The sequence below is a fragment of the Pinus tabuliformis genome, chromosome X (assembly GCF_031772625.1).
Source record: "Pinus tabuliformis cultivar Carrire ecotype Pingquan chromosome X, CPIR1, whole genome shotgun sequence".
NCBI lineage: Eukaryota > Viridiplantae > Streptophyta > Pinopsida > Pinales > Pinaceae > Pinus > Pinus tabuliformis.
In genome coordinates, this window is record NC_142308.1 from 852,969,714 (window position 1) to 853,113,892 (window position 144,179).

The following is a 144,179-nucleotide window of genomic DNA, read 5'->3' on the forward strand; positions in this document are numbered from 1 at the left end:
TGCTGGAATGGGGGTTGATGAGTTTGAACCAGCTCTGGTTGTTGGATCAGTTGCTGTTGTCCAATACTGGATGATTGACCAAGATGAGGAGTCATAGTACTTGTTTGAGCCTGAGTCGCTCCAGATAAGGAGGCACTAACCGGAGGTTGTGATTGAGTTGTCGAGACAAGAGGCTGTTGTATGGCAACCTGAGAAACTTGGGGTTGACATACAACAGGTAGCACTTGTACTTGCGACGCAATCACCATACCAGGTATAGTGGCAACATTCGACACAGGGTGGACTGGTTGCATTGAATATGCAACCCTTGGTTGCTGAGGCAGTATCGGTACCCATCCGCTGGATGTAATTCCAGTTTGATCTGAACTTTGTTGTAAACTCCCATATGGTTGTTCTCTGGGGGGGAACAATGAAAAGGCATATTGCCCTCCATATGGTGGCAATCCAGTACTTAAAGGGTAGATTGGCCTTTGAAGACACATTGGATCAATTTGTTGAGTTTCAACATAAGAAATACCAGATGATAATCCGGATGAAGAAATACGAACTAACCATGTCGTCGAAACAGTCTCTGATTGGACTCCAGCTTGTTGTTGACAATTTGCCGGGACAGATGGTATACCAGCGAACATCGTTGGAGTAGCGGCAGGAGGCTCTGTCGCTGCTGTGTCGGATGACACAGTCCTGGATGTCGACGGTTGTTCAGACATATTTAGTCTATCCAAAAGATTTTCTAGCGATTCTACAAGAACTTTGTGATTAAGGTAGACTAACTTCGAAGATCAACGAGGGAAAGGTGATGATTATTTCGTTTAAAATAAATTTCAACGACGCTTTAGACACAACTTGCTTTTTCAATTTTAAAGAGTCGAGAAAAAGCTAAAGATGACTCTAGTCTCCTTCGATGTTTTAATGAGCCCGAAGTGACAAATGCTCGGATGGACTTTTTCCGTTATAGAGTCTGAAAAAGGCCAAAAGGAACTGCTCTGGAGTTCTAGGTAGAGGGTGTGCCAAACTTTTCGCAAAACCGCAGAATACTTTTTAGGGTACGGGCGGTCGATCTTCCTGAATGCTGTGTTCAGTGCATTGCGATCAGTAGGGTGGCCGACACGGCTTCCTAAGGATAAAGGTTTTATGCCTATAGGGGTCTCCCAATATATACGCGACGGTACGTGGGAGCACAATCTGTACTGGCGCTATCGTCCCTCGGGAGGAATCACCCACCTTCTACGAGATCGACAGTCACCAGGCTTAACGACGCCGGAACACGTCTCTAGCCTAGACCTCTATGTTGTGCGTTATGTTACAAAGCGTTGTTAAGTTCATTCAATTTATTTTAGGTTGATCTTTTTAAAGTTTGCCTTTCAAGGTTCACCACGAGATGTATGATACCAATTCCTAAATGCAGTCTAAAGATGATAAACAAGCTTTATATCTTTTCAACTTTGAAAATCCTAACTACTAAGGGAAAAGAAAGACACCATCTTTTCTCAAAGAGCAATCAGCACACTCTAATGCACTTTTCCTAAATCCAACATGCAAACTATCAAATGCAAATGCACAATGCAGGTGTTTGTTTTCCGCTTTCTTAGTATTGATGCCTACAAAGAAAGCTTTTTGTACAACTTTGAATTTGCTTTTAAATGATCAATACAAACAAGTTTACTTTTTCGAAATCAGAGAGGGTAGAAGAGATTACAACACTTAACGATTTTCGAAATGAATACTTGTTTCGACACTTAAAAGAGACAAATTGAAACCAATAAGCAAAAGTAAATGTATAATCAATCTGCAAACAGCCAATGAACTCTCTTCTAAGATCACAATCAACAAATCCGAATCAAAGGCTACAGGATGACTATTTCACTCATGCAAAGGAAAACTGTAAATGATGCCACAAACACATAAAAACACTCACAGTATTTTTGTACAAAAGGAGGCAGAATCTAAGCAGAGAAAAGGAGTTATCAGACTGGTACCTATGCTAGTTACAGGCTGCAAAAAACAGAGATCAAAACAAGGCAAAACATAGCAGAGAACCCAGCTGCACAAGGACAAACTGGTTCAGCGCAACCTCAACACAGGGGTTTTGACATTCAGCGCAGGTAGCCTTCACGGGACCTGCGTTGAAATGCAGAATCCCTTCATTGGGTCTGCGCTGAAGGAGAAACACTCGTTTCCCTCAGGTTCTAGGTCACAGATTGCTCTTTAATTCACTGTTTCAGGCCAAATAAAAGCAACAAGCAAGGTACAATCAGAGGGATGCTTTGAAGGGCTACTAAGATCTATCACAAGGATCATCAAATCATCTGTGAATCCATTGTTCAGATCATAGACCAGTCCAGTAATTGGATCAAAGCAGCAACTTTCTACTTTGCATCCGGGAAAGATGCAGTTCGATTGTTGCTGTCAAGTCTATGATGCAAACAATGATAGAAACACAAATAAAATGACTAAACAAATCTCCCCAGCGGAGTCGCCAATTTGTTGTGGGGAAAAATGCCTATGCAGGATGATCCTATCCACCTAAGGTGTGACAGTGCCTTAGCAACAAACGAGTACAGCTATTCTGGTTTCTTCCTTTATGAAATATGAAAGAAGAGAGATCAATAGACTTACCGGTGTCTTCCGTTTGTCCCTCGATCCGGCCTCTCTTCTCCTTGGGTGTTCACAGCTACTTGCCTTCTTGCTTATACAGCTTCAACTTCCTGCAAGATCACAAGAGAACAGCTACTTGCGACAAGAGAAGAACACTACACAAAGACAGATGTTCACATTCATAACTAGTTTTAGGATTAGAAATAAACCAAATACACTAATGCAATCATACATCAAGAATACATCAGAATATAGGAGAAACCAAGATAGCTTTATTGATGAATAACAAGGTTCAGGAAGAGATACAACCCAGAGGGCTCCAATCCAACATCTCCTTCCCAGCAAATGGAATTCCTATCTTCACCCCTTTCAAAGCATTAAGCACCCAATGATTCCAGTCTCAAACCAACAACAATTCTTTGCAATAACAAAATTCCAGCCTCTGGATCTCATGGAGGAGAGATCCATATATAGATGTTTGGAGAGAGGATGAGTCAGCTTGAGATCTGACTAGTGTCCTCTCCCTCTGTCAGTTCTTGAGTCCACTTGGAGGTTCTTGCTTCCACTTGGAGATTTGGAACCTCTTACTCATCACCAGTCGAATTTCCTGAGGCAAGTGTCATTTTGGAAGCTTCCTGGGTTTTGACACCTTGAGAAATGAGCCTGCCACTTGTCCACTCTCGTTCAGCGCAGGTAGCCTTTGTTCCAGTTGACATTAAACGCAGGTAGCCAGTGTTGGCTTTGACATTCAGCGCAAACAGCTAGTGTAGCCACTGAAATGATCCTGAATTGACTTGTTTTGAGCAGTTTTTGGTGGAGAACTTCTGTGAATTGTTGTGGTTTGTTAGCCTTGTTCCTCTAGGGGTAGGAACAACATGTTTAGGGACTTTGGATCCCTTAGATTATGGAAATTTCATGCTCAATGCTGTAAGGCACAAAAATGTCTATAACAGCTGCCCTCTTTCCCCACTACTCTTCCTTATTGTTATGGAAGGGCTTAGTAGGCTCATAGCAACAGCAAAAAGGAATGGAGACTTCAGTGGACTCAAAATTACTGAACAGTACTATCTTACTCATCTACTGTTTGTTGACGACATCTTAATCTTCTTGAGTGGAAGTGTCCGGGACTCCATTGCACTAAATGATATTCTCCAACTTTTCTGTAAAGCTACGGGTATGGTGATCAATAGGGAGAAATCTACCAGGTCCACGGCGGGGTGCACATATCAGGAATCTCAGCTGGCGACCCAACATTTCCCCTTCTTGGAAAATAATTTGCTGGATGGAATCAAATATCTTGGCTTCAGACTAAGGCCGGATGGGTACAAAATTGAGCACTGGTCTTGGCTTATCAACAAAATTGAAAAAAGGATAAATTGTTAGCATCATCGTCTTTTGTCTAAAGCAGGTAGACTTCTGCTGATCAAATTTGTTCTCAAGGCTACCCCAGTCTACTGGATGTCCCTCACATGGATCCCAAAGGGCATTCTCCAAAAAATCCACCAAATTTGCAACAGATTCCTGTGGAATGGAAACAAAAAGGGGAAGATTTTTGCCTGGACGAGATGGTCATTGGTCACTACACCAAAGAGATGGGGAGGGTGGGGACTAAAATCTCTCTCAGAATTTGCACAAGCATTGATAGCCAAGCAGGGCTGGTCACTTCTCAAACAGAACAGTCTTTGGGCGGAAGTTATACACCAAAAGTATATTTGGCCCTCAAACATCATCGACTGGATCCGCAGACCCCATTGGAACCGACAAGGCATATCTGCGATCTGGAAGGCCACTCTAAATGCTATGCCTCTCATTAGAGACAATCTTTTATGGTGAATTGGTAATGGTTCTCAAGTCCGCATAGGCTTAGATCCTTGGCCTGGCTCTGGGAATGCGCACATACTGCCGGAAGGTTTGGTACGTTATCTCAACAACAGGGGCATAAAATACCTCGCACAGATTGGAGATCAGCAACATTCTTCCATCTTCTCACAGGCATGGACAACAGAACGACAGTGGCAACTGACAGATGAATGGAACTCTAATTGGAAAGACTACATACATGCACTAACCGAATCGCACATCAGACTACATGAGGAAGGTGATGAGTTAATTTGGGCGCCTGCCAAATCTGGTAATTATACACCGAAGATCGGCTACTACAAGTTGATCGAGGCAAAGAATCCTGACCTGCATAAAAACTGGTGGTCAGCTCTCTGGCACCTACAAGCTCAACCAAGAACTCGACTTCTCATGTGGAATATTCTTGCAGATAAATTACCTACTGGCTCCATCCTCTGGAAACGAGCATTTGCTGGACCAACATGGTGTGTCCTCTGCAGAAAAGAGGAAGAAACATCTCTACACCTATTTCTTACCTGCGAGGTCACAAAGGATCTATGGAATCAGGTCACACAGGCCCTCAACATAAACACAGCTTGGCAGGGGGAAGATATACCTACGGCCTGGGAACAGTGGTGGACCGCAGTGGCTTCAGAAAAGTCCAGGAACTTACCGCTTTTGGTGTCCTGGTACATCTGGAATAGGTGTAATGCAATCATCTTTGAGGACTGCATGGTCAATTGGCACCTTCTCCCAGCGTCCATATGCGCGGCATATACGGAGATCCCATTTGAAAATAAACAGAACACCCCCAAGAACATTATGCCTGAAATCATTAACAAGGATATGTCGTGGGCATATTTTGATGGGGCTGCACCGAGGCAAGGCTGTGGGGGGGGCATTCTATTTCATCTATCTGAATCACACTATTTTCACCTAAGAATGGGACTTGGTCCGGGCACTAACAACCATGCTGAACTAATTACACTGAGACATCTCCTCTATTTTGCTTTGTCCAAAAACTGTCGGCAACTTCAAATTTTTGGGGACTCAAAGATTGTGATTGATTGGGCTAATAACAAATCTATCTGTCATACATATTCATTGAAACATATCTTGGAAGAAATTGTTTTTCTCAAAACACATTTTGACCAGATCACTGTTTCTCACATCTACAGGGAAAGAAATTCAACTGCTGACCGGCTCTCGAAAGAAGCGGCGGATCGCCCTCTAGGAGATTGGCTGATCGAGGAATACAAACCAGATGGCATGCACAGATTTTTTCCATCGACCATATATTGATGGCCTCCCTCAGGGGGGCAATGCCCCCATCTAATTTTTTGCTCTGCTATGATATTCATTGTATATAACAGATGTAGGAATTTACAGGGTAAGTTCCTCAGAAAGAATACCAAAAGGACACCGCTCACAACCAGATCACAGATCAATACACCAGTATTTTTGACGTGGTTAAAACCCTCAAAGAGGGAAACAGTCCACGGCCTGTCCCAACGTGGGTACTGTTAGTGTCGGTCATTGTGCCCTCCATCGGTGATCAAAAACTCTTTGCATATGCATAAGTAGATGTCTCATCGATGTCAGTTTTGCATTCCATTAGGCATGCCATAAAACTGATGGAGGAGCTGGTCCTTGTTCCCTTCTTGGCTTTGCTGGATCAGGTCATATCAGCTAATGAACTTGTGTCACGCTTGTTTTGTTTTGTCTTGAAGTCCAAAGTCTTAGGTCTAGGGTTTCAGTCAAATGTCATTGCAAGATCATGAGTCAGAGGTCCATGGGTCCCCAGCAAGCCGGAAGGAGGTATGTAAATATGTTTCATGGATATTTTCATCAGGTACAGCTCATTTATACCTTGGATTTAAAAACCATGTTTTTAAAGCCAAGGTCATGTCAATTTTGTAAAAAATAAGGAAATTTCAAAAATTCTTCACAATGCCGGCAATAACCCTGGTCTCCTCGCCAGAGTCCATCAAATGGTCTACCTGCAAAAAGAACGGAGTTGAAGCACTCAAAAAGTCAAATTCAGGACAAAAGTAAACTCAAAACAGTGTTAAAAGAAAGTGCCAAAACAAAACATTAGAAAGTGGGTTTGGTAAGTTAATTTTTTCAAATTGGGCCTATAAAGAGTAAATTTCCCTCTAAACAGCCTCATTATGCATTTGAGAGCTTGGAAAAACGAGTGAGAGGTCAAAAGAGGCGATTTGCAGAAAGTTGGAGTCATTCTCAGGGGCGCGACCACTCAGGCTCAGTGCGCGACCAGTTGGGTGGGGCGCGACCACTCAGCGACCCCTCTGCAGTGTATTTTTCTAAAGGGCGCGACCACTCAGGCAGGGCGCGACCACTCAGAGCAGGGGCGCGACCACTCAAGCTGTCTTCTACAGAACCACTCCAAATCGACTAAATCGCCCTCTTGCTTGCTCAACTAATCGAGGTAGGGTCTTCTAGTGCGTTTGAATGCTTGAAACATGAAATGATGGGCTTGCATATATATGTTTATCACCAAGAAATGTAAGGAGAAATGGATTTGGGTGATTGCTTGTTCATGTAGGCATTATGCTAGGGTTGATGTTTTTTCAAGGCTTTAAATCCCTATTTATTCCCTCCTTGTTTCCTATTAAATTCACAATTGTTATGATATGTCTCTCTATCTTATGTCATTTGCAAAGAATGCTAAATTTCCCATCCCCAATACCTAAACCCTATCCCTCCCACACATACATTCCCTAAACCCTAATGCCCTTTCATGTATTCTACCCAAACCCTAATTCCCTACACCAACACCCTACACATATAAAAAACAAAGCCAAAAGAAAAAGATATATGTGCAATGAAGAAAAGAGTAATGTGACAATAAAATTACAAAACATGTTGCTGTGTATATTGTAAAAACACATGTACATACTGTTTTCCCCTTGTATCCATTTGACATCTTTTGCTTAATAAAACCCTTCCCCCTATGTCAAAAATGTACATGACCAAAAGTTTGCCTTATGATGCACATGAAAATCCAATAAGTAAATTGTGTATGGTTTCCTATGTCCCTATTCACACATGTATGCTCCTTCCATGGTCATTATCATACATGCTTTTTCCCTTACAATATGTTCTTTGCAAATGATTTCCCAATGATGAAAATGAGATTCTATATGCATGACAATTTGTGAATTTTCCCTTAAAAAATTCCCTGTCATATCACGCGTTCCCATTGCTTGTTGAAAGATCCCTCCCCTAACATTTCACTCGTGTCTTTTTCCCCTTGAAAACAGCATACTTCTCAGCATTTTTGCAGGCAAGGGCAGCAGTTTACTTTATCTATTTTCTCCACTTTGCTCAAAAGCACCATGTCAACCACTGAAACCTATGAGCAAGGTGATGACCGGTCTTCTTCCACAGAGGTTGAGGTACAGCGAAGGCCTCGTAGGGGAGGCAAAGGTGGTCATCATAAAAGAGAGTAGCCCAAGAAATTTTGAGAGTTTTGAAGCATTTTTGGCATTTTTGGGAATTTTACAGGTTTTGGCCATTTGACTGGTCTCACCCCGCGCGCGACCATACATGGGGGCAACTCAGAACGGGGAAAACTTTGAATTTTTGGAATTGTCATGCAAAAATACACTTGCCTATGGATGGGTTTCAGATTTTATGGAGATTTGGGTTTCCAAAAGCTCAAAACACATGCAAATTTTGACTTTCTGCCCCTATTTTGAGTTGCAGAAAGCTGTCTTGGGAGAAATGACTTTTGAGGGGTCAAATCAACTCCAAATTCAGAAATTCCAGTGGGGTTGGAAAGTAGACTCGCAGACCTTTCCAATGAGCTATCTTGCACCTGATTTGGACACCGGGAAGGCCCTCAAACAGAGCTGTGAATGTGCGCGACCAGTCAGAGTGATGTGCGCGACCAGTCAGGGAAATTTGCCTGTTTTGACCAGTTCGGCCAGCAAAACACTGTTTTCATCTTGGTTGACTTTTGAGGCATGTAAATGATGGATTTTTGTGTAATTTTCATGGCACTTAGATACTTTTACTCTCCTTGAACATTTCTAGAAGATTCTTTGATGTAAATGGTAAATATTTAATGCATGGATAGGTTTCCTAAATTTTAGAGGCAAGTTGTTTTGACTGCCTATTATCTAGTGCTCAATTTAGAATTAGTTGAAACAGCTCCTAGGAAGCTGAGCTCGACCCCTAGAGGTGGGGAAAGGAGTTAGATCATCTATATTATGCCTTCTCTTGCTCATTTTCATGGTTGGACTCTTGAGGGAGAAGCTCCTATTGTATATTTTACTTGTATCTCTGCAATTTGAGGAAAAGGAAGACCAGGGTTTTGCAGACATCATTGGGATTCTTGTGGACTCTTGTGTTGATGGTGTGTTCTCTTATTGTAATTTTAAGTGTGTTTATGTGTTCCATCTCTTTCTTTACTGCAGCTTATTAAACAAATGAAGTGATAAAGTTTGAATTCATGCTTGCCATGCTCAGCTTTCAAATTTGTTTAATGTTTATGTTTTCCACTGTCTAGAGAGGATTCAAAGTCATTGTTTGCCCTCTTTAGCTTCTCTTTTTTCTTCCTTGATCATCCATCTCAGCTAAAGGCATCAGCACAAACTCCTACCTTGCCCCAAAGACCCACCTGCAAAAACTGAGCTCAATCCCCGCACCCTGAATTGCACTCCCTCCAATTGCCACCAAAAACCCCAAAAACTTTAAATCAACCTTCCTAATCAGTTTACTAGCCTAATATCAGTGTTAACTTGTTGGTCATCTCACCCCATTGAAAATTTGCCGAGATAGACCGGAGAGAACCTTCTCATACCCCATAGGGCTAGCTACGAGGTGAAATGGTTTGATGTTGCCTTGAAGGTTTACCTTCCTCAGCCTAGGGTGAAATCTCAAGCGCTAACAGGTACTACAGGCAATTTATTAATCAAAGAATGAAAATTTACATAATCTTCTCTCATGCACGGATTACCCGAACAATGACCCTCCATACGCTTTAAATAGAACTCATGGACCAATCGGGTGTCAAGCCACGGATCAAGTGTCAGTAATACCGAGGAGAGAATGAACCGTCAGATCACTACATATCGTGACCGTCGGATTGCAAGTTACAAAATGTACAACGGTAAAGAAACACACTTTACCTAACTCTATACTAGACCAAGTTGAACTTAACTATTTCCTATGTGTCGGAATATCCTAACATCCCCCCTTAAGAACAACTTGGGATAGGATTGAAGGATTTACAAATATGACACAATAGGAGAAGGAAGGAGGCACTAGAGCCTATCCCCCCTTAGTGACAACTTCATGAACTCCAAGCATATATCGAAGTTTAGTGAACTTCGCCTCTGTGAGAGCCTTTGTGAAGATGTCTGCAACCTGATCATCTGTTGAACAATATTGCACTTCAAGAACATGGTCATGAATGAGCTTTCTGATGAAGTGCATGTGTAGTTCAATGTGTTTGCTGCGCTGATGCTGGACTGGATCTTTGCATAGCTGAATGGCACTTTGATTATCACACCAAAGTATGGTTGGATGCTGCTGCTCAAAGCCAAACTCTGATAGGATCTGACGAAGCCACAAGGCTTCCTTACTAGCTCCCACGGCACCACGATACTCTGCTTCTGCTGACGAAAGAGAAATGGCAGCCTGTTTCTTACAAGCCCATGTAATAGGTCCTGAACCAAGAGTGAAGACATAACCGGCAGTAGACTTCCGATCATCAGGGTCACCAGCCCAATTATAATCAGTGAAACCAACTAACAGAGGAGCTGCTTTGGCACTGTAATGAATCCCAAACTGTACTGTACCTCGAACATAACGAAGTATTCTTTTAGCTGCTTTCCAATGACTTTCACGGGGGTTTTGCATAAAACGAGCAGCAAGGCCAACAGCAAAGGAAAGATCAGGACAAGTATGGGTTAAATACAAGAGTTTTCCTACAAGTTGACGGTATAAGGTAGCATCAACTTCAGGAGAAGTACAAGAGACTGAAGTTTGACTCCAGACTGAAAGGGAGAAGGGGCTGGCTTACAGTCTTCCATGTGAAAATGACGAAGAATATCACAAGCATACTTGGACTGGGAAAGGAAAATACCCTCCTTGGATTGCAAGACTTGAAGACCGAGAAAATAGTGTAAGTGTCCTAAGTCTGTCATTTCAAATTTCTTTTTAAGGCTGGACTTCACATGGTTTATAAGGTTGGGATCACTACCAGTAAGAATAAGATCATCAACATAAAGAACAAGGATGATAAGAGAGTTGCCCACTTTCTTGGTGTAGACAGTATTGTCAGAATGACACCTAGAAAAGCCAGATTCTAAAAGAAAGCTATCCATTTTGGCATACCAAGCCCGAGGAGCTTGCTTGAGGCCATAAAGGGATTTCTTAAGTCGACAAACAAGGCTGGAGTCTGTTTGTATGAAGCCAATGGGTTGTTCCATATAGATTTCTTCCTGCAAGTCCCCATGCAAGAAGGCAGATTTAACATCCATCTGATGGACTTCCCATTTTAAAGAGGCAGCAAGGGAAAGAACAAGGCGGATAGAGTTCATTTTGGCAACAGGGGAGAAGGTTTCAGTGTAGTCAATGCCTTCAACCTGTGAAAAGCCCTTAGCAATGAGACGAGCTTTATGTTTATCAACTTTCCCATCTGGTCCATACTTGGTTCTGTAAACCCATTTACATCTAACAAGTTTGCGTCCCTTTGGTAGAGGAACAAGATCCCATGTATCATTTGTCATCAATGAATGATATTCTTCATTCATAGCTGCTTCCCAATGTGGATGGCCTGAAGCTTCTGCAAAAGTGTCAGGATCATGATTTACTGGAGCTTGAGCCAGTAAAGAAGAGGCTCTTTCAAACTGAGAACGTGTATGTCGCTGATCTGTAGGATCATCGGCAAGATCACTTGCTGCATCTCGAGTGGCATGGACCCATCTTGGAAGTTGAGGATCCTGAGAAGGTGGGGGAGGATTATCATCCTCGCTTTCATCATCTGAAGAAGAAATGTTTTCAAAAGTAGAAGAGATAGGAAGAGGTGGCACATCTGCCGGACTAGGCTCGCAGGCCGATTTATTTTCATCAAATTTTTTTTTTTAGACAAAGGTCGGGTGCTATGCATTAATCTGAAAAAAGGAGGAGGCTAAAGCCTTACATAAGATGCTTCAGGAGCATTTTGGGGCCAAGGAATTACAAAAAGGAATTTTTCCTTGGTCCTTACTTTAGCTGGACTGTTCCTATTGCTACTTATACTACTATAGATTTTAACATACTGTTGTCCCCAAAATTTACATTTACAAAACATGGCTAGTCAATCTCGATGTGGCTCATCTTTCTTGCAGTTGATCCCTCTGGATCCTGGTTAGCTTCGATTGGCTTGGCGCTGGAGGAGGATGTAGCGTCTTTCTTGTCCATCATTTGCTTGAGAATTTCAATCCGCTCTTCAGCGTGGCAGCATCTGTTGTGTAGAGTACTGAATTGTTCATGAAGGGAGTGGACCCTGTGCAGAAAGAGATTCATCTCTGCTCTATACTTATCGTGAAGGATTTTGACTTGCTCTTCCAACCGATTCTCCAAGCTACGGACTTGGTCCTCCATCCGATTCTCCATGCTGCGGACTAGGTCCTCCAAGGCTCTCTGTTGAGCTCGGACTTCATTAAACTCCATGTTCAGGTCCCGGCAGTGGAAACATTCCTCTGGGCGTTCCATTGACTCCTTTGTCTGAATAGTGGCGCTGTTCCTTTGCTTTTGTCCTTGATGCTGTCGGCTCGCTTTGCTGTTAAAGGGGGTAGTTCTACTCAGGCTCTCGGGAGTATTACGAGCACTTAAGAGAATGCTATTAGATTGCCTGAAGCTGTCGCTTATACCGCTTGGGGAGACTCGATTAAGCTTGGCAGCGCTCCCACTTTTTGATAGAGTGAGAACGAATCCTCTAACACACTCTACAGCATTCCTTCTTTCTGGCTTACAGAGATAGGCTGCAAAATAGGCTTCTCTCCCAAGTTTACCGCAGAGAATTTCGACTGTGGGTTGTAGCTTTTGCGCTAAAGGGGTATTTAGAGAGTTTCTGCGAATACGAAGGCGGGAGAGGGATCTGCTCTTCCCGATGCTCCACTGACTGTTTCTGATCATATCTTGACTGAATTCGATTTTTTTGTGGCAAGGACGATTTTCTGGTCTATGGATCGTGATTCCCCTGCCTTGAAGTGAGCTTCTGAGCCGACTGCTGATACAAATTCTTTCAATCTGGTCTGTTCTGACCTCTGATCTAGTGATTTGGTTGCTGTGGCAGATTCTATTGGGTAGGGTGCCCCGTGTGCTGATTAGATGAGCGTCCTTCATGGCAGCGATTGGATAGTTAAGTGATCATTGCAGCTGAGTTGGCCTTTGGGTCTATCACAGGCCTTGTTGGCATGGTGGTCAGCCTTTTTGTTAAGTCCCCTTAGGATGTGAAAGTAATGGGCTTCCTCCAGCGTGCTGTGCAGGACTTGGTTTCTGCTGTTGATTTGTTGCAGCAGTATGTTTGGCGAAGTCCGCTTTTGCTCCATGAGCCGGATAATAATTGCAGAGTCACCAAAAACGTTCACTTTCTTGATGCCCAGTTTGATCACTTGATTGAGTCCTTGAAATAAGGCCAGACCTTCGGCCCGATTATTGGAGAGATTACCCAATCCCCATTCAAAATGCAAGATAGGCTCACCATTTGCATTGCATATGAGGCCTCCTGCGCCTGCAAGACCAGGATTAGATTTTGAGGCACCATCGAAGAAGAGGCAGTATTTGTTGCAGTTGCTCAACCAAAGAGCAAAATCTTCTTCCTTAAGCCTCAGCTTCCAAGCTGTAGTTGACTCCTTTAGGCTCAAATTATCCTTTTCTTGATCTTGGGCGCTGATGATGCTACCATAATTAATCAAATTTCTTTCTTCTGCACTGTAGCTGCTGAGATTGACTTTACTGTGGGTACGAATTGTCACAGCCTCTACAGCTAAGCTGATGGTTTTATGACACATAAATCTGGAGTTGTGTCCTTTGTCTTGGAATACTTTCTTGTTTCTAGCTAACCATATGCTCCAAAGAAGAGTTAATGGTAAAGTATTCCATATCCTCTGTGATAATTTACTATTCTTGCTCTTCCATGGGCAAAGTTTCTTCCAATTTTGGACTGTCTCTGCTATGGAGGACTTAGGATTCCATTCTACTCCCCCTACAGATGCAATATCTTTCCAACAATTTGCAGCTACTTGGCATTCCATAAACAAATGCTGTATTGTTTCTTCCTCTTGAAGACAATTTGGGCACCTGGAAGGGCCTAGGATACCCCTTTTTTTAAGGTTCTCAGCTGTTAAAATCTTACCTTTCAGGAGGAGCCAGCAGAAGAATTTTACTTTAGGGGGGGCTTCCGCTTTCCAAACCAATCTCCAATGACTCCATGTGTCCTGTGGGAAGGCACTAGCACATAAATGGTGGTACCCTGCTTTGGTTGTGTACACGGTTCCTGTGGGGTCCCAACGAAAACTATCTTTGCCTCCTTTATGAGTCGGAGCCTTACTGTGCAGTTGGTCTTTTAGAGCGTTGAAGCTTGTTTCCAGATCCCTTGGGTAGTCCGGCAAGGTCCAGCCAATCCAAGCTTGGGAGGAGCTTCCCCACTTAGTGATTTGGGCTAAGCTCCATATTCCTCTGTTGTTTAACCAATTTATGGCTGGAATTGCTTATGCATTGGATCCTATAGGGCTCTGGCCTAGGATTCTGTCTTTAGAAATGCTGATGCTACTTCCCTCTCCTGGAACTTTGGAGATGTGCTGAGCCATGAGTGGGATAATTTTCTTGCATAATTTCCAGATGTTGGAGCTATCTCTGTTGGGTATATTAGTTTCCAGAAGCTTGTGCCTAGAACTGCTGAGATACTTGGCTTCTAAGATTGATTTCCACCAAGCTGTATTCCTAGTGATTAGTCTCCAAACAATTTTAGCCCCGAGAGCTAAATTCAAAAGATTTGGGGACCTTATTCCAAGGCCTCCTTTTTCTTGGGGCTGGATGACATTTTTTCAACCAACCAAGTTGAACTTTCTCTTCTCCGAATTCCCTCCTTGCCAAAGGAAAAAACGAAGGGCCTTTTCCAATTTATGATGGAAATTCATTGGAGCTTGTAGCAATGAAAAGCGGTAGATAGGGAGAGAAATCAAACCTGATTTGAGAAGAACAAGACGTCCTGCTGGGTTCAGCCACATGGCTCCCCATTGTTGGATTTTCCTTTTGATTTTGTCGAGGATTTCGTTCCAAGTTTCAGTCTTCAGGGGACCCTTACTCACCGGCATCCCTAGATAGGTGAAATGACTCCAATCGAGCTTGTAAGAGACCTCTAAAATATTTGCAATACTTTGAATGGTGTGAGCTGTTGCATTCCATCCATAGATGCAGCTTTTGACTTGGTTGATTCTTCCTCCAGAGCAGTCCATGAATTGGTCCATGATCTTTTTGAAGCGCCTTGCAATGGTGTTCGAAGCTCCACCCATCAGGAGGGTATCGTCAGCAAATTGGGAATGATTAATATTCTTTGTGCCCTGCTCAAATTGGATACCTGTAATTAGGCCTATTCTTCGGTTGTAATCCAAGGCTTTGCTGAGGGATTCAGCCATGAGGATGAAAAGGTAGGGAGAAAGGGGGCAGCCTTGCCTGAGGCCTCGGGAGGATTGAAAGGCTGCACAAGGTCTTCCATTCACCAGAGGTGAAATCCAAGGGTTAGAGATACAAGCTTGGACCATATTGATGAAGGAGGTATTGAATCCCATTTTGTTCAAAACAGCAAGAAGGAAGGAGTGTCTGACTCTATCGAAGGCGTTGGCAAGATCAAGTTTAAGGATGAATCCTTTTTCCTTTCGACTAAGACTAGAGTGGATGGCTTCTTGTACCAAAAGAATGGAGTCGGAAATGTGCCTGTTGGCTAAAAAACCTCCCTGATTTTCCGAAATTAAGGAAGAAAGAAGAGGCTTGAGTCTTGAGGATAATATTTTTGTGATTATTTTATAAGCAGAGTTGCAAAGGGATATGGGCCGGAATCTAGAGAAGGTGGTCGGCCTATTCTCTTTTGGGATGAGAGCTAAATACGTTGAGTTGGTATAGCCCCCTAGTTTGCCTTTCCTAAGGACCCAACGAATCATCTTGAGAAGGTCCTTTTTAATCATTGGCCAATATTCTCTGAAGAAGCTGATTGGGAACCCGTCAGGACCTGGGGCTTTGTCCGGATGGAGGCTCCAGACAGCCTTTTTGACTTCATCCTCCTCGACTTCTTGGGTGAGGCTGTTATTCATTTCTTGAGTAACTTCTCTGGTCATATGTTGGAGGAAGTTTGAGTAATCCTCCTCATTTTTGTCCTCTGTTAGGAGAGATTTGAAATGGGAGGTTGCAGCAGCTTTTATGGAGTCTTGGGTTTCATGATTGATCCCTTCACTATCTCTGATTGCGTTAACTGTGTTTCTTGCCTTCCTGATTGTGGCTTGTTTATGGAAATAAGAGGTGTTTTTGTCACCTTCACGCAGCCAGGTCTGCCTAGATTTTAGCCTCCATTTGATCTCCTCATCTCTAGCTGTTTGGCGCAGCTCTGCATACAATCTGATCTCTTCTTGTCTTGCTTGCTGAGTGAGTCCTTCCGCTTCAATACTTTGCTGAATTTTTTCGAGGTTTTGTTTGATATCCTTTTTTAATACCTCGGGTTCCTTGTAGTTGATCTTTGCCCAAGTCTTGAGTGCCTGCCTAGTTTGCTTCAACTTTGTTTCCCAAATGAAAGTTGGGGAGCCCTCCACGTGCTGAGACCAAGCTTGCTTAACTATATCGCGGGCTGCTGGAATTTGGTTCCAAAGGGTGGAGTATTTGAAAGGGAGGGGGCCGAGGTGACTTTGGCTTTGCAAGGTAAGAGTAATGGGGTAGTGGTCCGAGGCGGAAGTATTGAGGATGTCTGACTGCCCGTTGGAGAAGGAGGACAGAAAGGCGATGTTAACAAGGAAGCGGTCAAGTCTTTCCATAATGTTACCTGCTCCCAACCTCCTATTGCTCCAAGTATATTTGCGATTCTTGGGCTTTAAATCGACCAAGTCCTTTTCTTGCATGATGTGTTCCAGCCGGTTTCGGAAATGATCAACGCCGAAGTTCCCTCCTCTTTTTTCATTTGAGTGCATGACCAGATTTAGGTCCCCTGCTAGGATGAGGTTGTTACCATGGTCTTCTTCTAAATCTTCCTCTAAGGTAGTCCAACAAACTTCTTTTTCCCTATAGTGGTTAGGAGAGTAGATGTTGTAGATTTTTACTTCAGTGCCATTGTCCTTGCTTTCCAATTTAACACTTATCCAATGCTGTTGTGTTTTGACGAGGCTACAGCTCCATTTGCTTATATTCCACATTGTTAAAATACCTCCTGAAGCTCCTCTTGCTTCACTGGTGCAGCCACCATACTGTTTTTGTTGGCCAATGAATCTGCTGATTTCGGACTGTTCTAGTTTTGTCTCTTGGATGAGTAAGATATCAGGCTTTTCACTTTGAATTAAATCCTTGAGGGCAGCTTTTTTGGAGGGGTGCCCTAATCCCCTGCTGTTCCAAGACAGCACTTTCATCATGATTTACCAGTGGTGTGCAGAGGTGCTCGCCTCTCTTTGCCTTTGATATTGTTTTCCTTGTCCGAGATTCCTAGAATGTAGGTTTCAATCGGTGTCTGTGATCCCATTGCTATATCCTTCTGCGCACTTTCTTCTCTTTGCTGTTTTGCCGACTTCCTTCCTGGCCCATGTTTTTTTGGAATCTCACTAGATGCTCCTAGATCCTTTGATAAGCTTCTTGTGATTCTTGTTGAAGTAGTGTCCGGGGAGGGCGGAGAGGGATGAGGGGATGAGGGGATATGCTGATCTGATAAAGGGTCCTGAGTAGGTTCTTCTTCAGAAAGGGATGCGAAAGGGTTTGAAGAAGGAGGGATGGAGGGATCAGAAGAACGAGGAGGAGAGGTGGGGAAAGGAGGAGGGGCTTGCTGTGAGGATGAGGGTGGGCGCTGATTAGATGAGGGAGGATGGGATGGTCCCGGTTGTTCAGATTCAGATTGTTTGAAGGATGAGGCAGATTTTTTTCTTTTCACTGTTTCCCATTGGTCCTCCTGCTCTGATGATTCAACATTTATAAGTTTTGGGCATCTGTTAGCAAAGTGTCCGTATTCATGACATACCTTGCATTTGAAGGGTATCTGTTCGTAGTCCAGCTGTTGGATATGGCACCAGTCGTCCACCTTCAATTTGATTGCTTCCGGTAGGCCGCGTCCCAGATCTACTTCGACACAAATTCGCGCACAGGCTTGCATGTTGTCCTTGGGCTCACTGCGGTCTATATATTTTCCTATTGCCTTGACCGAGTCATCTCCCCAGCAATGAAGAGGGAGGTGAGGAACCCTGACCCAGACAGGGACAGCGCTTGGAATATCTAGTTCTGGGTCGAAGTCCGGGGTCCATTTGTTGAGATAGAGGCCCCGGGAGTCCATGAAGTAAGGCCCATTTCTAAATATCAAGTCCTTGTCCTCCTTGGTTTCAAAGTGGAAGGTGAAATAACCTCTGCCACAGAACCTTATTGAGATTTTCCCCTGAATCTTGTCTGCCCAGTTTCTCTCCACCCACCGCTGAACGGTTTTGGGTGAGGGCCATAAACCTGTAAACTGGCCGATTAATCCTTTCTCTGCAAGAGATATTGCTGCCATGCGAGGGATGGTCGGGGGCAGAAGAACTTCTTGAAGCACATCGAGTTTTTTAACGAACTTGGTAGCCGTCGGCCTTGGCCTTTGCTGAGGCAGAGATTTGATCAGGTTCGAGAAGGCTTGCTGCAAAGCTGGATCCCCCCCTGGTGGATCCGGGGGATCCATGGGGATCTAGAGCCGGCGGGATCGCTCGTGCGAGGCGGTTCTGATCGAGGCGCTCAGACGCGCGCGCATTGTCCTGCTGTTCTCGAGATATTAGAACTGTCTTCTTTTCATCAAATTTTACATCTCTTCTAATGATAACATTTTTGGACTTAAATGGAATAAGTCTATAACCTTTTACATCTTCAGAATATCCAACAAAAGTACATTTCTCACTCTTAGGTTCTAAAGCTTTATGCTTTTCATCTGGAATATGGGCCCATGCTTCACTTCCAAACACACGAAAGTGACTTACATCTGGTTTAATGGAACTCCAAGCTTCTTCTGGAGTGATATTCTCTAGAACCTTAGTAGGAGTGCGATTGATTATATAATTTGCACAATTAATTGCTTCGGCCCAAAAACTAAGACTGAGTCCTTTAGATTGCAGCATACAATTAGCCATTTCCTTTAAGGTGCGATTTTTCCTTTCAGCTACACCATTTTGTTGTGGAGTGTATGGAACAGTATGTTGCATTTGAATTCCATTTTCGGTGCAAAAGTTGATGAATGTGTTTTTAACATATTCTCCACCATTATCAGTTCTTAGCTTAAGAATTTGATGTCCAGATTGTTTTTCAACAAAGGCTTTGAAGGCCAAAAATGTGTTAAATACTTCGCTCTTGAGTTTTAAGAAGTATACCCAAGTGCGTCTGGAGAAATCATCAATGAAAGTTAAGAAGTACTTGCAGCCAGAGAATGAAGCAACAGGAAGAGGACCACATAAATCACTGTGCACAAGCTGTAAAGGGGCTGAGGCATGCCAAGAGGCACGTTTGTCAAAACTGTCCCGATGATGTTTTCCGAGTACACATCCGGAACAAACACCATCTCTGCAAGATACCATAGGAAGACCTGTCACCATATTTTCTTTACATAGATGCTGAAGGGAGCGATAGTTTAAGTGACCAAATCGCTCATGCCAAAGTTTGCTCACTTCATCATTATGAGCAACAAATACTGAGGGAAGATTTGATGACCCAAAGTTGTGAAACTTATACAACCTTGTGGAATCATCAGCAAGACCAGTAGCTAGAATCTGTTTAGGATCTTTTAGATCCTTGATTACAACATCATGAGGTGAAAATTCAACAATTTTACCTTCACCTGAATGAGTTATCTGATACACAGATAGAAGGTTGCAGGATAAGGTTGGAACACATAATACATTATTAAACTGACCATTGTCTAGATGAACAGTTCCAGTCCCTACAACATTAAGAGATCTATCATCACCAACATATATATTTTTGGTGTTACAATCATTTAAAGAAGAAAACATGGCTTGGTTTTTTGCCATGTGATAAGAGGCTCCAGAATCAATGAGCCACTCATGAGAATGAGAAGAAGAAGAAGATACATTTAATGCATAACCAGACTGAGATGATTGACAACGACATGCAGAAAGTGCCATTCCGGAAGTTGAAGTTGAAGTAGGCTCCACATGGATGTTATGTTTCTTCATTGCGGCTTCCAAGGCTTCCATCTTCTTAAAGCATTTAGATTCTAAGTGGCCATCTCGATTACAAAAGTTACAATGTCTATCAGTCTTCTTCCATTTGTTTTTATTGGTCTTATCATTTTGCTGAAATGATCTTTCATTTTGAGGCTGAGTTGGTTTAGGACCATTCTTTTGAGGATATGACTTCTTAGGATTCTTTGAATTTGGTTGCTGCTGGGCGGCTAACGCTTTCGTGGAAGAGTTTCCAAGATTAAGAAGACCAAGGTGTAAGAGTTTTTCTTGTTCTCTTATTAAGGAATCACAAAAGGAGTCAAAGGAAGGGGCCTTGTAGTCTTTTCCTTGACAAATGAAAGCTTCCCTTGTAGAATGGAAAGTGGAAACAAATACAGAGTAGGCTGGTCCCAACTTAGTAAGGATGGAATAAATAAGGTTACCATCTTCTTTCTTAACTTTAACACCTTCCAAGAGATATCTAAGGGTCTTGAATTTGGACAAGAAATCTTCAATGCAAGAAAAATTATTTGGATCCAAAGTAAGCAACTCATTTTCAAGTTGATGGGCTCTAATTTCATTTTTAATCCCAAAAACTTTAGCGAGTTTTTCTAATGCTTCATGAGGAGTATCAAGTTCTGCAATGTGGAATCTAAGATCAGGAGAAATGGACATCCCTATCAAACCACGTGCTTGATCTTGTCTATTTTCCCATTTTGCAGCCTTGTCTTCATCTTTTGGTTTCTTCTCTTGGTCTGTGGCTATTCTGAAGAGACCTTTACTTCTAAGTAAATCTTCCATGTAGGCTACCCATTGGAAGTAGTTAGTGCTGTCAAGAATGACTTGGCATGGACTTTCCATTTTTTTTTTAAAAACTGAAGCTGAAGATGCTGAAAGTAAGTGTTCCAATGGATAGATCTCGAAAAAATAGGCGGTTTTAAAAAAAACGGCTCTGAAAAAGGCTTCCGGATGAAGAAGTTATGGCTTTTTTAAAAAAAATTGTTGACGTTGCCGGCAAAGTGCGCGAATGTGCGGGAATGAAAAAATCCGCCCCCACAAAATGGAGACTTGAACCCAAGACCTCTACTCTCTTAAAATAGCTTTGAACCAATTGATCTATACAAAAAATTTGTGAGAGAGAGAGAGAGAGAGAGGGGGGGGGCCTTGGTTTGCGTGCTTACCTTGAGAAAGCTCTTTTTCCCTACAAAACACAAAACACAAAACCCAACACGAATATGTAAAGAAAAACGAACCTTGCGGCTCGAAGTTAGCTTTAGCCAAAAAAACTAGAAATTTTAAAAAAAATCTCAAAGTTAGCTTTAGCCGAAAAACTAAATATTTTTCTCAATGTTTCTGATTTTCCGAGATCACACTAAGGTGCAGGGAAAAGAGCATACGCATGAGAAAAATCCTTCCTTTCTATTTCTGATTTGCCCAGATCGCACAGAGTCACAGGGCAAAGAGCATACACAGAAATGAAAGGTATAGATCCGGTTTAAAAAAAAGGGTTAAATAAACCGAAATCGAAATAAGCAGAGAGAAAATAACAGTAAACTGCGAAAAACACTGTATACCTCCCGATCTGAAAAATGACGCAGCTAGGGCTACCGGAAACCTTTTCGCGTGAAACGAAAGGGGTTCCTCACTGGAACAGATGCTCCGAACGCAACAGAGCAGTCCTCTCGGCCCGAAAGCAGTCAGAAACAGCAAATCTAGGAAACGACAGCCACATGCAGTTCTACCGGCTTCAGATTTGGATCACCAACGGACGCGGCCCTCAAATAGCTCTGATACTATGTAGGAATTTACAGGGTAAGTTCCTCAGAAAGAATACCAAAAGGACACCGCTCACAACCAGATCACAGATCAATACACCAGTATTTTTGACGTGGTTAAAACCCTCAAAGAGGGAAACAGTCCACGGCCTGTCCCAACGTGGGTACTACAGGCAATTTATTAATCAAAGAATGAAAATTTACATAAGCTTCTCTCATGCACGGATTACCCGAACAATGACCCTCCATGCGCTTTAAATAGAACTCATGGACCAATCGGGTGTCAAGCCACGGATCAAGTGTCGGTAATACCGAGGAGAGAATGAACCGTCGGATCACTACATATCGTGACCGTCGGATTGTAAGTTACAAAATGTACAACGGTAAAGAAACACACTTTACCTAACTCTATACCTAACTCTATACTAGACCAAGTTGAACTTAACTATTTCCTATGTGTCGGAATATCCTAACAACAGACACAGTACAGATAGTCCTTTTTTGCTCCTGTATAGCGGATATACTCTTACAGAACTGTTTATTTTGTTTTTTGAGACATTGCACTTTCTCTGAGGGATACAGAACCACCGTATCTCTGTGGGTACTTTGATGTAATTTTGTTTTCTGAACAGTGGTGAAAACCACACTACAGCATATGCCAATGGCATCAACAGCATGTAATTTCTTTTAATAGAAATTATGAATTCTCTTTCTTCGGAAAAAAAAAAAAAAAAAAACCAAACAAAAATGTTTAAGTAAAGTTAAACAAACAAATTGTAAATTATTAACCATGGTTCCTACCATTTAGTAATAATATATCCTATAAATATTGTCTAATGTCAATAAAACTTTGAACGGTATAATTTAACTAAAAAATCTTGTAGTTAAAAACCTCTCCCGTTTCTTCTTCAAACTACTATGGTCATAGATTACCTATTTTCATGGTTTTAGAGAGTTCACAAATAATATTTTTTTCCCTTATTTTCTTATGTTGGGTAGTGTTAGAATTCATGTGGTTGGAGGCATTTGAAATTCCATTCTAACTCAGTGTTCCTATATTTTGTAGTGTCAGAATTCATGTGGTTGGAGGTATTTGAAATTTCATTCTAGCTTAAGTGGTGTGTTTTTTTAGAAAGGTACATTTCTTTTCTAATTATGTTATTATCGCATTCGAGTGATCCAAGATCCCCATAATAGATGTATTTAAAGAGAATTTTTTATATTCATGTTCTTGATTTTTTTTATTGTCATTGTGTTAAGAGTGTTATTATTGTATTTGATCAATTCCTCATGCTCTTGCAAAACTATCTTAACCTCTTAGATGTACATGATTTTCTCATGGAAGGGTTGTGGCCACAACCACCACCCTATTAAAACATGCACTGGTAGCAAATTTGAATGGGTCCCCTAAAAGTTTGATCTTTCACTTCTCCGAATGATCTGTTTTATCTCAAGGATTTTAACTATGTTTCAAGTCAAATCTTCAATTCTTAATGGTCAAGACCCCCCTTGAATAAATCTCTGCTGCATGATTCATTTATAAGCCAGTTTAGCCCTTCATTCATATCCTTCATCGGGACTCTTTCAATCCTCATAAACCTTCATGGTGCCCTATGCCCACACATATAACCACCCCCACTCTTTAACCCTCAAAACCTTCCATTGCATCTTTATTCCTATTATAACTCTTTTATAGTAGAAATGCTTTGCAAAGCACGCATGACTTAACATCTCCGCACATCCTCGTTGCATACCTTTATTGTATATCGCAGGTCGCATTGATCAAGGGCAAGGCCTATCTCTCATGAATAAATGCGATGCGATCAGGCCTCCAATCGCAAATCGCAATCGCACTTTGCTAAGACCCAAAGCCCAAGCTTCAACATTCTGCGAATGGCGGACCTGTTGGGATTATTAAGCGCAACACATTTTATTTCAGGTCCAGAGCCCATCGCAAATCGCAATTGGCGGAACTCTACGGTCATACATAAGGCATGATGCGAACAACAGACCCACCAGGATTATCAAGCATAATACATATATTTTTGGGTCTGCTTCCCCAATTGCATATCGCAATCAGCAAAACCCAAGGTTTATATATAAGGCGCACCGCAATATACCGGACCCACCGGAACTATTAAACGCAACATATATATTTTCGGGTTTGGCCTATCGCATATCGCAATCGGCGGAGCCCAAGGCTTTACATAAGGCATGATGCGATTAGCGGACCTGACGATAACTATAGACTTGGGTGCATGATATTTGAAGTCCGACCTTATGGTTTGGCTGTGGGTTTTCCGATAAAATGTTGTGGTCTGGGTTTTCAAAGGAAAATCTGATAGGGGTGATGTTGCATGTGATTTCCCGCTGCGATGTGTGATTGCGACTCAATTGCATCACAACCTTGGCTGAACCAGGGGCCGATTCTTTCACACTCGCTCCTTTTGATTTCAATACGCCTTATCATTTTATAAAGTTTTAATGAGGGCAAGATTTGTTCTTAGGCGTTTCTATCATATGTTTCATAATCATAAAGCTAATGTTAATTATCTCTGCAGGCGAGGATTAAAAGACGCATGAGCGGATCCGAAGAGTTCATATATGTGGGTGTTTTCTAGTTAAAGATCCGGCCTTAGGCATTCTCGGTTGGGTTTCCACGTGCTGCCTGTGTGTTCTGAAAGTGAAGAGATGACACGCAATCATTCTCCTTTCCATCGGCATCCGTTCATTCCCCCCCAGGAAGTAGAACGCTCCAGCAAATGTAACCTCAACGTGTCAGCAGTTACACCGACTGTTCTATGTCTGTATATTTTGATTTGTATATTGAAAAGAGAAGGGAGGTGAAAAGTTAGGGGAAGATCGAGGGTCAGTTCCTTCTGCATAAGTATTACCTCCGAAGATGAGGGGAGGACTTTTTTGGGGAAAAACAACTTTTGATTTATTGTGCTAATAAAGAAGATTGTTTGGGTCAAGGAGCCTTTTGTTTCAGATTTATTTTCCTCTTCTTTCATGTGTTTAGAATCAGGGTGTTGTTGTTGGCATAAATATAAATATGTTTTGTTTTGTGCATATTGATAACAGACAGATTGTGACTAGTCTTGGTTATTCAAATATAATTTGTTACCATGGTTAATTCATGAAAGGTTGTGGATTCGAAACCTTGTTAAACGTCAATTGCAAGTGTTATTTGTATGGACATGAATGTGTATTCCTGTATGAGTAATTGGATTGCAATTAAGATTTAATACAACCTTGTTCATATGTGAACCAGTAATTGATTCATTTGGACTTGGAATCTATGTATGATGCTTAACCTCTTTTTTTTATGCTCCTGTAAGATAGATTAGAATAGTTAGGACTATCATAAGTAGTAAGAAGTAGTGTAGATAGGATTTGATACATATAGGTTAGTTGTTTCTTTTGTTGATTTAATTGAAGTCTTCCTCCAGGAAGCAATCTCTCAACACCTATAACAGTTCACGGGATCCTATAAAACCCGTTGCAACTAGCCACTCCAAACGAAAGCGGATCTAATTGGGGTCTGCGACCGGGTTGGTTCCCTTTGTTGGCACAAAGAACATTCGTCATGTCAACAGGAAGGCACACATATATAAAGGAAATAACACTAAGCACGTAAGAAATCTAGGTTAAAATTATCTAATTATCTTTTGTGGTTTCAAGATTCCCAACCTAAAGAGATCCTAAGTGATAGTCCCTGCCTAAAGGCAAAGAGTAAATAATTTCCAATAGAAGTCCAATATACCAAAAGAGATAATGCCAAAAAATTAAAGGAGCTTGAAACTAAACCGAGTTAGAAGGGGAGAAAATAGAACTAACCAAAACTCAAATTCTAAACCAAAAGATAGTAGGGAACTTGTAAAAGGAAGATTCCAACTTGATACCAAAGTTCACTATCAGAGATGGAGGAGAATGAGCACTAGAAAATGTTGGAGAGAATTGTCTGCTTCCCATGAAAACTCCCTATTTGAAATGCATTATCCCGCCCATGTTGAACAATATTCCTCTTTGGCATTCAATTACACACAAATATTTATTTTAAATTTGAGGTTGTATGTTTTTTTTTCTAGTTAAGACTAACCTAAGTACCCACGGGGTATTTGAACCGGTGACCTAGCGCAAGGAGTGCCTTAACAACACACCCATTCACCGTCAATCCAAAGCCCCGTGGGCAATTTGAGGTTGTATGTTATAAAAAATATTGATTTAATTTATTACAATACTTACATAGGATTGGAATGGAGATGTTACAAAATGAGAGGTTCAAAATGTAAAAGGAACAACTTATGTTTGATGCTTTGGAGATTGAATTTAAAATATTTAATGCAAATTAATTAATTAATTTATTTTTATTTTTATTTATTTATTTTAGTTAGTCACTTTGCATTACGTCAAATGAGGATTACATCAACCAAATATTTTATGTTATTGGTTTGCTCAAAGGGAAACCAAACTAATTTCTTAAGTTCGGAGTCTTGAGGTTGCTAAGACCTCATCTAACTAGAGCATCTTATAAATAGAAACTTATAAAAACAGGATGACTATGCCAGACATTGGCATATATTGATATGAGAAGACAAAAAAGACTAATAGTGTTGCAAGCAAAAAAACCTGTGAGTCATCACAACTATTGGGCATAATCTCTAGGCATTTGCATTGGTTGGTCACTACCCTCATCCAAGGAGACAAATATGTCAATTGATCTCCTCTCTAGAATGGTCAACTTGCATTCAGTATTGCCAATGTTTTCCTCCAGTTTTTCTGATCTAATAGAATTCTCCTATCAAGTTCTCTTGTGCCTCCCTATGCCACCTGCAATATCCAAATGACATTTAACCTTGTGTCGGTTTCATGCCATGATCGATGAAGTGACGAGAGTTCCTACAATGTGCCAAGTAGAATGAGAGCCACAACCCCCTTTCATGTGAGCTGACATCATATCAAGGTGGAGGGAACACTCACTCTTTCACACCCTCCTTGGAGGAATGCAAAATTACGTTATTCTTATAATAAAATTTAATATTATTTTTAATAATTTTACTTTAAAATATAATTAATTATCTAATTTAATTAAAGTTTATTAAATAAATTTTCTAAAATATTAGCTAAATAAATAACGAAATATTACTTTTAATCATTTTTATTAAATTTATAATAAATTTAAAAAAGATCAATTTTTGAACACAAATCTAAAAAACTAATGGAAAAATGATCCTTTATGAAAACATTTTTTTACCACCATGTGTATAACAATCTATGTGGAAAGTGAAAACACAATAAAGAAACATTTTATACACACACGCACATCCATGACATGTAGACCAATTGGTTTGTGTGGGGTTTAGTCCCCACCAGGTCACCGGTTCAAATCTCACAAGGAGGGTTTGAGGATGGGAGCCATCTTTGCGGAACTAAACTGTCATAAGGGGTGCCTAAGCTCGATCGAGCTTCACATTCTAGTGATAACATCCCATTGGTGGGTAAATTATTCTTCCATCCAACATTGGGGTTGGCCTCGACCTAGGCTCAACCTAGTTTGGAATATATATGTGTGTGTGGATGGTTTATGTGATTTATTTTTTTAAATATTTATGTGTGAAAAAATAAATTAAATATATTTATGGAGTTTTTCATGTCATTAAAACTGTGTTATTTACATTTTACTTAAAATTGAAGTAAAACTTCGCCCCAATGATCAAAGAGGGGTACAATTTGCTTGGGGTCTAGACATTTCAACAAATAACCAAGCTGAATTCTTGGCCCTTTGGAAAGGGCTAGAATTAGCTATTGCCAAGGGAATAAGGAGCTTGATGGTTTTTGGAGATTCAATACTTGTAGTAAAGCAAGTTAATAAACTGAAGGAAAGAGGATTACTACCAAATCTACAATATTAAAAAAGATAGATTTGCAAATGAGGCATTTTGAAGAGATATAATTATATCATGTATATAGACAATTGAACTTAGTGGCAGACATGCTAGCAAACAAAGGAGTCACATTGAATCAAAGTGTGATGGAGATGGATCATTCTCAAATCTCACACACCTCATTACCATGATGTGTATAAAAATTATTATTGTTGAAAAGGGTGACCATCCTAGTCATCAAAATGGTGAATTCAATAACCAACAAATTATTGGAAAAATTAAAGAGCAAGAATATTCACATCATTTAGCTCTGACTCACTACTCACTTCAAGGTAGATGTCAAGGGTTAAATGCACAGGGGGTGAAGGTGTACTCCAACTATGAAGACATCTACCTCGGGATAATATATGACAAAAAAAGGCGTGAAAAATGGTGGATGCTCAAGAATTCGTGGAGAATAGTGGGGAATGAACAAGTTATAACACTAAATGCCTGGAGCAGAAACCCAAGATACAACAAATTTGATTTAAATGCAACACTCCATCGAATAGATCGTGAATCCAAAGCATTTGAAAAGATGGATTGCTCCCATGGCGCTATGATTTGGACAAACTTGGCATTAATGTCCACCTCTTGGTGAAGTCGTTTCAGGTTGAGAGCCTCACATATTAATACACGCTAGCAATAGTGGGTATGATACCAACATTAAGTTTTAGTCAGTCTTTAGCAGGCAATTCTTCAGGGGCGTTGTTGAATAAGTTAATAGAAATGGCATCAACAGAGTTGTAATCCCGTGAGCAAGGTCAAGAGTAGACGAATTAGTTGATAGATAAATTGATGAAGGCGGTGGTGTCACTATTAGAACTGATGGACCAATGGATTGAATTGGCAGAGTAAGAGAATGAAGCAAAATTGCCATTGTTGGACAAGAAATGTGAGTGGCTGCAGAAGAAATTTGAAAAGAAACAAGTAATTGTGGAGGCATTGATAGCAATTTTGAACATCAGAATGACTAGAATGGAAGTATCGCTCAATAAAGGAACCAAGAGAAGTCAAGAGGATATAGAGTATAGTGATGTTAAACCTAGGCAGAAGAGTTGAGGATCAACTGAGAAATGTTTGAGGGCGCACAATGTTGTTGAGGAACAAGTGAACACAACTTCAGAAGTTAATTTGCTTGAGTTCGTGTGTGTGAACCATTCATTCCCTCTGATCTGCATTTGTTTTGACGCGATGACACAGTTCCTCCTCTGGCTATATCCTTTCAATGGTAATTCCCTCTGGATATCAAAAAGTTTTTTAGTGTTTTTTTTTTTGTGCCTCTCTAGCATCCTCTTTCGCTTTTGCTTCATGGTGGTGGTATGTTCGTTCTGCCACAGGCATGCCCCAAGTGTAACCCTCTCACTCGCTGCAGCTACTCGAGAAACTTTCCTTCTTCGATCCTCTCTGGCAGGCACTCCTTTGTTGGTTTTAGATGACTCCTATCTTCATTTCCCTCTTCTCTTGGGGTTCTCCACCTTGGCCACTTAGGGGATGTTTTTGGAGCAAACGATGTCGAATCAATGATTCTTGCCTTCACAATTCTAGGCATGAGGGTGGTGCTATGTTTCTTAGGGTAGTGACTCTAGGTCTAGGGTGCCTATGGTCTCTAGGCTTTCTCGCATTCTGGCTCCTGCTTTTTGGGGATTCTAGTCTTAACTCACCCCTCGTTATTTTTCTTTGTCTTGGGTGTTGACTTTGTATTGCCTTTTAATTTCGTCTCGTGTGCTTGTTTCTTTCCGCTCAACTCTCTCCCCTCAAATTTCTATCCTCTCTGGCTAGGTTTGGCTATTCTCGGGTGGCAAATTTATGATGGCAGGGCTCTTGGCATTGGTTCTCCTTCTCTATCTCGTCTACAAATGGTCTTGGTTGGTTCTGGGTGGTAGATGGTATCTTTGGGGGAGTCCCTCTTCTCCGGTTCTGCAGGTCCCTTCTGTGCACCATTATGAAACCTAACCCCTGATCCTCATGCATAATTGCTAACCCACCCCCGATTGGGTCTCAAGGTGATGTTGTTTCTGTTTGGGAGGGAAGCTCCAGACAAGGAGGTGGAGGCTCTGGTTGTGGGGATCATAGCTCATCAGTTGCTTCCAGGGCGGGGTGCCACCGTCAAATGGTCTCGCAAATCGGTCGTGGTGCAGGTAAGGGTGGTCGCAGGCAAGTTCAACTTCATGGCTCGACAACTCGGGGCCACTTCAGCCAAGGTCGTTCTAGTTTCACAAGTTGGACGCCTTCTAGGAGGTCAGGTCCCTCCTTGGCAATTCTTGAATTGCTCCATGCCCATGATCAAGCTCGCGAAGAGGAGCATGAGACTGTCATGGCAAAATTCAAGCAGCTCTAGTACTTCCAATGGCATGTTCGTGAGAGGTTGGTCGTAGTTTTGCGCGACCAAAATTTGCTAACTGAAAAGGTTGAAAAACTCGAAACTTGGCTTGCTCACTTTGAACACCACATCAACTGCATGTATCGCCCACCACCTCCCCTAGGTACTCGGTCAGACAACCCCTCTTCAATTACATTCGACAACTGATTATGTTCACTGGTATGTATCTTGTTCTACTAGTTTTTTGGAATGTTAGGCCTCTAAGGCTCTGGACCTCTCAGCTGGATTTTGCTTTTTGTATGTTGTATGGTCATCGCATTGGTCAACAAACCTGGTCGGGGTGAGACCACATGCTTTTTGATATCCATGTATATACTTTCTGATTAATAGAAATTTCGACTTACAAAAAAAATGCTATATAAATTTAAGAAATAAATTCAAAAATATAAAAATGGTTGTTAAAAATATATATAAATAAAATGAATTCTATATACATGTTATAAAAATTTCAAAAATAAATTTAAAAATATAAATAGGGCGACTTCTACTGAAAATAGAGTTGGTTTATTAGATTTTAAAAATAAAAATAAAAATACCTTTCTTAGAATCTTTTTTATGTTAAAATATATATATATATATATATATTTAAGATTATCATAATTTTGATAACTTAGAATGTTAGGAAGGTTAATATTGTAACAAATATTTTGAAATTTAGTTGTAATTTTGTTGTATGCAAGACATGTTAAGAGAAAGTGTCTTTTGTCTTCAATCATCTTAGTGTCATAAAGATGACAAATTCTTGTATCCCATAGTGTTTTCAAAATTGCCTAATGCTCAGTTTCACTATGTAGCTTGTGGGAGTGAGTTCATTTTTATTAGCAACATTGATTTTCTTCTTTGTACTAGTCAGAACTGAAATATACTTTTGATATTCTAGATTAAGGTTGACCACCTCCTTATAGTATCTTGGGTTCCTTTTATTTTCTAACTATTTATTACACCACAATTTTTCTTTAAATTTACATGTAATAATTGTTTTCATATTGTTAATATCTTGTAGGATGACATCTTCATGTATTCCCTAATGGTTTAGCCAACACTTGGCATCTTGGTTATGGTTGGAATTGGAAGGAATTTTGGGGAGCATCTTGTCATTCATGTTGTTTATCTTCTTATTATACATTAAGTACCTAACCATGGTCATGCACTCAACGGGGGAGATGATTGCTTCTATTAGGAGGATATAATACGGTGTATTTTTTTTAATATTAATATTATAACTTATAAAATTCATTTGGATATGCTCTATCCTTCTCCAAGATTCTCTAGAGATAGTGCATCCCTAGACTTTGTAGAAAATATTGTTGATTCATAAGCTCATGCAAGTTACTAAAGCACAGGACAATAATCTACTTCTACTTTCAACCAACGGAAGCGAATAGATTAATGAAAACAATAAGAACAAGAAGAAGATAAATCAATGACACATAACACAAGATGTATCTGGGGAAATCCACTGCTCAAAACCCCGCTATTTGTATTGCATATATCTGAAATATGAGTGAAGATACAAAGCTTGTTCTCACTAGAACAATTTTGCAGGAGTATGCTCAACTCTCTCAGCTCACAAGCGAGCTCTTCGCCAATACTTCGCTAATTCTGCAACTCTCCAAGCTTCTAATCTCTTGTCTAATTCCTAGGATGAATAACCCATATGTAAAGGGAATTCATGCTTCCAAAATTGTGGAATCCAAACATAGGATCAATCCCTAATGCATGCATGATATTTACACTCCAGTAAATAATACCACTAGTAGCACATTGTCCCTACACTCTAGTCTCAACTGGATCTTTCTCTGAACTAACATGCATGAGTTTCTCATGAGGGAATCTTCAGTTAACTAGAGTAGCACTAGTGGATGCATTAGTGCACCAACTGACTGCTAGTCTTATATTAGTTCCAAAAACAATTTAGAACTAATTTAACTGAACGTAACTCAGTAAACTGAGTGATCTAATTTCCAACTCAGTTTAAACTCATATTGAACCCGTAAAACTTAGGGAGAAAATATACATGACTACATAAAGACTTCCAACTCGAAATTCCTAAGTTAATTAAGTTAATTAGAATTAATTAACTATTTACAAATTGCTATGAGAATAGAATTCGATTTTAATTCTCAGTTTAATTCAAGGACAAATTAAACTGGAATTTCTTGTTGCCATTTCTCAACACTCCCTCTCAACAAGAAATGGATTATCAACTACCCTGATCTTGTCTCTGTGAAACTAGAATTTACATCTTGACAATGCATTTGTCAAAATGTTAACATCTTTCTCCTCCATGGGAATGTACTCTAACAACATAATCCACCTCAATACATAATCTCTAAGATGATGATATCGGATATCAATATGCTTGGACTGATCGTGAAAAACTGGATTTTCAAAGAGTTTGATACAACTATGATTATCACAGTAAATCACAATTGGATCCATCTGCTGACCAAACAAACCAACCAGGATCTTCCTCATCCAGATGGCCTCGCATGTTCCCTGACTTGCAGCCATATACTCTGCCTCTACCGAACTGAGTGCAATTGATCTTTATTTCATGTTGTACCAGGAAACTGTCATTGACCCAATAATGAAGATCCCTCCTGATTTGCTCTTCCTGTTGGATGGAATCGCTGCCCAATCTGCATCGGTGAAGCCTTGAAGCTTCACTCCCTCAATCTATTTGTACCATAATCCATACTAATAAGTGCCCCTGAGGTATCTCAACACATGCTTTGTCGCCTTCCAATACAACTTGGTAGGCATAACCATCGCTTGACTAAGTTGGTAATTGATGAGCCCCAAAAATGAGTAATTATATGGGCTCATTCAGCCTCCTAATTTGACTTAATCCACCATTATCATTATTTTATTGCATGTTTTTGATTATATTTATGCTAATAGAGTGAATTGGGTTAGTCATTATGCCAACAAGTCTAATGTGTGCTTTATGCAGATTTTTAGTCAATTTTGAGACAAAATCAAAGGTTTAAATGAGCACTTGGCAGCCAAATTCGTGGAGAGGATTTGTAGGAAGGTGTCCCCTTCATTTATGAGCTCTTACCTCGAATTCTCCACCACCAGCTCGGAGTTCAAGGGCCACCACATCAATTATCACAAGGGCTAGTAAAGTTGTTGTTAACTGCAAGTTTTGGCAGTCAAGTTCCTAAAGTTTAGGAGGGTTGTTGGGGTCCTCAATTTGTATAAATAAGAAGGCCTAGGGCCTCAGCTCAGTTAGCTAGTTGGCAGTTCGATTTTAGTCATTTTTTAGTCATTTTTTAGGTAGTAGGTTAGCTCTGCATTTCAACACATTTTCAAGCTTTTTCTTGTGGATAGTTTTTGGGAACTATTATTTCTTGCTCAATAAAGATGAATCCAGCTTTGCACCAGTTCTAATCTTCCTTAGGAGGTTGTAGCTCTTGGGGTTGGGCCCAACTCAAGTGCCCAATACCTCCTTTGTGTATTTTTATGTGTCTTTGCTTCATTCTTAGAATAAAATCTATTATTTAGATTAAAATCTTGTTTTGTTATTTAGGTTGATTTTGATGATTAAAATAACTTTTCATGCTTCAGGTTTATTTGACAGTTTGAGTACAGAAAATATCTTCAAAAAAGGCCATCAAGCAACCCTTGATCTCACCTCTCCCTCCTTGGGACCATGAGCTGAGACCAAGGTGTCCTTGCTGCCATAAAAACACTGTTCTTGCTTCTTCATGCAATTTCTAGTGTTAGATTCTTAGTTGCAAAAGTTAGTACCAGTTGTGATTACATGCTTAGATCCATTCTTGCTTGGTTTCCATAGTTGTTTTACATGATTTGCTGCCAATAAACTTCTGTTCATCATGCTTATGGTTTCTAGGTCAAATTATGTTAAAGTAGCTAGATCTTTGGTTTTCTTAGTCTTTGTTGATTAGTTTTGGAAAATAACGTGCAGAACACCTGTGATACCTCTTTGCCTACCCTTCCTCCATCATGCAACCTACTCCAACTCCCGATCCAAGATTTCTTCCCTCCATTTGCCACACTTTCCCAACTAACCCTAATTTCTACATTCTTTTGCAAAATCGCTTTCTCCATCCTTGAACCAAATCCGATCTCCTTAACCACTCCTCATCCTCATTCACCAAGTCCTATACCTCTTCACACCCTCATCTAACCTACTTGCCCACTTCTCCACCTTTCTTCCACCACAAGCCCTTCAAAATTTCCTTTCGAAACATCCTGTAGAACCCCTGCAGACTTCCTGTAGAAGCTCACGAAAGCGGTTTCTTGAGATCCAATCACTGTGAAACTCTTTAGAAGGGTGCTAGGAACCCCTTAGGCCCTCTTCTAACCTTCCCAACCTCCTACAAGCATTTCCTTTCACCAATCCATCTCTGCACAGTCAAAAACAGTTAAAGCACATGCATAATAATTCTGCCAACTTACTAAAAAATACAAAAAGATGTTTCTTTTCAGATTTCACTTCAGAAGTAGCTTAGACACATGCACTTAACCTTCCAAAGAATCAATGACATCTTTTTCAGTAGCTTTCATCCTTTTTCTTACATCAATAGGGCTAGTTGGTAAAACTAGGGTTTGCTAGGGTTTGCATTTCCATTCAGCTTTTTAGTTTCTTTCTGCAAGTAGATTAGCTGCCTTTGAGTTAGCTTTCATCCATAAGTTAAAAGCTTCTTCTAAGAACTCATAGAAGTTGGCTTAAGCTCCTAGCGGACTTGTGCCAGCTGATCAAGTGATAGCCGCGGCAAGAGCTAGTACTTTTGCATATAGCACCGTCGCTTCCAAGTTTGTTACGAACTACCGGGTTGATAAAATTAAAGAAGGGAGTTCCAGGAGTTGCAGCATTATTGCTGCAATACTGGGGCCCACCAGTAATGCATATCACATATTCGATTGTGTGTTCACCAAGGACATGAGTGAACCCACAAGCTGCCTGTAAATAATAACTTCCACTAATTCCCTTGAAGTAGCATCCTCCTTCCTCCAGTTACCTGCTAGAGGAGTCTCCATGGGTTTGCTGCTCTCCACGTAGAATCTCTTGAGTATCTCTTTGGCATACTTGCCCTAAGACACAAACAACTCCCCATCTCCTTGCCATACCTCCATGCCAAGAAAGTAATGCATGAGCCCCATGTCCTTCATCTCAAACTCTCTTGCAAGGTCCTCCTTACAAGATTTGATCAACAAATCATCACCTGCCAGTATGAGATCATCAACATAAAGTACAATGATCAACAGTTTACCTTCCATCACTATGTGTTACAGGTTCACATCTGCTTCACTCTTCGTGAAGCCCAACTTGGTGAAAGAGATATCTATCATGGTGTACCAAGCACGGGGTGCTTGCTTCAACCCATACAACGCTCTCTTGAGCCGACACACATGTGACTCATGGTCGAAGGTCTCAAAACCTTCAGGCTGCTCTACGTACACCTCTTCCTCAATCATGCCATTAAGGAAGGTTGTCTTCACATTCATCTGATGTATCTTCCAACCCATCCATGCTGATAGTGCCAATATAGATCCGATTAAAGAGTACCTTGCAACAGGAGCAAAGGTCTCATCATAGTCAATCCCCTCTACATGTGAAAATCCACGAGCCACAAATCTAGCCTTATGCTTCTCCACACTACCATCTGCAGCTTGCTTTACTTTGTAAAGCCAACAAGAGCTCACCACTAAATTGTCCTCCAGTCTCGGGACCACATCCCAAACACTGTTACGAATTATGGAGTCATACTCCTCCACCATGGCATCAACACAAACCGACTGATGCACTGCTTCCTTAAGGGAAGATGGCTATGTCACAACACATTTGTCCATAAGAGCCATGCATCCAATGTACCTCTCAGGTGACCTCCTCTGCCTGCACTGAGAAGTGGGTGCTCCCACATCCTCTCGTGCATCATCTAACAATCTATCAGCCTCTCTGGTGCACTTTCTTCCCTCTCTGGAAGACTTTGCCTGAGTGGATGTCTCCACTCCTGGATCCTCTGCATGTGGCTGCTCCACATCAATATGAGGATCTTCAACCTTAGGAGCTAAAAGCTCCTCATTCGCATGTAGCTCAAGCTCCCTCTCAAGGGAAACTCCCATGGCCTTCTCCTCATCGAATCTAACATCCCTATGAACCACTGTCATCCTGCTGGTTGGAAAGTACACCCAATAGTTGTGAGGTGTATTAGTGTACCCCACAAATATCCCCAACTTTGTTGTAGGTTCAAGCTTCTTCCGTGCATCTTTGGTCACATAGCAATATACCAATGACCCAAAAATCCTAAAGTGACCAACATCTAGACTCTTTTTGGAATAAGCCTCCTTTGGTGTCATCATCTCATGTATCCAATGTGGGCTACGGTTCTGAACATAAACCATTGTGTTTCATGCCTCAACCCACAAGTTTAGTGGTAGGCCTTGATCATGTTACATTGCCCTTGCTGCCTCTACTATGCTTATGTTCTTCCTCTCGTCCACCCCATTCCGCTGAGGATTATGGGGTGTCATCAACTCCCATTTAATCCATTCTGCTGCACAAAAGTTCTTAAACTTGTTTGAGACATACTCACCATCGTTATCACTCTGTAGAGATTTAACCTTCTTGCCCAACTCTTTCTCCACCAATGTTTTAAACTCACAAAACTTTGTGAAAGTTTGATCCTTTTTTCGCATGAAAAAAATCCAACATTTATGAGAATAGTCATCAACAAATATAACACAATACATGTGCTTGGCCGTGGATGTTGTCAAGAATGGTCCACACACATTTGAATGGACTCGCTCTAGAATAGCCTCTACTCTACTGTCTTTGTTGTGAAAGGAATACTTGGTATATTTTCCCAAAGTACACCCCTTGCATGTATCAACTTGCTCAAGCGTACCTTTGGGAAGACCGGCAAAGATCTGCTGCAATATCTTCAAAGCCCCATGATGCAAGTGGCCCAATCGCCTGTGCCACAACTCGCCAACGTCTTGTCTCTGCACCCTTTCTGCTTTTATGATCAAAGTATCACATTCCTCTACCTCCATCTTATAGATATTCTTCACTCGAATCCCTATCTTCTTTACTTGACCCGTGGCTATGTGTCAAAGGAATGCCTTTCCTTTCGAGAAGATCACACCATAGCCTCTATCCTCAAGCATGGCAATGAAAACCAAGTTCTTCTTCAGCTCGGGCATAGACATAACATTCTTCAAGGTGAGTGGAGCCCCATGCTCCCTCTGAAAAGTAATCGTGCCCAATCTAGTAACACTATACTTCCCGTCGTCACTCATCTCAATATGCATCTGGAGATCTTTCTCCTCCAGGTCACTGAATAGCTCTTTATTGCTAGCCATGTGGAATGAAGCTCCACCATCTAAGTATCATACACTTCCCATCATTAATGAGACCATGCATGCAATGAGGGAAAAGTTCAATTTGAATTGAGAGGCCAAAGCCTCACCCACTGCTCCTCCTGAGGACTTCTTTAGTGGACAATTTGTAGCAAAATGGCCCAGCTCATGACAATGAAAGAACTTAACTTTTGTCATGTCTTTCTTATTACCTCCATGATAAGAATCTGATTTGGAATGGGAAGATTTCCCTTTCCACTTCTTTTCCTTAATCACTAAGGCACAATTCTCTTCATCATCAATCTTTGATGAAGAGCCATCCCTGGTGTTCCTCCTGATCTCCTCCCGCATCAAATCCAACCACTGTCGTTCCCAATCCGACAACTTCTCCCGACTATTGACAGAGGCCTGATAACTGTGCCAACTCTTTGGGAGTCCTAGAAGAGCAAGACTCACCATATCATCCTTGGCAACAATGATTCCAACACTTCTAAGTTCATCATGACACTGAGTGAACTTGGTCAAGTATTTTGGAATTGTCTCGCCTTTCTCCATTTTGATTTTTCAAAGTTTTTCCTTCAGTGCCAATTTCCTTTGGTCATTGTTGTTCTGATATAAGTCCATCAATGTTTTCCACATAGCATATGGAGTTTCCTTGCCATGGAGACTCGAGATAATGTGGTCTCGAACTCCCTCAAGGATTATCTGCCTTGCCTTCGCCACACACTTTTCCATTCAACCAAATTCTGTGCATCTGATGTTGTTGGCTTAGAAATTTCTTGATCAACGAATTCCTTCAAGCCATTATCCGCTAGCACAACCTCTATTTTGTCCCTCCAGGCTATAAAATTTGATCAACCTTCCAAGGCATACTCGACCTGCAAACCGTAGAACATTATTTGCCGATCCTGAAATATGTATTGCAAATTCGAATTTCACCTGTAACCCAAAACTCAAAACTTCGAAATCTCCTCTAGTATTCTGTTCTCAGCTCTGGTACCATGTAGAAAATCCTGTAGATTCACAATCTTATGCAATTTACTAAAGCACAGGACAAGAATCTACTTATACTTTCAACCAGCAGAAGCTGATATATCGATGAAAACACTAAGAACAAGAAGAAGAAAAATCAATGAAACATAACACAATAAGTATATGGGGAAAGCCACTGCTCAAAACCCCGCTATCTGTATTACATATAGAAATATTAGTGAAGATAAAAACTTGTTCTCACTAGAACAATTTCACACAAGTATGCCCAACTCTCTCAACTCACAAGCTAGCTCTTGGCCAACACTTAGCCAATTTTGCAGCTCTCCAAGCTTCTAATCTCTTGTGTAATTCCTAGGATGAATAACCCATATTTAAAGGGAATTCATGCTTCCAAAATTGTGGAATCCAAACATAGGATCAATCTCTAATGCATGCATGATATTTACACTCCAGTAAATAATACCATTGATAGTACATTGTCCTTGCACTCTAGTCTTAACTGGGTCTTTCTCTGAACTGACATGCATGAGTTTCTCATGAGGGAATCTTTAGTTAACTGGAGTATCACTAATGGATGCATTAGTGCACCAACTGACTGCTAGTCCTTTATTAGTTCCAAAAATAATTTAGAACTAATTTGACTGAACTTAACTCAGTAAACTGAGCGATCTAATTTCCAACTCAATTTAAACTCATATTGGACCCCTAAAACTTAGGGAGAACATGTACATGACTACAGAAAGACTTCCAACTCGAAATTCCTAAGCTAATTAAGTTGATTAAACTTAATTAACTATTTACAAGTTGCTATGAGAATAGAATTTGATTTTAATTCTCAGTTTAATTCAAGGACAAATTAAACTGGAATTTCTTATTGTCATTTCTCAACAGACTTCACATTTGAATAAGATAATAGGAGTGATGAGAGTATCAAATAAGACCTTTTTTCTTATCCCACAACTTTAGGTCTACTGATTTGTGACTAATTTACCCTTGTTTTCAAGCCCATAATAAACTTTCCACTTTCCATTTATCCTTTTTCTCAACATTATAGTTCCAATTTAGCTTATTATGAATATCTATCCAAGATATTTGTATGAAGACACTTTCTCCAAACTATTTTTATCGTATATGAAAGTGTCATAAGTGATCTTATGGAATTTTATTATCATAACCTTTACTTTTTTGTGTTCATAATCATTATTCATACTGAAAAAGAAGTCCTTGAAGATCCTTAAATGATTATTAAGGTTATATGAATTTTGTGCCATAAGAATCATATCATTAGTATAAATAAGAAGGGTGATGACTATGCTAGCAAGATTGGGGTCAACACAACCAACTTTTTCCAACTAACATTCTAACTTATTAAAGTAAATGCCAAAGAGAGTAGGAGATAGAGAACAACCTTACTTGATTCTTATACTATTGTGTCGAGAGGCGCTCTCCAACCCAATATGGTAGCGATGTTGGAATGTAATATCATGTTTAACATTTTTACTCAGTCAAATTACACAAAAATAAAAATAAAATAAAATAAATAAAAGATAAAATAATTAATAATCATAATTATCAATAAAACATTTTAACTCAGTCAAGTAACGTAAACTAAAAAAGTAAAATTATAATTAATAATTAAACCAACTTAGATTCATCTTCACTGTGGATCTACCAGGCACCTAGAGAGATCAAATCTCTTGAGATGCAAACATTTTTGAGAGTGAAAAGAGATTATCCCTTTGGGCGCTTGGTAGATCTAGAGTTTAGATGGATCTAGGCTAGTAATTAATTTCTTCCAAACACCCTTCAATATTCCTAAACATAACAATAACACTTTCATATAAATATGAAGTCATAATTTTCTTAACTCTTCTAACCTTATTAAATTATAAAGCACAATAGCAAAAATCAAAATTCCACATCACATGCTCTATTATATAAAATATTAGAAAAAAAATCCCTCATCTAATCTCAAAATAATATTATTTTACTTCTTTTTTTTTTAACAATAACGGTTATGGGACAATTGTATTCATCTTGGCCTGAATGCCGAAAATCTTGTTACATAGGGGAACTCATTGCCCTGGTACCACACTCTGAAGTGACTGAGTGTGCAGCTGGGGCTTGCAGAATTCCTGAGTACCATTGGGTCCATATATTCCAAATCAGTAATTTCCCCCCCCTTGAAGATGCAAACGAATTTATTTAGCAACCAGCAATAAAACATGACGATGGATTGGCTATGGAATGGGTTCCCATGTTTCTTTTCCGTCTTTCATCTTGATTCCAGCAGGGAGGAGGACAACTTTGTTGGATTCTCTATCCGCCTCTTTATTGTGATTTCTCAACACATGGTAGTATCTTAGGTTCTAGAAATGGCTTTCCAAGCCTATGATTCTGGTTATCAATCTTGCTAGATTAAGGTCCGAAGCTGAGGATTTGGTAGCCATTGCGCTGATGATGATCTGAGAGTCTCCTATGACGATTGTTTCTTTTATGTTTAGGTCCTTGAGGGTCTGGAGACCTTGAAGGAGGGCTAAGGCCTCCGCTTGAACGCTGGAGGCGTGTCCTAGGCCCCAGGCGTAGGAGTGAATTTTTTCTCCTATCTGATTGAGAATGACTCCTCCTGCCCCAGCTTTGCCCGGGTTACCCTTTGCTGCCCCGTCAAAAAAGAGGGTATGCCTTACATGCATTTTGATCCAACCTTGCATTTCATCTTCAGTTTTCCTTATCTGCCAGTCTTTAATGTTTGGGGTGGAGTTGGCGGCTGGCTGGAATCGAAGGCCTAGAGTCGATCCCCAATCGATGTCATGCTGACTCAGATTCGAGTCATCTTTGATATCTGCAAAGCACTCCTTAATTTGACATTTAATTTTATTTTCTAAGATCCTGTGGCTATGATCAGTGTTCCTAAAAATTCTTCTGTTTCTTTCAAGCCAAATCTGCCAGCTTAAGATCTTAGGGAGTATTGCCCACGCTGTCCTGATTACCTGATTTTTAGAAGTTGGGCCAGGGTAAATGAACGCCCAGGTTGCAAAGAGTTCCGCCATAGTGCCTGGAAGCTTGAAATTCGGCCTTGATATGAGGGTAGTCCAAATCTGTTTGGTAAAACTGCAATCCAGGAATAATGAATAATTGTCTCAGCATTATCTCTGCACAGCGCGCAGATGGAAGGGCCATAATAACCTTTTTTCTGGAGGGTATCGTAGGTAGGGATTTTGGCATGAAAAAGTTGTCAGGCGAAGAAATCCACCTTTGGCAATGATGGGATACGCCATACGCCTCTCCATGGAGCTGGATTGGGAGGAACGTATGGGCGTTCGATCAGCTTATTGTAACCCTGTGCGACTGTGTATCCCTTTACACTTGTGCCCCAACCTTTCTGATCTTTGTGCCTCGTATGAGTGGGCGCCAAACCGTGCAGACAATCCATGAGCATGGCGCAGTCTTTTAGCAGGTGATCCGGCACGTTTAACTGCTTCCAACCTGTGGAGGAGCCGTCGTTCCACTGCGAAATGTCATACAGCGTGCGCAGGCGTTCACTGTCCATCCAGCTATGCAGTTCGATGAGGGAGACTCTGTTGTCTATCGGCTCCTGGTTCATGATTCGATCACTCCATATTCAGAGCTTTTTACCGTTGCCTGGGATCCAAAATGAATGCTCTGTTATTAACTATGCGGCCGCATGGAGTTTCAAAAATGTTGAATTGGGCCTGTGGATGACATTTGCAAGACACCTGGTGCGGGGGCCCCTGAAGTATTTCTTCCAGAGGGCGACTTGGGCCCAGCTTGGATTGGGGGAAGTGATTTTCCAGAGGTTCTTTGTTGCCAGTGCCACGTTCTGATGGTAGAGGTTCTTGATCTTTAAGCCCCCCTCCCACAGCGGCTTGGATATGGTTTCCCAACCAATGAGAGGGATTTTTTTCTCATTGTTCTTTCCTCCCTTCCAGAAAAACCTCCGGATGTGCTCTTCCATTTTTTTAATGATGCTTGCTGGAGCAAGGAGGCCAGCAAATTGAAAAAGGGGGAGACTTTGCAGCACTGATTTGATCAACATAGATTTACCAGCAATATTTAGCCAAGAGTAACCCCAGGCTTGAGTTTTTGTTTTGAATTTATCCAGCAGAGGTAGCCAATCTTTACTTGTGAGTTTCTTGTGATGTACAGGCAGTCCCAAGTACTTAAATGAAGACCAGCTGGAGGAGGCTGCGTAACCCAGGCATCTTGAGATATCAGCAAGCACTCTTGGGGTAATGTTCCAGCTGTATATGTGGCATTTGCTCTTGTTGACAACGCTGCCCGTGGCTTTGCTATATTCATCCAGAACCACTTTGAATTTTGAAGCAGAGGAAATTGTGGCAGGTCCCAGCAGCAGTGTGTCGTCTGCAAACAAAGCGTGATTTATGTTCTTTGCCCCTCTTGCGATGCACAATCCTATAATGTCCTGATCTTGCATTACTTTGTTTAACAGGAAGCTGAGGATGGATGCTTGAATGAAAAAAAGCAGAGGGGAGAGAGGGCACCCCTGCCTAAGACCTCTCGATGCTTTGAAGAAATCAATGGCTCTTCCATTCACTAAAGGGGCGATCCACGGCTCCGAGATGCATGCCCGGATCCATTTAATGAACTTTTCTCCAAACCCAAATTTGCTCATAACATTCAACAGAAAACTATGATTTACTCTATCAAATGCATTGGCTAAATCAAGTTTAATGGCCATACCTTGCTCTTTTCGAAGAAGACTGGAGTGAATAGCCTCTTGGACGAGAAAGTAGTTATCCACGATCTGCCTTCCTTGGATGAAGCCTCCTTGATTCTCAAGAATTATTTTAGGGAGGATTGGCTTCAATCTGTTAGCAATTATTCTGGTGATTATTTTGTATCCGGTGTTGCATAGGGAGATCGGGCGAAATCTGTTGAAGGTGTTGGCCCCTTTTTCCTTTGGGATGAGGGCTAAGAAGGCAGAATTTGTGCTACCTCCTATTTTCTGGGTATTCTGAGATTTTTGAACCATTCTGAGCAAGTCCTTTTCTATGATCGGCCAACATACTTGGAGAAATCTAGCTGAGAAGCCATCTGGGCCCGGGGCCTTATCCGGATCCATGTCAAAGAGGGCTTTTTCCACTTCCTCTTTGGTGATTTTAGCCTCAAGCTTTTCCTTTATTTGCAGAGATATTACTGAGGGTACCACATCTAGCAGATTTGTATTTTGGTTCTGATCCTTGTCCTCACTATACAAACTTTGGAAGTGTGAAAAGGCAGATTTCTTTATGTGCTCAAAATCTTTATAGATGTCATTCTCTTCTTGGATCTCTGAGATAATGTTGAAACATTTCCTCACCTGGGTCTGTTTGTGAAAAAAGGCAGTGTTCTTATCCCCAGCTTTGAGCCAGAGATTGCAGGATTTCAGCCTCTAGTATTCTTCTTCAGCAAGGCAAGCCTTGTGGTATCGCTGTTGCAGTTGAGATTCCTGATCCATCGCTTCCTTAGTGATTGCATCCTTCTCCATGCTCTTTTGATGGGAGTCGAGCAAGGTTTTTAAGGATTTTCTTTCAGTGGCCGGATTGGATAGGGTCTTGGCCCATCTTTTAAGAGCTCCTTTTACCCTCCTGAGCTTTTCTTCCCATACATAGAAAGGCGAGCCTTTGACCGACTGGTTCCAACTCTCTTTGACAATTTGCATAAAGTCTGGCTCCTTAATCCAAATCGGGCTAAAGCGAAATGGGATAGGGCCCAAATCCCGATGAGCTAAAAGCTCAAGCTTGATTGGATTATGGTCCGAAGTGCTATTAGGCAGGATGTGCATTCTTGGTTCTAGTCCTAGCAACAAGAAGGAACTTTGGATGAAAAATCTATCTAGCCTGGCAGCTATATGGCCAGGGCCTAATCTTTTGTTAGACCAAGAGTACTTACCGGAAGAGGGTTTGATATCCAGCATGTCCCAGTCCTGCAAGATGTCCTCCACCCATTCCCTAGCTGGATCTCGCACTATGCTGCCTCCCCTTTTTTCGGAGGAGTGAAGGGTGAGATTGAGGTCTCCGACTATTATTATATTCTCCATGTTTGCCAGCTCTGCTTGCTGCCTTATGGAATCCCAACAGTTCTTTTTTTCCCCAATATTAATTGGAGAGTAAACATTGAATAGACAGAAGGTTTCCTTGGTGGCTAGATTCTGCATTTTCAGCAGTAACCAATGGGTGTTTCTAGCCTCAAATTGAACTGCAAATTTACTCATATTCCAGACAGTGCCAACTCCTCCCGAGGCCCCCCGGGCAGAGATGGCTCTTGCTTCACTTTTATACCAAATTTTCTTGCTTGACTGGAGGAAGACAGTGTCTTCCAGCTTTGTCTCCTGGACAAGAAGTATGTCTGGGCCTTCGGTTCTGATTAGGCTTCTGATAGCTTCTTCCTTAGCTTTGCTCCCCATACCTCTACAGTTCCAGGAGATGATCTTCATTATTTGTGTTTCTGGTGGGCTCCCTTGGAGCCTTGGGTCTGATTTTTCATCATCTTTGACTTTGGCGCCAACAGTTTTTCCAAGGTTGGTTGGCTGCCCTGTAGTTTTTCTTTGTAGGTCTCCTGCTCCCTTTTTTCTCTGTCCGTTTTCCGTCCTCTTGTAGATCTTCTTACTGAGGATTGGGATTCTCCTATTTCTCCTTCCTCTTCTGACTCTTCAGATTCATGCTCTTCTTCCGCCGCTTCTGGATTCTTTTCGTTGGGATCTACAGCTCCTTTAGAGGAGGTTGAGGGGGTACCTTTTTCTGGTGAGGCTGATTTGTGGACCTCGGTCTCCTGAACCATTTCTGTCTCTTTTTCGAGCTCGATCTCCTGGGTGCCCTCTGTTTGCGAACTCAGAGGGTCAAATTTATTTGCATGCACAGTCTTAATCGGTATCTGATGGGCAGTAGGTTGATGAGTCGCTTTGCCGGTAGGGCCTCCCGATTTCTGGTTTTTAGATTGAACTTTGGTTCTCTTGACCTGGTTCCATCCTTCCTCCCTCCCTTGCACCGTTTCTTTGTTGGTCGGGCAGTCTCTGGCGAAATGTCCATAGACATGACATTTCCGGCATTTGAAAGGTAGTTGTTCATAATCTAGTTTCTGGAGATGCGTCCAGCTTCCGACCTTTAGTGTGATGGCCTCTGGTAATCCCACTTCCAGGTCAACCTCAACGCAGATCCTGGCACAGTCATATTGATCCTTGTTATTAGCTCGGTCTATGAATTTCCCCAGGGCGTTTCCGATGTGACTCAGTGAATCCCAATTCCAACAGTGAACCGGGAGGTTTGGGAGCCTGACCCATACCGGGACTGCTTTTGGTACATCAACTGTCGGATCAAAGTCCGGGGTCCAGTTGTTTAGGTATAGACCCTGAGGACCCATGAAGTAGGGTCCGTTTTGGAAGATCAGTTCCTTATCTTCCTTTGATGTAAATTCGAAGAGGAAAAATCCTCTCCCCAGAAAGTATGAGGTGACATTTTCTTTGATTAGCGGCGCCCAGTTCTTATTGACCCAGCTCTCAGTGGACTTTGGAGACGGCCATAGCCCTGTAAACTGGCCGATGAGGGCCCGTTCAGCTAACGACAGTGCAACTTGGATCGGGGTTTCTGGAGGAAGGGAAATCTCCGGGATTTCATCTAGTTTTTTGACGAACTTCGCTGCATCGGATGTTCTCTTCTTTGGCAGGCCAGCCAGGAGCTGGGAGAAGGCCTCAGCAGGCGATCTCGGTGGAGGAGGCGGGGGAGGCAGAGGAGATCCCAACCCCTCCATTGAATCAACCCCAGGGTCTGAAGGATCAGCACCCGGCAGGGTCCATATGGCGGCCTGTTCTCTGCATGCAAGTCACAGGATCAGGAGGCTGAGGATCAGGGCCGATCCGCTGAAGCTGGTCTCGCAGGTCGAAGTCGCAGTCCCTCAGGTGCAAACGATCCTCCAGATGCTAGAATTCTAAGGAGATGATGAGTCGAGGATTCAAAGATCGCCTATTCTCTGCATGCAGGATCAGTCCAGAGCCAATTCGCTGGAGCAAGCTCGAGCAGATTTGCAGGGCGCTCAGGCGCAGCCGCAGACCCTCAGGCGCAGAGCAAGTTCCAATCCGATTGCATATAATACTTTAATATTATTTTACTTTAATTATATATATAGATTATTAAAAGTCAAAGGATCAATATGAAAAACCATTATTTTCATTAATGTCATGACATGAGATGCATGTTATTTTTTAACATGAGATGCATATGCATTTTTTAATAATAATAATAATAAAGATTAGAATGGAAAACCAATTTTTTTCAATGCGTGCACATATTTAAATTATAAAACACAATAATAAAAATCAAAATTCTACATCACATATCATATTAAAATATTAGAAAAAAATTTCCTCATCTAAATTCAAAATTCTATATATAAAAGTTACAATAACTTAGGTTGAGTGATTTGGCAAATGTAAGTTCAAATTTCTAAAAATATATTATAATTAACTTGTTAGTGATATTTATAAAATAGTTATAACATTTCTAAATTTATTATATATATATAATTAAAATAATAATAATAATTTTTTTCCAATATTATTATATTTATATATAATTAAAAATAATAATAAAAAACCATTCTTTTCATTAATGTTATGACATGAGATGCATGCGCATTTTTTAATAATAATAATGAAGTTCTGGAAAACCAAATCTTTTCAATACATGCGCATTTTTTAATAATATGATTGATATTAGTATTATTAAAAGGGAACACTGGTGCAAATCTTTTACTTTATTATATATAAAATATTAAAAACAATTAACCTCATTGAGATATTAAAACATAATAAAGATTAATAAAGATATTAAAATTGAAAACTTTTTTCCATTAATGTTATGACATTAGGTGCATGCATTTCTACGTTACCCATACGTGAAGTGCATTTTTATTGCCCCAAGATTTTTGTCAATACGTTTTTAAAAGGTGTATTTTTTGCATGCATTTCTACGTTACCCATACGTGAAGTGCATTTTTTAATAATATGTTTAATTTTTTATTGCCCCAAAATTTTTGTCAATACGTTTTTAAAAGGTGTATTACAAAAAAAACACTTGCAAAAATGCAAAATGTTGATTATATTAGAGAAACTAAAGATTAGTTTTAATACTATTCTTTTTTGTAATCTAGTTAATATATTTTTAATTTCCATAAAATATATTATATTGATAGCTTATTTTATATTTGCAGTGTATATTTCAAAACATAGAATAGTTAGACTATATTTTTTTAAAGTATAATATTAAATTTATTTTATTAAAAATAGTTTATGATTATAATGATAAGCTTAAAATGTAAGAGTTTAATTAGAATCTCTTAATATTTTATTTCTATGCTAAAAGGAAGTCAAGAAACATATTCTCAGATCACCATACTTTTGCAGAGTTAAAAGGTCAAGAAAGTTGGTAGTGTGACAAATATTTTGAAAATTAGATTGAATGTGACTATAAGTTGAACAATCTAAGAGAAAGTGTTTTTTAGCTTCAACCCTCTTAGAATTGCAAATGTAAGAAACTCTTTTATCCCATGGCATTTTGGGAATTGACCAACGCCCAACTTCACTATGAAGATCATGAGAATTAGTTTTAATCTTGACAATGCAATTATGATTGATCACCTCCTTATAACATCGTAGTTTCTTTTTCCTTTTCCCATCCAACTCTTTATTTCTCCATATTTTCTCCTTAAATTTGGAAGTAACAATATTTTTAATATTATTTGGATTATGCAAGATGATCTCTTCCTTTATTCTTTTTCCTTTTCCCATCCAACTCTTTATTTCTCCATAATTTCTCCTTAAATTTGGAAGTAACAATATTTTTAATATTATTTAGATTATGCAAGATGATCTCTTCCTTTATTCCCCAGTAATCTAGCCAAGACTTGGTATCCTTATGCCATCCTAGAGTTAGAAGTAATTTTAGGAAAGCTTTTGGCATCCATTTTGTATAATTTCTTCTTATACATAAGATACGTAGTCATAGTCATGCTTTCAATGAGCGAGATGCTTTCTTCAATCACGAGGATAAGGTAGGGAGTTTTTCCTTTAATATTGAGGTTGTAGGTTATAAATTGATTTTGGATATGTTCAATCTTCCTCCATGAACGTCTGAATATACTACTACCTCAAACCTCACATCCATATAAAATAGCAAGAGTGACAAAAGTCTTAAAGAGGAGTTTTAATTTTTATTTATGTCGATTTACAATTCCATTTATCCTTTTCTTAATGCTATAATTCCAATTGAGCTTCTCAAGAAACTTTGTCCAAGGATATGAAAGTTATTTTGTTTTAAAGTAAATAAAAATTGTTTTTTATTAGTTAAGAGTTCATTTTTTTTAAATATAAAGAAATAGGTTAACAGTTTAAGATGGACGGTTATTTGGTACAATAAAGATTTGCCTCCATTAAGAAACAAGGACAAATTACTTTAGGTGGCATGATTTTCTTTAAATAATTATAAGAAGTTAACCAACATCCAATGATAGAAGCCAACAATAACTAATAATAACTATCTTGCCAATAATAATTAATAATAACCATCTTGCCAATAATAACTGATAATAACCATCTTGCCAATATTAACCAATAATAACCAATAATAACCATCTTGCCAATATTAACTAATAATAACCATCTTGTTAATAATAACTAATAATAACCATCTCTATTCCTAATTAATAACCAAATTATAATAGGTATTAACACTTAAAGAAAAAATATGAAAACTACACCTGCTAACTCTATAAACTGAACTTGTCTTTGTCTCATTCTTAAATGTCAAAACAATGTTTTGTTAAAAGAAAGTATCATAAACACTAAAAAGGAAAGAAACTAAAAATAAAGACTTAAATAATATAATTAAATAATTGAATATATATATAAACTTTTTATATTAATAAAAAAAAAGTTAAAAGTAACACTAAACAAGTACATTGTTGAAAGTGAGCGTGACCACTCTTTCTCAAAAATTTATGAAATATATAAAATTATTAACAAAAGTTTCCACTATATAGTAATAGTGTATATATTCTATCAACACTATATAATATTAATAAAACTTTGAAATGTATAATTTAACTAATTAACAATTTATTTCATTTCTTAGTCAAATTGCTATGATTCTAGACCACCTATTTTCATGGTTTCAAAGAATTCCCAAATAATCTATTTTTTTCTTATTTTCTTATGCTTTTGCTATGATTCTAGACCACCTACTTTCATGGTTTCAAAGAATTCCCAAATAATTTATTTTTTTCTTATTTTCTTATGCTTTGTAATGTTAGAACTCGTGTTTGGAGGCACTTGAAATTCCATTCTAGCTCAACTATGTGTTCCTTAGAAAGGCACATCCATCTCTTAATTGTGTTATTGTCTCATTCAAGTGATCCAATATCCCCATAATAGATGCATTTAAAGAGGTTTTTTTTGATGTTCATGTTGTTGAATTTTCATTGTCATTGTGCCAAGAGTGTCCTTTTTATCCTTGATCAATTCCTCACACACTTGTAAAACTCTTTTAACATGTTAGTTGTCTCAATGAGAGGACACATACATAAATGAAATAGCACTAAGCACATAGGAAAGTTGGATTACAATTATACTATTTATCTTTGTGATTTTAATATTCCCAAGCTAAAGAGAGCCTAAGTGAGAGTATTTGCCCAAAAACAAACAAGTTCCAATAGAAATCCAACATACCCAAAAATCCAAAGGAGCTTGAAACCAAAAAGAGCTAAAAGTCCAAAGGAGCTTGAAACCGAAATGGGTTAGAAGGAGAGAAAATAGAACTAACCAAAACTCAAAGTCTAAACCAAAAGATAGAAGAAACATGTAAAAGAAAGATTCCAACTTGATACCAAAATTTAGTGTGAGAGAAGGAGGGGAATTAGTAAGTGAAAAATGTGGGAGAGAATTGTTGGCTTCCCCTAAAAACTTCCTATATTTGAAACAATATCCCACCCATGTTGAACAATATTCCTCTTTGGCATTCAATCTATTAAACAAGTATAAATAAATAGAAAACCTCTTTGTATTAATAATTAATTGAAATCCATATTTTATAGTAGTTAATTTTTCTCTCTTTATACAAATTTTAAATAACTATCCATAAATCTCCATCACAACCATGGAAAAAAATTAATAATTTATTTTTATTATTAAACTGTAACCAATTTCAAATTAAAAAAAATATTAAACAAATTCCAAAATATATTGTATCATGTTTAACCCCCTCAAAAATGCCACACCCTGCCACCTCTAAATTTCCTTTTAAGACACCATAAAAAAACAAAATATATGATTGCTTAGCTGATTTCAAGAAAGTAATGCTCGGACAATCGAAGCTGCAAATTTTGATTTGAGAAATTTCCTATGTTGGAGGCCATCGAAGCTGGAGTTGGATTCTTCATTAAAAATATTCTTGAAAGTAGCAATGGCGGCCAGAAAATCGGAGGATAACGTCCGCGGTTAGGTCATGGCAAAATTTTAAAATTTTAAAATAATTAGAAAATACAGGAATAAAGAGGTAGTTACAATCTAATTCTAATAATGAGCAAACTTGTATCAACTGACTGGACGCTAGTTATCTGAGACATAACATACCGAGCAAGTTGAGTGATAACTATATACCAATAAATTTAATAATAAAAACGCCAGAGGAGCCAAAATTGCGAAACCTGTCTGGCCTGTCCAGAAAGAGACAGAGCAAAGAGGAAGTCTGGTAGGCTGGCGAGGATAATGTAAAAGAAGCGGAGAGGAGTTAAAGCCGAAAAGAGTACAAGCAGTACCTCTTAGGGTTGATTGATCTATCTATATCTGCAGGTACATAGAAGGACCACAGACGGTCATGGTGGCAATAAATATATTGTTATCTGCAGGTTGTCTGGAGGGTGTATTCCCATTCCCATTGGCATTCCTGTTGCTTCTGCTATTGACCTCCTTCTGTTCATTTCCTGCAAGACATTCCTCTGCTCATTCAGTCCAATTTGCCTGCACCAAAACCCCGCTGGGATGCGCTAAAAAATAAAACAGTGGAAATTGATGGAATTTTGCTCATCAGTGCCCCAAGATTCCGAGAAATAATTTTGTATTTTTCGAGTTTCCAATGCAAATGGCCAGGGGCGCTGTCGTAGATCTGCAGTCCGTGACGAAGAAGAAGGTCGCTCACTCGAGAAGTTGGGCGCTTCTGGACTCGAATGGCGAGACTCAGACGCTGGATGCTGATAAGTATGCCATCATGCACCGAGTTCGAATCCATGCCAGAGATCTTCGCATTCTTGATCCTCTTCTCTCATACCCATCGACGATTCTGGGCCGAGATCAAGCAATTGTCCTGAATTTAGAGGTCAGTAACCTTGGAGGCTCTTTTTGATTAAATTTTGCAGGTTTTCACGTCCGTGTGTTGAAATAGGATGGGAGCATTCTGAAAGTCGACGTAGACGGATTGAATTTCGACCTGATTTTGTTGTATTTCTTGTCGGTGTATTGAATATTGATATGGTCTGTTGAATTTCGATGTTTGGTTATTTTCTTGCAAGCAGCATATCAAAGCAATCATCACTGCAGAAGAGGTGTGCAAACTTTCCCCCCTTTTTAGACCTGCATAGATTATTTTTAAGTGTTTGATCACTTCTTCTTGAAACCCTTTATTCAGTTCAGGACCAAATTTGGCAACAACAAAAATCAGAACGATATTATCCTGTCTATATTATTTAGTCTATAATCTGTATATCCCGATGATATTATTGGACAAACTGGCAGGTCCTTCTTCGGAATCCCTCCGACGAACATGTTATTCCAATCATGGAAGAGCTGTGTAGGCGATTGCCTAAAGGAAGTGCCACTCAGAGGACAGACCTTTCGGGGGATGGACAAGAGCAACTGAATGAAAGCCACGATGTGGATGCAGGGGATGAAGATGGTGGGTGCATTTTTTGTCTCTTCATCTTTTATTCTTTTCAGCAAGTATGTGCAACGTAGTGCCCACTGGATGTTGTCAATTCCCTTCAGCTATCCCATGCTTTTAAGCATCATGGACATTACGTGGATACTGGGACTGGACAACTTTGTTTTATTTTGCTTTAATTTTTTGAGAAATGACGTTAGCGATACTTGTTGCTTTATCATTGCATATTTTATTTTTGAATCCAAACTCTCAGATACTTCTCATGCTGCAATGCAGAGTCACCCTTTGAGTTTCGTGCCCTTGAGGTGGCTTTAGAGGCTATCTGTAGTTTCCTGGATGCACGCACCACAGAACTGGAAACTGATGCATATCCAGCTTTAGATGAGCTTACATCTAAGGTAAATTTTGTCTAACATATCTCTATGTTTGGTGGTTCTTACAATGCTTTACATCTCGTAGAACATTTTTGTTACTTTTCGTTGCCAATCAGAAAGCAGAGAACCATTTCACCTTGTCCAGGGGTGTCCCTTTGTTTGGAAATTATGACTATCACAAAATTAAGAATTTGTGACTTCTTTTCACCTTAACCTTACACAATAGGAGTTGTTTAATGGCCATAATATTTCTACCATATATTGGATGCAAGATAGCTATGCAGGTTTCTGTTGTCTCTGAAGTTTCTTCTTTCAGAAATACTGTCAATTCAATTTAGAGAAGAAACGAAGCATTATGAATTGCTTCAAATGGCCAAAAATTGTCATCAGGATTTGGGATTAGAAGTACATAAAGCAAGGGACTTTGTCGCTATGGAGAAACAAAAAGGATAATTGAAATAGAAGTGAAACATGTGAAATAAAATAGCTGATGAAAGGTGTACTAATAAACTCCAACCACTAAAATGTCTTTAAAAAAGTCTAAAGAAAACTTATTGCACACCAATGAAAGATCTTCTCATCTCCAGCCACTATAATGTCTTCTGCTGGCCGTTGAAGAGTTTCATCTGATGATGAGAGGGAATGCTCTTCTTGACATTCTCTTTTCAAACTCTACTGCAGAAATTCTCTAGCTTTACAATTACACGATATGTTAAAACCGTGATCTGTTTTCATTTCGCACTGCAAAAATGCAGGTCATGTATACTGTTGAGGTCCGATTATGAGTTGATATTTCTTTGAGCTCTTATTTGAAGAAACTGTTCACAAAATGCAAAATACAAAATAAACTCATCTTACTTGTAAAATGCAAAATACAAAATAAACTCATCTAGCATGTAAAATACAAAATGCAAATAAACTCTATAAAAGCTGGTTATAGGACTCCACAGCTGGGTGAATATGGTAAATGTTTGTTAATATAAATTATAAACTACCTCCGTAGTGTTGGTATCTGTTATTTGTCAAACCCTTAAAAGCTCCTAATGTTCCTTAATGTCTCTCTGATGGTTTCAGATCCCATAGCCTCGTTTCTGGCTAGGCCTGTGCTTAGAGGTTCTTGAATTGTTCATTTAGATTTCCACAAGATGGTAGGACCTTAGTGATTTTTTTACAATTACATAAGATGGTAGCATTTGAGTTATTAATTTGGCTTTGAAATCAGCATACTTAAATATCATATTACAGATCTTGTTAATTGCAGCTGACATTCTATGGACCTGAAATTCATTACAACTTCTATGGATTCTCACAGTCATCAAATTTATTTGTCTTGCATAATGATATTTTAGGGCAGACCAAGTTACAGCTGAGGTTCTGCTGACTGGAAATCGAAAAAGTTTTGTATCATTTCTTTTAACTTTTTGTTCAAACTGAGGCTATTCTTTCTTACATTATTTCTATCATGACCTGCAGATTAGCAGTCGTAACTTGGATCGTGTTCGTAAGTTGAAGAGTGGCATGACAAGGTTAACAGCACGTGTTCAAAAGGTCTTCGCCACTGCATTAATTTATTTGCTTATTTTGTTGTCTTAGACTGTAAATTATGGTAACATAATTGAAGGACAGGGATTACTGTCGTAATTTATCTGTATGATATCATTTGCCAATTACACTAATCCAGATCCATGGTCGATGTCAGTATCTAGTATCTACTATCCATGAGTTGCCAGTTGTAAACTGTTCAAATTTGTTTATGTTATGGCTATTCATATTAAATTGGGATCTTAACTAAAAGAGTTCAAATTACAATATATCCGTAATTAGTGCAGGTAAATAATCACAAAAACCATGAGATCTTATATGTTACAACAACATGACAAATAGTCCAGGTCACATTTAATAATTGCATAGCTGAATGTAAGTCAAAATTGTTCTGGAGTTCTACGAAATACTGAAACTCAGTAGGCTTTTTGTGAATCCCAAATTTGGCATGCTCTTATAGATGCAAACACTTGACAGAGCTTGGGAAATTGATTATCTAAGAAAGATCCTGTCAGGCAATATGTATGGATTTTCAAAACTTGGACAACATGCAGAATGAAGCAATTATCACATTCACACTATGTATCCCTGGTTGTTCTTATGTGCTCTCACCCTCCTCTTCCCCACCCCTGTGCCCCCTGCCCCCCAACCCACTCCCCTACCCTGCAAGTTTGTTTTTTTGTGTGGCGTGATAGGGTCCTGATCCTGCCTTAGAAATTCTATTATATCATGTGTATGTGATACAATTTGTTGGAGGTGACTTTGATACATTCTTTATTCTTCTTATGTGAATCATTTTTATGGGTGGGCGGTAGCAAGTAGTGAAACTTAATATGAGGCTATATTGTTTTAAGAAGACACTGTCAAGCAATATGCACTGAATTTGAAAATGTGGATATACTGAAGTAATAATCAACTTCAAACTAGCAGTTATTGAAATCAAATATGAGGTCAACTTGAAGGTAGTCATCACACTGTCAGGCAATATGCACTGAATTTGAAAATGTGGACATACTGAAGTAATAATCAACTTCAAACTAGCAGCTATTGAAATCAAATATGAGGTCAACTTGAAGGTAGACATCAAAATTTTAGGGATCCATGAATGGTTATAAACTGTTTTCTTTTTAAGGTTTATATCTAAATGGTGAAAGCTGCTACAAGAGGATTAATGATAAGAATTTTATATTTAAATATGATTTGGTCAAGAAGCAAGAAGCATGCAAAGAAATAGACAGACATTTGCATTGCCTAGGAGCATCTGGATATTTATTTTCACTTCTCTGACATATGGAGCCTTCACAACTAGTGTACGTATTATATTGTCCAGTTCAAGAGTTTATACTTTACTCTTCCGAGGACTTAGGCCAGTTTATTGTATGATCTTTTACAATTGGATATATTTTGTAGAATTTGAATTCCTTTTTGCATTCATTAGATTTTCCGCAAGATTATGCTTTAATTGGTTGTAGAAATGGTCGTACCATGCTTTCTTTTATTGGTGAAGACATTAACTATGATGTGTTGTTATGGTAGGTAAGGGATGAACTCGAACAGCTTTTGGATGATGATGATGACATGGCTGACCTTTACTTATCAAGGAAGTTAGCTGGGGCATCTTCGCCAGTTGGTGGGTCTGTTGCTCCCAATTGGGCTCCAGCCTCTCCTACAATAGGTTCAAGGATTGGGCGAGCTAGCAGGGCAAGTGCTGCAACAACTCACGGGAATGAGAATGATGTTGAGGAATTGGAAATGTTATTGGAGGTTTTACTTTAATGTTTCACTCAACATTTCTCTCTGGTTATTTCTCTTTGCGATTTTAGGGCATTACATATCTTTTTTATAATGTCTAATAATTTAATTCTAACATGCAACTCTACTTTTGTAGGCTTATTTCATGCAAGTTGATGGTACACTGAACAAGCTGACCACGGTTAAGTATATATATTTTTAGCTTTCAAACTCTTATACAGCTATTTATGCTGAGTAGAATACAATTGCATCCCTTGAAAGTATACTGATAATTTATTGAATTAAGAAATCTCTTAAAATTGCTATCTGTAGCATGGTGACCTTACAAAAAAGTTATTTTGAATAATAATGAAATGTGTCAAGAAAATTTTCGTTATTTTCCATTGTGAGGTGCCACTTATCTTTTGGGTACACATACTCACCAAGTGTATTATAATTTTTAAACTAAATTTTAAGAGATTTCATGATGGGGAATGCTACCAAACACGGGAAACATATGCTTCATCCAAATGTTGGCCAAATCTTGACCAAATTGGAAGATATTGCTTGTTAATGTGCACATTTCCAACTCAAATGGAAATGCTTGGACATCTATTTTAATGAGGGTGAGTGATTGGGTGTTGTCGCATGTGCTAAGGAGCATCTACACTTAGCGATGTCACCAAAAGTGTTACAAGAGGATTGATCAAAAACACTCTTTTCCCTTGGAAAGTAATAAGTATATCCCCGGGAACTCTTGGGCACTTCCCCTCATTTGGAGAATGATACCCAATGTAAAGTGGGTGGTGCAGACTATCATAGACTAACCTGATAGGGACGTTGAGTGAGGTCCATGTACACAGAAGCAGCTAGCTTGGGGACTTAACCCTGAGACCTCCTGCATGCTATTAAGAACACTCAACCACTTGCTAGCCCATGGGGCTATGTTGACATTGGCAAGTAGAACTTTGCTCAGGAGTCAGGAGTCCAAACCTCAAAAATACAATGCTAAACTGTAAAATGCATGCAAGGAACAAACATAGAACAACATTCACTTAAGAAAATAGGAATGGCTGGAAAATCACTTTGTTTGCTGAAGAGCTAGAAATTACAATGGCATGTAGAACATGTAGCTTCCATTGTTGTCATACTACAAAATAAGCGTTCATTTTTACATATTTGATGTCTGAAGCATAACTAATGGTACAATCAATATACGAGCTACAAAAGCACTCAAGTAGGAGCCAATTCAAGGCGTGGAAAGGCAAAGTCATTATATGTTGTGCATTTCCCACAGGTTGGATGGAGGTGTGCAAATATTAAAAGCTTATCCAAAGATGCTTGGCAGTGGTTTTGGCATGTTAGGATCCACACGGTCACTGCTTTTGTTGAATTAGCTTGTTGTTGTAATAGCACTCAACAGGTTTCCTTGGCATTTGACTTTTAAACTGATTCATTGTTGGACACACTTGATATTTGTGTACACCAACTCACATTCACACATATATATGAATGTTTAGTGGAAGGCCATACCACATACGTTTTTATATTGAAATGTTTGGCCCAAAAATGTGTCTAGTTATACACACAGGCCGCACATGGGAAACATGTTTTGTATGCTTGAAACACAGTCTTACTCCACTTTTCAATCTTCATGTTGTGAGCATGAAGATTGAAATTGTTGGAAAATCAGAAGGGTAGAAATATTTTCTTATGATGATAATTACTTGTGATGTTCTTGTGTTCTTATTAACTTTCTTATGTTCTTTTATCTTTGTTCATCAAGCAATTATCAAATACAAAACATGAAGATTAGGGACACCAGATGTAGGCGGACAACCAGGGCAAAATCCCAATCTAGGGGAAAACCTAGTCAAGAACTCTTCTTTCGGTAGATTCATATGACAATGAGACAACCAAGACCCTAGACCAACAAACCTTCCTCCTTCACCAAGTCAGCCCTTCCTTCTTGTAAGTGTCAGCCCTTCAAAGTGTAGCTTCAATCCAAAACTTTGACTTTGATGCAGTTTCACAACTTTGACCTTGATGTAGCAACTTCACATCTTCGACCTTGATGCAGCAAATTTAGCCTAGCAACATCCAGAAACTTCAATCTAGCTAACTGCAACTATAGCAGAATTTTCGACCCCCAGCTTTAGAACTTCGTTCCTGCAATATAGAGAGAATTTTAGTCCCAGCTTCAGCTCAATAACTTCGCATGTGTGAGAGAAGGTAACCCAAAAACTTGAATTCCTTTTTCCAGCTTCTTCCCATCTTGTCCAACAACTTCACGCCTTTTATTGCAACCAGTTTACTGTACTTTTTACTGCAATTGAACTTGATGAGAGTGTTCCAAATGAAGTCGAGTTGCTCCAATATATAGGCTTCTAGTGAGGTGGAATTACCTTGTTTGAAGCCGACTTGATCTTCTTGAGGCCGGCATGGTGGAGGAGGCCTAAATGACTTATTTGACTCAATAACAATTCTTTTTACATGATACAAAAGCCCAAGAAGGGTCTCATAAAATGGATAGTGACTTTGATGATTCAATATAAAACCTAGAAGTCCTCAATGGAGACTTTGACCCTTCTGGTGAGGTGGAATTACCTTGTTTGAGGCCGACTTGATCTTCTTGAGGCCGGCTTGGTGGAGGAGGCCTAAATGACTTATTTGACTCAATAACAATTCTTTTTACATGATACAAAAGCCCAAGAAGGGTCTCATAAAATGGATAGTGACTTTGATGATTCAATATAAAACCTAGAAGTCCTCAATGGAGACTTTGACCTATAAAATGATGACCCAACCATGAAACCCATGTTTTATTAAGTCATAATAATAATAATAATAATTTATTTTTCTTTCTTTTGATAAATACATTTCATTATGGCTCAAGTACAATTATGAAGACCAAATATAGTTACATTATTCAACACTCCCTCTTAACTAAGGAGGTATTCATAATTACATATATCTATAGATGATCTGAATTGGATCCATGAAGAAGAGTTATCAGAGAACCATGACTGTATTAGGTCGGGATAGGCTTTAAAGAATTAAGAGCAGCGATCAGAAACACCTCTAAACAGTGGCAGTTAGCATCCAGCGTGGAACGACAAGGACCTCGGTCAAAGTGTGTTCACTGAGGCCCATGGAGACTGCGCAGGAGGCGAAACTAGCCCCTAGGAACCCGGATCGGGAAAATGAGGCAATTTTTGATGTGAGATTAGCGTGCATCGTTGGGCAAAACCCCTCGAGAAGGAGAAGCCCCGAGCGCTCGGTCGCATGGGAGCCGGGAAAACCATGGGGAAAAGGCTAAAGGCTAAGGCAGGACGGTGCTCCGAAAATCGGCGATATTTATCGGGTCACCCTTGGGTGGTAAGCAGATTTGGCGAAAATGGAGCGATTTCACTCAGCGCCCGACGCGTGGCAACCGGAGGAGAGAGAAAACCTCCGCTCATCGTGCACTAACAGTCGCGCATGTCAACTGCGCGAAATGTGCGAATGGCGTCGGATCTGGAGGCCCCAGATCTGACAGCTGAGATCGCGCCCGATGGGGAAACCGAAATTGACAGGGGGATAAGCCACGATCTATAAGAATTTGAGGTCCGATTTGATCGCCAAGGTGGCAGAGGACTCATTCCACGACGTAACTGAAAAACTGAACCGACGAAGCAAGTTGGTGCAGTTGGCAGGAGGACAAGTGGCCACTCCCTGTGAGCCTGATGATGACACCGAAACAAGGAACTCCAAGCGAAGTTGCAGCAGGCGATCTGACGGGAGTGGAAGGGGAATCGAATAGCCATGAGCTTGAATGGCTTTAAAGCCATGAATAGACAAAGCAGAAGACACTGAAGAAAGAAGACAGAAGACAGAGAAAACGAACAAAGATAGTGAAGCAAAAAGCAGAAAGAAGACAGAGGGCCGAGCTGACCAAAGGCAGTGTCGAGCACCAGAGAGCTTGAGATATTCAAGCCATCCCGGAGGGGATCTGTCAGGATTGAGCACCACTCTGGGCTCCTTTCATTAAAGACCAGAGAGGTCAAAAAGCTGGTGAGGAAAAGAGTCTGTGCACTCTAGTGGCTTGGGGAATCTAAGAACTACCCTGCCAAGGTAATTCTTCTCAAGAGACTCATATTGAGTTCCTTCATTGTAATTCTCTGCTTTTAAGACACAATAAAAGAGGGCCACCATTGAGAGCTGGACCGGAGATGTAGCCCTAGAGGATAGGGTGAACTCCTTATTAAATTCTTGTGTTCCTATATTTGCTTACTGTATTTCTCTGCTGTTTTCCATTTCAAGTGTTTGTGTATTTGCAATCTGATCGATCCTTTGCCTAAATAACATAGACACACACACACCAACACATGAGTCTGTAATACCTTCATTTAATAAATCTTTAACTGAGATCACTCATAGGGTGATTTTCAGATCAAGTGGTATCAGAGCTCAAGGCTGTAAAGGTTAGACAAGCTTGTGTTGGTTTAGCTGTTGAATGCTCACTAGATCAAAGCTCAAATTAGGAGAAGGAGAGTTGGTCGAAACTAATCATGAAATTGGGTGAGTCTATCCTCGGAAGACAATGTCAGAGGAAGGTTCTGTGGGACCAAACCCTCAATTCATAGAGAGTTTCCTAGCCATAAAGTCCATGGTAGAAGAAATGTATAGGGACTTTAGAAAGCATAAGGATGAAGACTCATCAAGTTCTAAACAAGACAAAGAAGAAGATGAGTCTCACTTCCATGACCACTCTAAAGGAAAAGGGAAAGAGGAAAGCTTTCTCACACCTCCTAATAGCCCCGTGCATAACAATAAGACATCTTTAATCAAGCTAGATTTTAAATTTGATTTGCTTATATATGATGGAGAGTTAAATGCAGAAAAGTTGGACAACTGGATTAGACAAATTGATGTTTATTGCAGAGTTCAGAACATCGACTCAGACAAGAGCAAGATTCAGCTGGCAAGCCTATGACTAGGAGGCATTGCCTTGGTTTGGTGGGAAGGCAGGACCCAAGCTGATATGAAAAGACATGGTAAGACTATCTCTGTCTGAAATGAGTTTGTTTCTGCAATCAAAAAGCAGTTCTATCCATTGGCCTACATGCAACAAGCCATGATGAGTTGGCAAACTCTTCGGCAGCTGAAAGGGAAAGTGTGCAAGGGTACACTCAAGAATTTAGAAAGAGAGCATTGATTCTAGGAATCTCATTAGACTCACCGGAGACTTTGTTGAAGTACATTGGTGGTCTACACAACTACATGAGGCATACCATCCTCATGTTTAATCCCACTAGTATAGACGAGGTATCTGTACAAGCTACTCATTTAGAAGCTAGAGGAAAGAATGGAAATCCAGAAGTTGGGGGACCATCCCAACCTACTGCAAGCAAGAGCAAGGAGAAAAGAAAGAAGAAGTGGAAAGCAAGGAAGGCTAACACTGCACAGAAGAGCAAAGCTTCATGCACTCACTATAAAAAGGATGGGCATGATGATGAGCACTGTTGGATTCTGCATCTAGAGCTGAGGCCTAAGAAGTTCGAGGGCAAGAAGAAGAAGATTGATGTAGCTATTTAAAAAGATTTGGGGTCAGACTCAGGAAATGAAACAACTATTGTAGCACAGGTATGAAAGGTAAGAATTCTGAAGCATCTACTAGTAATTCTGCTCAATTTGTTATTGATGAAGAAAATGAGAGAAAAAGACATGAGCTTTTCCATATTCGTGTTGTTTTCAAACATCAAAAGATTGATACTTTGTTTGATAGTGGCTCACAAGTAAATTTAATTTTTGAAGCAATTGTAAAGAAATTGGGATTAGCAACTACACCTCACAAGAAACCATACCCATTAGAATGGTTGAATGATAAAGCACAACTACAAGTGACTAGACAGTGCAAACTCAAGTTTTCTTTTGGGCCAGCATTTGTAGATGAGGTGAAGTAAGACATAATTCCTTTGGATATATGTGGAATTGTTTTAGGAAGTCTTTACTTGTATGATAGAAAGGCTATTTTCTATAGAGCTGAGAACAAGTATCTACTTGTTAAAGATGGAATCAAATACTTTGTAAGAGCTTATAAGCTCAACAATAATTATACTCTCATAAACTCAGGGTAGATGAAAAGAATGATAAATTTATGCAAACAATTCTTATTGATGGTTGTAAAGGAAAAGAAATCTGATAAAACCAATATATTTGAGGGTTGTAATGCTAAACAGTAAGCTGATATAGAAAATGTTGTTTTAGAGTATGATATCTTGTTTCAAGAACCTAAAGGTCTGCCACCCAAAAAGGAAATAATACATGATATTATTTTGCAGCAAGATGTTCCATTGCCTAACATTGGAATGTACAGGTTGTCATCTTTAGAGAATGCTGAAATCAAGAAGTAGGTGCAGGAGTTGCTCAAGAAGGGGTTCATCAGGCCTAACACATCACCATGTGGGTCACCAATCGTTTTGGTGAGAAAGAAAGATGGCTCGTGGAGAATGTGCATTGACTACCGAGCACTGAATAAGATAACAATAAAAAATCGTTATCCCCTTCCTCGCATAGATGATCTTTTAGATCAATTGAAGGAAGTTGTTTATTTTACCAAGCTAGACTTGCATAGTGGATACCATCAGGGCAGAGTTGCAGAACAAGATGCATGGAAGACTGCTTTCAAAACAAAGCAGGGATTGTATGAGTGTCTGGTTATGCCTTTTGGCTTAACTAATGCTCCTGCTACTTTCATGAGATTAATGAATGATGTGCTCAGGCCTTTTCTTGATGATTTTGTTATTGTGTATCTGGATGACATTCTGATTTTTAGTAAAACGCGGGAAGAACACTTGAAGCATGTTAAGCAGACATTAGATGTTTTGAAAAGAGAAAAACTTCATGTTAAACTCTCAAAATGTGAATTTGGCAAAACATCTTTGAATTATTTGGGTCATATAGTAAGGGGTGGTGAATTGAAAATAGATCCCTCTAAAGTGGTAGTCATTGTAAACTGGCCTAAACCCAAGTCTGCAACAGAAGTGATAAGCTTCTTAGGAGCAACACAATATTGGAGGAAGTTCATTTCTAACTTTTCCTCAATTGCAACTCCCTTACATGTTTTAACAAGATTGAACAAGGTATTTCAGTGGGGAGGCAAATATCAGAAAGCCTTCGACACCTTGAAAGAAAAGATTAGTACAGCACCTGTACTAGCATTGCCTGATCTGCAAAGACCATTTGAGATCCAAACAGATGCTAGTGACTATGCCATGGGAGCAATGTTGACACAACACGATAAATCCATATGTTATCATTCTGAGACTTTTAATCCTGCAGTAGTTAACTATCCTACATATGATAAAGAATTGTATGCATTAGTTCAGAGTGTGAAAAAGTGGAAACATTACTTAATGGGCAAAGAGAAAATAATACATACTGATCATCAACCACTTCAATATCTACACTCCCAAACTAAGTTGCAGCAATCAAGACATTACAGATGGATGGGTTTTCTACAACAGTTTCATTTAGTCATCAGATATAAAAAGGGCATACATAATAAAGTTGCAGACATGTTATCTAGACCCATTATAAATGCATCTACTTTACTTAAGCATAATTCTGTGCTACATGAAAGCTACATTGAACAATATGCTCAAGATATAGACTCAAAGATGTATATGCGACTTTGAGTCAAGGCAAAAGAGTAGAAGAATTGGATTATCATGTAAAGGACCGACTCTTATATCGTTGTGGGAAACTCTGCATTCCACAAACTGAGAGAGTAAAGATAATTAGAGAAGCACACACTTCTCTGATTTCTGTTCACTTTGGGGTAAGTAAAACTGTTGCACAGTTGCAAAGATTTTGTTATTGGCAAAAAATGAATGAGACAGTTTCTAGATATGTAAGAGGGTGTACTATGTGTGCTAAAAGCAAGCCCAGCAACAAAAAACTAGGCTTGTACACTCCACTACCAGTTCCTTCTCACCCTTGGGAAAGTGTTTCCATGGATCTTGTTGGAGGACTGCCTAAATCTAGAAAAGGTCATGATTATCTATATGTTGTTGTGGATAGGTTCAGCAAAATGTGTATTTTGATACCTTGTAATAAACAGATTACAACTGAACAAACTGCAAAACTGTTCTTTGAACATGTATGGGTTCATTTTGGATTACCCACTCCCATTGTATCTGATCGAGACCCCTGATTTGTGGGGAAGTTTTGGTCAAGTCTGTGGGAACTAATGGACACCAAACTAAAGAAAAGCACAATTTTTCATCCATAAACTGATGGCCAGACAGAAGTAGTTAACAGGACAGTGATCTAGTTACTCAGAGGATATTGCAACAAACATCCAAAGCTTTGGGATGAACATTTGTGTTATGTGCAACATGCTTACAATAGAGCAAAACATTCTTTTACACAGAGATCTCCTTTTGAGACCTGTTTTGGTTTCACACCAAGGTCTCCTTTGGATTTTGTCTTTGGTAAAGATACCACAGTTGAGGGACACAGTGATGTGGATAGGGCAACTAGGTTCATTGAACAAATCCAGGAGATCCACCAGGCAGTACAGGAACAACTGGAAAAGAGCCAAGCCAAATACAAGGCTGGGCATGACAAGCATCGGATGGATCATATTTTTCAAGTTGGTGACCAGGTCTGGCTGTATATCAGCAAGGACATGATCCAAGGTGAAGGTAAGAAGCTAAACCTATCAGGTATGGACTTTTTAGGATACTTGAGAAGATTGGTGAAAATGCTTTTCGCCTTGATCTACCAACTTACATGCACATTTACTCAGTCGTAAATGCAGATTGCTTGAGATTGTTTGAACCTTCAATGATTGAGGATCCTGAAGAGCAAAGTCAATTGCCTTCTATTGATGACTTGCTACTTGAATATCTTAACGAATTACATGAAGACACAGTGCTGGACAGGAAGGTGAGGACGACGCGTAGGGGAGATGTTGAGTATCTCAGGATTGGACTCAAGGGTTCAAAGCCGAGCAGTGCAAAGTGGATTGAGATTGGACAAGTGAGACAACAGTACCCTCACTTAGTCGATGCTTGAAAACCAACTTTTGGTGGTCCAAAAGCTTTTCAGTGGGAAGGCCGTGATCCGAATTGGATCCATGAAGAAGAGTTATCAGAGAACCATGACTGTATCAGGTCAGGACAGGCTTCAAAGAATTAAGAGCAATGATCAGAAACACCTCTAAACAATGGCAGTTAGCAGCCAGCGTGGAACGACGAGGACCTCGGTCAAAGCGCGCTGACCGATGCCCATGAAGACTGTGCAGGAGGCGAAACTAGCCCCTGGGAAGCCCGGATGGGCAAAAGGAGGCAGTTTTTGATGCGCGATTAGCATGCATCGCTGGGAAAAATCCCTCGAGAAGGAGAAGCCTTGAGCGCTCAGTCGCATGGGAGCCGGGAAAATCGTGGGGAAAAGGCTAAAGGTGAAAGCGGGACCCGCGCTTTGAAAACCGATGGTATTTATCGAGGGTACCCTTGGGCGGTAAGTAGATTTGGCGAAAATGGAGCGATTCCACTCAACGCCCGACACGTGGCAAGCGGAGGAGAGAGAAAACCACTGCTCATCGTGCACTAACAGTCAAGCAAGTCAACCGCGCGAAATGTGCGAATGGCGTCGGATCTAGAGGCCCCAGATCTGACGGCTGAGATCGCGCCCGATGGGGAAACCGGAATTGACAGGGGGATAAGCCGCGATCTATAAGAATTTGAGGTCCGATTTGACTGCCAAGGTGGCAGAGGACTCATTCCACGATGTAACTGAAAAACTAAACCGACGAAGCAAGTTGGCGCAGTTGGCAGGAGGACAAGTGGCCACTCCCTGTGAGCCTGATGATGACGCCGAAACAGGGAACTCCAAGCGAAGCTGCAGCAGGCGATCCGATGGAAGTGGAAGGGGAATCGAACAACCATGAGCTCGAATGGCTTTAAAGCCATGAACAGACAAAGCAGAAGACACCGAAGAAAGAAGACAGAAGACAGAGAAAACGAAGAAAGACAGTGAAGCAAAAAGCAGAAAGAAGACAGAGGGCTGAGCTAACCAAAGGCAGCGTCGAGCACTAGAGAGCTTGAGAGATTCAAGCCATCCCAGAGGGGATTTGTCAGGATTGAGCACCACACTAGGCTTCTTCCATTAAAGACCAGAGAGGTCAAAATGCTGGTGAGGAAAAGAGTCTGTGCACTTTAGTGGCTTGGGGAATCCAAAAACCACCCTGCCAAGCAAATTCTGCTCAGGAGACTCATATTGAGCTCCTTCATTGTAATTCTTTGCTTTTAAGACACAATAAAAGAAGGCCACCACTGAGAGCTAGACTGGAGATGTAGCCCTGGAGGATAGGGTGAACTCCTTATTAAATTCTTGTGTTCCTATATTTGCTTACTGTATTTCTTTGCTGTTTTCCATTTCAAGTGTCTGTGTATTTGCAATCTGATCGATCCGTTGCCTAAATAACATAGACACACACACACACACACACCAGCACATGAGTCTGTAATACCTTCATTTAATAAATCTTTAACTGAGATCACTCACAGGGTGATTTTCAGATCAATAGGGGTACATGGAAGATCTCAAAATGAACTACGAAGAGCTTAGGCACTCACAGTGCCACAGACTAGATTCTTGACCAGGGCAATCTATTTGGGTGGGACTAAGATGGATTAAAGCTTTCAACCACACTAGGTACCTTCAGGCTTACTTGCTAACCATCAACCTAGGGAACTAGGTACGTAATGCAAGGTCAGAGCTCTATGACCAACGCCACCCTCCCTACTTCGGGAACTAGACATCAACACACAGGCTGATTAGATGTCCTCCTAGGCAATGTATATTACACATAAAGCCTTAACACTCTCGATTATTCAAATCGGTAACAAATCTCTCTCGATCAAACATATTGGTAACATCAAGCATATAAAACATGCTTCCAAAACTCTGAGAGATTTACATGTACAAACACAACTCCAATCAGTAACAACCTTTACCATCGAGGTCTTCAAACATCTTGATGTTGCTTCACAATTTATCACAGTAGGACTTAGAGGCTTCCCAAACAAATCTTGACAGAAGTTTCCTCAATCATACAACTTCCTTTCCTACTTCACATGCAACAACATATTCTACAACCGGATCTTGCTTTCCTTCTTTCAACAACACCTCAATATACATTCTCCAATTTCTTCTTCAAGGTATCCATCATGACTATAATATGCCCTCCCTCTCAACTTGGGAGATATACCCTTTCTTTTATCTAGGCTCCCTCTTAACTTAGGGAGATCAACTACTTTCTATGACATCGGAGAATCTTTTATGGCTTCCATCCTTCTTATTAGAGTCATCTTGATCATCATCATTCATATAACTTCCTTCATCATGCTTGCCAATCAAGTCAACTTTTCTTACGAATATCTTCAACATCTTGAAGATTATGTACCTGCACAACTTAGACAACAAGTACAACCAAATACATATAGAAGCATGAAGTTAACTATATCAAAATCATACAATAATGGAGACTTTAGACATCAAATACCTGAACTTAGTTAGGTTCATAATCAACAAGAGACACATACTTTTATACTTCAATTTCTTGCTCGGGTTTTGTTACAAACCCTAGATCACATTAGTAACTTAATCAAGATATTAGTCTCATTATATCTAGGGCCTCAATATTTCTTTTAGAGATATGACAGACTGTACTATAATATATTGCAAACCATAGAAGCAATTCAAACAAGTATAGTTCTACAATGCATCCAACAACTTTAGAATTCATATGTTAGACTTCTACTAGGATTTAATGCAAACCCTAGATTCCATCTTTGAGACACTAAGCCTTAGATGTCATCAATCATAGCACAATCTAAGGTTTCAACAATATGATCAACTTCTACTAGGGTTTGTTGTAAACCCTAGATTTTATCATCATAATGGAAACAATATCACCATATCCTAGAATATCAAACTTCTACTAGGGCTTAGTTACAAACCCTAGAACTATGAGCATCAACAAGTAGGTTAGCACATATACATATCTAGGATTTCATAATCATGCATAAGCATATCACAACAATATCTATTAGGTAAACCCAAAACACAAATATCAATAAAATTTAGACATATAACAAACTTGATCAGGCTAGGGTTTTGATCGAACAGAAAAACATTCACCTAGGGTTTCGTTCCTAGAAGCTTACTCTAGATATATAAGGGTTTTACGCATAACCCTAATTTACCAAAACCTTTAAAAGTCTAGGATTTTAATAGACATTATCATCCAACCCTAAAGGACTAGGGTTTCCATAACAATACCAAAACCCCAAACATGACATTACCATCAAAACCCCAAACATCAAAAGAATAATATTTTCTAGATTTCATCAATAACCCTAAGTAGATTAGGAATTTCACATTAGCATAGACATACCCTTAGGTTAGTGTTTTACAAAGAACCTTTTTAGGGTTCCACAACATGATGAATGATTTTAACGAGGGTAGGTTCAATGTAATGATTAATCACCCAAATAAGAATCTTTATGATTCAAAGGTCCTAGACATAACGATGTTAGTAATGTGGAACAAATTATTAAAAGCAATGAATATACCTTTATCATGAAGCTTATGGTCTAAGACATATCTTTGTTTTCTTGACAAACCTTGTAGGACTTCAATTCTTGAAGAACTTCTCTTGCAATAGAATTTCTGCTTTGTGAGGTCTCATCCACAACCCTTGAGCATATCAGCAAACTTTCCTAAACAAGGAAAATATAAAAGAAATGTTATTAGCATAATACAATCACATCTAGATAAGAAGGGAAACCAAATATAAAAAGATAATACAAGGATTAAGATACTTATCTTTGGAAAAATGGTGAGGGCTCCCTCTTAATCCAATCTCTAGGGATACCTATAACTTTATCAAAACAATTCAAAAATGTTTTTCCAACACTTGTTACATTTTTCAACAGAAATGTGGAGTAAGATCCAACCATCATTTTTGTAGGGTTTTTTTTTGTGATCCAAAACATCCAAGGAATAGGGCCTCCCTGCTTAACCCTAATAGTTCTTGGATCATAGTAGGAAGATTCGGCTCTATTGGCCTTTGCTGTACATAAATTTAGCAACATTATGAAATTCGATGAATTATCCATACGTTAGGGATATGGTATGGTCAGTGTTCTTTCGATTGTCTTTGAAAATATACCTCTTGTATTTGATGCCTGTTGACCAATAAACCCATATTGGATCTGTACAGGCTTATTTCATTACATGTTTTTCTGTACTGATTATAATTCTAATTAGTAGTTGTATTCCATTTTTTCCTACTGAATGGACTTCTAATTCATAGTCAGATTCATATTCAAATCTTCTTACTATGCTTTGGATGTCCCTAATTTTCTAGGGGCTATGGATATGGCCAGTCAATCTTCTCATAAAATCACTGCACTTTGCAATAATGATATTTTGGGATTGTCTCAAATTCCCTTTAAAGATTGAAAGAAAGACTTGACAAAGAGTACCATTGTCTAGATTTCTTAACAGTGATTTGAAAATAGGGATGCAATTTACTGTTTGCATTCTGGACTAAAACTTGTCTGCCCGTTTGTTCATTATCTAGCCAATATGATAAATGTCAACATTTGAAGCATACAATTTGGCTAGGTCATGCCTGAAATGCATTCCTTACAGGTGGTGTTTCGAAGATGGATGGTGTTGTATATTATGATTATCATGCTCTTAGGCTTTGGATTAGGACTGATCTCAAGTAACTGTTCACTGGGTGGCTGTTTAGATACCTTGTCACTCTTTCCCACTGGTTGCTTATCTGTCTCTTTTTCACTGAACATGTCTATCCTTTGGTATTGCATGCATAATTATCTCTTGTTCACTAAAAATTGGATCTTCGATTTGTAGCTCTTCATTCATTAAGTTTCATTTTGTTTCTTTGTTTATTAGAATTTTTTTCACCAGTGGCAGCTCATGTTTTTAAATGAAATTGTGTGTGTTTTCTCATGGATTTATTTATTTGTTTTCTTGACTCTTTGGATGTAAAGCTTTGAAGAGCAGGAAAGTGTTAGAGCTAGGCTGTAACAAATGAGAGGACTGATCAATGAACAGGTTTTGTTCCTAGTGATTGCCAACATGACTTCAATTCACAGATCTGTAAGATTAAAACCTCAAACTTGCATATGGAGAGTCGAGACATATGGCCTCAAATTTTCTAACAAGACAGCCCTCCCATAAACTCAAAACACAGGAAACAGACATAAATATAGCACATTTATATCGGTGTAATGCATCTACAATGTACCTATTTGAATTTTTTTCATTATTATCTGACAATGAAATGGTTCCTCTGTGATTTCCAGCTTCGAGAATATATAGATGACACAGAAGACTACATCAATATTCAGGTACTGTTTTTTTGCTGACAATTTTGTATAGATGTTAATGAACATATTTGTTCTACATGTGTATTTCATATAGTTTAAAAGGATAGCTTGTGACCATTGCTCTCTGAATCTGCTATTTCAGCTTGACAATCATCGTAATCAACTTATTCAGGTGGTATTCTGTTCCCAAGCTCTTGATGTAAAAAATATTTACTACTTTATCTTATTAGCAGAAAGGATCATGCTATAAGACCCACACTGTCATTTCCCTTGTTATAATTTCTTTCATTTTCTAATTTCTTTGTTAAATGGCATGGGTATGTCCAATTTGTGAAAATTTCAAGCGCTGGGTGACTAATGTCCTTATTATTTCAATCAGACAAGTAGATTGCTGAATTTAGTTGATGCAGAAATTAAATTTCAGTCCATAGCATCCATCACACAATTAAATAGTGGAAGCATAAAAATTAATTTCACATACAAAGGTAATTACTCCAAATTAGCAACTTTAGCAAGAACATAATTACTTTTGAAAATGTCATGAACTACTTCTTGCACTTGGCATTGAACCTTAGCTGAAGATTTTGTTTGAACCATAATCCTCAACACTCCCAATTAGCAAGGAAGGAATTTTGTGCCTATCCAAAGATGTCTTTGAATACCCCAAACTTTCTTTTTACCAAGGTCATGTCGGTATTGAAAGTTAGCTGAAGTTTTTGTTTGAACCATAAACCTCAACACTCTCTATATCGAGAGAGGAATTTTGTGCCTATCCAAGGGTGTCTCTGAATGCTTCAAACTTCCTTTTTGCCCAGGTCTTGGTTAGACTATCAACTACTTGCAAATATGTGGGAATATGCTGAAGCTTCATTGCTCCCTTTTGAACCTTATTTTGTATGAAGTGATGTATGATCTCTATCTTGTGTGAAGTCATGAAACATTGGATTTTTAGAGAGTTTGTTACAACTTTGATTATCATAGTCAAGGTTACTTGGAAGCAGGAGCGGAAGTGGGAGCGGGGAGCGACATTTTCAAAAGCTCCCGGTTTGGGAGCGAATTTTTATATAATATATATTTTATATATTTTGATACATATATGTCAACAAAAGCATGTAGAATGATGAATTAGATCTAAAAAGCACTATGTTGCCAGGAAACGTGGGTTCGGGGATGGGGACGGGTACGGGGACGGGAACGTCATTTTTTGAAACAGGGTGCGTGGGTTCGTTGGGGGTATATTATAATTTATATATATATAATATATAAATATTATATTTTATAAATTATAATATATATGAATTTGTATATTTTTCAACTTTAAACAAGAAAATTAAAATATCTATGATTTAACCGTATTGATTTCAGAGGTTAAAGGCTAATCGAATATCCTCTTTCAAGATATAATAGAGCCCAATTTATGTATCCTTATTCACTGTCCAGATTTCAAGATTTTTGCCAAATCCCTTGCCTACTTAAGAAATCAAGTTAATTGCAAAAGCTCTGACAATCAGCATGTTTAAGTTCTTATGAGATGGAGCATGTTCCAGGTGTGTCGTTCGCAATGGCATTGTAAAATTTGGGAAATTTGCTCTTAAACAATATCAGACTTTGCCTTATTAAACCACGATTTTTCAGAGAACAGGCTATGTTTATTGCTGATCCATCTCTGCTGTAGAAGACATATTTTAGTGGCTGAAGATCTATTATTTAAAGGCTGATATTCCATTTATATACTGCTGTAATGCTACTAGGTTCCACCGTTTTGACCTTCACTACATCTATTGGTGTCTAGTTAATTGCATAGCTGTTTATGCTCATAAATTTTCATCATTTTAAGTTGTAACAGCAGTGAAAGTCTAATTCTGAGTTTATAAATAAGTTGTCAAGTTATTCGAAGCATTTTCTGATTGCTGCAATGACCCCTGTCCATGTCACTTGAGAGAAAATATAAAACCAACATGTACAGCAGTTGTCCTTCAACTATTTGATAAAATACCTCAATTAAGACTCATTGAAACTCAATTAAAAACTCAAGAAATTTTAAGAGAAAATTGAGTATATTTGAGTTGGGAATATTACATCTACATCGACGCTTTCCAATCCTTTCCAATGTATCAAAAGAACCCGGTTTATGATTTTGAAGTCTCGGGTTCTTTCAAGAAGAACCGGGTTCTTCAGGGTTCTTCTCAGAGGTACCCGTTCCAGCTCCCGGAACGTGAGGACGGGAACCCGGGACGGGTTCGAGAACCCCACCCCTGGGTTCGGGAACCCGTGCAACATAGAAAAAGCATAAAAACATGGTTTACACCATCTAACATCAATCATCTAGAAGTTATAATCTTCATAAACCACGTTCACAAGTTACAAGTTCTCATTTATATAACATGTAAAAGTGCACATAACCAAAATAGTATAGAGTGTAATCCATTTCTGAACTGAAAATACATCAACAAATAGGCTCTAGATGGCCTCTAACATCCAAAAAAATCATGCTACAACAAATAGCTACATATCATCAAAATCGTTGCCTGTCTTGGGATCTTTGTCATTAATATCACCCTCTAAGCAATTAACATAAAATAGAAAAAATGTAGCATGTCAAGTCAAGATTTTGTTTGAGTGATGGGTATATTTTTAGTAGGGTTATGATAGAGGAGTTTGACAACCAACGTCACTAACATGAAGGTACTTAGAGAACTTGGTGCTCTTGATTAAATACGAGTCCCATACGTACATGACAAAATCCAATGTAGACATTGCAATCTCCCCAATGCTGAAATCCTGAAAAACTGATAAATTTGCTGGATTTTGAATGAGATTTAAAATTCTGATTTCTCCATATGAAATCTAATGAGGTTGGAATGACTCTCAAACATCTTGAGTCATTATTTTACTTTAAGAATTTAACATCACCATGAATTGCATATCAATACTAGGGCCATAAGCTTGAATATTAGGCTGCCCTACTCAAAATATCTTGTTTCTTTGAAATTTTTTTGTGATTAGAACATCTTTGTGACAATTTTTTTTTGAAAAAAAACTAGGAGTGATTTTTTTTGTTTTTTATGGGAGTGCGATAGGAGCGAATTTTGGGAGCGCGCTCCTGGGTCACTCTTGATCTGCTCCTGCTCGGAGTGTGCTCTAGGAGCAATTCTAAGGGGGGGAGCCGCTCCCCCACAACCTTGATCATAGTAAATAGGTTCCAATTCCAGATCAAACAATCATCTAAGTAACTTGCGAAGCCAAATGTCATTTCAACAAGTAGAACTAGCTACGATGTATTTTACCTTTGTTGAGCTAATTGCCATGAAAGTTTACTTCTTGTTCAATCACGATACCATCATCAATTCGAAGCTAAAGCTGTTGAATTTCTGAGCAACTAGGGAGAAATTTCCCTAAAAATCACTTTGTGGTTAACCCCTTTCACCCTTGAAGCAGATTATTTGTCAAGAGCAAATTATTTTTCATGAGAGCAAAGGTTATTTCAAAAATATTTTATAAAGCAATTAGACATGTGCAAAATAAAATCATTTAAGTGATTCAATTAGACATGTGCAAAATAAAATCACTTAAGTTATCTAATTCGAATGGATCACTCTAGGAGCTTCAAAAACACTTAATTCGAGGAAGAGATTTTGCCTCGATGATCTTTTATTATCAGTAGTAAATCTCTTATTATCAATAACAGATCTATTGCAGATTTGCTGATCTCTTATCATCATTGGCAGACCTATTGTTTGGCAAATCTATTATTTGGCAGATCTATCGTTTGGCAGATCTATTGACAGATCTCAGAACTCTCGTTCAAATCTCGCACCAATGGTTTTTGCTCTTGTTATTTGCTGCTGTTAATTCTCTCTCCAGAGAAGTATTATTGCAGTTGGTATTGCTCTCACACCAGAAGTATTTAGCTCTTGTATTGATCTCTCTCTAGAGATATTCTATTCTTGATATTGCATTCACACCAAAGTTTGATTGTTGGTATATTGCCCTCGTTTCAGTAGCATTCTGATCTTGCATTTGGAGAATATTGCTCTTAGTATTTAGCTCTTGTACTTGTGCACTTTGTTCATGCACTTGTGTCTACTGCTCTTGTTTTGGAAGCATTTGGAGACTTGTGGTATTTTGAAGTTGTCATATTAAAAAGGGTTGTTACTACTGTTATTTGTAAAAGGGTTTTTGTACTTTGATTATGTATCTCTGCTAAACATTTGGAGATGATTTAATAAAAGAGCATTTTAAAAAGGGTTTCCCCCCATAGTGGGGGTTTTTCTTGGTCTTGGACCAAATCCCGTGTCTTGCTGTTCATTGACTATCTTCTATGGTTTATGATCTCAGGAACTCAATTTTAAATCTGTAAAATAACAAAAGCAACACCATAAAACACTCTTCTTGTGTGTTGCACTACTTGCCCAATTTGAGTTTGAATAACCTTGCAATCACTTAATTATCTCCAAGATAACTTAGACCATACTCCATTGTGCGCATGTTTTGTAGCTACCCAATTGTATTGCCTTGTATCCACCATGAATTAACTCAAGGTGTTCACTGCAAAATGTATATTTTCCTTATTGTTGACCAGATAGATTAAGGAACCCATCAAGTACATCATGGGATTCGCCAGCTTTGAATTTGAAACTATCACCTTTTTTATATTAGTTATCATGTGGATCCACCAACCTTGAATGTGAAACTCTCACCTTTTCATATTAGTAATCATGGGTGTGGCCATAGGTTTGTAGTCCTCCATCCAAAACCTCTTTAGGATCTAAAATTGTGTATTTATGCACCTAAGAAAAGCTCTCTTGGTGTATGCTAAACCTTCAACCCCCTAGAAATAATGTGTCATGTTAATGCCCTTCATCTCAAACTCACTTCCATATTTGCTTTACACCTTGCAATGAGCTTCCCTGCACTTGAAAAAAACAAGGCATCTACATATACAATACCAAAATAAACAAATTAATTTGAGCAAATATGTAATGGAAATTAGAATTTTCCTTCACTTTTTGTGATGCCCACACTCTGCATATATTCATCAATAATGTAACACTGTGCTCTTGGTGCCTATTTGAGTCCATAAAAAGCTTCTTAAGCTTGCACACATCACTTTTTCCCATTTACCTCAAATCCTTGAGGCTGCTCTATGTACACTTCTTCCTCATTGATACGAAGGAAAGGTGTTGTCACTTTTATTTGATGTATCCACCCTGCCATAAATGAATCCAAGGACATAATAGGTCTAATAGAAGTGTACCTTATGACTGGGGGAAAAGTTCCTTTGTAATCTACTCGCTCTTTTTGGGAGAAACTGTAGAAAATCCACGAAATTCTAGTTTTCTAGTATGAACAATCTGAAAACAAATTTTCTTTTCACATAGACACTGAATTTTTCTACTAGATGCAGCGGAATAGGAACAAAAATAAAAGCACAGTCACACAATTAAAAAACACGAAATTTTTTAGGGAACCCAATTGGGAAAACCCTTTGCTTGATGAAAATTCTATTGATAGCAAAAAATGAGCAATTGTTCTCTTACAAAATACAACTCTTTCAATCTTGAAAGACACACTTGTATTTTTTGCTTGATCTAAGCTTGAAACCTTTGCAAGACTGCTGATCTCTGTTGCCCTCTACCAACCCGTGCACAAGCTTCTCTTGCACACTCTTTCTCTCACAAGCTCCACGCACAGACTTGTGTTTCCTATTGCTTGGTCTCACCAACACGTGCTCACCGAAACAATGATTAAACTCGTGCCTTCGTTCCTCCTTTTAAAGGAAATTCAAATAGTTAAAATTAGTGAGTTTTCTAATTAAGGAATGATTTTGTGATTGATTGAGTTAGCATGAGTTAACTGCTCATGCAACTCGTCCTATTTCAAGTCAATCAATTGAAACTCCATCACTTGTGTTTTCCCTCAACCAACTCACACTAGAAAATTAAGAACTTGACTTTCAATTTCAACACATTAGTTAACTACATCCTAACTTGTCCTAATTTTTAGGGACCGATTCTTAAATTATAGAAACTTGTTCTAATTTATAGGGAATCTCCTAATTTTTAGGAACTTGAGTCATGCATAAGAAGGAACTCGTTATGGCTCCTATCATTAAGGCACAAATTAAGGAACACTTTCTTGCTGTTATTTTCAACAGAACCTTCTCTCCACAAACCTTGCTTTGAACTTCTCAATGCTATCATTTACAACATGCTTGATCTTGTAGAACCACTTGCAACTCACAATTGACTTATCTGTTTGGTCTTGGTAGTATATTCCAAACATCATTCTTCATGATGGAGGTGTACTTCTCTACCATGGCATCATGCCATACCTATTGGTTTGTTACTTCCCATATAGTTTGGAAACTTCTTTGGAGTATGTTATCTTTAAAAGTTCTTGTAAGAGTATCAACATGGTCTCGAGTATTCCTTAATGTTTGATTGAATTGCCAAGGTACCTTGACAAAAGTAGAAGGGGCTCTTGTCTCTCCTTCTTCACTTGAAGGCTGATGTACTAGCTTGGAAATCACTAGCAACCTTAGCTCAACCTTCAGAGTGTCATTGGGATAGGCTCATGGGACTTCTTGGTTGCACATCTCAACTCCCTACCAATTTCTTCTACTTTGGAATATAAACCATGTAAGTTTTTGAAGTCTCACTATAACTAGCCAAAAAAATCTTCATGCTAGAGGGATCCAACTTGTCCTATTTTCTGTTGACATATGGATATAAATTGGACAACCAAAGATGTGGAAATGACTCACCTGTGGCTTTACACTAGTGAATGCCCCCTGGTCTCTTATCCTCCAAGATTCCGTGAGGACATCGATTCTTGATATAGGATATTGTGTTGCATGCTGCTCAAACAAACATCAACAAGTCTTGTTCATGTATCATGGCCTTAGCAAGCTCTGTGATGGATTGATTTTTTTGCTTAGCATGTTAATTTTCCTGTGAACCTAGCACTTGATAATTCATTGACCTATTAGAGTACAAGTCAACTGAATGAAAACACAACTAGGTTCTTAACTTAATTAATGGAAGCAAAAATCACATGAGCCAATCTCAATCACAATGACACAAATCGATTCGCCCAATCAATAACTCTTCATTAAAAAACTCAGGATTTACTTGGGCTCTCTCTTGATTCCTACCTCCTTGCAAAAACCCTTGAACTCTTTGCAGGTATACTCTCCCCCATTGTCTGATCTCAAGACTTTGATCTTTTCCTTGTCTAGTTTTCAACTAGAGATGTGAACTTCTTGGAACCCACTAAAGATTTGATCTTTGGTCTTAAAGAAGTAGATCCAAGTCTCGTGAGAAAAATCATAAATAAAAGGAACATAATACATCCTTCTTGTTGATGTTATTGACATTGGTCCGCAAACATTTGAATCTACTAGGTGTAAAATTCCCCCTTAGACCTATGTTCACTGCTTGGGAAAGCAACTTTGGCATGCTTTCCAAGCATACACCCTTAGCATGCATCATGTTGCGCACTATTGAACTTTGGAAGATCTATGGCTATCTCCTTTAGAATAGGCAATGCCCTGTGATATGGGTGCCCAGTCCTCTTATGCCACAGTTTGCACAAGTTGTCACTATTATGCACCAAAGCTTGAACATGTTCACCTTGCACCTTGTACAAGCTATCTTCTCACCCATATTACCTATGCTATATCTGGGCTAGAATCCTTTGGCATGATGAGGACTTGCTAGTTCTTAAAATGTTCATTGTAAAGCCCTTATCTTCCATAATCGAAACGTAGAGCAAATTTTTCCCTGAAACCTAGTACAAACAAGATATTATCTAAATCTAAAGAGTTACCTAAATCATGATACAAGGGAATAGTACTAACTCTTGCTACTATATGCTTGGCTTCATCACCAAGCTCAACTTGTATTCGTATTCTTGCAACTAGGTGCAACTCTGTGCTAGTAAGATATAATTAATAAATCCTTCTCGAAGTAGACAACAAATTTGTTCATCTGGGTTTCTATTGAGATTGCTACCTACTTTTGTTGCTGCTTCTCTTTACCCTTATTTTTTTGTAGATGTTGTGATGTATAAATACTGTGCATATGACAAATGAAGCAATTGACTTTACTCAAGTCTTTTTTTCCTCATTGTGAGGTTGACTCCGCTCTCGTTCTCTTACCCATGCTATGCCCTTTACCTTTACCCTTACTTTTCTAACCAGTCAGACCTAGGTTCTCATCAGTACCCTTTTTGCTAGCCTTTAACTCCATCTGAGTCTCCTCCTAGATATAGACATTCCAAAGCCTCTCAAAGTCAAGTTTTTCTAGCACAAATACCTTTGAAAAATGGTTGAAAGGACATTGGGAAACCATTTAGTACCATGTTCTCTAGTTCCATTGGGAAACCATTTAGTGCCATGTTCTCTAGTTCTGAATCTTCAACCTTCTCCCCAAGTGTTGCAATCTATCTGGTCATGAATTTGTGTCACCTTCTTAAGGAAACTGGTGTCTATGTTTGATTTGGTCACCTTTGTCAATATGACTTTGTTTTGTATTATCATCTTCTTGTTTATTTTCTAACTCTGGAAAACACTGACTAGGGCATCAAAAATCTCCTTTTTTGTTTTCTTCTCAAATACATGAGGGATCAAATGGTCCTTTATGGCACAAAGATCATTCATGTGACCTTTACTTCTTTCTTGTTGTGAGCTACCATCTATAGGTGTAGTCATAGTGTCCTTGACAATATCTTAGAGATTATTCTCTTTTAGTGAGAGTGTTAACTGTGACTTTCCATACTAAGAAATTTGAGGCACTAGCTAGTCTGTCCTCAAATTGAAGGCACTTTGCTGCTATCTCTAAGATCTATTGCACAAACTCTTGAATAAGAAAATTAAACTCTTAAACCTTCTAACTGTTGGTCTTTCTTGTTGGAAATGATCTAAAAACCCCTCCAAAAACAGATCCAAAATTATGCTAAAGACTTCGCTCTTCTTCTTTATCACTTTGCTGATGATGAGGCTCCTTCCCAAGTGATCTTCGCATTTTTTGATTTCAGACCGAATTACTTGCGTCTGCAATGAGGCGGAGTTGGCTATTTATAGTTGTTTGCCCATGCATACAAGTTGATTTGATAGGGACCTAGGCCGACATGTCCTTCTGAGAGGTTTCATTATCCCTTTTTGAAGCTGACTTGTAGGAGGTACTTTTGCTTGGTCTTGGAGGGCCTCCTTATTCATTTAATTACTTATACAAAAATGTAACATACCCAAGAAGGGTCCTTCATACGTGACATTGAATCAATTTGACTTTTATGATTGGATGAAAAAACCTAAAGGTTCACAATGGGAACCTTAACTAAAATAAAATTCCTTGATCATGAAACCCATGATTCAAGTACTACAAAAATAATTTTATTTTCTCCTTTTCATCAATTACATAAAATCACAATTACACATGTCATTATGAAGACTGAACCTAGCTACACTTTTCAACACTCCCTCTTAACTACGAAGGTATTCATAATGTTACTTGGTCATTCTCAATATGAAGAATTATCATAAGAAGAGTTAGATTGGTAACCCATCTGTTTAGCATCATATCAACCAACATTGTCACAGAGCAAGGCCTTGACTAACTGCTCTCTATCTCCCCAAGATCTGAGCTCAATGTTGGCGAGACCAATGATGTATAAACACCCTCATCATCGTCTCTCTCGGAACATACCCCACCCGGCTTTCCACCATGACTATTCTTATCTTGGATTCCCAGTCCTCAAAGAATATCGGTCCTCTATGACTACTCTTATCTTGGATGCCCTAACTCATCCTTAAAGAGCATTGGATGCTAGATGTTTACCCAATCCTCCATTTTGTCTTCCCAAGTGAAGACAAGAATGATGTGTCTATCTCTCCCTCTTAATTAGGGAGGACATATCTATTCTAATAAAGGAATGTACTCATTCCTATGGAAGGAATGTACCTAAGCTCCCTCTTGTCTTAGGAATTTTGCTTCCAAGTTTCTACCAAGTAAGAAACTTGTTTCCAGGCTCCCTCTTAATTAGGGACCTATAGCAGCTCCTTAGGTGGAGATGATGGGACAACCAACTGCTTGAAGAACTCCTCCTCATGATGTCATGGACTTCTTTTTGTTATTCAGGAGTCTTCATGTTTGGAACTTCTTCATAGGGCACAGACCATCCATCACTTTCATCCATGAATTAGTCATGTCTGGCCTTCCTTCATGCCATGCTGCTTTCTTTCATGCCATGTTTCTTGAAGGAACTTCCTTCCTACTACATGGTCAACAATGGTGGAAGACATCCATAGCTCTTCCCTCGGTAACCCTGCATAAGCTTGTCCAGATATTTGTTCAAAAACAAAGGAATGATCCTTAAATCAAAATTACCTTTGTGATGGTCTTTCATCATGACATCTTCTAGTTTGCATCAGCATCTCGCATACATATTGACACATCTCCCAAAGATATACATTGTCAAGTGTCTCTTTCTTTTTATGGAGATATCCTAGTCAAATATGTCAGCGTTTGGATGTTGATTGCCTTTTCCATGGTTGCATATCCCACAATCTCTTCCTTCCTTTCTTCACACATTTCATTTCCAAGAAATTCCAATCACCTCATATTTCATATGAGGACATATTATGTTGATTTCATCTCGACAATGTGTGACTCATGCCTTCCTGCATCCTTTTCAATGTAGGAGATCTTTTCTTTTGATCATGCTCTCAATATAGAGCATTTATCCATGATTACCTGCAACCATATGACATGACTCTACAATATCGAACACAAGCATACATACCTCATTTTCCTTTACGTCATCCAAACTTCCTTCAACAACTTCCTTGATTGAAGGAACTTCAATCCCATGTCCTGCTTCACCTTTTCTGTCATCATACCATCATCCCATGAATTCCACAAGTTGGAATTCTTGATGAAACCCTTGCTTCCTTTTGATTGGTGAACCTTTCAATAAAAGATTCTAATAGAGTATCTTGAGTATACTCATCCACAAAATGTTTCCTTTTGACAGATGTATGATGAGCCTTGTACTAGATGACCTTTTCTTTCTTTTCCCATAAGTAGCACCTATGTTACTAAAGAGGTTTTCAAGAGCTATATCCTTCCATGGGTGACTGCCATGGACTTCAATTTTAACCATCTTTAATGCTTCTCTATGATGATGTCACGAGCTCTTGCTTTCAATGCTTTTATGATGCCATGATGCATCCCATCATTTTTCTTAGTGAATCATGATAGCCATATCTTACAACAAAAGACTTAGGTGAGGAAGACTATCTCTGTCATAGTAGAGATCTCTTACTTCCTCTTTCTTGGACTTTCTTTTCAGCTTTCTCCACTTCTTTGGTGATATGGGCTTCTTCTCTTCCTCTTTTGATATTGTCCTTTTTGATCTTAGGACAATCTCTCTTGTAACGCCCATATTCTTGACACCCATAGCATTGAATCTTAACCATGCCCCTTTTCTTTTTCCTTTCCTTTTTGTCATTGTAGCATAAGCTTGATTTTGCTCACCTGCTCCTACATCAAATTTGGCTTTTAGTCTAGATTCTTCAATCTTGCACAATGACCATAGATCCTGGAATGGAGTAGCTTCTTTCTTCCGATAAATACTTGAAGTAGAGTTATCCCACTCCTCCAGTAGTGCATTTAGTACAACTGTAGTCATTTCTCTATCATTAGCTTCTTTCTTACCATAAATACTTGAAGTAGAGTTATCCCACTCCTCCAATAGTGCATTTAGTACAACTGTAGTCATTTCTATATCATACATGACTTATCCCAGATCTTGAAGTTGAACTCTGATTTTAGATATCATCATACAGTATGAGGCTATTCCATCTTCCCTTGACATATTTAGCTTGTAGAGTTCTTGCCTTAATGAGATGACTTCTCCAGCAGTGCTTACAGAATATAACTCTACCAGTTTGTCATAGATTTTTTTTGAAGTTTTGAGTTTTGATACATATGGAATGAGGGGATCCTTGATAGAGTCTATGTGAATCATTTGAGCCCCAACTTCCTCTTTCATATACTTTGCAAGTGCTTGAGCATCGTCCTTTGTTGGTTTGGTGATAGATCCTTTGACATGTTCCATAACCTCATTTTCAATGAGATTTAGATTTGTCCTTTTCTTCCATGCAAGATAGTTTGAAGCCCCAACCAATTTGTTGCTTTCCTTGCAAAAAGACATTTTGATAGATTCAAATGTGGACATAAATATACTTAGTTGATAGGATGCTCCTTCTCCTTGCTGCTTCTTTGATGTTGATGATGATGTAGAGAATAGAAAACTTCTCCTTGATGAGAATAGTTTTCTTCAAGAATGATCCTTGATCTCACAAAGAAGGAGATCTCTTTGGATCCTTTGATGGCGGAGTCAATGATGACCTCTTAACAATGTCTTCAATGGTAAGGACCTTGATTCAACGAGAGGGAGATCGCCTTAGAATCTTGATGACAACGTCCTTGGTCTTCTTTCTAGAAAGGAACTTGTATAAGTCCTTCAACTTGAGTAGGGTCTTTGAGGTCTCTTGAGATGTCTTGAGGGTTCCAAGACTTCTTTCTAGTGTAGACTTCTTCTTTGATCTAGGGTTTTTTCACTTCCTTGTAGATCTTGACTTTGCTGACGATCTTCTTGCTTTGATGTCTTTCTTGAGATTTGATCCTTGAGTGTCCCTTGATAAGATGCTCTTCCTCGACTTTTTCACCTTAGCTCCGATACAATGTTGAGAAATATAGGGCATAGCAATTAGGTTATTTCTCTATAATCGATGACTGCTTGTGAATTCTTTTTACTTCTTAGATTATGTTCTTCTTTTACTCATGTTATTATAGTGTTCTTCTTCATTAAACAATTACCAATGCATAAACCATAAAGAGACAAGAGACACAAAATATAGGCTATAAGCTCTCCCACTTGAGAGGAAAACCCACCTTTGACCTATTTCCCACTCCAAGACCAAGACACAAAGCTTCTTAGCTTGACCCTTTCCTTCCTTGAGTCAATGATGGGCAATCTGCTAATTCTTCTTTCCTTCTCGGCTACTCCTTAGACTTCGGCTTCTTGCAATTATCGACTTCCTTCAGAAACCCTAGCACATGTGCATGATCAAATTTGGAACATTGATTCCCTTCGCTTTAGGTGGAGGCTGCTTCCTTGGCAACTTGGCTTGAGATACACCTTTGTTTCCTCCTTGACTTGACCTTCCAATGGGACTGCAATACTTCAGCCTCTTCTGCAACAGAGACAATGCTTTTCTTCGTACGTGTAGATCAAAGTAACCCAAAAACAAATCCAAAATAATGCTAAAGACTTCACTCTTCGCTGATGATTAGGATCCTTCCCAAGTGATCTTTGCATTTCTTGATTTTAGACCAAATTGCTTGCTTTTGAAATGAGGTTGAGATGCCTATTTATAGTTGTTTGCCTATGCATATAAGCCAACTTGATAGGGACCTAGGCCGACATGTCCTTTTGAGAGGTTTCATTATCCCTTTTTGAAGCGGACTTGTCGGAGGTACTTTTACTTGGTCTTGGAGCGCCTTCTTATTCATTTAATGACTTATATAGAAATGTAACATACCCAAGATGGGTCCTTCATACATGACATTGACTCAATTTGACTTTTATGATTAGATGACAAAACCTAAAAGTTCACAATGGGAACCTTATCTAAGATAAAATTCCTTGATCATGAAACCCATGATTCAAGTACTACATTTTTTCTTCTTCTTTTCATCAATTACATAAATCACAATTACACGTCATTATGAAGACCGAACCTAGTTACACTTTTCAACATCTTGGAATTTCTATCCTCATGGAAATTTCAAATGCTTATCCAATCCTATGGACCCCATTCTCCCTCCATGGCCTTCACAAGACGTGCGACTATTAGTCCTGGCCTAGTGCATGACACATGAAGAAGAGATTATAATGTCCATCATCACTCTCTCAACTAGAGAGGAGATCCTTATTCCCTTTTGATTAGGGAATAGATCCTTGCTCCTATTTAAGGAGACTTCTTACTCCCTCTCAAGCATAGGGGGAATTCTTTACTTCCTTTTAATTGGGAAGTCATAATCATCAGCTTCTATAGTGTGTCTTCATCAATACATCAACTACTAGTTCTTCACGGAGATCTTCTTCAAGTAGTAGTTGCATGGCTCCTCTTCTCCTTTGCATCTCATCATATTGAGTTTTCATCTTCTTGAAGGTAATGGAGCCAAACAGTGACAGGATTCAGGCTGTCAACCTTTCATATCACTTTCCTCTAGTCATCATCAACAAAGGCATTATCTTAAGCCAATCAAAGTAGAGCTTAATTATAGCCCCCATTAAACATGAAAGTGATCTTCATTGTCATCAAAACATGAACATTGGGTTATCTCTTTGAACTGCTACCTCTTAATCCCAAGATGATGTAAACATCTTGACCATACGATCCTTCAAGGGTTACTAAAACCATCCACTCAATCCATGTATTCATTGAATTGAGTTCAAAACCAACAATTGTAGATATATCTCCCTCAATTGCCATTATGCATTTTTGCAATTTCCTTCCAAGTAGCAAGAACATATATTGACCGATAACCAAAACCAAAACCTCAATATGAAAATTACTTTAATATGATGGCCTCTTCGGATTTTGCTTACTTTTGATATCAACATTGTTTCGCATGGTCTATCTTCAACTTTTACCAAAGATCCTTCTTCATGCTAATCACTTGTAATCAAAGTGCCCATGGAACAAACTGACCAACAAGTTGCAATTTCTTCTTCCCAGGAGTTATCGACTCTTTTTCTTTATTTAGGAAACCATATTCGATGTTGATCCGAACTCTCCTTCAAGCCTCTTCACGTACTTTTGCAATATGTCTTACTAGGGAGCCAAGTCATATCCCAAGTAGATCATTAATATCAGAGTTGTCAAATTATGCTATTTGCTCCCTCTAAAGTCAACATTTCTTTGCACGCTTTATCTTGATATTGCAATAAGGTTCTGCTTCATCTGTCAATCATCAATCAGTTGGAAGCTTTAACATCAAGTCCATCATGGTCCTTACAGTTCCGTCTTTCAATCATTCTCATCATTTTCAAGGAGTCATAAACAAGCACGAGTGCTGCTTTGCTTTGTTCTTCCATCCCTTTCTTCCACAATTTTAATAGCCTTCATTATGTACCTGCAATTCACAAGTAAAACAAAGCAAAATATACAAAGGCAAGAGCATGATGTCGATATGTCCTAGGGAGCCAAGTCATATCCCAAGCATTGTTTTAAAAGCCAGCCGGCTCGGAACTGACTCGACCGAGTTGGTCCGAGCTGGTAAAAAAATTTGCAACCTGGCCTTTGAACCGGTTTGGTCGGTCGGGTTAAGACTGAGCCGGTCGGCTCGGCCGAATCCGTATCAACCCGGTCGGGTCACTTCCAGCGGCCATTGAACCCCCAAAAACGCAATTTTTTTGATTTTTTAATGTTTTTTTTGAGTGTGGGGGACTCCAAATGGTTTTATGAATTGGTTTGTTGGTCTTTGGGGTCCATTCCCCTCTCCCAAACCCTATTTAATACTATTGATATGCTATTCATGGTAATGTTAAATTCTTAAAGTAAAAGTTACATTCTCCTTAATCTTCATTTTCATCCTTTTACTTAAATTTTTAACATTACCATGAAATGACTCAAGATGTTTGAGAGTGGTTCTAGCCTCATTGGATTTCACAAGGAGAAAGTAGAATTTTAGATTTCATTCAAAATCCAGCAGACTTATCAGTTTTTTAGGATTTCAGGATTGGGGGATTGCAATGTTTCCATTGAATTTTGTCATGTATTAGGGTATGGAACTCGTATTTAATCAAGAGCACCAATCCCTCTATGTACCTTGATGTTAGTGACATTGGTTGTCGAACTCCTTCGGGATTCGCTCCCAAACCGGGAGCTTCTGAAAATGTTGCTCCCACTACCGTTTTCACTCCCGCTCCCCGCTTTCGCTCCTGCTCCCAAGTAACACTGAGCCAGATGATGTTGGCAACTCTAGCAGTACCCAGTAGTACTGGTCACAGACTTTTGTTGTAGAGGCCATTTCTAGCCTCTTTAGTTATGTGTTTTTGTTTTGATCTCTATATCATCATCGTGTATGTATTGGACAGTGCACTGGGTGCCATTTTGATATAATGGATATATTCATGAGCCTACTTTGATCATATGTTGTCTTCTATCTATATTCTAATGTTGTGTGTTTGGAAACATGAATGAAAATCTTTAAAATTATGTGTTTTTATAAAAAATAAATATTTAATGTATTTTTTACAACGATCGTGTCATTGAAATCGAGCCAGCCGAGTCGATACCTTGTCGAGTCAGAGTCGACCCTTGGCCAAGTCGGAGTTTTAAAACATTGATCCCAAGTAGATTATTAATATCAGAGTTGTCAAATTCTGCTATTTGCTCCCTTTGAAGTCAACATTTCTTTGCACGCTTTATCTTCATATTGCAATAAGGTTCTGCTTCATCTTTCAATCATCAATCAGTTGGAAGCTTTAACATCAAGTCCATCATGGTCCTTACAGTTTCGTCTTTTAGTTGTGCTCATCATTTTCAAGGAGTCATAAATAAGCACGAGTGTTGCTTTGCTTTGTTCTTCCATCCTTCTCATCTTGCTTCCACAATTTTGATAACCTTCATTATGTGCCTGCAATTCACAAGTAAAACAAAACAAACTATACAAAGGCAAGAGCATGATGTCAATTTTGTCAATCTAGGGATTTCATTGTTTGTAGGGTTCTAGTTACAAACCTTATATTTCTTGATCTAACCCTTAATAGGGTTTTTACTTTCAACGGAAACATTAGACCTAGGGATTTGATTTACCAAATTCAACCCTTGCTAGGGTTTTACCACATACCCTAGATTCTTCCTACAAATCATAGATATCAAGAGTTAGGACTTCATAAGGGGGAACAAATTGTTAGGGTAGGGTTTTCAATTTTCTAGGGTTTTCTAATCCAAGTCCCATTTAGGATTTACGAACCCTAAATACCAAAAAAACTTAAAAATGTAAGATCTACAAACCCTTGATTCTTACCATGTAACCCTAGATTCTTGCCACTTGCTAAGGTTTTACCACATACCCTACATTCTTTCTACAAATTCTAGATATCAAGAGCTAGGACTTCATAAGGGGGAACAAATTGTTAGGGTTATAGTTTTCAATTTTCCAGGGTTTTCTAATCCAAGTCCCATTTAGGATTTACGAACCCTAAATACCAAAAAAGCTTTAAAATGTAAGATCTACAAATCCTAGATTCTTACCATGTAAAGTATGCTGCAAAACCCTAATTTCCTTACAAACCCTTTCTAATGACTATTACCATAATCTTATAACATGGAATGCACATAAAAATTTATACATACCTCTTACCATGCTTTCTAAGGATTTAGTCCTTCTCCAATTCTTCAACAGAAGTGCTTTAGATAGCTTTGTCCAAAATTGCTTCAAGGATAAGCTACTCCATTCATAGAGCCTATCTTTAACCATTTGCCCATATCCTCCAGAGCTCTATGTCGACTTCATGGGTATCATCCTTTCTTGAATTATATCATCACACTTTTTGGAGATGATCCATACTACAATCATTAACCATTGTCGTTAACAATTCTCAGACCATTCAATCATTGCCATAATCATGCTTCTATCACTGTCACCGCGGATCACGATTTTACAGTCAATCAAATATTACTTTCTTCCTATCAACACTGCCATTGTATTGTAACCATAATTCTTTATTGACATATATTATGTAGATCATAATTTGCCTGATTGTTGTATAAATCGTTGACATGTCACCATGGTTACTTTCCAACAATGTTAACAGAGTCATAAGTGTTGAAAAGTGTAACTAGGTTCGGTCTTTGTAATGACATGTGTAATTGTGATTTTATGTAATTGATGCAAAGAAGAAAAATACAATTATTATTGTAATGCTTGTCTCATGGGTTTCATGAACAAGGAATTTTATTTTTAGTTAAGGCTCCCATTGTGAGCCCTTAGGATTGGTCATAAAGTCAAATTGAGTCAATGTCATGTATGAAGGACCCTTCTTGGGCATGTTACATATTTGCATAAGTCATTAAAATAATAAAAAGGCCCTCCAAGACTAAGCTAAAGCATCTCCTTCAAGTCGGCTTCAAGATGGAGGGGATTTGCACCAAAAGACATGTCGGCTCACCCATAATTCAGGTCGGCTTATTTGATGGGAAAACCACTATAAATAGGGCAACTCGACCTCATTTCAGATATAGAATTTCAGCCAAGAAGAAGTCTGCAATAGAAGTAAAAGAATCACTAAGAAAGGAGTCTCATAGCTAGCGAGAAGGAAGAGCGAAGTTGTTTGGGTATGTTTTTAGGATTGATATAACTCCACTCGTGCGAGATTGCAGGACTATCTACTGCAGAAAATGGGCTGAGGCATTTCAGTCATCTAGGTAGCCGAATTGGGAGAAGGACAAGTCAAAAGAGAAGTTGAGTCAAGCAAGAAGAATCTTCTACCCTAAGCGAAGGTGTCAAGGGCATTATCTAGAAGGTGACACTTTCCAAGTGTGGCAGCTAGGGTTTTCGAATCAGGGCTGAAAGTTGCAGGTCTGTGTTAGGAGCCAAAACATTACAAGGTAGCCGAGAAGAAAGAAGAAACAAGGAGTTTGACTATCCTTGACTCAAGGAAGAAAAGGAAGCTTTGTGACTTGGTCTTGGAGAGGTCAAATAGGTCAAGGGTCTCGGTCTTGGTATTCTTTTATTGAAGTCTCTATAAGAAGAAGAATTCATTTGGGTTTTCCTCTCAAGTGGGAGAGGTTTTGGCGTAGCCTACATTTTGTTTTGTGTCTCTTCTCTCTTTATTGTTTATGCTTTGGTAGCTCTTTGATGAAGAAGAACACTATAATAATCTAACTAAAGAAAATATCCTAATCTATTGAAGTAAAAAGCATTTACAAGCAGTTATCATTAATAGAGAAATCACCTAATCTTGATTCCCTAGATTTCTCAACATGGTATCAAAGCTAAGGTGACAAAGTCAAGGAAGGGCATCTTATCAAGGGACACTCAAGAATCAAATCTTGAGGAAGGCATCAAAGCGAATCTAGAAGATCATCTTGAAGTCAATATCTATAAAAGAAGTATCAAAAACCCTAGATCAAAGAAGTCTACACTAGAAAGAAGTCTTGGAATCCTCAAGTCATCTCAAGAGACCTCAAAGACCCTACTCAAGTTGAAGGACTTATACATCAAGTTCCTTTCTAGAGAAGCAAGACCAAGGACGTTGTCATCAAGATTCTAAGGCGATCTCCCTCTCATTGAAGCAAGGTCCTTACCATTGAAGACATCATCAAGAAGTCATCATTGATCATCATCAACAAGGACATCACCATCAAAAGATCTAAAGTGATCTCCTTCTTTGTGGAGTCGAGGATCACTCTTGAAGAGATCTATCTTCATCAAGGAGAAGTTCTCTATCATCTTTACTATCATCAAATTCAAGGAGGCATCAAGTGGAAGAATCATCTTCTCAAGTAAGTATATTTATGTTTGAATATGTCAAAATGTCTTTTTGCAAGGAAAGCAAAAATTGGCCGGGGCTTCAAAATATCTTGCATTGAAGAAGAGGACAGATCTGAATCTCATTGAAAATGAGGTTATGGAACATGTCAAAGGATCTATCACCAAACCAAGAAAGAAGATGCTCAAGCACTTGTGAAGTTTATGAAAGGGGAAGTGAGGGCTCAAAGGATTCTCATAGAATCCATCAAGGATCCCGTCATTCCATATGTATCTAAACTAGACACCTCAAAAGAAACATATGACAAATTGGTAGAGTTGTTTTATATAAGCACTGCGGAAGAAGTTATCTCTCTAAGGCAAGAACTCTACAAGCTAAGGATATCGAAAGAAGAGGGAATAGCCTCATACTTTATGAGCATATCCAAAATAAGGGATCAAATTCAAGATTTGGGAGAAGTAATGTCTAACAAGGAAATGACCACTGTAGTACTAAATGCACTACTAGAGATATGTGGTAAGTTTACTTCAAGTATTTATGCGAAGAAAGAAGTTACTCCTTTCCAAGATCTATGGTCACTATGCAAGATTGAGAAAACAGGGTTGACAACTAAAACTGATGTGGGAACTAGTGAGAGAAATCAAGCATATGTTGCTATGACAAAGAGAAGAGGAAAGTTTGAAAAATTTGGTTCTCAGGAAAAGAGAAGGAACATGGCTAAGATTCAATGCTATGGATGTCAAGAATATGGCCATTACAAAAGGGATTGTCTTAAGCTCAAGAAGGAGAATAATAAAAGAGGTAGAGAAGAAGCCCATATCACCAAAGAAGTGGAGGAAGCTGAAGAAAAGAAGTTCAAGAAAGAGGAAGTAAGAGATCTCTACTATGACTGAGATAGTCTTCCTCACCTAATTTACCTAATTTCTTTTCAACTTCTTGTTCTTAAGTCTTCTATTGTAAGATATGGCTATCATGATTTACTAAGAAAAATGATGGGATGCATCATGGCATCATAGAAGCATTGAAAGCAAGAGTTCGTGACATCATCATAGAGAAGCATGAAAGATGGTTGAAATTGAAGTCCATGGCAGTCACCCATGGAAGGATATAGCTCTTGGAAACCTCATTAGTAACATAAGTGGTACTTATTGGAAAAGGAAAAAGTCATTTAGTACAAAGCATCATACATTAGTCAAAAGGAAAAAATTGCTAGATGAGGATACTCAAGATCCTCTATTGGAACCTTCGACAGAAGGTTCACCAATCAAAAGGAAGCAAGGGTTTCATTAAGAATTCCAATTTGTGAGATTCATGGGATGATGGTATGATGACAAAAGAGGTGAAGCAGATCAATGGATTTAAGTTCTTTCAATCAAGGAAGCTGTTGAAGGAAGTTTGGATGACATAAAGGAAAATGAGGTATGTATGCTTACATTCGATATTGTAGAGTCATGTCATATGGTTGCAGGTAAACATGGATAAATGCTCTATCTCGAGAGCATGATCAAAAGAAAGGATCTTCTCTTTTGAAAGGATGCAGGAAAGCATGAGTCACACATTGTCTAGATGAAATCAATATAATACATCCTCATATGGAATATGAGCTAGTTGACCGTGATTGGAGGAACTCTGATTAAAAGTTTTTGGGAAGAAAATGTGTGAAGAAAGAAGGAAAGAGATTGTGGAATGTGCAACCATGAAGAAGGCAATCAACATCTGAGGACTAAGAGATTTGACTAGGATATCTCCATGAAAGATATGAGGACTCTGATGAAGTCTGAAAAAGAAAGAGACCCTTGACAATATATATCTTTGGGAGATGTGTCAATGTGAATGCAGGATGCTGATGCAAACTAGAAGATGTCATGATGAAAGACCATCACAAAGGTAATTTTGATTTAATGTTCATTCCTTTATTTTTGAATGATATTGGATGTTCTTGTGCAAGGCTGCCAAGGGAATATCTATGTATATATCCCACCCATGATGTCCATGCAGTAGGATGAAAGATCCTTAAGGAAACATGACATGAAGAAGGCAACATGGCATGAAGGAAGGCCAAATATGCACTGATGGATCACTTTCCGATGAAAGGAATAATGACATGACGGACTCATGGATGAAAGTGATGGATGGTTTACGAAGAAGTCCCAAAACATGAAAACTTTTGAATAAATAAGAGATGTTGATGACGTCGCGAGGAGGATTTCTTCAAGTAGCTGGTTGTCCCATCATCTCACCTAAGGAGCTGCTATAGGCCCCAAATTAAGAGGGAGCCTGGAAACAAGTTTCTTAATTGGTAAAAACTTGGAAGAAAAATTTCTAAACCAAGAGGGAGCTTAGGTACATTCCTTCCATAGGAATGAGTACATTCCTTCCATAGGAATAGTTATGTCCTCCCTAATTAAGAGGGAGAGATAGACACATCATTCTTGTCTTCACTTGGGAAGACAAAATGGAGGATTGGGTAAACATTTCGCATCCGATGCTCTTTGAGGATGAGTTAGGGCATCCAAGATAAGAGTAGCCGTAGAGGATCGATATTCTTTGAGGACTGGGAATCCAAGATAAGAATAGTCCTGGTGGAACACACCCTGAGAACCCGGATGGGGTATGTTCCGAGAGAGACAATGATGAGGGTGTCTATACATCATTGCTCTCACCAACATTGAGCTCAGATCTTGTGGAGAGATAAAGCTATTAGTCAATGCCTTTCTATGTGACAATGTTGGTTGATATGATGCTAAACATATGGGTTACCAATCCGACTCTTCTTATGAAAATTCTTCAAATTGAGAACGACCAAGTACCATTATGAATACCTCCCTAGTTAAGAGGGAGCGTTGAAAAGTGTGACTAGGTTTGGTCTTCATAATGACATGTGTAATTGTGATTTCATCTAATTGATGCAAAAAAGAAAAATAAAATTATTATTATAATGCTTGTCTAATGGGTTTCATGTGCAAGGAATTTTATTTTTAGTTAAGGCTCCCATTGTGAGCCCTTAGGATTGGTCATAAAGTCAAATTGAGTCATTGTCATGTATGGAGGACCCTTCTTGGGCATGTTACATATTTGTATAAGTCATTAAAAGAATAGAAAGGCCCTCCAAGACCAAGCTAAAGTATCTCCTTCAAGTCGCCTTCAAGATGGAGTAATGGATCTACACCAAAAGACATGTCGGCTCGCCCATAGTTTAGATCGACATATTTGATGGGCAAACCACTATAAATAGGGCAGCTCAACCTCATTTCAGATATAGAATTTTGGTCAAGAAGAAGTCTGCAATAAGAAGTACAAGAATCACTAAGAAAGGAGTCTCGTAGCTAGCGAGAAGAAGGAAGATCGAAGTTGTTTGGGCTTGTTTTTAGGGTTGATATCACTCCACACGTGTGAGATTGCAGGACTATCTACTGCAGAAAAAGGGCCGAGGCATTTAGTCATCTAGGTAGCCAAATTGGGAGAAGGACAAGTCAAAAGAGAAGCTGAGTCAAGCAAGAAGAAGCTTTTATCCTAAGTGAAGGTGTCAAGGGCATTATCTAGAAGGTGACACTTTCCAAGTGTTGTAACTAGGGTTTTGAATTAGGGTTGAAAGTTGCAGGTTTGTTCTAGGAGCCGAAACACTACAAAATAGCCGAGAAGAAGGAAGAACCAAGGAGTTTGACTATCGTTGACTCAAGGAAGAAAAGGAAGCTTTGTGACTTGGTCTTGGTCTTGGTATTCGTCAATTGAAGTCTCTATAAGAAGAATTCATTTGGGCTTTCCTCTCAAGTGGGAGAGGTTTTGGCCCTGATAGCCTACATTTTGTCTCTTGTCTCTTTATTGTTTATGCTTTGGTAGCTCTTTGATGAAGAACACTATAATAATCTAACTAAAGAAAATATCCTAATCTATTGAAGTAAAAAGCATTCACAAACAATTATCATTAATAGAGAAATCACCTAATCTTGATGCCCTAGATTTCTCAACAATAAGAGCCTCGACAATTCTTATTTATTTATCAAAATTCGTTGGTAAGTCAGCTTCATGATGATTGCATCTCATAGTGATATCCATGCTTTATATGTTATCATTTGTTCAACAATAGATCTTTATCATAAATGCTATATCAATGATTTCTGCAATCATTCATAATTTCTCTCTTCTCATTTTTATGTTCTTACTGCTATTATTTGTTATAACAACAAGACCATTTACTATAGGAGTTCATCCTCAGTGTGCCCCTCATCTACTCTCGATCGTAGTCACACACTCTTCAATGAGTAAAGAGAACCATGAGCTATTGTTCAATCATTACGTGCAAGATTGTCCCAATGGTGCCATAATGATACATTGATTGATGTGTGCCCTTGTTGAAAAGTACATACCAAAACCAATTCCGCTATGGTGTAATCTTCCATAGACATAGAACATACGAGACATCACCGCTTATGAACGAGTCATTGTAGGTATATCTTTGTGCAAGCCATCGAGCTATAGATGTGGGCCATTGCAATTACATAACGAACTATAGATGTTGACGCGATGCCAATCCATATGAACCCACAAAATGCAAATTTTATACAGATCAATAATGCTATCAAATCATAGTTTTGTTGTTTATATGTCATGGCAACAAGATCATTGCACAATGAGTTATAACAATTAACAAGTCATAAAATGGGCCATTGATTGAAATGCTATCGATCTTTGAAACATCCCATTATGAAATAAGCCACTGAACTTTGCGATCCGTGTATAAATGGGATCCCAATGTGTAATATCCCTTAACAAGGGTATCCCTCAAACACAAGCAACTCCAACCAGAGATGGACTGGGAGGGCGTTTACCAGATATGTCGCCTTTGAAAAGAGGACGAGATTTGGAGGCTACTTGGCCCTTTCCAGACTCTGTCTAAGAGTATAGGAGAAAAACACACAAGTGGTATAGTAGCTGGGGAGCTCAAAGAGATTAAAAAAAAAAAAATAACAGTAGTGAAACATACAATAATGTATACATGGAATATAAGCAGATACTCGAGAAATGCAGAGAGATGCTAAGCCATTTTATTATACTGAGTAATGGAAAGAGTACAAGAGGTGATCAGAAAGATAGCACCTCGACTTGCACAAGGCAAGCGAAGAAATACACTCAGAATGGTAAGGAAATGGCCTCTCTCTGAACTGCATCCAAGCTGCCGGAGAACTGCTGTGTTGTTGCTATTGCTGGAATCAAGTGACGTTTTGGGGCTGTTCCCCTCCTCAGAAAATGCTAAAACTCTGGAATCAACCTTTTCTCAATAAACCGACAAAAGCCCAGAAAGCTTTTCTAAAATAGCTGACCCCTAAAAATCACCCCCTTGAGGATCTACGCTATCCCTCAAGGCTCTATGCTGCCCCTGAAGAGAATTCTCCAAAACTCTACCCAAGACTCTGCTAAAATCCTCCAATATGCAAGGGCTGATCCCTTGTTGAATCTCCAAGCTCAAATCCTCCACATAAACCCAATCCGGAGCTCCTACCAAAAGAGATTGCGTCCTCCCCTCTCAAGACTGCGCAGTCATCAAAATGCTCAGTTCCTCCTCAACTTTGGAGTTCGCTTCTCCTGCAAAATACTGATGAAACTACCTTGCCCGAGCAGGCACTCGAAGCCCCCCGGGGCTAAGGGTGAGATCTCCGAACGGAGACACTCGATGCACTAAATAGTGCTGCAGACAGGTTAAACAACCAGCGTGCTCTAAGTTGAAGTGACTAGCTCAAATGCAACATAATCCAATACCCAAATGAGGAGGCTCCTCTCTCCTTCATAGCATTGGCCTCTCTCAAAACCTTAAGGCCCACCTCCTCCAACGTAGCCTCTCTCTTGCCACGTCCTCCTTCTCCATCTGTGCAGTCCCTCCAAGTGTCTACGTGGGCCCCCTTCTCTACGTGGTCCTTTGGCTCCCTTGGCTCCCCTTTTAAGTTACAACGTTGTGCTACTAGGGAGTGACTTTATTCAAAAAGTGAGTTATGTCCCCCTTTCTTCACCATTTTATTTATAAATAACTATAGAAGGCAAAATTGAGCAAAATCGAATATTCCAATTAGCCATGGCTAATCAGGAATATTACAGTCTCCCTCGGCAAAATGTTGCTTGTCCTCAAGCAACTGAAGTGATGGATGCTGCAAAATTTTCTCACTCTCCCAAGTGGCATCCTCATCCGGTAAATTCTTCTCACCAAGAATTCGCGGACCGTCCTGCTCCGCAGCTGCCTCTCCCTGGTATCAATAATAGCCTCTGGCTGCAACACCAAATGCCCCTCATCATCCGTGGGTGGTAGCTCATCTGTCACTGTCACCTGCTGCCCCAATGCCTTCTTCAGGCATGATACATGAAAAATGTTATGAATTTCGCTGCCTTGGGGCAGCTCCAATTCATACGCAACCTGTCCAATCCTGCGTATCACCCTGTATGGCCCATAAAAGCGGGGCTTGAGCTTCTCAGCTCCTTTCTGCTTCAGTGATGACTGTCGGTATGGCTGTAATCGTAGGTAGACCAAGTCCCCTATCTCAAACTGTCTCTCCACCCGACCCCTATCAGCATACAACTTCTGCTGGTTCTGCGCTGTAGCCATATTATCCTTGACAGCTCGGAGGATATCTTGACTCTCTTGGATCCAAATCTTGGCTCTCGGAGCCTTGCTAGCACCAAACATCACGTCAACAAAAGATAAAGGATGATATCAATACAAAGCATCGAATGGTGACATACCAATGGACATGTGATGTGTAGTGTTGTAGCAATACTCCCCCAGATGCAGCCACTTCAGCCATGCTCGCTGCTGCCCACTGACATAGTTACGCAAGTAGTCCTCCAGCGACTTGTTAACTATCTTTGTCTATCCGTCCGTCTGTGGGTGATAATTGGTACTCGGTGTCAACTTCGTCCCCATCAACCAAAAACGCTCCTGCCAAAACCCGCCCATGAAACGGTTGTCCCTGTCACTGATGATGGTCTTAGGAAGACCATGTAGCCTGAAGACCTCTTTGAAGAACAACTCGGTCACCTGCGCTGCTGTGTAGTGTGCGGATATGGTGAAAAAGTGTGCATACTTTGTCAGTCGATCAACGACGACAAAGATACAATCCTTGCCCTGCACCGTGGGCAACCTTGTGATGAAGTCCATCGAAATACACTCCCATTTCCCCTCCTGAATGGGAAGAGGCTGCAATAATCCTGTGGGATGGCTCATCTCCCCCTTGTTCCTCTGGCAAATATTGCACTCTCGGATATGCTGGAGTACGTCCTCCAGCATATCCGAGAGTGAGGCCCTTCCATGAGAACCTCTCTCTAATGGCCCTGTAGGTTTTGGTAAACCCCTGATGGCCAGCCAATGGTGAATCATGTGATGCCTGAAGTATCTTCTTCTTGAGCTGAGATCCCTTAGTCAAGAAGACCCGGTCCCTATAGTAGATGATCTCATCGACTACCCTGTACCTGTCATTCGCCACCTGCCCATCCAGAACCTGTTAAGTTATGGTATGTTCTATGCTTATAACAGTTTACTTCTTTTTCTTATTATATTCCACCGATTAGCAATCACATGTACATAAAGTAAAGTGCAGATAGAACATTAAACGATCGACAGAAAACAAGCCAAGACAAGAGACACAAGATGTGGCGGCTAGCCAGGGACAAACCCCACAATGTGTGGGGAAACCCTTTGATCAAATCTTCTTTTATCTTCAATAATTCAGTAGAGAGAAATAGTACAATAAATCTGATTCATATCAGCAGTAGCAAACCCTAGATCAGTAGCATCAGCATTAGCGGCTTCATTATCAAACTAGGGCAGACCATATCTCACAAATTGACCGTCGGATTGACTTCATTCCACCACCAAAAGTTTCGGCTTCCAGAGGAGGTTCAGATGAACCTACAACGCAGTTCAAATGAGGAGATCTTCTAGGCCACGCAAGTCAATCTTTACTTCTGCAGTTGCAGTTTCAGTTTTAGCAGTTTCTGGCTTCAAACTAGGGCAGTCGATATCTTGCAAACCGTTCATCGGATTGACTTCATTCCACCACCAAAAGTTGCGGCTTTCAGAGGAGGTTCAGATGAACCTATAGCGCAGTTCAGATGAGGAGATCTTCTAGGCCACGCAAGTCAATCTTTACTTCTGCAGTTGCAGCTTCAGTTTCAGTGGTTTCCGGCTTCAAACTAGGGCAGTCGATATCTTGCAAACCATTCATCGGATTGACTTCATTCCACCACCAAAAGTTGCGGCTTTCAGAGGAGGTTCAGATGAACCTATAGCGCAGTTCAGATGAGGAGATCTTCTAGGCCACGCAAGTCAATCTTTACTTCTGCAGTTGCAGCTTTAGATTCAACAGCTTCCGGCTTCACATGTGTGAGAGAGAGAGACCCATTTCAGCGCAGTAGAGAAGAGACTCATATCTGTGCAGTAGAGAGAGAGAGAGATGTGGTGAGATGAGTGAGTCTAAATGAGGAAAAGTCCTCCTATATTTATACACAACGTTGGTGGGTGAATAGATGCGACTGTTGGGCTTCTGAGCCTACATGAGTTGTAGGTTGGCTTGATAATAATTCCATAATCAAAATAAATTCATATCTCCATGAATACTTATCGGAATCGGATGATCTTTATATCAATCCTACACCTCTCGACGAGAGGAATCTAATAAAAATATTATCAGCCATGAATAAGATGACCCACATGAAGTTTTGCCCTGGTTGCCAAATTTAACACTCCCTCTCAACCATGGAGAACTTCATCTGCAATCTGTCTATCGGTTGTTACTATTCATCCATCAAATGCACTGCCCTGTACAGCCTGACCCTTGCCCTGCTCTGCTCTATTCTGCCTGTTCTGCTTTGTCTTGTTCTGCCTGCACTGATCTGTACTGTTTTGCTCTGTTCTGCTCTGTTATTGCATTGTTCTGTTCTACTCTGCTTTTGTCCGAATTATGAAGAAGAAGAAATGATCGAGAATGTATCATACTGACTCAAAGTCAGTCTCAGAGTATGTACCACTGGTCCCATACCAATCTCAGCCGACCTGAAGTCAGCTTCATAGTAAGTACCACTCCTACCACTGGTCCCAGACCAGTATCGCAGTCTCAGAGAGTGTACCACTGATCCCAGACCAGTCTCAACCGACCCGAAGTCAGCGTCATAGTATGTACCACTCTCACTGGTCCCAGACCAGTACTGCACTGACACAAAGTCAGTCTCGGAGTATGTACCACTGGTCCCAGACCAGTCTCAACCGACCCGAAGTCAGCGTCATAGTATGGTACAACTCCTACCACTGGTCCCAGACCAGTATCATTGATCGCAGATCAATGGAGGTCATCCTAGCGTAGGGAGTACGGTAGTTACAACGATGCGTCCATCGGTACTACTATGGTCCCTAACTTCATTTCCCTGCTCATTGATCAGATGAGAGGTACTTCCCATGAGTCCCAGACTGCATGGGTAGGATGCCTCGACAGGAGAACTAATCAATCCTGTCCTCACAGGAGAACACATCAATCCTGCTACAATTGCCATGGAGAACACATCAATCCAGGCCTCACAGGAGAACACATCAATCCTGCTACAATTGCCATGGAGAACACATCAATCCAGGCCTCACAGGAGAACACATCAATCCTGCTACAATCGCCGTGGAGAACACATCAATCCAGGCTGCCATGGAGAACACATCAATCCAGGCCTCACAGGAGAACTAATCATCCTGCTACACAGGAGAGCGAATCATCCTGTTCCACAAGAGAGCGAATCATCTTGTCCCACAAGAGAGCGAATCATCTTGTTCCAGTGTGCACCACCAGGGGAGGGTGAGTCATCCTGTGGTCATATGTTGCTCCAGTAGGAACCGCAAGCCCTCAGAGCTCCCAGAGCTCAATGTATGCAACATGCAGGGCCCTTGTACAAGGGTTTCTTGCCGACTCCAAGTCGTTTGGGAAAATCACAGATTAGATCTTTCCTCGGGGCTTTGACAAGGTGTATCAACTTGTACATCATCTTAATGTGATGGAGCTTCCTTGCTCATCGACTTACCATATCCCAGATGATGTCTATCTGCTGGAGAAATTGACGAATACGGGATTCCTCAATAATTGAATCCCACCTCTGGTTGTTACAGAGAATCACAGTGGTATCCAATGTAAATCCAAACAGCTCATTGAAGAGCTTTCGCACCCAGACTGCCTCACACGAGGTTATGCTAGCAACAATACACCCTGCTTCGGCGGTGCTCAAAGCCACCGACTTCTGCTTCCTGCTCATCCAGGATATCGAAGCAGATCCCAAGGTGAAACAGTACCCGGAAGTGCTCTTACGGTCCACCACACTGCCTGCCCAATCAACATTAGTATATCCAAGTAGTCTCACATCTCCGGCAGTGTATCTTAATCCATGAGAGATTGTGTCGTGAAGACATCTCAAAAGATTCCTGGCATCAATCCAGTGAGGCTCAACCAAATATGAGCTCACAATGCTAACTGCAAAACATATGTTCGGACGAAGGTTCACCAAGAACATCAATGCGAATGAGTTTTTTGAAACTCAGAGGCATTTCCCAAGTCTGGTTCGACATCACTACCATATAACTTCTAAAAGTTAAGATCCTTGAGGTAGTCACAGGCTTGCAGTCCATCATGCCAAATCTTTCCAATATATTTACCACATATTTTCCTTGAGATAGGAAAATTTCCCTTGGCTTCTGCCACACTTCAAGTCCTTGGTCCTTCATTTCAAATTCAGAAGCCATCTCCCTCTTACATTTGTGAATGAGAGGGTTTACACCTGTTAGAAAGAGGTCATCCACATACAACACCAGTATGAGAGGCTTGTCATCTTCAACCTTAAAGTAAAGGTTAGGATCAGCTTCACTCCTAGTGAATCCCAGCTTCATCAAGTAGCTATCGATCCTCTCATACCATGCTCGGGGTGCTTGCTTCAGCCCATAGAGAGCCTTCTTCAACCTGCATACATGAGATTTTCAATCATAAATCTCAAATCCTTCAGGTTGCTCCACATAGACCTCTTCTTTGATAGAACCATGCAAGAACGCGGTCTTAACATCCATCTGATGTAGGTTCCATCCTTGTGAAGCCACAAGGGCTATGATCAAGCGGATGGTCGTATATCTAGCAACAGGTGCAAATATCATAGTCTATACCTCCCTTCTGGGATAAACCATGAGCAACAAAATGAACCTTATACTTTTCCATACTTCCATTTGCTGCATGCTTTATCTTGTAAAGCCATTTTGAAGTAACAATTGTCTTGTCCATGGTCTGGGAACTACTTCCCAGACATCATTCTCCATAATAGACTCATATTCTAGGGTCATAGCATCCTTCCATAGTTAATGCTTGATGACATCTGAGAATGATGAAGGTTCATTTTGTATGATCGTGCTCATGATGGTCAGGTATCCCTGATACCTGTTAAGTTTCTTACTTTGATGGAAGGTTCCTCAGGGTGCAGCATGTCCTTCAGCATCATCAAGTATCCCCCTAAGCCATGAAGGTCTCTTCCTAGAAGAGGAAGGCTCATGTGGATGAGGATCAATCGGATCCATGGGTTCTTCTACATCAGCCATTGATTCATCATCCTTTTCTTTCGGTTCCCTGGTGTCGGCTTCTTGAGAGCTACTCAAAGTCAGCAGATTGTCCACCTTGCTGAGAGCCATATCTTTGTCAAAGGTGACATCATGACTAATCACGACTTCCCTTTGACCGGTGGTGAACATTTCTTCAGGAGTTTAGGAACCCAATGCTTGATGAGGGCATCAATTTTGTACATATACGACGGTGATTGTAGTTTCAGCCCATAGAAACTTTGGAAGTCTATGATCATATAGCATGGCCCAGACAGCTTCCATCATCGTGTGGTTCTTCCTTCCCACCACACCATTCTGCTCAGGAGTATGTGGTGTAGTAGTCTCCCTCTTAATGCCAACCTCAGTATGCCTGAGTAAACCAATTGTAATATATCGGAGGTCTTGCTTTGGCTTGAGGGGAATGGTCTCCTTTTGAGCTTTCCTTTGGCACATCCCGGACATACACCTTCTTTCTCTACTTGGAATTCGGGCATCCCTATTACCATCTGTCTCACATCGGGTAGAGCATTGTAATGAAGGTGGGGCAAACCTCCAATGCCAAAGTTCGGACTAAAGAGTTGTGTCACAAGACATGACACCTAGCGGACTTCCATCGACCTGATATAATGAATCAACACTAAACCCAAGAGTAAAGGCATCTTTAACATTATTTTTCCATATACATACCTTGCCATTGCTGAAGGTTACCTTGTAGCCTTTGTCTTCCATTGCCGAGATGGACACTAGGTTCTTTTTGAGGTCAGGTGCATTTAATACATCCTGGACTTTCTAGCCTTCTTGAATGGTTGTCCTCTTCCTCGATCCCCAGCTCTCCTCTTACCTTTGCTGTTGAATTTGTCATTCCTTTGATTTGCCATCAGAGGGATTTTGATCATTGTCCCGGTGTGAGTCCTTTCTATCAGGGCACTCCCTTGCATAGTGACCTGCTTTATCGCAGATGTAACATCATCCTTTTCTTCCACCCTTAGGTCCAGCCTTTCCTTTTGATTTAGACCCAGAATTATTTCTTTTCTTAGCATGAGAAGAAAAAGCAGCAGGAGGACCTTTAGGCAAGGGCATTTCCTGCTCTTCTACCCTTGTTTGTTCTTGAATGCATCTAGCCATTCTAGGAATTACATTATTGTTCAGAAGAGTAGTCCCGAACACATACCATTCAGATGGTAATCCTCCGAGAGTTGTGAGTGCCATTTCTCTGTCAGTAATGGTTTCCCCAATAGATATGAGATCGTTCTTGATCTCGGTGATTCTTAAGAAGTATGCTTGCATACTTTCATCTTTACCCTTCTTGATTTCCCTCAACTTATTTCTAAGAAACAAAACTTGATTTGCATCATTAACTTTAAATAAACTCACCAGTTTGTCGTAGATTTCCTTGGAGGTGTCTAGATCAGAGATGTAGGCCACCAAGCGCTTGTCGATAGAGTCCCGAATGATCTTCTTTGTTTTGACTTCTCCATTTTTCCATTTGTTCCAGGCAGCAGCAGATGCATTTGATGAAGGCTCAACAATATTGCCTCTTACATGGTCCAGCACTCCTTGATCTTCAAGGGTTAGATCGATAGACATCTTCCATCCGTGATAGTCAGCTTTCTCACGGAGCTTGTCTTCGGCAGGAAAGAGTGTTGAGGACCCCATAGTTCTTTTAGGATAGCCTTGCCAATCTTCTCTTCAATGATTGCTCTTGCTCTTGCTCGGGCTTTGTCTTCACCTCAGCTCTGATACCATGTTAAGTTATGGCATGTTCTATGCTTATAACAGTTTACTTCTTTTTCTTATTATATTCCACCGATTAGCAATCACATGTAGATAAAGTAAAGTGCAGATAGAACATTAAACGATCGACAGAAAACAAGCCAAGACAAGAGACACAAGATGTGGCGGCTAGCCAGGGACAAACCCCACAATGTGTGGGGAAACCCTTTGATCAAATCTTCTTTTATCTTCAATAATTCAGCAGAGAGAAATAGTACAATAAATCTGATTCATATCAGCAGTAGCAAACCCTAGATCAGTAGCATCAGCGTTAGCGGCTTCATTATCAAACTAGGGCAGACCATATCTCACAAACCGACTGTCGGATTGACTTCATTCCACCACCAAAAGTTTCGGCTTCCAGAGGAGGTTCAGATGAACCTACAGCGCAGTTCAAATGAGGAGATCTTCTAGGCCACGCAAGTCAATCTTTACTTCTGCAGTTGCAGCTTCAGTTTTAGCAGTTTCCGGCTTCAAACTAGGGCAGTCGATATCTTGCAAATCGTTCATCGGATTGATTTCATTCCACCACCAAAAGTTGCGGCTTTCAGAGGAGGTTCAGATGAACCTATAGCGCAGTTCAGATGAGGAGATATTCTAGGCCACGCAAGTCAATCTTTACTTCTGCAGTTGCAGCTTCAGTGTCAGCAGTTTCCGGCTTCAAACTAGGGCAGCCGATATCTTGTAAACCGTTCATCGGATTGACTTCATTCCACCACCAAAAGTTGCGGCTTTCAGAGGAGATTAAGATGAACCTATAGCGCAGTTCAGATGAGGAGATCTTCTAGGCCACGCAAGTCAATCTTTACTTCTGCAGTTGTAGCTTCAGATTCAACAGCTTCCGGCTTCACATGTGTGAGAGAGAGAGACCCATTTCAGCGCAGTAGAGAAGAGAATCATATCTGCGCAGCAGAGAGAGAGAGAGATGTGGTGAGATGAGTGAGTCTAAATGAGGAAAAGTCCTCTTATATTTATACACAATGTTGGTGGGTGAATAGATGCGACTGTTGGGCTTCTGAGCCTACATGAGTTGTAGGTCGGCTTGATAATAATTCCATAATCAAAATAAATTCATATCTCCATGAATACTTATCGGAATCGGATGATCTTTATATCAATCCTACACCTCTCGACGAGAGGAATCTAATAAAAATATTATCAGCCATGAATAAGATGACCCACATGAAGTTTTGCCCTGGTTGCCAATTTTAACAGAACCTCACATGCAAATCTGTCCTTGGAGTATTCTACTAAGAGTCGAGCCCTCCAGTCTGTGTCCAAGCTCATAAGAGACAGCGTGGCTGGTCTACGTGAAAGGGCATCTGCTACCACGTTGTTCTTACCCTTGACATACTCAATGTCAAAGTCATATGCTTGGATCTTATTGATCCACTTTTGCTGCCTCTCTTGTAGTTGTTTATGCTTCAAAAAGAACCTGAGGCTGTTGTGATCAGTGCTCACCTTGAACCTGTTACTCACTAAATACTGTCGGAATTTGGCCAATGCATGCATAATGGCCAACATCTCCTGGTCGTATATAGAATACAACCTCTCATGCGGAAGGAGCTTCCGGCTCTCAAAGGCTATAGGGTGGCCTCCCTGCATTAACATTGCGCCAATCCCCTCTCCTGACGCATCACACTCCAAAACAAATGGCTGCGAAAAATCCGGCAATGCAAGCACTGGGTAGTTGCTCATAACCTCCTTGAGCCTGTCAAAGGCTCGCTGCGTTGTATCCGACCAACTGAATGCTCCCTTCCTCGTTAGATCTGTCAGAGGTGCAGCAAGCTGTGAGAAACTCTTGACGAACTTCCGGTAGTAAGTACAAATGCCAATGAATCCTTGAAGTTCTGTCATGTTCCTCGGCTCCGGCCAATCTTTGATGGCCCTGATCTTCTCCTCGTGGACTCTCACTCCATCGACCCCTATGATGTGTCCCAAGTACAACATCTCTGTCCACCCAAACTCACACTTGGAGAGCTTGGCATAGAACTACTGCTCCTCCAAGATGCGCAAAACTGTCTCAATGTGCTGGAGATGCTCCTCCCAAGTCCTACTGTAAATGAGAATATCATCAAAGAACACCAACACAAACTTCCTTAAGTGATTGCGGAAGATGTGATTCATGCAGGACTGGAATGTAGCTGGGGCGTTGGTTAGCCTGAAAGGCATCACCAAAAACTCAAAGTGCCCATAGTGACACCTGAAGGCGGTCTTGGGAATGTCTTGCTCCCTCACGCGAATCTGATGGTACCCAGATCTCAAATCAATCTTTGAAAAGAACTGTGCTCCTCTCAACTCATTCATCAACTCATCGATCTTGGGTATGGGGTACCTGTTCTTCAGGGTCTTCTTGTTTAGGGCCCTGTAGTCAATGCACATCCTTAATGTGCTGTCCTCCTTCTTCACCAACACCACAGAAGAAGCAAAAGGACTTGTGCTCGGCCGAATGTGCCCAAGAGCCAGCAACTCTTGAATGGCCCGCTCAATCTCATCCCGATAGGCCTTGGGATGCCTATAGGGGGTAGTAATCACTGCCTGTATGTCCTGCTCAAGCTCAATGGTGTGCTCAAACCCCCGTCCGGTGGCTGTCCCGGCGGAATCTCCCTAAACACTGTGGCATACTGGTCAAGGATGGACTGTATCTCTGGGTGCACCATCTGCCCTGTAGTCCCTGCCTTTGATGCACGCAGCTCCACTATCCACTCTACGTCTCCCTTTCGGAAGATTGCCTCCATCTGATGAGTCGAAACAGTCTAAGGCAGATATGTGTGCTGTCCCCGTATCTTCTCATGCCTCCCTGTCTTCTCATCATCCCACTCCATCTCGAGGGCCTTCCAATCTGTCGTGACCTTCCCTAGAGTAATAAGCCACGAACATCCAGTATCATGTTGGTGTTCGGAATATTGACCACGAAAAAGTGGTGAGTCAGTGTGTAGGTGCCCATCATCACTGATAACTCTGGGACATAACGAGCACACACCATGGTCTGGGACCAAAACTGAAAAGCCATCGAAGCTCTCTGTCTGTATACCTCTCCGCTCAACCATCTGTGCATCGATGAAGTTGTGGGTTGCCCCACTGTCAACCAAAACTGATACTCACTGGCCATGTACTGTCCCTCGTACGCGCAACGTCAAATACTTGGGAACTCCTCGCAATGCTGCAAGGGCCCCTCCGGTAGGTGCAAAAGCTGCACCACCTGCTGCTGGTGGTGGAGGTGGCAAAGGATCCTGCGCGGCATGACTATCTCCTGCCTCCACATCATCCTCCTCATCCTCTTCCTCGCTGCTCTCGGAGAAGACCTCAATAAAATGTGCTTTGCCAGCAGCACATCTATGTCTCGGTGCCCACGGCTCCTGACAGGTAAAGCACAACCGCTTCTTCTTCAGCTCCCTCCTGGCATCATCATCAATCTGTGCTTGTCCGAGATTCCCCTTTGGAGGCAGAATCCTCACATCCTTCCCTTAGGCTGGAAAGCCTGTCTCTGGGGGTGAGATGTCTGGGTCCTGGGTAAGGCATCCTGTAAGTCCCGGGACTTGCTAATAGCATCCTGGAGTGTGGCTGGTCTAGTGGATTTGACTAGACCTCGAAGTGGCTCTGCTAACCCCTCAACAAACATGTAGATCCTCTGTGCCGCGGATAGATCTGGCACCATCACTAAAACCTTCAAGAAGTCTACAATGTAGGTCTCTGGGTTCTCGGTCTGTTTGAGCCTCGTCAGCTCAACAAAGTGCTGTTCCGGATCCCCCTGGTCAAATCTCTCTATCAATCTCCTGGTGAACTCGGCATATGTCGTCACTGTGGAGTGTCCGAGTGTAACCATCCCATGGAACCACCAGTCCTGGGCCTCACCATCCAAATGTAATGTCGCCACCTTGATGGCCTCTATCTCCGACATCTGGTTAAGCTGGAAATAGATGTCAATCTACTAGCTGTGCGGTGGGTGTCTCCATCATGATATTACCGGTATCCTCTGTGATGGTCGCGGGGTCTATTATCCCGCTGGACCTGAACAAAGTCTTTGAATGAGAGAGCATCCCTGAACTCCTGCCCATAGGCCTGGTACTCTGCAAAATAATCGCCCATATGACCGGGCTCTGCCTCCTGCTGGGCTCCGGCCCCCGTGTCTGCTCCTAGGAAAGTGGGCATGGTAGAGCGTGTAGGGGCATGTGAGGCCATCTGCTGAGTAGTATCACGTTGAGTGGCACCCTGCTCTGGCAAATGGTGGGATGTACCCGATCCCTCACCAACCTGGAAAACTCGTGGGTTCTCACGCTGTCTAGCCTCCACCGCCATGAATCTTTGCCCCATCACCTCGATCTGCCTCGACAGATCCTGCACTGATTTGAGGAGCATGTCCGCAAATCTCTTCCCGTCGTCATCTGCCATCGGATCCTCTTGCTCTGCATCCACCACAGGCTCCTCCTGTTCTGTGTCCACCACCCGAACACAGTCTGCCTCTCCGTAGGTGTTCTCCAACCTACGCTCAATATCTCTGTATTTCCTACCTCTGTAACAGATTTAGGGCTTCTCCCTCGGTGTCATAGACTGCTAGCTCCACAGGCTGAGCCAAATCTATGCTCTGATACCACTGTAATATCCCTTATCAGGGGTATCCCTCAAACAGAAGCAACGCCAACTAGAGATGCACTGGAAGGGCGTTTACCAGATATGTCGCCTTTGAAAAGAGGACGAGATTTGGAGGCTACTTGGCCCTTTCCAGACTCTGTCTAAGAGTATAGGAGAAAAACACACAAGTGGTATAGTAGCTGGGGAGCTCAAAGAGATTAAAAAAATAAAAATAATAGTAGTGAAACATACAATAATGTATACATGGAATATAAGCAGATACTCGAGAAATGCAGAGAGAAATGATAAGCCATTTTATTATATTGAGTAATGGAAAGAGTACGATAGCACCTCGACTTGCACAAGGCAAGCGAAGAAATACACTCAGAATGGTAAGGAAATGGCCTCTCTCTGAACTGCGTCCAAGCTGCTGGAGAACTGCTATGCTGCTGCTACCACTGGAATCAAGTGAGGTTTTGGGACTGTTCCCCTCCTCAAAAAATGTTGAAACTCTGGAATCAACCTGTGCTCAATAAACCGAGAAAAGCCCAGAAAGCTTTTCTAAAATAGCTGACCCTCGACACTCACCCCCTTGAGGATCTACACTATCCCTCAAGGCTCTACGCTGCCCCTGAAGAGAATCCTCCAAAACTCTACCCGAGACTCTGCCAGAATCCTTCAATATGCAAGGGCTGATCCCTTGTTGAATCTCCAAGCTCAAATCCTCCACATAAACCCAATCCGGAGCTCCTACCAAAAGAGATTGCGTCCTCCCCTCTCAAGACTGCGCAGTCATCAAAATGCTCAGTTCCTCCTCAACTTGAGAGATCGCTCCTCCTGCAAAATACTGATGAAACTACCTTGCCCGAGCAGGCACTCGAAGTCCCCCGGGGCTAAGGGTGAGATCTCTGAACGGAGACACTCGATGCACTAAACAGTGCTGCAGACAGGCTAAATAGCCAGCGTGCTCTAAGTTGAAGTGACTAGCTCAAATGCAACATAATGCAATACCCAAATGAGGAGCCTCCTCTCTCCTTTATAGCGTTGGCCTCTCTCAAAACCTTCACGCCCACCTCCTCCAACGTAGCCTCTCTCTTGCCACGTGCTCCTGCTCCATCTGCGCAGTCCCTCCAAGTGTCTACGTGGGCCCCCTCCTCTACGTGGTCCTTTGGCCCCCTTGGCTCCCCTTTTAAGTTACAACGTTGTGCTGCTAGGGAGTGACTTTATTCAAAAAGTGAGTTATGTCCCCCTTTCCTCACCATTTTATTTATAAATAACTATAGAAGGCAAAATTGAGCAAAATCGAATATTCCAATTAGCCATGGCTAATTAGGAATATTACACAATGTGCCATAGTTATGTGATTCACGGAGTCACCAAGTTACACGGGCCACACAAAGAATATGCATTCTAACGAACCACTGTGAGATTAATGATATGCGTGTCCTAAAAATACAAACCTCCATAGAATATACGCGAGCCCATGTGGAATCCAAGTTGGTGATGTATGAATGGGTTCGTTGGAGAACTCTCAAGTCATGCCACAAACAATCCTTTGTGACCTCCAATGTTATAAATGCAGTGGTTTCTTTCCAATGAATTCTATGATCTTGACTGTCATAGAATTCTATGATCTCGGATTCTAGGGTTACCACAAAGAATTTTTACCACATATCTTTGTTCCTTTAATGTTGCAGACTTTAGATGATGATATTCTCCAAAGATGCCAACAATAATGTGATCTTTAGGCCTCCATCTCCAGACCTTAACTTTGATTCCATGTTGGAAATCGGGAGACTTTGTAGATTAATTTAGATTTCCTTTTTCCATGGTAATTGATTGTGAATTTAGATGCCTTCTTATTAATTTTTATTCTGATTCTTTCATCAAACAATTACCGTAATATGAACATGAACATCATAGAAACAAAATAACACAAGATGTTGGCTTTAAGCCAAGGCAAAGTCCCTCCAAGGGGGAAACTCGAAAAATTCTCTTCTTATAGAATCAGTTCAAATAAGATATCCAAGGCCTATAATCACACAAAAATTTCCACCTCTAGATGCCATGTCAAGCCTTTCTTCTTTTCAGCAGCTCCATCAACAAGAGATGTACCTAGGCAAAACTTCCACAATTTCTAGCTCAAATTACCATAATATGAACATGAACATCATAGAAACAAAATAACACAGGATGTGGGCTCCAAGCCAAGGCAAAGCCCCTTCAAGGGGGGAACTCGAAAAATTCTCTTCTTATAGAATCAGTTCATATGAGATATCCAAGGCCCATAATGACACAAAAATTTCCACCTCTAGATGCCAAGTCAAGCCTTTCTTCTTTCCAGCAGCTCCATCAACAAGAGACCAGCAACAAGAGATGTACCTAGGCAAAATTTCCACAATTTCTAGCTCAAGAAGAAATTCTCGTTTTCAGACTTCGGCCCTCCACTTCTCTTCCCTTCTTTGCGATATTTCAGACCACAATCCATCAAGTGTGTGTGTCCAAATGAGCTCCATCTTCCCTCTATTTATATAGTTCAGAGTGGATGTGAATAGACACGTCCATTGGGGCAGGGCCAACTTGACATTTTGGCCGAATTGGCACCTAGAGGGGTTTCTGACCCAAAATTACATATTTAAAAATTCTTTTCCTTTTTCTATTAGAACATGTCCAAATAGGACTTGACTTAAAAACTTAAAAGCATGAAGAACATGCTTGTCTCGAAAAATAATATTAATTTTTCTTTTTCTTTCCTTTTGCTTTTTACATAAAATACCAATGGTACAAATTATGAAGACTGAAACTAGTTACATTCTCCAACAGTTCAAAATTCTTTTCCTTTTTCTATTACAATAGGTTTAAATAGGACTTTGACTCAAAAACTTAAAAGCATGAAGAACATGCTTGTCTAGAAAAATAATAATAATTTCTCTTTTTCTTTTCTTTTGTTTTTTTACATAAAATATCAATGGTACAAATTATGAAGACTGAAACTAGTTACATTCTCTTTCTTTCCTTTTGCTTTTTACATAAAATACCAATGGTACAAATTATGAAGGCTGAAACTAGTTACATTCTCCAACAGTTCAAAATTCTTTTCCTTTTTCTATTACAATAGGTCAAAATAGGACTTTGACTCAAAAACTTAAAAGCATGAAAAACATGCTTGTCTAGATTTTTTTTTTTTTTTTTCCTTTTTACATAAAATACCAATGTTACAAATTATTAACACTGAAACTAGTTACATTCTCCAACAGTTCTCCCTCCCTGACAATTGATTTACTCTGCAAATCTTGAAAATCTCAATCAAAGGGGTTAGCTTTGATACCATGTAAAAGTTTTTAAGCCCTAGGTGACTAATGTTTTTATGGTCTCAATAAAACAAGTAGATTGCTGAATTTAATTAATGTTGAAATTGATCATAACATTAATCACACAATAACTAGAATTTACATTGTGGAAGCATACAAATTAATTTTACACATACATAGGTAATTACTCCTAATCAATTTTTCATAAACTTGCAAGGCAACCTCCACAAGCTGCCCGACAAACAGCACTGCATGAATACAAAAAAGAACTTTAAACTTGAAAGCTTCCTCAACTAGTCATGTGTGTTGAAAGCTTTTACCTTGCCTTCTCTTTATACTTCAGAGGAGATTCTATTTTTAAGATTACTCCAGTCTAAGGCATGCATGAGAGACACTTTCAGACAACTCTTAAATATAGGACTTACTTTTTTACTAAAGTGAATTACAAAATATAATTACTTTTCCAAAAATAGAATTACTCTCTGAAGATATTTTGAACTAGTAATTGTATGTTGGCACTGAATCTGTGCCGAAGTTCCTTTGTGATCTATAATTTCTAATATGACTACGATCTTTAATGTGCTTCCCTCCATTGAGACCTGCATTTCAGTTCATTCCCAAGTTTTGCAGATATTACTTGTACTCTTCTTTGAGATATCTTATGTTCATTTTACACTTAATTTGCATAGGTTGCATTGTGCTTACCACTTTGGGTACCCTTCAGAATAATACTTAAGTCGATGTACATAAATGTAAGATGAGCAATTTTATCTGGTGCATCTACTTGATTGAAATGGGCTCATTGCCTTTTTGTTTTTTGATATTTTCTTATTATATATACTTTGATTATGTACAAGGATTTTGATGGAAGGAAGTTCTTATGGATGCTTGCTTATTTTCCACTTTAACTGTTTGATTTTACTTGCAGCTACAGTTGTCCTTATCATCATTTTAACCATTTGATTTTCATTTGCAGTTAGAGTTGTTACTGAGTTCAGCAACAGTTGCAATCGCTATTTACTCCTTGGTAGCTGGAATTTTTGGTATGAATATTCCATATCCATGGAATGACAATCATGGATATATGTTCAAATGGGTAAGGAAAATTGACACTTTCTAATATGGCTTATTTTTTCAGACGTGGTAATATTCATCACCATTAAGCACTATCTTTATTTTTAACAGCCAAAACTGTATTTTCCCAAACAGGTGGTTGTGCTTACGGGACTATTTTGTATTGGAATCTTCTCAATGATCATGGCTTATGCTCGTTACAAAGGTCTGATTGGAACCTGAAATAACAGACTTTGAAACAATGGCCTGTAAAAAGATTTCCTTTGAAAGAACATAGGTGATTCTGAAACGTACATCTTGGTATCATCTTCTGCCCTGTCTAACACATAATAGCTGAACTAAAATCAGTGACATTGCATGCATCAGCTCAAGGGCACGATGCCACTATTGAATTAAGTGTCATTAGACTGAGTGTTCTTTACCAAGATACAGGTGTTATTGTTGGTTGGGTCATAATTATTTATCAAGTGTTTCAGATTACAGCCTTCAACTCAAGTATCAAGGCAGTTTGTCATCATTGGCAAAGGAGTTATTGGTGATTCCTTTTCAGAAAGATGAGAATGTCCTTTCAGCAAGTTCTTAAAAACATTAAACTTAGGGCTATTGTTTCTCATTGCATTGGTTATTTTTATATTTATTTACATTCCGGAGTTGTCCCCGAGGGACACAATTCACAAGGTATCCATCCTTCATCAAGTTGAGTATCAATTTGATGCAGATGATTGCATTTCTCTATTTATGAAAATATTATTCTATGTGATGCATTTCTATAAAAATGTGAGAGCAGGTCCTATCATACAAGAATTACTGAAGAGGTTACTAATAATTGGCAAACGTCTTTCTGTTTAAAGATAGCTTTAGTGGTCAAACAACCTTCAGCCATTAATATTAGGTGTATCCGCATTAGCACAATGTTGGTTGGTCATGTTACGCTTCCATATGATATTCCATTCAATACAAACGTTAAAACTGAAACATATGTGATTGAATTGGAGTGATGCTTACAGCGATAATCCTTTGTCGGGATTTTGGGATAATCTGCGATGTGTTCCATCTCTATATTCAACATTTCAAACCCTTCTACTTCTGGTTCACAATCAGGTCAAACATTCATTGTCGAAGCAAAAAGAGTCAGCTTGTTATGATAAATACTCAATTGAAAGCTTTTCGGGATTCTATCATTACCGTTTTGTCTAAATTAGTTTCTTTCTTGGCCATGGCTATTCGGTTAGCATATTTGATCTTCTAAAACCATGATCGATTCTGATTGTTGACAACATTCATAGTAGATCTTGTATGATCTCCTTGATTCTATTGAAATAGTGTATAACAAAATTGCTTAAATACATATTATATATTCAATGCAACAACACAGGGTGATAGCTTCCAACATTTGTGCCTCTGCCAGTGCGTTTGTGAATCCACATAATGGTAAATTTACCAGGTCAACTCATAGCGTAGCCATTAATATGCCTTAGGATAACTTAGTCTTCAGACACTTGGTTGACTCCCTTGCATTGAGTGGTGGGAATTTTAAAATCCACTGGGCTAGATAATTATAGAACTTAGTCCTTGTAAAAGTTACAAACTCCCTCTTACACATATAGCCATCTCCCTCTGTCATATAGCTCAGAGGAATACGATTCCACATGATTAAGGGGAATTCTTCTAGAAACTTGTTTCCCCGGTGTGTAAGGCATCACTCTTCCACCCCCGTAAGGTATAGTGTATGATATCGTCACTGCCTTGTGAGCTTGATAATCGACCTGCATTATTAGGAGCTAGTTAGGCACCAAAATGTGTTCCTTGTGCCTTGCACACTCACGCATATTTCATTAGTTCATACACGCGTGCATTCCAATAAAGACCATATAAATATGACTTCGTTTTTGTGTTTAAATAACATCATTTTTGGTTAGAGGCAGGCACAACCAATGATTAAAAAGGTTATGAAACTTAACCATACTCGTGGTTTTATTCCAGAGTTCATTATGCACTTCTACCGAAACTACTTGACACAACCAGTATCTCGCAACATTCTCAAGAGGGTGATGGTTCTATGCTTGACAATTCCATGCATCTAGAGATCACTTGTTAGGATGCATGCAATCAATAATTCCAACATCAAACATTTTTTCTCTTGAGCACAATCCCTGCTTCAATTGGATCATTGCATTTGAACATTTTACTAACATTTTACTCTCTCTTGACTTATACCTTTGGAAGTTTGCCACTGTAGTAAATTGGTTTGTTAGGGATATGGGTCGGAGTTTCATATCACATAAGAGGATCTCTGCTTCAATTACATCATTGCATTTTCCCACTTAACTCTTTTTGATTTATACCTTTGGAAGAATGCCATTCTAGAAAATTGATTTGGTATGGATATTAGTTGGAGTTTCTTATCACAAGTAAGAGGATCTCTACTTCAATCACATCATTGCATTACTTTTGGATGTCCACCATGCTAGAAAATTAGTTTGGGATTGATGTTAGTTGAGTTTCCTATCACAATTAGGAGGACCTGTACTTCATTCACATCATTGCATTATCTTTGGAAGTCTGAAAATTGATATGGGATTGATATTAGTTGGAGTTTCTTATCACAATTATGGGGATATACAACCATCTTTAATTTTAGTTTCAATATTTATTTTATTGCTTTAGGATTTCCATTTTCTTATCATATTACTTGTATTAACTAGGATATCATAAAGAGCCTTTCAATTATTTGTTTTATCTCCAAGATGGTAATTGATAGAGTTTATCACCACAGTTTGAATTTACACATTGATTATGTAGGCATGTCAAACATTAGGTTAATCTATACACTTAAACATCTTGCATTTTTCCTCATGCTTCTTTAATAGTCACAATGGAACACTTTGACCCCTCACCCTATTCCTTTGCTAGTTTTGTTCTCATTCTTTCTTAGTGTAAAATGAAGGCATTTTCGCCTCTCATTCAACCTTTCATGCTTATTTACTTGCCGGTTATTCATATATGTCAATTACAAAGAATAGTTGGCTAACTTAATGAATATTTTGGGTTGTTTGGTTCTATCACCTAGAGGTCTAGCCTAAACATCTCATGAAGGAATCTTGATTAATCATTAAGCAAATTTATGATGTGAATCTCTGGGGCTCATTTAAATCTAATCAAACATATTGGTAAAGTAGTGACCATAAGCACCCTTGTAACTTAATTGACTCTAGCCTTGCATTTTTATCCACTTCTAAGTCCCATGTCCTATCCGTGCATGAACATAAGCTTCATTCCATTTGTATGAGTGTGGTTATGTTCAGGCCATAACAAATGGGTTTCATATGGCGACCTCTCTTATTGCTTCTTCCCAATTATAATTTTAACTTACTATTTGTTGCTTAAAAGCTAGCATGTGGAATGCACTCACACAGAGTCAAGGCTTAGGAGCTACATACACAATATATTGGAGGATTGCTAAAAAATGCTCATTTGTTTTAAAGGGCCACCACATACACAATATATTGGAGGATTGCTAAAAAATGCTCATTTGTTTTAAAGGGCCACCAATTTTCCAAACAGTAAGTGAACAAAAGATCCATGCTTAAATAAATTTTGAAATGGAGTGCATATCCTCTAACTTTTCCAACAAAAAATGAGCCAAGTTTCACCGTTGAAAACATGAGCTCATCAAGGATCTTAATAAGAAAAAAATATTTCCACGCACAATTTAAGAGCAAGTTAAGAGTGTAAAAACACACTTTTAAGTATGTTACACACATAAAAAGCAAGCCAAGAAAGCATAGAACTACAATAAAATGCTCATGAGAATTGAGCTAACAGTTGATTGTCCTTGTGGTTTGTTATGCAAAAGCCCTAATAAGCTCTATAATGGGAGCTAACACCACAAAAAGGTTTGTTATGCAAAAGCCATAATAAACTCTATAGTGGGAGCTAACACCACACAAAAGTTTGTTATGCAAAAGCCATAATAAACTCTATAATGGGAGCTAACACCACAAAAAGGTTTGTTATGCAAAAGCCATAACAAACTCTATAATGGGAGCTAACACCAAAAAAATACATGCACAATGTAAAAACACACTTCTAAAATATGTTACTTATAAAAAGATTTTTTGAACTTCTAAATATGTTACACTTACAAAAATATTAAGAAAAAAATATTTCCATGCACAATTTAAGAACAAGTTAAAAGTGTAAAAACACACTTTTAAGTATGTTACACACTCATAAAAAGCAAGCCAAGAAAGCATAGAACTACAATACAATGCGCATGAGAATTGAGCTAAAAGTTGCTTCTTCTTGTGGTTTGTTATGAAAAAGCCATAATAAACTCTATAATGGGAGCTAACACCACGAAAATAAAAACACACTTCTAAATATGTTACACACTTATAAAAAGAAAGCCAAGAAAGCATAGAACTACAATACAAGTGAGCTAAAGGTTACTTGTTGTTGTGGTTTGCTATGCAAAAGCCATAATAAACTCTATAATGGGAGCTAACACCACAAAAAGGTTCGAGCTAAAAGTACTCTATAATGGGAGCTAACACCACGAAAATGCCATAATAAACTCTATAATGGGAGCTAACAACACAAAAATACATGCAATGTAAAAACACACTTCTAAATATGTTACACACTTATAAAAAGAAAGCCAAGAAAGCATAGAACTACAATACAATTGAGCTAAAAGTTGCTTCTTGTTGTGGTTTGTTATGCAAAAGCCATAATAAACTCTATAATGGGAAGTAACACCATGAAAAGGTTTGAGCTAAAAGTTGCTTCTTGTTGTGGTTTGTTATGCAAAAGCCATAATAAACTCTATAATGGGAGCTAACACCACAAAAATACATGCACAGAGTAAAAACACACTCCTAAATATGTTACACACTTATAAAACGAAAGCCAAGAAAGCATAGAACTACAATACATTTGAGCTAAAAGTTACTTGTCGTTGTGGTTTATTATGCAAAAGCCATAATAAAATCTGTAATGGGAGCTAACACCACGAAAAGGTTTGAGCTAAAAGTATGTAAAAGCCATAATAAACTCTATAATGGGAGCTAACACCACGAAAAGGTTTGAGCTAAAAGTTGCTTGTTGTCGTGGTTTGTTATGCAAAAGTCATAATAAACTCTATAATGGGAGCTAACACCACGAAAATGCCATAATAAACTCTATAATGGGAGCTAACACCACAAAAATACATGCACAGTGTTAAAAACACACTTCTAAATATGTTACACACTTATAAAAAGAAAGCCAATAAAGCATAGAACTACAATACAATTGAGCTAAAGGTTGCTTGTTGTTGTGGTTTGTTATGCAAAAGCCATAATAAACTCTATAATGGGAGCTAACACCACGAAAAGGTTTGAGCTAAAAGTTGCTTGTCATTGTGGTTTGTTATGCAAAAGCCATAATAAACTCTATAATGGGAGCTAACACCACGAAAATACATGCACAATGTAAAACCACACTTCTAAATTTGTTACACACTTATAAAAAGAAAGCCAAGAAAGCATAGAACTACAATACAATTGAGCTAAAGGTTGCTTGTCATTGTGGTTTGTTATGCAAAAGCCATAATAAACTCTATAATGGGAGCTAACACCACGAAAATACATGCACAGTGTAAAAACACACTTCTAAATATGTTACACACTTATAAAAAGAAAGCCAAGAAAGCATAGAACTACAATACAATTCACATAAGAATTGTTATGCAAAAGCCATAATAAACTCTATAATGGGAGCTAACACCTCTAAATATGTTACACTTATAAAAAGAAAGCCAACAAAGCATAGAACTACAATACAATTCACATAAGAATTGTTATGCAAAAGCCATAATAAACTCTATAATGGGAGTTAACAACACGAAAATACTTGCACAATGTAAAAACACACTTCTAAATATGTGGCACACTTATAAAAAGAAAGCAAAGAAAGCATACGACTACAATACAATTCACATAAGAATTGTTATGCAAAATCCATAATAAACTCTATAATGGGAGCTAACAACATGAAAATACATGCACAGTGTAAAAACACACTTCTAAATATGTTACACACTTATAAAAAGAAAGCCAAGAAAGCATAGAACTACAATACAATTCACATAAGAATTGAGTATGCTAAAAAAATGACATTTGAGAGATTTATAATGGGAGCTAACACCATGAAAATACATGTACCATGAATTAAAACTCATAATTTATTGTCGTGGTTTGTTATGCAAAAGCCATAATAATGAGTATGCCAAAAAAATGTCGTATGAAAGCTTTATAATGAGAGCTAACACCATGAAGATACATGTGTAAAACTCAAAAATGGCCACCAAAAAATGCTCAAACCAGGAAATTGAGATTATTTCCATAATGAACAAGATTGCCCAACTAATCTCAGGGAGAAAGTCCACATAAATGACAATATGTTTTCTTTATTCCATAGGCAACCATTGAGTTGTGAACCGCTAGGGTAAAACTCCACTATGAAGTTTCATTTTTATTACCCTTTAAGTTTGACCTAATGATATTATTGGAACACTTCCTACTAATAGTTGTTGCTCCACCTCTTTGTGTTCTTTGTGTAGGTTTGTCGCTTCCGTTGCCTAGAGTAGTGATTCCATGTTGACATTGTTCTCAAGGACTACCCTTGGTTGGGTGACTAGTGATTCCATATTGACATTGTTCTCAAGGGCTACCCTTGGTTGGGTGATTAGTTTCATCATATCATATCCTTCTTACTCAATAATCAAGAACTTGTTTTAAATTTATGGTACTTAAATATCATTAACTAGCGCAACCATATAAATCAAATGACTAGGAAGTATGGATAGACATTAAAATACTAGGAAATATGGATAGACATTAAAATACTTACCTTATGATACATTTTATTAAGCCAACAAGATTCTTAGCCATGGTGATTCATCCCCAATTTTCCCATAGAGATTCTTATTTTATCATAAAGATTCTTAATGTGTAAATATGCCTTGTTATAATATCTTTAATACAACATACCCAAAAAATAATAAAATACTATATATATATATATATATATATATATATATATATCTTTTAATTTAACTTTATAACATTGTTTTTTAATTAAATTAATAAATTTCAAAATATCATGTGGATATCTCATAGAGATTAAATCTGTCATTATAATTTAAAAGTAATTAAATTATAATATTATTTTAAATTATTATTATTAATATTATTAGTTATAAAAATAATAATATATATATATATATATATATATATATATATATATATATATATGCCTAAAAAATCATAGATCATGGAGATTCTTAACATATAAATAGGTTTTGTTACAATATCATGGCTCATCAATACCATATGTTAAAAAAAAAATCAGAGTTCTTTTCAATGTCAAAATATTTTGTGTATTTGATTTTTATTTAATTTGATAATATTTTTTAAATAAATTGAAAAGAAAGAAAACAACTATCTTTGAGATAAATCTCAACTCTTTATTTTAACTAAAAGTATTTCTGCTATTCAACTATTAATTATCAATAATTAAATTAAAAATTTGGCAGGTTTATTCTAAAATAAACATTTTATATCATATTTTTTTAATTAATTATAAAAAATACTAAAACATCTATTTATTATAACTACTAAAAATATTTCTTGAATACTCGATTTCACGTTTAGGTGTAAGAAAGAATATGAATATCCAGTTTGTCCTTTCATTTCTCGATCTTATTGATCCAATCATTCGACCCTCTAGACGGATTAGGTTTTTTCAATATTAATTATTAGAGCGAGTAGAGCCTGATATTATAGAAATTCCACCTATTGCAAAGAGTAACTTGTAATTTCACATACCTAAAATTGACTAGGTTCTATTGCACTATCCAATTGGTTTTATCTAATAAGTAACACCTAGTCGTTAATACAAGGTACTATATAATAACTCTGTCGCATAACTCCATCTGTGCCGGATACTATTGGAAAAGCAACATACATCTGTGTAGCACTAATGATCCCCGTGCAATTTGAATTACTGGGTTCATCTACACGGGCATAATGTCATGTTGGAATGAAAAAGGAAGAATATAAAAGAATAATAGTCTGGATGAATTTTATTGATAGTGATTGATATCCTTTGCAAGCGACACTCATCCTCTTTTTCGGTTCTAAAGCCACCCGTATGCAGAAGCTAATTCCAATTGAAAATTTCCACTATGCTATTGTTACAACATCGATTGAGGGAGTTGGGGTTCCTTACGCTTGGACGGACCTCAGAACATGCAATATTCTCTTCTTTCTGTTGGGATTTAGTCGACCAAATAGAGATAGAATAACTGCTGGCAGGAACAGAATCATTCTATCCCGTTCCTTCTCGATACTCATCAAAATTGTATTGCTGTATCAGAAGAAAGCTAGCTATACTGGTCCATTAGACTTTAAAGATACCCTTGGTATAACATTGACAATCGAACAAGGATTGGAGAAGATATCAATAGTTTTCCATTTCCACCCAAATTGGAATATGAAATTGGAGTACCAATTCTAGTGGCAAGAGCAAATGGACTAGATTATGCTTTTACTCAGGGGGAAGATACTGTCTTAGCTGTAATGGCACATCGTTGTCCAGACCAAGAATTCCCCATTGGTGAATCAAAAGAAACTAAAACAAAATTATTCCCTTTTCCTCTTCCGAAGGAAAAGAATTTGGTGGAATATGCAAATCACCCTCCCTTAGTTATTTTTGGGTCTTTACCCTCGAATTTGGTTTCTCAACTTGATACAGAATTAAGACGCCAATTCATCAAGGTATCAGGTTGGTTGCCCGCTCAGAGATATGCCGATCTTCCATCACTGGGTGATGGAGTTTATGTTTGTGGGGTTAACCCATTTCTTAGTCGTACAACGACAACTTTGATAAGACGAAAAAATGCGAATTAATCGTAGCTCCTTTTCCTATTGGTTCGGATGTAACGTGTGCTTGGATCGAAAGGATTTGTCCTGTATTTGGTATTGAGGCCCAGAGTCTGGAGGAAAGAGAGGAACGGATATGGGAGAGTTTAAAAGATTATCTTGATTTGGTACGCGGAAAATCTGTCTTTTTCATGGGAGATAATCTAATAGAAATATCTATAGCCAGATTCTTAATCAGATGTGGTATGATCGTTTATGAAGTTGGTATTCCATATATGGATAAACGGTATCAAGTTGCTGAATTAGCGCTATTACAAAATACATGTATAAGAATGTGTATGCCCATACTACGAATTGTAGACAAACCAGACAATTCGAATCAGATACGATGTATGCGCGAGCTACAACCCGACTTAGCCATCACCGGAATGGCTCATGCTAACCCGTTAGGGGTGAGAGGAATTGGTACTAAATGGTCAGTTGAATTTACTTTTGCCCAGATTCATGGATTTGCCAATGCGAGAGATGTACTTGAATTGGTTACCCGACCTCTATGACGTAACGAAAATTTAGATAACTTGGATCGGACCACCCTGGTCCAAAAGAACAACGAGTTATATACCAGTACTCTTGTTAAATAAGATAACAGATAATATATATATTAATAGCATATGCAATATCCATATATTAGAATATTTCTTATAAATCAATTATGTTAAATCGAATATTTCTTTATATAATATAAAAACTATTTCTATACTTAGAACTAATATATATGATAAAATCATAAATTTATCAAAATAATTCTTTGATCAAGATCAAAGGGAGTTTTAATATGATAAAATTACTTGGTCTACTATTGGGTCCATTATCCTCGTGGGTAGAAGTTTCAGGTCCGATCATCATATTTGGGCTATATTATGGATTTGGGCTATAAAAAATCTCTATATTCACCGAGCTTTTCCCCAAGGACCAATACACTAGGTAAAAATGTAAAAGAGATTCTTTTTTTTCCATCACTTGAGTATGCGCCAAAAAAATATTGAGAGACTTCGGTCCTCACAAGACCTAGGCGAGTAAATGGGCTATTTCCAATATATTGTATCGGTTGATAAACCCTATTATATTCGAACACTTCCAATTTGTGAATCGCTAATGAACCTAATTCACTTGTCAGTTCTGTCCGAAATCTAGACAAAGTACGAGTGATAGAATGAGGTTTGGGATCCATAGATTGATCTATTGCGTAATTGTTTGATCCCGATCAAAAAAATATCCTCGGGAAAAAAGTAAAAGGTTTGTTCAAAATGGGTGAGACAGAGCATAAGGAGATCATTCCAAATCATTTATATCTGGACCAATTATCTATTCATTTTTTTCATCTTCTTCTTTTTTAGAAGAATAACTTGAAGTAACATAAGTCTTATTCATTGCCAAGATCCTTTGAATCCTGATCACTAGATCCTTTACGAATATTTCCCCAGTTATCTCCAAAGATGACATGACAAACGCTCTTGAAAAATGAGAGAATGACAAAAAGTCATAATTGGATCGTGATGAGAGGAAAAAAGCATTTTAGTTTTAGGGAAACCGGACCACTATATCTAGTAATTGTTGTTTCTGATACATCATATTCATCTACTGGTACCAGTTCTATTTTAACTTATTGCTTTTTCTATATTACCTCTTTCTATACTATTTCATAAAAATAGTATATTGTTCGTAAAGATCCTATATTGTTCCATTTTCATACAATGAAATTTCAATAAATATTTCATTGTATGAAAATGGAATATTTATTGAAATTTCCTGATTGGATATTTATTCATGTTCCTTTATCCTCGACATATATTCAAATGTTTTTACATTTGAATGTATGTCGAGGATAAAGACACCCCCGATTTCAAAAACCTTCAATGGATACATGCAAGAAACGGGCTGATTCAGCGGCTTTCTGTTCGATCTCCCTTAGGTTCACATTATCACCAGTATGAGTTAAAGGAATGTCTTGTCGGCCCTTTATTTCCATATAAAGAACACGACGAGGGGAAATACCTTCTTGAATTTCCATTTTGCATTTGAATATCCTTCATAAGAAATCGTGGGAAAATACAACGATTTATTCCGGGAAATCCCCAACGAAAAAGACATACAATTCCTTTTTTTTTTTTATCGAACTTATTATAGCCACTACCCACATTGAACAAAATTGTGCACCACAGATAAGAGCTAATGAACAGACCTGCAATACCATAAAAACACATTACAATTCCTTGTGGAACAAAGAGTATTTGCTGAGATGACAATAGGGGTATCAGGTTCTCACCAAAATAACTCGAGATCCCAACTAGGAAAAATCCTAGTGAACCTAGAAAGAGGATACAAGCCCAAAAGAAATTACTTCTTTTTTGAGACCTTGTTATAGGTTCTATCCAGAGCCATTTGGATCGACGATTCATAAAAAATTGTATTCAATTCCATCCTACTGAAGTTGAGGGAATAGCCAACTTTTTTATCCTTTGGTTCCTAAACTCTTATGAACTATCTATGTAGATAGATAAATTTTCAGTTAAGTCAGCCAAGTTTGTTTTCTTGTCCATTCTTACCATCCATTTCAAATGGGTCTTTCCCTAATTTCTCAATTTTAGAAACAACATTGGATCAGTGGAGTATAAATATCTTCTGGAATAGATATCTATACCGCATGAAAAAAGAAAATCGACCACATTAACATATTGACCCATACCTATTTATTGACATATGTGTAGATCCTATCTGTATATGTATATGAATATGAATAAATATCCATATCCATATTCATATATATATATATATATATATATATATATATATATAATTTGGATATTTATACCTATTTTGTGTCTGTAAGAGTTCTATCTTATATCATCTAAAATAGATATAGATATCCTATCTATTCTACAATTAAAAGATCTAAGCCCATTTATTAAATCTGATTTGATCAGATTCATAAAATCTCGTCATTCTAAATATACAGACGAGAAAGAACCATTGTAATTGCCAGAAGTAATAGGCACCAAAATAGAGGGTAGGATAGAGAGTAGGTTAGGAATTATCATAGAACGAGTACCTTACTTAATCAATGAAATGTTTATCCATATTACAAAGAATAATTATAAGGTCAAATAAGTGATGGGACCAAATAAGCGGTCCCATTCGTCCCTCTTCATAGAATACATGTATGCAAGTGTTTGTTGTCCTTTCCTCGTCTCTCCCAAAAATACTAAAAAAGCATTTCTAGTTGGGGCAATTTTTTTTTAATAAGATCTCGATGAGTTCAACACTGAGTTCTATATTACAACATAGAGATCCATTAGAACACTTACTATATAAGTAAAATAGTGGAAGAACATGAATCTTGACCAAAATTTCTCTGATTTCTGAAAGCGGAGAATTGGCTATATGGATTGTTAGTATAGGCTCGAGGATCATAAATTGTTAATAAGAAGGGGTTGAAAAACAATTCTCTCCTTCGCCGCGATAAGAAACTGTATCACTGTCACTTCCGTTACAAGGAACTCGATTTGATCCTTTTTCTTGATAAGGAAACTCAACGTTCATTTTTTCTTTTTCTTTATTTACAAGGAAGACCGTAAAACGTAAAACCAAAATAGTTCACTCAGAACACCTTTTAAGAGATTACGTGGAACGATCAGATCAAATAAACCATGACCAAATAAATGCTCCGTCACCTGAAAATCTTCAATCACTTTCTGACCTAATGTATGTTCGATTACTCTTTTACCTGCAAATGCAATGTACGCTTTAGGTTCGGCAATAATAATATCTCCCAACATGCCAAAACTAGCAGTCACTCCACCAGTGGTCGGTGACGTCAGAATCGATATATATAACAAATTTTTCTCCTTTGATGAATATATAATGAAGAAGCTATTTTAGCCATTTGCATTAAACTAAAACTTCCTTACATATGTGTTCCCGTAAATCTTTCCCGTAAATCCCTACCATCTATTTATTAATTATAGATAATTAAATGAAAATAATAAAAATCTTATTCTAAAATAAACATATATATCAACCTTCATAATTAATAAATTTTGATTAAAGTTTATACTTTCAATAAATATCCTATCCAATTCACGTACTGGAATGGCCTACTTTTCATGATAGGGTGAATGAAGATGTTCATGTACTAGAATGTCCTACTTTTCATGATAGGGTGACTGAAGATGTTCTTATGTTAATGCCTTTGCATTAGTACGCAGGGGGATTATAACCTAAAATGATATCATCCTTAAATTAGTTGCCTGCACTTTGAATAACATGGTACTCAAGAGGTTCGATCATTTGCATAAGGGATTATGTCTTCTAACATTTAGTGGACATGTTTGTTTGGTTCTTTGATCTTGCCAAATCATATAATGATGACATGCATATCCACATGTTCCTTAAGAGCAAGCCTAATGGGTCTTTTTGACTTTGATTAAAGATGAAAGGAAGTTGTCCATGAATCTACCTACCCTTCAAGTGTGCCAATTCTATGATTTATTCATTAAAACTTGCAATCCAAATGCGTTAAGAGTGCCAAAAGGAATATGCCATATCATATGAGGATGTAATTGATAATATCTTAGCCGCATAAGGTCGTAAGAAGCAAGCCAACCTATTTTTTCCCTCTCAAAGAAAAGCTACCATTTTGGTCTTTTATAACTAGTGTTATAGGGATTCAAAGCATTGAAATTTAATTATAAAATAATTATGGAAGTGGTAAAGAAGTGTCATGCTATTAAATTTTATACGGATTTAAAGTATTGAAATTTAATTACAAAATGATTATGGAAGGATAAAGAAGTCTCATGCTATTAAATCTGTTTGAGTTTTTCATAATAAAAGGGAAGTTATTTCTTTGTAATATTTTATTTTATTTTCAAAATAATTTGGATTAATTATGTCACTAAATTGTATGGTCATTTGTCAAGACTCTCGAAAGAAATTGGATTAATTATAGTAACCAACAAGCGTAGGAACACCATATTGTTGGACCCAACCTAGATGATAAGGGGAGGGGTGCGGGGTAGTGGGTAGTTGCAGCCGTTTGACAAACTCATGGGATTCAAGTCTTTTTGGCTCCCATTATAAAGAACGAGGGTAGCCAATTAGTCTTTGAATTGACAATTATGTAGAAAGAGGAGGTCATCAACGGACTGGGATGGATCCTAGTTGTGCATTGAGTTTATAACATCATTGTAAATACTTACATATAAATAATTGAGTTTATAACATCATTGTAAATACTTACATATAAATAATTTGTAGGGTATTTTTTTTTGGTTTTAAGATGAAATGAAATAAGGCATGTATTGGTATCCTTTACTAGTAAGTGAAGCCTTTTCATATCACAAACAATATGGGGTGGACCTTTTCTGTTAACCAATTATGATTGGTAGTCGCATATGTATTTCACTTTTCTTTACGTGAAAGGAATCCATGACCTAGTCTCTAATGGTTGTTGATATAGTAGATCACTCTCATTATTCATCTAGTTGTCTTTGTGTGGAGGGTACATTTTGACTATTGGGACATGATTCCCTTGGTTATGGGATTTTTCTAAACTTGAATGAGTAGTCTCCTATTGTCATCCTCTACTCAATATTTTGTTATAGAATTAGTATAACATTCTCACCTTAGGGAAAAAAAGGGAAACAAAGAAAAAGGTTGATAACTATGTGAAGATTGTCGAAAAGCTATGTGAAGGTCACAATAACCTATGAGGGCTATGTTTCAATTTCGCAACCATGAAAGGTCATACCATAGACAGGGTTGTGATACCAATATAATTGCAACTTATAATCTAATTGAGTTGTACTATTAGAGAGCCACACTTTGCAAGACTTGCTAATTGATGTCCTTTGAGGAACTCCCGATAGTTGCACTACTTCACAGTCTTCGGTGCTATCATGTCTAAGAATCCTTTCCATGACTAGGAAAGGATTCCTAAGGGAGCATTGTAGAAGTGTTGGAAACAATGTTTAATATTGGTTTTTCTCCCAGAAGAGTTTCCACATTCAAACTTGGCAACTAACCATAAAACTCATCAACAACATATCACGTGGAAAAAATATAGAATTAACACATAAACACATACACCATGAGCGACAAGCACACATGACACTGAGGTTTAATGTGGAAACTCTTCTGGGAGAAAAACCACCAAAGCTTGTTTTTTTATTTGATGTAAAAATAAGCTCTTACTCTATTACATCAGATTTTATGTGAGCCACCACTCACAAGAAGCACCAACTCCCTTACATTGTTTGCTAGCACCCACTAGCAGAAAGCACCAACTTCCTTCTTTTGCAAACACCTGATCAACTTACTAGAAGCACCATCTTCATAGATTTGTTGCAAGCACCAACTTGCAGCTTCTTGGATTTATGCAAGTACCAACTTGCAGGAGGCACAAACCCCTAAGCTATGCTAAGGAATCCACTATGATGGAAGAACCAATTCCCTATATGTAGGCTCAAACCCATAATCAATAACGAAATCAATACTCACTGTAAATGGCGGCCTCTTTGCTTGTTTTCAGCTTTGCTTTCATCCGCTTGGCCCTCTGTTTTCTTCTGCATTCAACCCTTGATTATGCTCAACAACCTTCACTCATACTCAACCCTCTTTGCACCCTTTGTCCAAACTGCAACAACTCACTATTCTCACCCCTCATATGTTAGGCACATAATAACTCTCGGTCCTCTTCTTCTGCACAGGGACTCTTGGCCTTTCTCCATTGCATAGGCACTCTTGGCCTCTCACAATAGCTCACCAACACATAAAGCTCTCCACTTGACTCACTCAACAATGTCACATTCCCCCCACATTGCAAATTGGAAATCCTCGATTTTGTTCCATTGTTACACAATGATCAATGTAGTTCTTGTTGTCAATTTCACTACTCGAGAGTGTACTAAAAACGAAACTGGCTATCCATATTGCTGCTACTTCAAAGTGCTTGGCCACTGCAACAACATTAATTCTGATTATGGGCACCTAACCATTCTCCATGCTGACACTTAATTCTTAGTTCATCTGTGTACCACAAGAAGGCTCTCCATTCTTCTTATTAATTGATTGTAGGCTCAACATGTACCTTAGGCATGGCTCATTGGATTGTGATAAGATCTTCTACACTTAGCAACCTTATCCATTTTATCCTTCATGGTGTGCAAGGAAGATCAGAATTGATTTTTTTTACTCAAGCTTCATTAATTCATTCTACAAACCGTGGTTCTCTCTGTCTCAGCCCAGAGCTCTCGACATTTTCCATTGACTCCTTTAGCAACTCCAACTGCTGACCCATACGTCCTTTGAATGCCTGCCTGACCCAAGTATGACAGATAGTAAGTATGGAACATAAGCCAACTCTGGCTGCTGATCCGTTTAATGCTTCGTTATCCACATTTGTGGCACGATGCCGCACATGGCGCATTGCAAAAGAGTTGCTGACTCATCCATGCATCATATGTATGAAGTTCCTTTGAAACAAGCCCTCTCTTAATTATTTGTGGTTCGACATGCTTAGATCCACAACGTTGCACAATAGGCCCAAAAGGGTTGTGGTTCTCGTGGATGACAATATTTTCTGCAACAGGCCCTTGGTCACAAACCACGCGAAGTCCATCACAAATTGGCTCATGGGCACTCCTTTGCACTGTAGCCCCGAGGGCTTAAATACCATGTAGTAAACCTTGTGCGCCCTCAGTCATATAGCTACACAAAACCAACTCTTGGCATTTTTTAGCCTTTAGACTTCCCTCCGAGATTACGTGTAGTGTGGGGTTTGCTCGTTGCATGCACTGGCCAATAAAAAGTTTTCCAGGTTGACTTGTAACACCATCACAATGCCTTTCTGTACCGATGCCTTTTCTTTGTTTTTGTCCCAAAGGCCCGTAGTCGCCCAACACATGAAACATTCTCAAAACCAAGTCCTGTACGCGCCTTCCATCATTTGAAAAAATTGTCGAATGAGGCGAAATCCCAATCTCTCGGCCCTGTTACCCTAACGTTATTCCCTGGCACTTGTTTGTTTCCACCGGGGTAAGCCTTACAGGCTTACGTGTCCAGTGGGACCGCCTGATGCATGCATCAACCAATCAACGATTAGATGGGAAAAGCTATACTACACATGAGCATGATGCATAGTCAACTCGTTTCTTCTCTTTGTTCACCGCTCAGACTTTCCACGGTAAACCCACAGGGATGACATGTCCTGTGCATGCGAGCCAATCAACTGCCTGCCGGGCTGAGTTGGCTCTGACAGTTTCCCTATCATCCCGATGCCTAGTCAGCCCACTAGTTCCTTTACGCCTCACTCCAAAATCTTTCAGGTCCTGCCAACATGATGATGTCATGATGACATCATGGATGCCATGTGTCACATTCGAAGTGGTCCACGTGTCACCGAAAAATGACCCACTTGGGTACTTGCAAACCCTGAATCTGCATGCCATGTGTCCCCTATATTGACATCATCACCAACGAATACAATGCTGCCACATCCCTGCCATGTGGAGAGAGAGAAGGGTCTCGAGCCTTGTGTTTTTGTAGAAAATTCATTTGTTAATTTTTTCAAGGTCCCAACCATTTCTTTAACTCTGCCTTACTGTCATTGATCGCTGGTTATTATGCTATCTTTCCGACGTGCCCTGATGCTTGTATCCTAACAAAAAATCTTTGCACCTTTATTTACCTTCAGGATGAGCCTTGCGAGATGAGTTGTGCGATGAGTTCCACTATCGACCAATCAAAAGGTTCCTTGCTACTGCTCTGTCTACCCACGTCTGCCCGACACTTCTTTTAGTGGCTCCGTTAGTAGCTCCACCAGCTCTGGCTACACTGCTAAAATTAAACTTGCCCTAAAGGGTCCTCTAACCACTTTTGGCTCTACTAATTTGAATTTTAGGGCACCTAACTTTGAGTGGTAATAAATCCTGATCTAGGAGGCCATTTTTGGACTTAAATATACTATTGGAAAGATCTTTCTGAGCATAATCTAACTATGCCACATCCAGGTGAACTCCTAAGGTAGAATCTCCTCCAAAGTCCAGGATTCGATAACCATCATTGCTATAAGGCTTTATAGCCTCTTTTCATATCCTATTACTATGATGGTTCCCTACCTAAGACTTTAGAAACCATAGGACTTCCACTGAGATAGACACACCATGCACATCAATGCTAGCTCAATTTCCATCATGATTAGCCTAGTGGACATCAATGCCAACACATTTTCTGCCACCAACATCAATGCTAATTTGGTTGACATTAATGCCAACACACTTGCTGCCAATTGCCATCCAGACAATACCAAATGTCCAACAACCTCCCCCTTTGGCATTGATGGAAACACCTCATCACTTTTCCACATTGATGGCCAGTCCTCATGCTGCTTCCACACTTCTCCTTGCATGAGCCACCAATGGATTTCTCTCCTCTGCATGGGCCATCACAACTTACTCTCCCCCTTTGACATCAATGGCAAAGGGCTACATGCTGCTTCTTCTCCCTCTAACAATCAATGGCTGAAGGTCAAGTTGCTAATGTGCATTATTATTTACAAATTTCTTCTTCTTCTAGGGCTAATATCCTTACCCAGGCACTTGAATTCTGCCTTCCAAGCTCAACTACAAACATCATGATAAAAGACACCTGCAAGAATCTAATCATTAGTAGAATCATGTCTTTGGATCTTCTTGTAGCTTTTGCCACTGCTCTATAAAATAGACATATATGATATTCTCCCCTTGAACATACGCTGCCTCTTCTTTAAATACCCATCTAGTTCTTATCATCTTATGGATGCTAGTTGAATACTCTCTCATTAGTGATGCATTTCAGCGTTATCTTCACTGCTAGTAAGACTGTGCTCACTTCACTTGAGCATGCTTAACTCTTCTACCCCTAAGATCAAACTTCAAATAGGAGCTGCTTCTTAAATGATACAAATTGCATCAAGAAGTTGATACAAATTGGACTATGCACTAGGCAATCTCATATATCTCCTTCTAAAAAAGAAATGCCCATTTGCACAAAAGGTTACTCCACATGAACCAAATACCACCAATTGACATAATGATATCAATTGAAATATAAGGGACATCAAATCTTGTACCAATTGTGTTCATGAACACAATAATCAAACACACAATCTTAAATTAAATTAGGGTATTTCACCCAAGATGCAAACCTTTTATTTCCTATGCAATCACCTCTTCCCAAGGGTAATGATTGTTGCCGCTGCTACAAAAGTAGCTCCCCCTGAGTCAAATTTCTCTCTCTTTTTTGATCTCTTCACATATTCCTTCTTGCATTTGCATGGGGAATGATCCTAGTGGACCCGACTCAGACTCTGGGCCTCTTATCCTTCTACACTTATGCTGCAACTCATCTTCTTCCACAACATAGAGTATTGTTGTGTACTCCCCCTGAAACCATGTTGGCTGCACTCTCCTCTCTCTTGCAATGTTGATCCATTTGAACTAAACATATTTATCACTATAATCAGCATAGGGAATCATTCATACCTCCAATTTTTAGATGCATCTCTCTATTTTAATTCTTTGTAACCTTTGCATCTGATTTATTTAGCATCCTGTGAGGCCATTCTCTTCCTTTAATGAAGATAAACAAAGGATATACTCTCCTCGAGTAGAATTTCCTTTTTCTTCCTCTCCTTCAACGATTGAGTCCTAATAGCAACATTTCTTCCCAGCTTCTCCTATTCCCATGTTTAGGTCTTTTCTTGGCTGCGCATGGCTAGAGGGAACTCCCATTTTCATTCTTCTTTCTTCACCCATATCCTCTTGCAACGTTTTTGCTTTGTTAGCACAAGATAAATAATTGGGTTGCTGCCATTCTTTCTTGCTTGCAACTTATGCTGAACACAACTAATACTCATAGAGGGGTCCATCATAGGGATAAGAGGACTATTATTCTTTCTTTCCTTCTGATTTGTTTCTCCTCCTTTCAGCTTGCTCCTTTGATATAGAGTGCTGAAGACAAACTCATATTCCTTTGCTCTCTTGTTCCTTTTTGTCTTCAAAGCTCGAGCTGCTACATTTGCATGCATATGCTGAAAAGCATGCTTTTTCTTCTCATATCTGCAACTTATTGCCTTGTGTCCAAAATTTCCACAGTTGTAACATTCAACATGGCTTAGGAAGAGAAAAAGGATTGCTATACTTGGCAAAATTCCTGTCAAAACTTCTCTCGTGGTCAACATGCCTTCTCTTGGGAAATTTGTGTATCCGTGGGTTGCTGCTACCCAATACATTTTGTTTTCTTGCATGCCATCTACAATTTATGGCCTTGTGCCCATAGTTGTTTCAAGAAAAGTAATGGCCATGAAGAAGATTTTGATAACATAAGTTACCTTTTTTTTGAAGGCTTTGTCCTTGAGAGAAGAAGAAGTTTTGTTGGTTCTTCATGTGCCTTCCATGGATGTTTGAACTGCTAGCTTTCATTCTTCCTTGCCTCCTTTTGTTCTCTTGTTGCTATTGCTTTCCTCGCTGCTATTATTGTCCAACAACTTATTTTACCTTGCCGTAGTTGGAACCTCCAACTGCCCTTGGGTAATTGACCCTTTAGCCTTTGCCTTCTTGGGGATTGGTTCATCTTTGAAACCCAACCCAACCTTTCTCCTCTTCTCAAGCTTTTGATGTTGAGACAACTCTTTATTTTTCTTTTCTAAGTTGTGTCTCAATGAGACTACTTCAACTTGTAGTCTCTCACAAAATGATTCTTTATCATTTAGCTGATTGTTCAACATCCCATTCAGTCTGCTAGCCTTTTCTTGTTGAGAATTTAAATCTACAATTATTTTTCTCAACTTCTCATTCTCAAGCTCATACTCATGCAATTGCTCCTTTTGCTTGAGATTTGCTTTTGATAGCTCCTTGATCTCTTTTATAGTAGATATCAACTTCCTTCTAAAATATATCCTTTCATCTAGATCCTTTTCTTCGATTTCAAAGGTGCTTGCCAGGCCACCATATAGATCTACATTCCTCTCCGTGTACATAGATTCTTCCATAGATATGAGGAGTATCCCTTCTTCATCACTACCAGGGGTACTCTTATTTTCTCCTATGGATGAGCACACTTGGGATCTCTCTTCTTCCTTTGAGGTACCCTCATTAGCTATTGCTACAAATGTAGGTCTCTCTTCACAACAACTAGATGTATGAATATATTTATCTTCAGAAAAGGAATATGTACATCTAATGGATAAATGACCTATATCTATATAGTTATCACAAAAAAATAACTTACCTTATGATCAACATGGCCTCTCATTTGATTCTTCATCATCCTCTCGAGAGTGATGATCAACAACTTGTGCATTAAGAGGAATATATTCAATTTTCACATCTCTTTTCTGGGATGATTTCTTCGACTTCTTCCTTCTCTTCTTCTATTTATCATTTTCAGCTCCAACATTTACATGTTCTGGTTCACTACTTGAGTAGCAAGTTTCTTCGACCTTCTCTTGAACTTCATAACTCACTCCTTCATATAGACATTAAAATTTGTCTAACATTTCCTTTGTTGTCTCACAATGCCTCACTTGATCAACATCTGACATTAATAACCCTTTCATGATAAAATTAACACATTAACTCATACACCATGAGAAACAAGCATATATGACACCGAGGTTTAACGTGGAAATTCTTCTAGGAGAAAAACCAACAAAAATTGTTTGTTATTTGATGTAAAAATAAGATCCTACTCTATCACATCAAATTGTTTGTGAGCCACCACTCAAAGTAAACACCAACGCCCTTAGATTGTTTGCTAACACCCACAAACAGGAAGCACCAACTTCCTTCTTCTGCAAACACCTGATCGACTTACCAGGAGCACCAACTGAAGCACCAACTTCATGGATTTGTTTCAAACACCAACTTGCATCTCCTTGGGTTTATGCAATCACCAAATTGTAGGAGGCACCAACCCCCAATATCTACTCATAAATCCACTAAGATGGAAGTACCAATTCCCTATATGTAGGCTCCAACCCACACTCAATAAAGAAATCAATACTCATTGTAAATGGAAGATTCTTTGGCTATTTTTAGCTATTCTTTCATCCACTTGGACCTCTGTTCTCTTCTGCATTCGACCCTTAATTCTTCTCAACAAAATTCACTCATACTCAACCCTCTTTGCACCTTCTATCCAAACAACAACAACTCACTATTCTTGGCCCTCATACATTATTGCACAAAACAACTGTCGGTCCTCTTCTTTTACACAAGCACTCTCGACCTTTATCTGAAACATAGGAACTCTTGGCCTCTCACAAAAACTCACCAAAACATATAGCTCTCCACTCAGGTCACTCAACAACGCTGCATTCCCCCCACATTGCACAACCACAATCCTCGGTTTTGTTCCACTATTACACAATGATCGATGCAGGTCCTACTATCAATTCACTACCCGAGAGTGTACTAAAAACGAATGGCTATCCATACTACTGTTACTTCAAATTGCTTGGCCACTGCAACAACATTAATCCTAAGAATGGGCACATGACCATTTCCCCACGCTGAAACTCAATTATCATTTCATATGTGTACAACAACAAGGCTCTCCATTCTTCTTATTGATTAATTGTAGAATCAACATGTACCTCAGGCATGACTCACTGATCTATGATAAGATCTTCTGCACTTAGAAATCTTATCCATTTAATTCTTCATGGCATGCAAGGAAGATCAGAGATGGCTTGCTTTTGTTTGAGTCAAGACTCATTAATTCATTTTACAAATCATGGTCCTCTTTATATCAACCCAGAGATCTTGAAATTTTCCATTGAGTCCATTAGCAACTCTAGCTGCCGACCCATATGTCCTTTGAATGCCTGCATGGCCAAACTATAACAAATATCCAATTTGGCATAACTTTCAAGTATGACACATAATACAAATCTGGATGACGACTCCTTTCATGCTCCGTTATCCATAATTGTGGCACAATGACACATATGGCACACTACCAAAAAGATGCTGACTCATCCATGCATCATATGAATGTAGTCCTTTTGAAACAAGTCCTGTCTTAATCATTCATGTCCTGACATGCTTAGACCCACAATGTTTCACAATAGGCCCCAAAGGGCTATGGTTATCATGGATGACAATGTTTGCCACAACAGGCCCTTGGCCACAAACCACGCGAAGTCCATCATAAATTGACTCATGGGAACTCCTTTGCACTGTAGCCCCAATGGATTAAATACCATGCAGTTAACCTTCTACACCCTCGGTCATACAAATACACAAAACCAAGTCTTGGGCTTAACCTTGGCCTTTAGCCTTTCCTCCGGGATTAGGTGTAGTGTGGGGTCAGCCCACTGCGTGCACTGGGAAATCAAAGCCCTACCATGTTGACTTGTAACGCCATCGCAATTCCTTCTTGTCCCAAAGGCTCGTGGTCTCCCAACACACTAAAGCTTTGTAAAACCAAGTCCTGGACATTTTTTCCATCATTTGACGTAATTTTCAAATGCCAATGAAATCCTCATCTCTCGGATCTATTACCTTGACGTTATTTCTTGGCACTCATTTGTTTCCTTTGGGGTAAGCCTTATAGGCTTATGTGTTGAGTGGGACTACCCGGCACATGTATCAATTAATCAATGATTAAAAGTGATGAGCAATACTACATGTGATCTTGATGCCTAGTTAGACCCCCGCTTCTCTCTGTGCACCTCTTAGACCTTCTAGGGTAAAACTGTAGGGATGACATGTCCTTTGGGGTCCCTATTCCAACCATGCGAGCCAATCAACTGACTTCTAGGTTGAGTTGGTTTTGACAACTGCCCTATCAGCTCAACACCTACTGAACCCGTCGGTTCCTATGTGCCTTGTTATACAATATTTAGGGGTCTTGACAACGGGACGATGTCATGTTGACAACACACACACTACATATTGCATTCATAGTGGTCTATGCATCAGCTAGAAATGACCCACTTAGGTACCTGAAAACCCAAAATCGGCATGCCACGTGTCCCCTGTACTGATGTCATTAGTAGCCAATACAATGCTAGCATGTGCCTACCATGAGGAGAGAGAGAAGGGTCCCGAGCCTCGTGTTTTGTGCCAAATTCCTTTGTTAATTTTTTCAAGGATATCAACTCTTTCTTTAACTCTGCCCTGCTCTCATTGGTCATTGGTTACTATGCTATCTTGCGGACGTGTCTCGACACTTGTATCCCGGTCAAAAATTTGTGTGCCTTTATTTTCCTCTGGGATGAGCCTTACGGGATGAGCTGTGCAATGGGCTCCACTATCGACCAATCGAAAGTGTCCATGCTGCTGCTCTATCTACCCATTTCCTCCCGACGCTTCCTTTAGTGGCTCTGTTAGTTTCTTCACTAGCTCTGGCCACACCGCCAAAGTTAAACTTGCCCCAAAGTGTCCTCTAGCCACTTTGGCTATGCCAATTTGACTTTTAGGGCACCTAACTTTGAGTGGAAATAACTCCTGATACAGGAGGCCATTTGCGGACTTCAATATACCGTTGGAAAGGTCTTTCCAAGAAAAATCCAACTATTCCATTTCCAGGAGCATTTGAATTAAAATCCTTACCCAAAATCTCCTCCAAAGCTTGGGATTCCATAACCATGATAGTTATAAATATTTATAGCTTCTTTTATTGATACTATGATGGTTCTCTACCTAAGACCGCAACAACCATAGGACTCCCCCTGAGCTTGACACACCATGAAAATCAATGCTAACCTAGTTGCCATCAAAACTAGCCTAGTGGGCATCAATGCCAACACATCTTCTGCCACCAACATCAATGCTAATCTAGTTGACATCAATTCCAATAAACTTGTTACCACTGGCCATCCAGACAATACCAACTGTCCAACAAGAAGGATACGCCTTTTCTTGATAGGGAGAGTGGTTTAGATGCACCTTTATAAATAGTGGCATGAGCATTGGATATTAGAGATAATAGTGGTTGTTTCAATTTGGTTGAGATTTATAGCATTGCAGTAACATGGGTGAGTTGCATGATTTTATTATAGATCACATGAGCTTGCAGTTTGGTATTATGGAATTTAAATTCCATTAGTATTGGAAAACACGACTTATAAGTAGGTTGCACACTTCCCAAAAAATCCATGGAAGCATAAATATATAGTGTAATCAATGGGGTGATTGAGCCAAATGTCACTTTGTGTTGTATGTTGGCCAAAACAATGAATACACCATAATAGTGGGACGTGCGAGCTTTACAATGGGGCTATATTTGTGAAAACAATTGTGCCAAGAATTTAGACTCAAAACCATTGCCAAGAAGTTGAGATGTTCTCCATAGTGAGTGAGAGCACCCAACTAATCTCATGGGAAAATATCCATGTTCTTATAGCCTTAAATAAAGCTCATAAAAGTCACAAGATGCTTATTTTAGTTCATACACAACCCTAGAGCTATGGAACCATGTAGATATTATATAATAGGTAGTTGACATTATAATAAAATAATGGTAATTCAAAATACAAACAAGATGCAAAGATGAAATAAAGAAAGCAACATCACATATGTGTTGGAAATACTAAGAGCGAGTGGGGTGGGGTGAATCAATATTTCATATAATTTTCACAATTGGTTAGTTCCTTATAATTTATTAACCAAAATTCACACTAAGCATCAACCATTTAACATGTCACATCACAAGATTTCATCAAATCATCACGTTAATGACAATAAACATGAGTTTTTCTCAAATATTCATTAATTGTATGATACATACAAGTTTACTAGAAATAAATTTGAAGGAAGTAAAACACTCCCAAGGGTTTTACCAGCAACAACTGGAAGGAAGAAAATTCTCCCAAGTATGAAGATGTTTGAAGTCCTAAGTCTGTAGGAATCCTCAATCTCACTTACAATCAATAAATAATATACTTCACTACTACCACTGTCCATTGCTACTCTTGTTGCACTTGTTGCTGCACTTCACTGCTACCATTGTCCAATATCGCTCCTTCTGCCACTTTTAATTCACTTCACCGTGAAGTTAAGGGGAGATCATAGAACATGCTAGGCGATGATCGATGTATTGACATCACTAACAAAGGTGGATATTGTTGAGTATGTTTTAATTGATGTCAAAGTGGGTGCAGGAAATTTTCATTGATGTCCTTCATATGATGGCATGCATGGATGAGATGATGCATTGATGAAAGTATAACACTAGGGTTTGGATCCCATGGAATATAATAATACCCCTGTTTAGTCAATTTAGTGTCCTAAATTGCTTGCATGAATTATCAACCGAGGTTTGTAGACTGATGAAGTGTGATGCACTATATGTGCTTAGTTAACTTTTATCTTACTTCATTGTTTTGTATTTTTATGTTTGTTTTTGGGGTTTATGTTCTTTGATGTCTAAGAATATACAATCTATGAGAGATTTACATGGATCTAATGAGTTTTAAAGGAAGGATAGGTTCCTAAGTTAGTCTAATCTCCTAAAAATGGACCAAGAATCATTTTTAACTAGTTAGGACCTAATAAGAGAGACATAGCATCTATCTTATCTACCATTTAGTCCTAATCCATGGATCTAATTCTTAAAACCAAAAATAATACTGATGCAGAAGGTAATTCAATAATTGCATTCATTTAGCCATTCAACCATTCCCATTCAATTTTTGAACATGATAGAATCAATCTCCTTGAAATGATTTTTTGGAATGTCAAGTGACACAACTAAGTAATGACCTGAAAACAGAAAAGAAAAGATGACAGTTTGTAAAACTAACAACGTGATGAGTAAGCCCAATCACTGCATGAATTAGATATTCAACCAATTAAGTTAGAATTTTCATCATTTCGAAATGGTTTTGAGAACATCTATTAATACAGCGAATTGACATTTCTATGCTAAGAAAATGAGTAATCAAAACAGTAAGAAGCTAAGAAACTGTGTATTCTCATTACTTCATTTTTCATTCAGTCATTTCTCATACAATATATCAGAAGAATAAGGCTTGCACAATTGTGATTTTTATCCTTACACTATTGGTTACAAACTGAAATGAAACAAAACTAGAGAAAATAGACTTGTAGAAAACAGAGTAATAGAAATTAAAATGAAAACAACAAGTGAAAAACCTCCTTCAGTGCAGGGGCCCTCTGCAACTGATGTGGCTAGATGAAAACTAATTAAATATGCAATTTTAAACCACCATTGACAAAACAGAGTTTGTATTATCAACAAAACGAAGTATGAACAAAGTATTTAACAAAAGCCTGTAATTCCTTCTAGCTTCTAACTACTTCTCGGTCTCATTTAATTGATATCTATAGAAAAAAACATAACTGTCTAAGAGAAGATCTTGTTACAGGTGGCTTGATCCAAATCTATCATGATTGTTTATAAGAAGACATGCTACAAGTGGCTTAATTCGAATTGTAATGAGACTGTTAAACTTCTGATCAGCTACAGGTGGCCTGATCTATATTAACTCCTCAAATTTTGATTAGCTACAAGTGGCTTAATCTACATTAACTCTTCAACAAAACTGTTAGAATCTTGATTAGCTACGAAAGAGAAAATCAAGAGTCCTACTGCTACTAGATAACGTATTTGACTCCATCTTTGTCCATGACTTTAGGCATGCTTTTCTGTCGATCTAGACTGAGTGAGTAGGATAGAATCCATGCGGATGATTCTGGAGATTCCCATGTGGCCCAGTTCTTCATTTGACACCTGTAACCTGCCAAACCATGAGAGTAGCTATGGAACTCATAGTTAGCTGCAGAATAGGTTGCGTTCTGTAGCTAATTTGCAAAAATCCATTAAAATCACAAGAACATGAAAATATAATATGGTGATCATTTTAATGCTTTTCTAAGACAAAATCTAGCATTTATCATTGATTGGACCTGTAGTCTTGTGAGAAATCAAGAGAAAAAGGTGATAACAAATATCAAGGGGAAGGTAATTCCGACGTTCAACATACCCCCACTGCAAAATTATTGGATGTCCTCATGCAATTTGCCAAAAATGTGAGTTCTTCTTCTCTAATGCATTTTCTCAGACACTTCTGCTAGTACATCCAATTTTCTTCTTTTGCTTTTCTTTGACGTGATTGTCATTCTGGGTTTCCTCATAAGAAGCTTGTATTTGAGTTGATGGCTGTTCTGTTCAGACTTCTATTCTTTCTTTTCAACTTCCTATTTTTCTTATACCACAGTCCTAGATGCAGAATGGTATTATCATGAATAGCCTTGTCCAATTTACTTTGTTCCTTCAAGGTTTCATTCTCCTTTTTGATATGTCTGTTCAATATCTCTAATTCATAAATTTCATGTTTGAGAGAGTCAATTAGAGGTTCTTGTGGATTGATAGAGGGTTCTAGATTCATTGAGGCACTTTTCTTCTCCATTGATTCTATATAATCATATATTTGTTGCTATACTGGGTCTATGCCTGGAGATCTTCTGCTTGGGCTACCTTCAAAATGATGGTCAGGAGAATTTTGAGGACTGTGTGCAGAAGAGATGTTAACAGGAGAAGTTTCTGGGGTTTCCTCTTCTAAGTTTATGAACTCTATCCCTTTTGACAGTGTTTTCTTTGCCAACCCTCGGAGTCTAGAGCTTATTCTAGGTTGTGGATGACTTACATTCTCTTTCTCTGTGACCTTTTTCTCTTTTATTATATTTTATCTTGTTCTGATTTGTTTCCTGATTTCTGTCAGTTCTTCAGATATTAATTTTTATCATCTTTCTGTGATGAAGATTTAGGTCTGTCTTTAATGATTATACCAATCTTCTTTCTTCTGCTTTTTCTAACATTATCTTCTTTGGGTGACTCTGGTACTTCTTGAAAATGATTTCTAATGAGGAAATCCTCCCAGGTATCTCCTATGCCTTTTAAATGAAACTAAACCAATATCTTTATCAACCCATGATGGTACATGGTTGTGTTTATGGACTCTATTTTCTTTTGCACATTTGAGGCCATCCTTCTTAAACTATTTAGCATGAAGAAAGGAAGATTGATTTCTCCATTTTCTAGGAAATTCATCAGTAAACGTATATGGTAGACATACATGCACCTGAATCTCCCTTCACAGGTGATAAATTTATGTAATATCAAAAGCATGCTCCTCAATTTACTTTTAAGAGCTGAAATGGGAATTCCTTTTCTAAAAACAGAGACATCCATACCTGGGTTACTGAGGATTACTTTCCATGATTCACTGTGGAATTCCTTGTTTTTGAACCATCTTTAACCATGTCTTGGAAGTTTTGTAGCCTCTGTTATGAACGACTCTATTACTACAAACTTAATATCTCCAATTTCTACCTCTGTACCATCAAAATATCTAGAAAAAGATTTCGTGATCCCTTTATGAAAACCATCAATTTTTTCGATGAGTTTGAGACATCCAGCCTTCTGCAACATTTCCTTGAGATGTGGGTATCCTTCCATATACTTTTCTCCTACCAGTTCTGACCTGACAATGAGTCCCATGCCTTCTGCTTTGCAAAATTCCTTAACCTTTAGAATTACCCTTCCTGGTTTATGAAATGGATTGACTGCGAGTATGGTGAAAAGAACTGCGGGTTTGGATGAAATAAGTAGATGGTAAGGGTTTTGGAGAGACATGGACAAGTATGTCACATCGTAGTCATGACCGTTAAAAACCATGAGGGAGTTAATTATGGACCGTTATGTGATGGAAGATGGATGGTGTGGTAGATATGCAGTACGATAGAGATTGCAATCAAATCAAATGATGATTTGTCATGGAAACATATGAATGCCCATATTATACATACTCTATGTTCTAACCTTGCTATTTTAAAATATTTTTTTTTCACTTTTACCTCTTGGAACTTAACCTTTTTGTTTGTTGTTTTTCTTTTCTGTTGATCCACAGATACCCTTCTTAGCATATTGATCTTCAAAAAAAAGATTATTCAATTCCCCGCAATCAACATTTATTTGGAACAGAGTTTCGGAATGAGATATGGCTGCAGAATCAAATTGGCTACGGAATGGAATTAGCTGTAGAACATGATAAAGATGAAATATGGCTATGGAACATGGATGTGAAATAAAATGAAAATGGAGTGTAATGAAAGGAAAATGGAATATAACAACAAAAGGGAATAAAAGTGAAGTGAGATGAAATGAATTTGCAAATGAGGCACTGAATATGAATGTAGCTTTATGTCACTACTTATTACAGAAAGAGAATAAGAAATATAGGATGTCAGAAACCTTTGATTTTCACCCTATATTTCCTGTATAAGTAAGCCAATGAACAATTGGTTTTCAGATTATATATATATATATATATATATAGACACAGGAAAACTAAGTTAGTGGATGATCCAGGTGGATATTGGTGGCCACCTGCCAAGTCCAACTGGACCCCCACCATTGTCTTTCTCAGCATTTTCAGTTTCCTTAATTGTAGCACAACTTACTATTTTTAGCAGTTTTTCGGGTCCTGAACTTCCGGAGCCGTTTTGAGGCCCTAAACGACGTTTTTTGGGGAATCCAGGGGCAACACGAGTCCATGGAATGGACTCGTGTTGCCCGTTCCAACAATGATAGTGCTCGGATAGATCTTTCTAATGAGCTATTGTACGCGTCAAACGGAGATCATATGCCAAAGTTACGACCCCGGGAAGTTGATGTACCAACTTACCCCCAAACGGGGCCCACAGTTTGGCGTTTCATCTCCTAGGGTTAGGTTTTGGAATGTTAAGGGTTTTTCCATTGTTTCTCAACAATAAATAGGCCTTCGAGCCTCATTGTAACACAGTTCAGAGGCATGTAGCCATCACATCTCTTCTCAGAGATAAGCTACCATCGCCCTAGCTAGTTTATTGCCATTTCTGTTTGTAAGAATATTTCAGTATTTTCCATTAATGAAATGAAGTATTATTTCCGCTGCATCTTTGTGTATATGGTTATCTCTGTAATTTGTTGCGTTCCTGTTTAAATCTGGATCAGTGGTATCAGAGCGGTCTGCTTTTTCTCTGTTTTTCTTTGCATGTCCCCAACAAGGTCGGGATATAAGGAGTTAGGGCTTGAACTGGTTGAACCTTTGCAAGACCAGCCTCGCAAATCCCGACGGCCTCCCATGGCGGACGAGAAGAAAGACGAGGGGGCAGGAGATCCCATCAAAATCTTGCTCGAAGAAGCGCTCGAGCGACAACGGAACATGATGATGGACAGCTTTGCGCAGATCCTTCAGCGGCTACCCAGAAGAGGCGCATCGGCTTCCAGCAGCTCCTCTGGAAACGCCACACCCTTTAAGGTACAAGTTAATTTTGAAATCCCCATATTCGAGGGTCAGATAGACGCCGATGCCGTAGATAAATGGTTAAATCTGCTAGAGGGTTATTTTTCTGTTCATGAATTTTCGAGTCGGGAAAAGATTGTTTTTGCTCTTCTCAAAGCAGCCCCCCACGTCCAGCCTCGCAAATCCCGACGGCCTCCCATGGCGGACGAGAAGAAAGACGAGGGGGCAGGAGATCCCATCAAAATCTTGCTCGAAGAAGCGCTCGAGCGACAACGGAACGCGATGATGGACAACTTTGCGCAGATCCTTCAGCGGCTACCCAGAAGCGGCGCATCGGCTTCCAGCAGCTCCTCTGGAAACGCCACACCCTTTAAGGTACAAGTTAATTTTGAAATCCCCATATTCGAGGGTCAGATAGACGCCGATGCCGTAGATAAATGGTTAAATCTGCTAGAGGGTTATTTTTCTGTTCATGAATTTTCGAGTCGGGAAAAGATTGTTTTTGCTCTTCTCAAAGCAGCCCCCCACGTCAAGGACTGGTGGGAAACCTACTGCGAGCAGAAGGATGAAAGTACTGGCTCACTATTTTCAGCCGCACCCACCTGGGATTCGTTCCGGGATGCCATCAAGGAGTAGTACTACCCTGTCGGAAGCTATGAGGATGAATACATAAAGTGGACCACGCTGCGGCAGGGAAGGGACCAAGATGTGCCGGAGTTCACCAATCTTTTCCATACCCTTCGCACAAAGTTGG

General features: G+C 39.1%; 2 protein-coding genes across 2 annotated transcripts; one reads left to right on the top strand and one right to left on the bottom strand.

Annotated features, from left to right (window-relative positions):
* Window positions 1–43,655: 43,655 nt before the first annotated feature.
* LOC149142409 (uncharacterized) lies at window positions 43,656–46,009 on the bottom strand. Its single transcript, XM_089451477.1, has 2 exons — window positions 44,913–46,009; window positions 43,656–44,673 (listed from the first exon to the last, which is right to left on the bottom strand). The coding sequence occupies exons 1-2, from the start codon at window positions 46,007–46,009 to the stop codon at window positions 43,656–43,658; spliced, it is 2,115 nt and encodes a 704-aa protein (XP_089307603.1).
* A 4,846-nt stretch (window positions 46,010–50,855) lies between these two features.
* On the top strand, window positions 50,856–112,823 carry MGT9 (magnesium transporter 9). Its single transcript, XM_089447766.1, has 11 exons — window positions 50,856–51,624; window positions 51,821–51,850; window positions 52,041–52,200; window positions 52,462–52,583; window positions 54,033–54,107; window positions 55,638–55,865; window positions 55,990–56,034; window positions 70,223–70,267; window positions 70,389–70,418; window positions 112,047–112,166; window positions 112,280–112,823. The coding sequence occupies exons 1-11, from the start codon at window positions 51,385–51,387 to the stop codon at window positions 112,364–112,366; spliced, it is 1,182 nt and encodes a 393-aa protein (XP_089303892.1). The 5' UTR covers window positions 50,856–51,384; the 3' UTR covers window positions 112,367–112,823.
* The last annotated feature ends 31,356 nt before the right edge of the window (window positions 112,824–144,179 follow it).

Coding starts and splice junctions, on each gene's coding strand:
- LOC149142409 (XM_089451477.1), bottom strand. CDS start 46,009: ATGGAGGGGTTGGGATCTCCTCTGCCTCCCCCGCCTCCTCCACCGAGA. Junction 44,674..44,912: donor GAAGAGCATGAATCTGAAGA/GTCAGAAGAGGA, acceptor CTGGAACTGTAG/AGGTATGGGGAGCAAAGCTA.
- MGT9 (XM_089447766.1), top strand. CDS start 51,385: ATGCAAATGGCCAGGGGCGCTGTCGTAGATCTGCAGTCCGTGACGAAG. Junction 51,625..51,820: donor CAATTGTCCTGAATTTAGAG/GTCAGTAACCTT, acceptor TCTTGCAAGCAG/CATATCAAAGCAATCATCAC. Junction 112,167..112,279: donor ATGGATATATGTTCAAATGG/GTAAGGAAAATT, acceptor TTTCCCAAACAG/GTGGTTGTGCTTACGGGACT.